At 38.9% G+C, this 144,179-nt stretch overlaps 1 protein-coding gene across 1 annotated transcript; it reads left to right on the top strand.

Moving 5' to 3' along the window:
• Window positions 1-6,083: 6,083 nt before the first annotated feature.
• ELP3 (elongator acetyltransferase complex subunit 3) lies at window positions 6,084-107,859 on the top strand. Its single transcript, XM_028114394.2, has 15 exons — window positions 6,084-6,170; window positions 9,279-9,378; window positions 12,115-12,253; window positions 26,854-26,924; window positions 27,925-27,988; window positions 29,360-29,428; window positions 32,372-32,526; window positions 47,091-47,252; window positions 49,895-50,021; window positions 59,760-59,953; window positions 71,160-71,250; window positions 74,026-74,091; window positions 75,674-75,901; window positions 77,296-77,377; window positions 107,697-107,859. The coding sequence occupies exons 1-15, from the start codon at window positions 6,152-6,154 to the stop codon at window positions 107,771-107,773; spliced, it is 1,644 nt and encodes a 547-aa protein (XP_027970195.2). The 5' UTR covers window positions 6,084-6,151; the 3' UTR covers window positions 107,774-107,859.
• The last annotated feature ends 36,320 nt before the right edge of the window (window positions 107,860-144,179 follow it).

Below are 144,179 nucleotides of genomic sequence, written 5' to 3' on the forward strand. Positions count from 1 at the left end.
AATCATGAATGAAAGAGGAGAGATCACAAACAACACCAAAAAAATACAAACAATTATAAGAACATATTATGAGCAACTCAATGCCAGCAAATTAGATAATCTGGAAGAAATGGATGCATTCCTAGAGATGTATCAACTACCAAAACTGAACCAGGAAGAAATAGAAAACCTGAACAGACCTATAACCACTAAGGAAATTGAAGCAGTCATCAAAAATCTCCCAACAAACAAAAGCCCAGGGCCAGATGGCTTCCCAGGGGAATTCTACCAGACATTTAAAGAAGAATTAATACCTATTCTCCTGAAACTGTTCCAAAAAATAGAAATGGAAGGAAAACTTCCAAACTCGTTTTATGAGGCCGCCATTACTTTGATCCCCAAACCAAAGACCCCATCAAAAAGGAGAATTACAGACCAATATTCCTGATGAACATGGATGCAAAAATTCTCACCAAAATACTAGCCAATAGGCTACAACAGTACATTAAAAAGATTATTCACCACGACCAAGTGGGCTTTATCCCTGGGCAGCAAGTTTGGTTCAACATCCTCAAATCAATCAATGTAATACAATACTTTAATACAAGAAAGAACAAGAATCATATGATCCTCTCAATAGATGCAGAAAAAGCATTTGACAAAGTACAGCATCCTTTCTTGATCAAAACTCTTCAGAGTACAGGGATAGAGGGTACATACCTCAATATCATAAAAGCCATCTATGAAAAAAAAAACCCACAGCGAATATCATTCTCAATGGGGAAAAACTGAGAGCTTTCCCCCTGAGGTCAGGAACGCGGCAGGGATGTCCACTATCACCACTGCTATTCAACATAGTATTAGAAGTCCTAGCCACAGCAATCAGACGACAAAAAGAAATCAAAGGCATCCAAATCAGCAAGGAAGAAGTCAAACTCTCACTGTTTGCAGATGATATGATACTTTATGCGGAAAACCCAAAAGACTCCACCCCAAAACTGCTAGAACTCGTACAGGAATTCAGTAAAGTGGCAGGATATAAAATCAATGCACAGAAATCAGTGGCATTCCTATACACTAACAAGACAGGAGAAAGAGAGATTAAGGAGTCGATCCCATTTACAATTACACCCAAAACCATAAGATACCTAGGAATAAATCTAACCAAAGAGGCAAAGAATCTGTACTCCAAAAACTATAAAATACTCATGAAAGAAATTGAGGAAGACACAAAGAAATGGAAAAATGTTCCATGTTCATGGATTGGAAGAACAAACATTGTGAAGATGTCAATGCTACCTAGAGCAATCTACACATTCAAAGCAATCCCCATCAAAATACCATCCACTTTTTTCAAAGAAATGGAACAAATAATCCTAAAATTTGTATGGAACCAGAAAAGACCCTGAATAGCCAGAGGAATGTTGAAAAAGAAAAACAAAGCTGGCAGCATTGACTTTCAGCTCTATTACAAAGCTGTCATCATCAAGACAGTATGGCACTGGCACGAAAACAGACATATAGGTCAATGGAACAGAATAGAGAGCCCAGAAATGGACCCTCAACTCTATGGTCAACTCATCTTCGACAAAGCAGGAAAGAATGTCCAATGGGGGAAAAAAAACAGTCTATTCAACAAATGGTGTTGGGAAAATTGGACAGCCACATGCAGAAGAATGAAACTGGACCATTTCCTTACACCACACACAAAAATAGACTCCAAATGGTTGAAAGACCTAAACGTGAGACAGGAGTCCATCAAAATCCTAAGGAAGAACACAGGCAGCAACCTCTTTGACCTCAGCCGCAGCAACTTCTTCCTAGAAACATTGCCAAAGGTAAGGGAAGCAAGGGCAAAAATGAACTATTGGGACCTCATCAAGATAAAAAGCTTTTGCACAGCAAAAGAAACAGTCAACAAAACCAAAAGACAACTGACAGAATGGGAGAAGATATTTGCAAATGACATATCAGATAAAGGGCTAGTATCCAAAATCTATAAACAACTTCTTAAACTCAACACCCAAAGAACAAATGATGCAATCAAGAAATGGGCAGAAGACATGAACAGACATTTTTCCAAAGAAGACATCCAAATGGCCAACAGACACATGAAAAAAATGCTCAACATCCCTTGGTATCAGGGAAATCCAAATCAAAACCTCAATGAGATATCACCTCACACCAGTCAGAATGGCTAAAATTAACAAGTCATGAAATGACAGATGTCGGCGGGGATGCGGAGAAAGGGGAACCCTCCTACACTGTTGGTGGGAATGCAAGCTGGTGCAACCACTCTGGAAAACAGTATGGAGGTTCCTCAAAAAGTTGAAAATAGATCCAGCAATTGCACTACTGGGTATTTAGCCCAAAGATACAAATGTAGGGATCCGAAGGGGTACGTGCACCCCGATGTTTATAGCAGCAATGTCCACAATAGCCAAACTGTGGAAAGAGCCAAGATGTCCATTGACAGATGAATGGATAAAGAAGTGCTATATATACAGTGGAATATTATGCAGCCATCAAAAGGAATGAGATCTTGCCATTTGCAATGACGTGGATGGAACTGGAGGGTGTTATGCTGAGCGAAATAAGTCAATCAGAGAAAGACATGTATCATATGACCTCACTGATATGAGGAATTCTTAATCTCAGGAAACAAACTGAGGGTTGCTGGAGTGGTGGGGGGTGGGAGGGATGGGGTAGCTGGGTGATAGACATTGGGGAGGGTATGTGCTATGGTGAGCACTGTGAATTGTGCAAGACTGTTGAATCACAGGTCTGTACCTCTGAAACAAATAATACAATATATGTTAAAAAAAAGAAGAAGAAGAAGAAGATATCACGAGGGGAAGAATGAAGGGGGGGAAATCGGAGGGAGAGATGAACCATGAGAGATGATGGACTCTGAAAAACAAACTGAGGGTTCTAGAGGGAGGGGGGTTGGAGGATGGGTTAGCCTGGTGATGGGTATTAAAGAGGGCACATTCTGCATGGAGCACTGGGTGTTATATGCAAACAATGGATCATGGAACACTACATCAAAAACTAATGATGTAATGTATGGTGATTAACATAGCAATAAAAAAATTTTAAAAAAATAAAATAAAATATCATCTGAAAAAAAAAAAGCAAATCCTTTCTGCTGTGCACCTCTCTCCAGGACTAGGAAGAGTATCTTCCTCTTGTAATTCATCTGATTTTCACTCTCCATTGGATTATTTCCATTGGCATAAAAACTGGCTGTTGTTTATTATTATGTTTTATTTTATTTTTAAAGATCTTATTTATTTATTTGAGAGAGAGAGAGCGAGCATGAGCAGAGGGAGAGACAGAGGGAGAGGGACAAGCCAACTCCATGCTGAGCACAGAGCCCAATGCGGGGCTTGATTCCAGGACCCTAAAGTCATGACCTGAGCTGAAGTTAGATGCTTAACTGACTGACTCACCCAGGCGTCCCTGTTATTTATTATTTTAATAAACACTTCCTTCGACACTATTTTCCCTGTCAGCTACTACCCCATTTCTCTGTACTTCTTTAGGGCAAAATCCCTCATGAGTTGTCTAAACTCACTGTCTCAAATTCCTCTCCTCTCAATCTATCTAAACCTTCTCTTGTCAACTACATTTTCATAAAACCATTGTTGTCAAAGTCCCCAATGATCTTAGTCAGTTTTCAACCCTCATCTGACTTGACCCTTCAGCAGCAGCTTTTGACCCAGTGGATCACTCCCCCCTCCTTAACACACTTTCACTTATTTCCCAGGTAACCACCACTCTCCTAGTTTTCTTCCCACCTCCTTGGGGGCACCTCCTCAGCTTCCCCGGCCGGTTATTTCTCTTCTCCTCAACCTGCTAATAATAGAATGCCCCCAAAGCTTGGTCTTTAGTCTTCTCTTTCTTTTCCACACTTACCCTGTTTCATAGCTTTAAATTTCACCTACGTACCTGTAACTCTCATTTGGTATCTCCAGCCTGAACTTTTTTCATGGCTTACTGCTCACGAGGCATCCCAAACATGACATGTCTGGATTGACCTCCTCACACACACACCCCCCCCGGCAAAACCCCACTCTGCCTACAAGCTTATTCATTTCAGCTAATGGCAACTACATGGTTCCAGTCCCTTTGTCCAAAAGCTTCGGCGTCACCCTTGATGTTGATGTCTTTCTTTCTCTTATATCCCACATCTGGTTGGTTGGGAAAGCTTGTTGAAATCTTCAAAATATTTTCAGGTTCTGAACACTTCTCATCACTTCCACAGCCTACTACCCTGACTCAAGTTATAATCATTTCTGGACTCGTTCAGTAGTTCTCAAACTTTGCTGCCCATTGGAATCACCCAAGGATCTTTAAAACCTGACTGGCTCCCACCACTTGATATTTATTTTTATTTAATTGGTATGGGATGTGATCCAGGTGCTGGGATTTTTCACTACTCTCTAGGTGATTCTAATGTGCAGCCAAGTTTGGGAATCTGCAGCAAAGGTATGATAATAGCCACCTAACTGATCTCCCTTCTTCTGCCTGTCCCCACCTCCCAGTCTATTCCCAACACAGCAAATAGAGATAATTTTAAATTATAAATCAGATCACATCTCTGCTAAAAACTCTCCAACAGCTTCCCACATCATTTAGAGTAAAAGCCAAAGGTTTTACAATGGGGGTCTTATATAAACTGCTCTGTCCCCCACCCCACCCCATCACTTCTCTATTACACATCCCTCACTAAGTGCTCCATTGATGCTGGCCTTCTTACTTTCCGTGAACAACCAGGCATCCTTGCACCCCAGGACCTTTGCACTAACCACTCCTTTTACCTGAAACACTCTTCCCCCTGATAGCTGCATATCAAACATTAGCTCAAATATCACATTCTCAATAAGGCCTACTCTAACCTTATTTTAAAATTTACCCACTGTACTACTCACCTCACTTGTTCTCTTCTGTGAGGCAAAAGAGTGATAAAGTGGATGGTGGTGACTTCAGATAAGGAAGAGTGGGAAATGAGCAGATTGGAGTAAAAATAGAGTTCTGTTTTGGACATGTTGTTTGAAATGCCCAAATCTAGACACCCAGATCTAACCAGATATCAAATGGGGAAGAAGTTGGAGCTGTCCTATAAAAATGGGAGCAAATGGATGGTGTTTGAAGTTTTGATATTCTGGGGATCACCTTGGGAGAGACAAGGATGAGAAGTGAAGTCCAGGGTACACCAATATGTTGAAGTGAGACAGAGGAGGAGTCCACCGAAAGAGATGAGAAAAAATAGAAGAAAAATCAAGAGTGTGGAGGGTCCTATCATGAAAGACTTTCAACGAAGCTAACATGTCCATTGGTACCAGGATGACAATAAGGACAGAAAAATACTCCTGAATTTGGTCTGATGGGAAGTCACAAAACTTGACCAGGACGGTTTCAGTGTCATGGTGGGTTCAAAGACTTGGGGTCGCCTCAATTCTAGTGGGAAGAAAGGAAGTGGAAACAGCACCTATTCCTGTCTTTTTGTTAATGAGAGGAGTTCTAAATTTCTGGCGCATGAACAAAGATCACAGATGGGTTTCAGGAAAACGTTTTCCCAAGTCCTGCCTCCAAACTGCAAAACTTCGTGCGTGTGCTAGTTTTTCTGGAGAGATCTCCATAGCTTTCATGATGTTTATCGATAATTTGTGCCATTCATCTGAGACTAAGATGATTAATTGGCGTCAAAGTCTGCACCTCAGATTGTTACTCGATTCCTGCATGGTTTCTTCCAGGTTCTGATTTAGTTTCCATCACACTAGGTGGCTCGACCTCAGACTATCTCCCACTCGGGCGCGCCCTGGGCTTCTTATTTAGAGACCACCCACATCCACACTCCCATTTAGGCTTGCTAGCCTAGCCCCTATTCATAAGCATTGTCCGGTCGCTCTACTATCCAGGTCGAGCTTTCTAATGTCCAACCTGTTCTTTGCCTCGGCCGCCCATCTTCCCCGCCTCCTGCAGCTTCGCGAGCCGCCGCTGGGGAGCGGGTCAGGCCTTTGCGCTCTCCGTCTTCTGGGAATAGCTTTACGATACGTTGACCGTCATTTTACGACACGCTGGGGTTGCTTTGTGGCTGTCAACTTTCCCCGAGGTCCGAGTTGGTGACTACCTTGTGTGTGGTAGCAGATACTACGGCCGCGGAGAAATGAAGCAGAAACGGAAAGGTACGGAAGGGAGGGAAAGGAAGAGGGGGCAAGAGGGGTGATAGGGAAGGGGCGAACACCTGGGCGGTCAGGTGCTGAACGCAGTTTTTCCTGCGGGAATCCTCTGAGCCAGTCGCCCTGCCACCCTAGGGTCAGTCCGTGTGTGGCTCTAGCCCCTTGCCTTCTCATTTTACCTGTTGTGCTTTTTAAACCAGCCTACCCTTTTCCTTTTTGGCAGTCGCTTGGTGTCTTTTGTGTAGATGGCAGGAAAAGCTTTGTTCCAAGGTATGCTCTCCAAGGAGTTAATGTGGTCGGTCGATTCAACGTGCTCTCGGGTCTCTTAATTTGCTAAAATTTGTTTTATGGTACATTTCACCTATTTTTTTTTTTGAGATTTTCCATTAAGATCTGGGTTAAAAAAAAAAAGAAAAACTCTGAGTTCTTCGTTTTCTGTGGGACAGTTGTGTAGTTATTTTCGTTTATACTACCCCCTGAATTAGCATGGTGCAATTCCATCTTTCGTTTTCAACAGGATGCTATCAGATTTTTAAGTATTTTCTCACAAGTTCTAACCTTATTTCTGTATACTCATGTGAGCAGTCGGTCTAATCATGATTGATGGCTATGATAATAATAGCTACTATTTATTGAGCCTTTGCTAAGAAATTTGAAATCGATATCATTTCCACTGTGATGGAAAGTGGAATCTTTCCCGCAGGAGATTCAAAGAGTTAAGTAACTTACCCAGCCCAAAATTATACGTAGGAAGTGGAACGGATGGTCAGGCTGTCTGCACCCAAAAACCCACAATTTTTTCTTTTAAATCTGTCTTTAATCACTGTGCCTCTGGGCATCCACTACCATTTCTTAGAACAACAGCTCCAAATGTCCAGGTTACTTTCAGTTGTCTTGTGGCATCACACTACATGCCCCCAGTTAGTCATCTTCTTCTGCATTGCTCTTCCTCAGACTATTAGGCCAGATAGCTTCCCACTCTTCACTTCATCTATCACTAAGCCCTGCCTCTTGAAATAGTTTATTACTCATCATTTTGGCCATCATCCTCCTAATCCACCTTCATCAATAACTAATATTTGAATACTACTTTGGCTTTCCTATACGTTATTTCAATTGATTCTTACAGTAGTCTTGTCGAATGTGTATGTTTTATCCCAATTTGGCAGGCAGGGAAATGGGAATACAGAAGTCTTTGATCTTCCCATTATCACACAGCCAGTAGGGGTTGGGAGCTAGGGATGGGAGCCTAATGTCCAAGATTTTTACTTTTTTTTTTAAATTTTTATTGTTATGTTAATCACCATACATTACATCATTCGTTTACTTTTAAATCTTGTGGGGGTTTTACATTATTGCCTTTCAAGAGCCTTTTATTTAGTATCAAATTCTATGTATTCTTTTTACCTTCTGAATCATTTTTGTATCATCTTCTTTATTTTATGTACTTTTTTTTAAACACTACTTTGATCTTTTTACTCCCAAACTTGAGAATATATTATTCTCCACTCCATTTAAATGCCTTTGCCTAGTAGTCGGTGTATCCTGTAATCTGTTTTTCTCTTGAACCTCATCAGAAAGCTGTATTCTTGTTAGACAACACTCCTTCACACAAAGATAGATAATTCCTATACCTGACATTGTTCCTTCTGGATTGTCCTCTGTTTCACTTGTCCACTCCTTTCCTTTCTTTAAAGTCCCCTGTGCTGTTTCCTCCATGAAGCTTTTTCTTACTAATTTGCTTCTCTAGTTAATTTTTTTATACTCAAGAGCTGTATATGTGGTTTTCAAATCTTTATCTGTTTTTATCACCTGAATCCTCTTCTCCTCTCCAAATTATTACATAGAGCTTCAATATATTACAGATGCAAAAGCCAAGCTACTTTGGTTTAATGAAGAAAGAGACCCTCCTTTTCCTTCCTCTCCTCCCTCTTCCTCTTCTTCCAGCACCACCACCAACCCTACCTCTGTTACATGGTCCTTGAAGCGCCTTTTTGGAACTCTGAATTACGTGGTTTTGAAAGCATTTAGCTTTTGATTATAGATGGACTTTTTTCCCTCAACATTGTGTGTGTTAACTTTGCTTCATTAAGTTAGAGGCAGCTTAGTACAGGGAAAAAAGCGTGGAACTTGCAGAGAAAACACCTGGATTTGAGTTGTAACTATTCCATTTACAATGGCATCTTAACTTCCCTTAATTTTTAACACCTGTAAAAGGGGCTGACACCATCTACCATACAGTGTTGTGAGGTTTCAAATGAGATAAAATAAAATAAAGGGGCTCCATTACTGCCAGGGCTTTATCATCTATTCTTCTCTCTGATGACTCCATCGTCTCTGCACGCTAGCTTTCTCTATAGGCTGGAAGTATGCTTGGTGGCAGTTTCCAAGCCATATCACTGGTGGGAGAGTGGCATTTTTTGCCATGAGGAAAGAGCTCAGATTGGCCTGACGGGTAGGTGCCTATCCTTGAACCAATCTATTGAATGATGAAGTCCTGTAAGTCATGTAAGAACATGTTGGTTTCTGCTTGTCATGTCAGCCACAGTTGCCAGAAGGTCATGATGGTGGACAGACTATATCTTAGATCCCTAGGCAAGTATAGAACCAACATTCTTTGTATTACAAAGGAGCATTGCATTGCTTTGTAATATTACGTCTGTGGATACCTGGATTTGAGTTTCAACTTCACCCCTTGGTGGCATTTTTGTGTGACTAGCAAATATTCCTATCTACTGCATTCTGAGAGATGAAATAGTGCATCTAAATATCATTATAATTCTGGAGTTAAATGGAAGCTATTTTAACCACTTTGATGCTTTCTTGTACAATTAGGTTCTTTCTCCTCATGTTTGTCTCTGTTCTTTCCTGTATCTATCATTCTTACAATGTTTGTACTTCTAAAGTGAGTTCTCCCCTTATATAGATGAAGCATGTTTGTTTTATTAAGGGTACAAAGGATATGCTCAAACTGTAAACAGTGGAAGTTTGGTGTCTTGTAAACTTGAGCTGTTCATCTGGGATGGTTGGAATAATTTTGGAAGAAAAAAAATAAATGCAAAAAACTTTACTGGGTTATATGATTTTTTACATTGTTAAATATTATTTTTCCAGGAGATCTCAGCCCTGCTGAGCTGATGATGCTGACTATAGGAGATGTTATTAAGCAACTAATTGAAGCCCACGAACAGGGGAAAGACATTGATCTGAATAAGTAAGTTGATTTATAAAACAAAGAAGGCAGTCCTGTTCTTAGGTGGTAGATCTTTTTATTGAAATTATCAAATATGATTTGTTTTCTATCTCATGTTTTATATTTTAATTGAGAACTTAGCTTTCTGCTCTGCCCTGTCACTCATTTATGGCAAAATTCTGTCACAGCCTAAGAATACTAATAGCTTCTAATATTTATTGGGCGCTTACTACGTCCCAATCACTATTAGTAGTGCATTGTATTAATTCAGGTGGTCCTCTCAAAAACTGTGTGAGTTAGGTACTTATATCACCCTCATTTGACAGTTGGGTACGAGACAGAGGAAGATTAGATAATTTGTCTAAAAGTAAAGAACTAGTAATTGGCAGAACTGGGATTTGGAATTAGATCATCTGTCTCAGAGCCCCTGTTATCTTCTTTGCTGCATCACTTCACATCCTTGTTCCCTTCCTCCTGTCTCAGAAGAAGCAGTAGCTCTCTTAGGAAAACCCTGCCTTTGGGGTCTTTGATCTAATCCAACCCTTTTCTACTTTATAGCCTTTTTTGACCTGTTCATCTGTTTCCTTTCCACAATCATGTTCAGTTTTGACTTTGCTACATCCTCAGTTAAGAGTAGTCTTTCATCTCTGCTTCTTTTGTTTCCATTAGATATTCACTATGTAGATCTGCTCTAATGAAAGGGTTTTCTCCCCACTCCCAGGTAGGTCATCAGTGGTCTAAATCACCACAGTGAGGCCTTTTTAAGACTGTTTCTTGTTGCTTGGGATACTACAGTGTTTTATCACTTCCTTGGAATATTGCACTTAATAAACTTTTGCTAAAGGAATAAATAAGTTACTTAACTATCCTTTCTTGACTGTGGAGTTATGTTTTACTGATTTTTCTATCCTGTCTTTAGGAGTTGCTTTTCTGTCATTGTTGGCTATACCGCTAATTATACAAAAGTCTTTTATTTCTAGTGAACATTTCTTCTTCTTGTATTTTTTGTCAGTCTCTTTAATTTAGCACATCTAAAGTTTATGCTAACATCTTCCTGAAAACAAGCCTCTATGCAGATGTCCTCTTTGCTTAATTGTATTAACCTTCACCCAGGCTTGAAACTCTAGTGTCCTCTTCAGATTGTTTTTGTTAGTTCCAATTAATATTTAAATTTTGCCTACTCTCTCTTCATTATGACTCTCACTTTCATTTCCACTACTAACTCCCTAATTCATCCCTTTTTGAACTTAATTCTAGACTACTGCAGTAGCTTATGCTTTCAGTCTATATCTCTTGCTGGGTTAATTGTTCCTTGTTCTTGTCTTTTATCATGTCATTGCCCTGTACAGGAATTTTCAGTATGTCCTCAACATATATGAAATTAAATGCAAATTCCTCAGCCCCTTATGTAAGGCCTCTTGGTCTGGCTTCAACTTGCCCAACTTTTTAAATTTCTGTACCTTTACATTGAAAGTGTCTGCTTTATATCAAGTCTACCCATGTATCCTAAAATATGTGCATTCCTGTTTTTGTGTCTTCACATAAGCCAGCCTATTTGTTCTCAGTGGCATCTCCATGTCTTCACTGCCTGTCTGAAGCCAACTCTTTTCTGTCCCTGTTTTCCATGACTGTCTCCGCAGCACCCATTGAGTTCCTCTCTTGAACTCTGGACACGTTCATTATTGTATGTGTGTTTTATCACATATATTTTTATCACTTACACATTTATTTTTGTGAATGCCTATCTGAAAACATAGCAGCATACAAACATAGAGCATGAAACAACTATGCCTTATACCTTCTGGCATACCAAGTACTTGTACTCTTTACAAATCAGGTACTGAGTTAACATTTTTTGAAAATGATGCAAATACTTCACAATATTTTTAGTTGGATTAAAATGAGAAATTAAGGTGACTGTTAGGGTTTGCTAGCACCAAGAAACAAGAAACCAATAAAATTATAGAGAAAAGCAAGGAATTATTAGTTGGGCTGAAGGTTATTTCTAGGGATTAGGGATAAAGTTATAGTCAGGAAGGAGTAAATGGGTTTTCTGAAGTACTGATCATATTCTGTTCCTTGGAGTATAGTAACACAAGTGTTTGCTTCATAAATTTTAAAGTATGTTTGTATGTTTTATGTTCTGTTTTTTATGTATATATTATTTTATGTTAGAAAAAGTTTTAAAACACTTTAAAAATATACATTATTTACTATTTGGTTCTGTACACCTTTCCTTTAAATTGTTTTTTGTTTGTTTGTCTGGTCTAAGACCATAGCTCACAACCAGGCATGATACCACCCACCCACCCACCCAGGAGACATTTTTAGTTGTTAACAATGGGAAGTGGGGTGCTGGTGGGTAGAGGCCGATGAAGCTGCTAAACATCCTACAGTGTAATAAACAGTCCCTTACTACAGAATTAATCCCAGATGCTGTAGTGTTGGGTTGAGAAAAGGGTAGAATGCTGTGAAGCTAGAGCACTTTGTTGAATGAGACCTACCTTGTGTCACTGTGCTGGGACCTTCCCTGTAGTCATCTTGTTTTCTTTCTGGTACTCTGGAGTAAGAAGAAGTCATTGGTACGTTTTCCTGATTTTCTTCTATTTTTCTGATACTCACAAATGTTAATGCCGCTGTTGTCACTGGGTGAAAAGATTGGGGAGTGACAGGAGTTGATGTTATTTGTAGGTCATTCTTTTGGTAGTATGCCTTGAAATACTATGATCTTGATAATGCTAGATGCTTTACTTCCAGGGTAAAAACCAGGACAGCTGCCAAATACGGCCTTTCAGCACAGCCCCGCCTGGTGGATATCATCGCTGCAGTCCCACCTCAGTATCGAAAGGTCTTAGTCCCCAAATTAAAGGCAAAACCCATCAGAACTGCCAGTGGGGTGAGTAATTTGATTCATGAAATATTGATTCCATATCTATTCTGCCAGAAATCCTTGCCTCCATGTAACACTCAGGTAGTGAGGTGGAAAAGGGGGATTCAGTTTAATAAAATCCAGATATTATGATATGTGCTGCAGTAGAGACATGTGCAGAATGTTGAAAAACACTCACTATGCTTAAAGGAGTAGATTATGTTTTAATGTCCTTAAAAGTATAAATTGAGGCGTGGTGACTATCTCAATGTGATAAATATTGTTGGCCATTTTAAGGTCATGGCTTTCAATACAACTGATACTTACAAAAGGTACTTTTATTTTTAAAAGATTTTGTTTGTTTATTTGAGAGAGCACATGAGCAAGGGAAGAGGCAGAGGGAGAAGGAGAGAATCTCAGGCAGACTCTGTGCTGAGTGCAGAACCCGAGGCTGGGCCCAATCTCATGACCCCAAGATCATGACCTGAGCTGAAATCATGAGTAGGATGCTCAACCCAGGCGCCCCTTGTACTTTTAAAAGGTAGTTAATGGTACAAATGCATTCTGTATGTGGTATTTGGGAAGCGACTGACGTAATGGGAAGCACTGTGGAAGTCCAGAGGACAAAGATGTCCCGCAGTAAAAGAGACTAGGGAAAGCCCTAGAGAAAGCATGGCACTTGCTTGACATACAAATGGTGCCCATATGCACATTCTGCATGGAGCACTGGGTGTTATATGCAAACAGTGAATCATGGAACACTACATCAAAAACTAATGATGTAATGGTGATTAACATAACAATAAAAACTAAAATTAAAAAAATGGTGCCCATATAAGCAGCAAAGAGCAGGCTTGAAGAATAATGGGAGCAAGGACACAAGGAACTAAGGCACAGAAGTAGAGGTATTATAAGAGGTGTGATGTGCGCAGGGTACAGTGAGTACCTCACACTGACTGGAGTTGGTAAACCATTTGAGAAAGCAACAGGACATTAAGTTAAAGAGTTAATTTGGGATCAGCTTGTAAAAGATCTTAAATGTCCTGCAGAGAAGCTGGGTAATAGGAAACTGTTAAAGATAGTTACTGTTAAAGATTGAGGAGAGTGATATGAACAAACCAGATTTTCAGAAAATTAATTTGAATACAAGATGTAGAGTAGCTTGGAGCCAAAAAGACCAGTTAGGGTACTCTTGGCTTGATCTAGGTGTAAGATATGTTAAGAGCTGGAATTAGGGTAGGGGCTTTAGGATATAAAGGATGAATGTGAAAGATAGGATTTGGACCCTCTTAAAACATGATACCCAGAATTGAATTGTGTGTTTCTGATATGATCATAGAAATTCAATCTCTTATTTGGATGCGAGTATAAAACTTGGTAATTACAGTTTATGTTGACTTGTTTGGTGGCCATATCTCCTGGATCATATTGCATTTGTGACTAATTAAACCCTAAAACTTTTATACACAATGAATCACTAATTCTGGTCTCTTCTCCTTGTACTTAAGAGTTTTTGTTTTATTTATTTGTACCTAGCGTAAAGGGTTCCTTAAGAGAAATTAATACAGTTGAACAACATGGGTTTGAACTGCATGGGTCCACTTACAGGCAGATTTTTTTCCCATAAGTACAGTACTATAGATATATTTTCTTTATGATTGTCCTGATACTTCTTTTTGTCTAGATTACTTTATTGTAAGAATACAGTATACAATACGTATAGCATACAAAATATGTATTAATTGATGGTTTCTGTTACCAGTAAGGCTTCTGATCAGCAGTAGACTATGAAAATAATTAAGTTTCTGGGGTCAAAAATTATATGCAGTTACTCAACTGAGTTGAGGGGTTGTCACCCCTAACCCGTGCTTTCTTCAAAGGTCAGCCATAGTTTCAAACCCCTCACCTCCCATTTTTCCCCTCAGGGCAAGCATTTTTAACTCTTAGCTGATTCCTTGGCATTTGCTTCTATATCCCCAGATAACACACTCTATAGATAAGTCTTGAATTTTTAGTTTTCAGCATTATGTATGAGGTTGCTGCTATGGAAGACAAAGACTTATCAACCTTTCCTTAACCTGACTAATAAGCCTGGCTTCTATGACACCATTCTGTCTCCTCCTCCTCCTACCTCTAGTTACTTCTTTTCTTTCTTTGAGGTCTATTCTTGTTCTGCTTGCCTCTAAAAATTGATGTTTTCTGTTGTCCTGGGTCCACTGTTCTTAGTACTGTACATGCCATCTTTGGTGATCTCATCCATTGACATTTCTAAGTATTGTTATATGCTGACATCCAGCTCTGACCACTCCTCAAGCTTCAGGTTTTTGTCAAAGTGCCTGTTAAACATCTCTCCTTTGACTGCCTGTATACCCTCAAGTATAATATAACCAAAACTAACCTCAAACTTGCTCATTCATCTTTCTTCTCAATCCTAGTTCATGGTGCCTCTATCCACTCAGTTTCCAAAAGATGTGAAATGCATTGTCCATTCCTACCACCACTGGTAGGGATATTCTGGCCTTCATTATTTCTTTTTAGACTATTTCAGTTATTTCCTAACTAGTCTACTTTTTCTTACCTGCACCAAATCCATCTTTGACAATATCACCAGAGTGAACTATTAAAAATATCAGAAGTACAGGGAGAGGTTGGAAGATGGCAGAGTAGGAGGACCCTAGGCTCACTTTATCCTACAAATACAACTAGATAACTGTCAGATCATCCTAAATACCCCAGAAATTGACCTGAAGAGTTGCAGAACAAACTACACAACTAAAAGTAGAGAAGAGGCCACATTGAAGAAGGTGGTAAGTGCAGAGATGCGGTTTGGGAGAGAAAGAGATCATGGCCGCTGTGGTGGGGAGAGAGCCACAGTGGCAGAGAAGGGTGAGAGACAGACTAATAACCATCAACCAGGGAGCCTACAGGGAAAATGAATTCCCATAGCAATTGGCTTGGCAAGTGAGAGGGGCTGAATTTTGGGAGTTCTTGCAACCAGTGGACTTAAAGACTGGAATTTTAAAGGTCAGTGGGCATGGCTGGGATAGATCCCAGAGGGCATTGCACTGCTCTTAGAAGCTAGGCAAACAACGCATGCCATATAGTGTGGAAACAGCAATCTGAAGAGCACCTGGGGGACACAGTACAGAGGTTATTTGCTCACCTCAGAGCATATCCCAGAGAAGCAGAGTTCAAGGAGAGACCCCTCCAGGAACACAGAATTGACTGACACCATTTCCCTCACCCATCCCTCAGCCCATGAGCACAGGGCCACCTGTGGGAATCAGTGCAGCACCCACACTTGCTACCTAATTTGCTTATACCAAGCCCCACTTCAAGTGCCTTTACTCCTATGGAACTGCCCTTCCCCGTCACACTTGCCTCAGTTCCAGGTTGGTGAGTCCCCTCCCCCTGAAGACCGGCCCAAACTTCTGCTTACAGTGTGTCTCCTGACTCAGGAGTTTTGTGGAGCCCCTGTTCAGACAGCAGTGGTGACAGGTCTCATTCACAAGCAGACCAGAGCACGCCTCATTAAAATGCACTACATTCAGGTCAGGGGCCAAGTACTGCTCACAAAAGGCAAAGATAGCCTCTGAAGATGACTGGCCTAAAGGATGTAACAGCTAGGATAAAACAGCACAGCACATGCAGCACACATTGGTGACATTCCCAGAAGCGCCAGGCCCTGGGGAACTGGGGACAGTACACAGCAGGGCAGTACAGGACTTCTTCATAAGGCCATTACCCTCAAGAACAGGAGATGTAGCTGACTTTCCTAACACAGAGAAACAGACACAGAGACAAAATGTGAAGATAGAGAAATTTATTGCAAATGAAAGGAAAGAAGAAACAAAAGAAAAGGAAAGACAAGAAGGGAGGGAGGGAAAAAGAGAGAAAGAAAGAGGGAGGGAGGGAGAAAAGAAAGAAAAAAAAGACAACACCACAGCCAGAGATCTAAGCAAAGCAGATATAAGTAACATGCCTGATGGGGTACTTAAAGCAATGATCATAAGGATACTCACTGGATGTGAGAAAAGAGTAGAAGACATGAATAAAGTACTTAATACAGAGATAAGGAATAACATAGCAGAGATAAAGGGCTCAATAAATGAAATGAGAAACACACTTGATGGAATGAATAGCAGGATGGAAGAAGCAGAGGAGCGAATTAATGACCGAAAGACAAAGTAATGGAAAATAATCAAGCTGAACAAAAGAGAGAAAAAAGAATTTTGCAAAATTGGAATAGATACAGGGAACTCAGTGGCTCCATCAAATGTAATAACCTTCATATTATAGGTGTCCCAGAAGAGGAAGAGAAATCAAAGGGGAAGAAGAATTTATTTGAGGAAATAATAGCTGAAAACTTACCTAGTTTGGGGAAGGAAACAAATATTCACATCCAGGAGGCACAGTGAATGCCCAATAAAAGCAACAAAAGCAGATTCACACCAAGACATAGTGTAATTAAAATGGCAAAAAGTAGTGATTAAAAAAAAAAACATATCTTAAAAGCAGCAAGAGCAGACAGTTACATACAAGGGGAAAGCCCCATAAGGCTATCAGCAGATTTGTCAGCAAAAACCTTGCAAGCCAGAAGAGAGTGGCGTGATATATTCAAAGTGGTGAATAGGAAAAATCTTCAGTCAAGAATACTCTATCCACAGGCGCTTGGGTGGCTCAGTCGTTAAGTGTCTGCCTTTGGCTCAGGTCATGATCCCAGGGTCCTGGGATCGAGCCCTGCATCGGGCCCCCTGCTAGGCGGGAAGCCTGCTTCTCCCTTCCCCACTACCCCTGCTTGTGTTCCCTCTCTCACTGTGTCTCTCTCTGTCAAATAATAAATAAAATCTTCAAAAAAAAAAAAAAAAAAAGAATATCCAGCAAGGCTATCATTTAGAATAGAAGGGGAGATAAAGAGTTTCCCAGACAGGGGTGCCTGGGTGGCTCAGTTGGTTAAGTGACTGCCTTCAGCTCAGGTCATGATCCTAGAGTCTTAGGATCGAGTCCCACGTTGGGCTCCCAGCTCAGCAGGGAGTCTGCTTCTCCCTCTGACCCTCTCTGCTCTCATGCTCTCTCTCACTCTCTCTCAAATAAATAAATAAAATCTTAAAAAAAAAAAGTTTCCCAGACAAACAAAAACTAAAGGAGTTCATGACCACTAAAAGCAGCCCCACAAGAAATATTAAGGAGGACTCTTGAAGTGGAAAGAAGATCAAAAGTGACAGTACGAAGATAGGAAACACAAAAGCAGTAAAAATGAATATTTGTATAAAAGATGAGTTAAGAAACTCACAAAATAAAAGGATATAAAATATAGCACCTTATACCTAAAACATGGGGAGGAGAGGAGTAAAGAATGGGTTCAAACTTAACCATCAACTTAATATAGACTGCTATATGCAGAAGATGTTATGTACAAACTTAATGGTAACCACAAATCAAAAACTAATAGATATGCAAAGAATGAAGAGAAAGGAATCCAAATATATCACTAAAGAAAACTAGCAAACCATGAAAGAAAGAAAGAAAAGAAAGGATCAGAGAAAAACGTCAGAAACAACCACAAAGCAAGGAATAAAATGGCGATAAATACATATCTGTCAATAATGACTTTGAATATCAGTGGACTAAATGCTCCAAAAGACATAGGGTGACAGAATGAATTAAAAAACAAGACCAACCTCTACGCTGCTTACAGGAAACTCATTTTAGACCTAATGACACCTGCAGACTGAAAGTGAGGGGATGGAGAAACATCTGTCGTGCAAATGTATATCAAAAGAAATCTGGGGTAGTGATACTTATATTGGACAAAATAGACTTTAAAACAAAGACTGTATGTAATAAGAGACATGGAAGGACACTATATAATAATAAAGGGGACAATCCAACAAGAAGATACAACAATTGTAAATATTTATGCACCCAACAGGGGAGCACCCAAATATATTAAACAGTTAATAACAAACATAAAAGACTAATCCATAGTAATACAATAATAGTAGAGGGCTTTACCAGCCCACTAACACTGATGGACAGATCATCCAACCAGAAACAAGGAAACAGCTTTGAATGACTCGTTGGACTAGATGGATAACAGATATTCAGAACATTCCATCCTGAAATAGCAGAATACACATTCTTTTCAAATGTACATGGAGCATTCTCCAGAATAGATCACATATTAGGCCACAAAACAAGCCTCAACAAATTCAAGAAGATTGTAGTCATACCATGCATCTTTTCTGACCGTAACACTATGAAACTAGAAATGAACCACAAGAAAAAATCTGGAAAGACTACAAATACGTGGAGGCTAAATAACATGCTACTAAACAATGAATGGATCAATCAGGAAATAAAAGAAAAAATTAAGTACATGCATGGACACAAATAAAAATGAAAACACAACAATCCAAAATCTTGGGATGCATCAAAAGTGGTTCTAAGTGGGAAGTTTATAACTATACAGATCTACCTCAAGAAGCAAGAAAAATCTCAAATTAACAACCTACTCTTACACCTAAAGGAGCTAGAAAAAAGAACAAATGAAACCTAAAAGTAGAAGGAAGGAAATAATAAAGATTACAGCAGAAATAAATGATACAGAAACTAAGAAAATAGTAGAACAGATCAGTGAAACCAGGAGCTGGTTCTTTGGAAAAAGATCAATAAAATTGATAAACGTCTAGCCAGACTTATCAAGAAAAAAACAAGAGAAAGGGCCCAAAATCACAAATAAGAGAGGAGAAATAACAACCAACACCATAGAAATACGATTATAAGAGAATATTATGAAAAACTGTATGCCAACAAATTAGCAGCCCACAAGAAATAAATTCCTAGAAACATGTAAACTACCAAAACTGAAACAGGAAGAAATGAAAAATTTGAAGAGACTGATTACCAGCAAAGAAATTGAATCAGTAATCAAAAAACTCCCGACAAACAAAAGCCCAGGACTGGATGGCTTCATGGGCAAATTGTACCAAACATTTAAAGAAGAGTTAATGCCTGTTCCTCTCCAACTATTCCAAAAAATAGTAAGGAAAATTTCCAGATTCATTCTATGAGGCCTTCTTTACCCTGATACCAAAACCAGATAAAGACCACTAAAAAAGAGAACTACAGGCCAATATTCCTGATGAATATAGATGCAAAAATCTTCAACAAAATATTAGCAAACTAAATCCAACAATACATTAAAAAAAAAAAAATCATTCCTCACAATTAGGTGGGATTTATTCCTGGATTTCAAGGGTGATTCAATATTCACAAATCAATCAACACCATACATCACGTCAATAAGAGAAAGGAAAAGAACCATATGATCATTCTAATAGGGTAGGAAAAAACATTAAACAAAGTACAACATACATTCATGATAAAAACCCTTAACAAAGTAGGTTTAGAGGGAACATAACCTCAACATAATACCATATATGAAAAACCCACACCTAACATCATCCTTAAGGGGAGAAAACTGGGAGCTTTTCCTCTAGGGTCAGGAACAAAGATAAGAATGTCCTGTTTCACCACTTTTATGCAGCAGAGTACAGGAAGGCCTAGCAGCAGCAGTCATACAACAAAAAGAAATAAAAATCATCCAAATCAGTAAGGAAGAAGTAAAACTTTCACTATTTGCAGATGACATGATCATGTAGAAAACTCAAAAGACCACCAAAAACCTGCTAGAGCTGATACATGATTTCAGTAAAGTGGCAGGATACAAAATCAATGTAGAGAAATCTGTTGCAGTTTTATTTTTTTATTTTATTTTTATTTTATTATGTTTTTAAGATTTTATTTATTTATTTGATAGAGAGAGCACAAGCAGGGGGAGCAGCAGGCAGAGAGAGGGAGAAGCAGGCTCCCCACCGAGCAGGGAGCCCGATGCAGGGCTCGATCCCAGGATCCTGGGATCACAACCTGAGCTGAAGGCATATGCTTAACTGACTGAGCCACCCACCCAGGTACCCCCTGTTGCATTTTTATACACCAATAATGAAACATCAGAAAGTGAAACTAAGGGGTGCCTGGGTGGCTCTCAGTTAAGCATCTGACTCTTGATTTCAGCTCAGGTCATGATCTCAGGGTCATGAGATTGAGCCCCATGTCAGGCTCTGCACTCAGCATGGAGTCTGAGATTTTCTCTCTCCCTCTCCCTCTGCCCCCCTCCCCCTTTCATTCTCTCTCTCTAAAATAAATAAAATCTTAAGAAAACGAAATTAAAACAATCCAATCTACAATGACACCAAAAATAGTAAGATACCTAGGAATAAACCTAACCAAAGAGGTGAAAGACCTGTACTCTGAAAACTATAAAACACTGATGAAAGAAATTGAAGAGGACACAAAGAAATGTAAAGACATCCCATGCTCATAGATTAGAAGAACAAATATTGTTAAAATCTCCATCCTACCCAAAACAATCTGCACATTTAATGCAATCCCTATCAAAATACCAATAGCATTTTTCTTAGGACTAGAACAAGCAATCCTAAAATTCATATGACTCACTAAAGACTCCAAATAACCAAAGCAATCCTGGGGGGAAAAAAAAGGCAAAGCTGGAGGGATCATTGTTCCAGACTTCAAGTTCTATTTACAAAGCTATAGTAATCAAAACAGCATGATACTGGCACAAAAATAGACACACAGATCAGTGGAACAGAATGGAAAGCCCAGAAATAAACTTACAGCTGTATGGTCAACCAATGTTTGACAAAGCAGGAAAGAATATCCACTGGGGAAAAAGACAGTCTCTTCAACAAATGGTATTGGGAAAACTGGACAGCAACATGCAAAAGAAAGAAACTGGACCACTTTCTTATACCATACACAAAAATAAATTCAAAATAGATTAAAGACCTAAATGTGAGACCTGAAACCATAAAAATCCCAGAAGAGAACAGCCTGTATCTTCTTTGACATCAGCCATAGCAGCTTTTTTCTAGGTATGTCTCCTGAGACAAGGGAAACAAAAGCAAAAATAAATTATTGTGGCTACATCAAAATAAAAAGTTCTGCACATCAAAGGAGACAAGAAAACTAAAAGGCAACGTATGGAATGGGAGAAGATATTTGTAAATGACATATCTGATAAAGGGTTAGTATCCAAAATATATAAAGAACTGATACAACTCAACATCCATCCAATTAAAAAATGGGCAGAAGACATGAACATTTCTTCAAAGAAGACATCCAGATGGCCAAAAGACATGAAAAGATGCTCACCATGACTTACCATCAGAGATATGCAAATCAAAACCACAATGATTTATCTTCTCACACTTGTCAGAATGGCTAAAGCAACAACAGAAGATACTATTTTGACAAGAATGTAGAGAAAAAGGAACCCTCTTGGACTGCTGGTGGGAATGCAAACTGGTGCAGTCACTGTGGAAAATAGTATGGAGGTTCCTCAGAAATTTAAAAATAGAACTACCCTACAAACCAGCAATCACACTACTGGGTATTTACCCAAAGAATACAAAAACACTAATTCAGAGGGGTACATGTACCCCTATATTTATTGCAGAATTATTTACAATAGCCAAATTATGGAAGCAGCCCAAGCGTCCCTCAATTCATGAATGGATAAAGGAGATGTGGTATATATACAGTGGAATATTATTCAGCCATTAAAAAGAATGAAATCTTGGCATATCAACTCACTTGGGTAAATACCTAGGAGCATGATTGCTGGATCATATCGTAAGACTAGGTTTAGCTTTGTAAAATTGCCAAACTGTCTTCCAAAGTGGCTGTACCATTTTACAGTCCCACCAACAATGAGAATTCCTGTTGCTCCACATGCTTGTCAGCGTTTGGTATTGTCCGTGTTCTGGATTTTGGCCATTCTGGTAGGTGTGTGGTAGTATTTCATTTTAGTTTGCAATTCCCAAATGACATATGTTGAGTATCTTTCATATTATTATTGTCAATACTATATCTTATTTGACGAGGTGTCTCTTCGGATCTTTTGCCCTACTCCTAATAGATTGTTTGGTTTTTTATTGTGAAATTTTAAGAGTTCTTTGTATATTTAAGATATGTATCTTACCAGACATGGGTTTTGCAAATACTTTCTTTGAGTCTGTGTCTTTTCATTCTCTTAAGAGTATCTTTCTCAGAACAGAACTTTCAAATTTTTAAGGTAGTCCAGTTTACCAGTTTTTTCTTTCTGGATCATTCTTTGGTGTTGATCTAAAAACTCATTGCAAAACCCAGGGTCACCTAGATTTTCTCCTATGTTATCTCCTAGAAGTTTTATAGTTTTGACTTTACATTTAGGTCTGTGATCCATTTTATTTTATTTTATTTTTTATTTGAGAGCGAGAGCACACATGCGAGTGCAAGCAGGGGGAGGAGCAGAGGGAGAGGGACAAACAAACTCCACACTGAGCGCAGAGCCCAACGCGGGGCTCCATCTCACGACCCTAAGATAGTCACCTGAGCCGAAACAAAGAGTTGGATGCGTAACCAGCTGAGCCACTCAAGCACCCCATCAATTAATTCTTAATCAGCACAATTGTTAGCATCTCAGGAAGGCTTCCCTGACTTCCCTGGTGAGGGCTAATTAATTGCCTTCTTTGGCATTCCTAGTATTTTCTACATCCTTCTTACCATGTGGTTTTGAAATAACCTGTTTCTATGTATCTTGCTACCCTAGGCAGATATGATTTCAGAGGACAGAAGCAGTGCATTAATATTTTTATAGTCTCAAGGCCCATTTGTTCTGTGTAGCTTAGAACCTGGCCTATATACTGGGCCCTCAATAAAAGATTGTTGAATTAGACTGACCACATCGGTGGTATACGTAGTTGTGGCTCATTTTAAATAAAAACATTTGTTTGAAAATCTAAATTTTTCATTCAGATTTGCAATTTTTTATAAATTTTGGATTTTTGTCTAGATCACTATTTAATGATTTAAATTTTAATAATTTTTATTATGAGAAATAATCAAACTTACAGAATTGAAAGTCTGGTATAAAAACATTTTCCCCCTGAACCACCTGAGAGTATGTTGCAGAATAAGTTGCCTTTGAATACTTCAGTGTGCATTTCCTACAAATAAGGACATTTTCTTTTATCGCCACAATAGAGTGTCAAAGTCAGGAATTTAACACTAATTAAGTACTGTCACCTAATCCTCAGACTTTGTTCAAGTTTCACCCACTGTTTTTTTTTTTTTAGCCATAAGAGACTTTTTTTAATTATCTATTTTTTTTAAAGATTTTATTTATTTATTTCAGAGAGTGAGTGAGAGAGAGCATGAGCAGGGGGAGGAGCAGACTCCCTGCTGAGCAAGGAGCCCGATGTGGGGCTTGATTCCAAGACTCCAGGATCATGACCTGAGCTGAAGGCAGACACTTAACCAACTGAGCCAGCCAGGTGCCCCTCACCCACTGTTTCAATAATGATCTACAGAATCCAGTTCAGGATTACATGTTAGATTTTTTTGTCATGTCCTTTAAAGTCTGGGCACTTCCTGTCTTTCCTTGACTTCATTACCTTAATGCTTTTGAAGATTTCAGGCAGGTTATTTTGTAGCATGTTCCTCAGTTTGGCTTAATCAGATGTTTCCTCATAATTAGATTCAGGTTATGCATTTTTGGCAGGAACATTATAGAAGCAATAATATGTTCTTCTGGTATACTAGCAGGTGGTATATAGTTTCAATTTGTCCTGTCACTGATAATGTTCTTTTTTTCTTCATTGAGGTAAAATTGGTATATAACATTTTTATTGAGGTAAAATTGATATATGTCATTATATTATCTTCAAGTGTATAAGATAATAATTTGATAATTGTATACACTGCAAAATAATTACCACAGTAAGTTTTGTTACCATCCATCACCATATAGTTGACCCCCTTCACCTGTTTTGTCCATCCCCTAGCCCCCTCCCTCCTTGATAACCCCCAGTCTGTTCTCTGTATATATGGTTTTGTTTTGTTTTCTTTTTTACATTCCACATATAAGTGAAGTCATGGTATTTGTCTTTCTTTGTCTGACTAATTTCATCTACCATTTAATACCTTCAAGGTCCATCCATGTTGTCACAAATGGCAAGATTTCATTCTTTTTTATGGCTTAGCAGTATTCCATTGTGTATATGTGTGTGTGTGTGTGTGTGTGTGTCTCACACACACACACACACACACACACACCACACCTTCTTTATCCATTCATCCATGGATGGTTACTTAGGTTGTTTCCATATCATGGCTATCGTAAACAATGTTGCAGCAAACATAGGGGTGCATATATCTTTTCAAATTAGTGTTTCCATTTTCTTAGGATAAATACCAAGAAGTGGAATAGCTGGTTCATATTGTAGACTTCTTTTTAATTTTAACCTCCATACTGTTTTCAATAATGGCTGCACCAATTTATAGTCCCACCAACACTGCATGAAGGTTCTTTTCTCTCCACATCCTCACCAACACTTGTTATTTATTAGATTTTTCATAGTAGCTATTCTAACAGGTAATATCTCATGGTTTTAATATGCATTTCCCTGGTAATTATTGATATTCAACATCTTTTCATGTGTCTGCTGGCCATCTGTATGTCTTTGGGAAAATGTTCAAGTCCTCTGCTCATTATTTAATCATATGTGGTTTTTGCTATTGAGCTGAGTTTTGTAATATATTTTGGATATTAGCCTCTTATTGGATATATGTTTTTCAAATATTTTCTCCCATTCAGTAGGTTGCTTTTTCCTTTTGTTGATGGTTTTCTTTGCTGTGCGGAAGCTTTTTAGTTTGATGTAGTCCCACTTATTTATTTTTGCTTTTGTCGCCTTTACTTTTGGAGTCAGATCCAAAACTTCAACACCCAGATCAATGTCAGGGAACTTTTTTTTTTCTAGGAGTTTTATGGTTTCAGGTCTTACATTCAAGGCCTTAAATCCATTTTGAGTTAATATTTGCATATTACCTAAGATAGTGGTCTAGTTTTGTTCTTTTGCATGTCGATACCCAGTTTTTCCCGACACCATTTATTGAAGATTGTCCTTGCTCCATTGTATATTCTCAGCTCCTTTATTGTAAATTAACTGATGATCATGTATGAGGGGTTTATTTCTGGACTATTTCTGTTCTATTGATCTGTGTGTCAGGTTTTATGCCAATATCATATTGTGTTTAATAGTTGAAATCAGAGAGCATGATACCTTCATCTTTGTTCTTCTTTCTGACATTGAAGGTTCATTTTGATGAAGGTAGTGTCTACCAGGCTTCTCCTCTGTAAAGTTAATCTCTTCCTTTTTGTAATTAAGAAGTTTTGTGTGGTGAAGTACTTTGAAAGTATGCAAGTATTTTCCTTATCAGATTTTCATTTCAGATTTCATTTACTCATTTATTTGTATGAATGGATTAATGGTTTCCAGTTTGGTGGGTTATAAACTGCTACTATCATGTGTTTATTTTGATGTACACATGATCCCTGATTTGACCAGTAAGAGTCTTTCAGGCTGGTTTCTGTGTCTTTCTAAAACGTCCCTATCATTTTTTGAGCAGTTCTAACTTTCTGTCATAATAAAATGTTCCAGGCTCATCTTGTCCTTTCTTTGCCCCATGTCTGGAATCAGCCATTTCTCCAAGGAGTCCTGGGGTTTTTCAGTGGAGAAGCGTAATTAGAAACCAAGATCTGAGTGCTATAAATAGCTATAAATATAAATAAATATAAACAGCTATACTCATTATATATAAATATATAAATAACTATACTCATTGCTATTAGGGTGTTGCTGCTCCATGTCAGTGAACCAAGCTAGGAAATATATATGTATACATATATACATATGTGCACACACATATATATGACACATTTGCATTTATATTTATTTGTATATCAGAATATATGTTGAAAACTGTGAGTTCACAGCAGTACCTTCCATTCCATCCAGGTTCTCTCCCTTTTCATATTTATAACTTCCTTCTCTGATAGTAAGAAACCTGGCTTATATTCACCTTAGTCTATACCCTTATTTGGTTGGCCAGCGCCCCCATATGTAACCGTACTTTTATCTCTGTCATCACCCCCTTTCTGAAGCACATACTGTGCTCAGACCAGGAGGGCTCTGACGGACCCCTCTGAGAATATTTTGCACACGCTCTGAAGTATAGCTCCTAGTTTAATACTGTCTGCTCTAAATATTGAGGTCCAGTATATGTGTGAGGAGGGTGAGTTACAAAGGTTAGGCTTAGATATAATTTTATATCTTTATTGCATAAAGTAATTTTTTCTTGTAGGCTATTTTAGTAAAAGAAAGTGAGAGAATAGAATCACTGTGACTTTGAAAATTATTAATTCCTTATTTTGCACTTAATTTATAGGTAAAATATAATCCAAGCTAGTATATAAGTGCATTTGTAGATTTTAGAGATTAAAAACGTTGAAAAGAGATCATCCTTACACCCACTGCTCAGCTTAAGAAATACAGCATTACCAATACATTGAAGCCCCTTTATGTGCCATTTTCTTTTTTTGTTTTTTCCTTATGTGCCATTTCCTGATTGTATTCCTTTCCCTCCTTCTGAGAGATAACCACTATCCAGGTTTGTGTATTCATCATTCCATAATAGCTTTTTTATTAATCTTTCTTTTGTAGATTGCTGTTGTGGCTGTGATGTGCAAACCCCACAGATGCCCACACATCAGTTTTACAGGAAATATATGCGTGTAAGTGTGGATGATTTCCATAAGTTGTGTGTGTGTGTACTTTAAATGAATTAGTTAATCCCCTAAAGTCTTAATCAGTGCATGCTGGTAATATTTAAAACTTTGATTCAGTAGATTCATAAGTTAGTTCTTTGAAACAAGCAGCCATTGATAGGATGTTTCACTGCTTTAAAAATGAGACATATAAAGATTTTAATATGTTGTAATAAAAAATGCATAGGTTAGAGAACTCAACAGTGACAGTCTATTAACTTGATAAATGAAACATGGAAATATGGAGCTGCCTAAATTCTAAATGTCAGAAATCTAAAATAGGTTTGGATCAGAAAAGTATCAAATTAAAAAGTTACCCTTACAAATAACCTTTAAACTTCTTAAATTTAGATAATTGGAAAAATAGGCAGAAGAATATGCATGATTCTAGTTAGGAAGATTAAATGAGAGAAGGTTTTCTTCTTTTTTTTTTTAAGATTTTATTTATTTATTTGACAGAGAGAGAGAGAGAGAGCACAAGTAAGCAGAGAGGCAGGCAGAGGGAGAGGGAGAAACAGGCTGTCCACCGAGCAGGGAGCCTGATGCAGGACTTGATCGTAGGACCCTGGGATCACGACCTGAGCTGAAGGCAGCCGCTTAACCAACTGAGCCACCCAGGCGCCCAAGAGAAAGGTTTTCTAAGTATAGTTACCAAGAGAGCACTGTATCATTCCAAACCTAGGAAGACTTAAATCCTGTTAAATTCTTCCTAAAAGCTTAAGCCTCTAAAATAACAGTGACTGCAACATTCTCCAAATGACTACAATAATGTTCCTTATATGTTTATTGTGTTTACTTGTTCATAGAAAATATATTAATTGTAATACTGCGAAGATAGACTCTTCTGTTAGGATTTGAAAATGAAGCTTGTTTGCTCTCAGGATTTTATGGAGACTGCAGATACTTGAACTAGACTGTTGAACTGAATTTTGTATCTGACATCTTTATTCTTTGGTTGTATTGACAGATACTGCCCTGGTGGACCTGATTCAGATTTTGAATATTCAACCCAGTCTTATACTGGATATGAGGTAAAGTAATGTGAGGTTGTCCTGAGGAAGTATAACATCATACTTTACCTATAGTGCGCTTATACAAGTACTGGCTTTCTTAAATTTTATAATTTTTTATTTTTCTCCTGATTATAAAAGTTGTTCATCAAATATTTGCTGAGTGTCTACATATATTGCTCTAGTCACTAGAAAAATACTTATATAAGCACTTGTTATATATGTCAAACTATTCCAAGTGCTTTATAACTTTAAACCTTACAGCAGCATCTTGAAGTGAAGACACTGTTATTATCCTGGTTTTATGAATAAGGAAACAAGCTTAGAAGTCCTAAACATCTGGCCCAGAGACACACTGCTAATAAGTGACAGACCCAGGTTTTGAATTCTTTGTTCCTCACTACATTATACTGCTTCTTAAGCAGTAGGAAGTGGACAAAGTCCCTGATTTTATGGAATTTACATTCTAATAATGGGAGATAGACAAGAAAGAAGAAAATATCAGGTACTAGTAAATGTTAAGCTGAGAAGTAAAATTGAGTTAGATCTGTAGATGAGTAGATACTTTTGTCTTGGTGTTTGGGAAGTGACTGTCTGAGGAGATATTTGAACTGAGTCCTGAATGACATGAAGGAGCCATGCAGGAATATCAGGAGAGAGCATTCCCAGCGGAGAGAATCACTAGAACAAGGAGCTGTAGCAGGAACGATAGTGGGGTGTACCAGGACTGAGTGGGTAAGGGGAGGAATGAGACTGGAGAGACAGATGACCTAGGAGTTTGTAAGCTGGGCAGAGAGTTTGGATTTTATTATAGGTGTCATGAGAAGCCATTATGGTTGAAGGCAGGGAGATGGTCTGTTGCAGTGTAGGGTTTTAAAAGATCATTTGATGCTGTGTGGGTAAAGGATTAGAGTAGGGACAGGGTGCAAGCGGGAGAACAGCAAACAGGCTTTTGAAGCGGTCAGCCTCTTCAGAAGAGGTCAGCAGCAGCAAACCACTGGACTTTTTCTTATATATGGCATTTCACTTTTTACTTGTTTTCCATTGTTCAAATTGTTAAAAATACAAAAGGAATTATTCAGTGAAAAGGCTCCCTCTCATTTCTGTCCCTTAGCCACCCCTTTCTGCTCCAGCAGAAAGTGACCCTGGAGATTTCATAAGTGTTTACACAAAGATAAATATGATTCAAGGAGATGCCCTGCTGTTCAGATACTTAAGACAGTGGGGGTAGAGACTAGCCAGATGCTATTCAGAACATTATTTTGATCCCTAACAAGACTGAAGAAGGAAGGAGCACAAGAGGATTTTATTTTTAATACAGTCCTTTAGAAATTATTTTTTATTTTTTATTGAATGTGGGCCCAGCAGGAGATTTTTCTCTTTTTTTCTTAGCCAACCTCCATGCGAGCTATCCGTGCTAGATATGACCCTTATCTACAGACAAGACACCGAATAGAACAGGTAAGTTTTTAAAAAGCATTTTTAAATTAGATTTTTGTACACAGAAGGTATTATTGTTTGATTTGAGTTGAACCTGAAATAAAGAGTGTCTTTCCCCTCAGTAAGTTTTTAGTATCTATCTGAAGGAGGGAGACTGTTTTGCAATACCCAGCAAGGTCAGAAACACTACTTCCTTTAGAGACTGTATTATTTTCTTTAAGGGTCCTATAGTCTCTAAATTTCTTTCAACTTGTACAAACTCATTTACCATATGAAATTTACAGATGTAGATGCGTGGAAGTTCTTAGACAGTAAGTGGATGGATTGAATTTTTGCTTCCATAAGCCACATAAGAAGTATTGTGCCTGGTTTGCCAGGTTGGGAATAGGGAATTGACTACAAAAGGGTATGAGGAACTCCTGGGAGTCATGAAATTGTTCTATATCATGACTGTGGTGGTAGTTACACAACTCTAAACACTTACCCAGACTCATCCAGTTGTACACTTAAAAATTAATTGATTTTAGTGTATGTAAATTATACTTCAATATAACTGATTAAAAACAAGTGCTTTGTAAATGGTCTTGCTCTGTTTGGGAAATCTGAACATTAATATAGTTTTTCTTTCTTAAAGTTCTATTTTGAACTTACCCAGTTTTAAAAAGTGTGAACACTTAACTTCTACCATGACATCTAGTAGGGCAACTACAAAATCTCCAATGGAAAGTAGTACATCCATAGTCATTAAGTCATTTCTAGTCATTTCTAACTAGTATTAGTGAATAGCAGCCAATTAAGATTTTTCACTTCACTGTCTCCCAAGCACATGTGGATCAGGATTGTCAGCTATAGGAGAGGACCCCACCTGGGTGGAACCGACAGAGTTTAGAAAAGCATGTTCTAAACTGCCCATTGCTTCAGTTTCTTTTTTAACTGTGGTATTTAATTCATTTAAAATGATGTACTGTATGGTGACTAACATAACATAATAAAAAAAATTAAAAATATAAATAAATAAAATGTTTCAATAGCATATGAAATTTTTATGTTTACCAAAAAGGGAATGGGTTTTAAAAGATTTAGAAACTACTATAGAACAGTGATTCTTTTCTTAACTGTAAATGCACTGGAATCACCTGAGTATCTTCTCCAAAACCTATGCCAGCGTTCCACCTCTGGCATTCTGATTAAGTGTGGTTTAGGGTACTGGCAAGATATTTTGAAAAAGCTTCCAGAGTGATTTTGTTGTGTATCCCTTATAAACAGTCATAGAGACAGAGCTTCTTTTAGTGTGTGTGCAACTTACATATATACTTAAATACATATCTGCACGTGTATGCATATGCATATGTATGAATATGATTTACATACACAAAGATATACATATGTATAAACTATTTGCTGTTTTCAGAAACAAACATTTGAAAAGGTGCCTTTTTGTCCAGATTAAGTGTAGACATCCTTTACATAGTGCCTTAATTTGAGTTCATAATTTGGTAGTCTACTTGACGCAGTTTTTCTCACGCCTAAGATATGGCAAGAATTTTTTTTTTAATTGAAGTGTAGTTGGTGCACAATGTTACATTAGTTTCAGGTGTCCAGCCTAGTGGTTCAACATTTCTATTTGTTATGCTGCGCTCACCACAAGTGTAGCTACCATCACTCACTATACAACGCTGTTACAATAACACTGACTATATTTTCTATGCTGTACCTTTTATCCCCATGACTTATTCTTTTTGTAACTGGAAGCCTGTATCTCCTACTGCCCTTCACCCATTTTGTCCATCCACTCACCCACTTACCTCTGGCAACCATCAGTGTGTTCTCTGCATTTATGGGTCTACTTTTTGTTTATCTGTTTTTGTTATTTATATTCCACATATAAATAACATAAATGAAATCATATGGTATTTGTTTTTCTCTTATTCCACTTAGCACAATATGCTGTAGTTCCCTCCATGTTATTGTAAATGGCAAGATCTCATTCTTTTTTTATGGCTGAGTTATATTCCATTGTGTGAGTGTGTGTATATATATATATAAATATAGTGCATCTTTATTTGTCTATCAGTGGACACTCAGGTTGCTTTCATATCTTGGGTATTGTAAATAATGTAATTATTTACAAATAATTGACTAATGTAAATAAACGGAGGAGTGTATATATCTTTTCAAATTAGTATTTTTGTTTTCTTTGGTTAGATACCCAGTAGTGAAATTACTGGCTCATACTGATTTTCTATTTTTAACTTTTTGAGGAACCTAAGGAATTTAAATTAAATATCTGTTTTTAAAATTTAGAATCTTGCTTATTATAGTTGACAAAATGAAAAATCTATACCATTCTCCCCTAGTAGAGAGATAATATTTCATATTTTATCAACCAGACTTTTCCTTTTTTTTCCCTCAGAGAGCAGTGCCACCTGTGCTCATAATCTTCATAATTGATGTAAAACTTTAAAGTTTTGATTTAAAACTACTTTCTTAATTTTTCTTTCTAATGTAGTGTTCTTTTTCTTCCATTGGCATCAAGTCCTGATTATGTTTCATATAGTCATCTTTTTTTTGTCCCCAAGGCTTACCGCAAGTGTTCTGACATAAAAATACATAATCATAAATATTCGTTTATTATATTATATGTTGTATTGTTATTATATTTGCCCTTCCTGCTTTCTACCTTATATTCCATGTGTTTTTAAATTTCCACATAGGTATTGATGTCAAGCTTCTTGCTGATTCTTTTTAATTCTCCCTTTCCCTCCATGAGCTATAATTTTTTTTTTCTTTCAGACTCTGGAGTCTGTTTTTTCAATCCACAGAATTCACTAAATATGTTGAATTGCTTTTCATTTTTAAACTATACCGATGAAAACACTACAAAATAAAATTAGAAATTTGCAGTGCCTTTTTAGGATAGTTGACTATATATGTCTAATACTAATGAATTTATATGTATTTCAGTTAAAACAACTTGGTCACAGTGTGGATAAAGTGGAGTTTATTGTGATGGGTGGAACATTTATGGCCCTTCCAGAAGAATACAGAGATTATTTTATTCGAAATTTACATGATGCCTTATCAGGACATACCTCCAACAATATTTACGAGGCAGTCAAGTAAGAAATCCTTATTTTACCATATTCTCCAGAGTGGTTGTCAGCTTATCGTTCCAGCCGCAGCCTGTGAGAATTCCTTCTGCTCTACATCTATATTCCTAGTTCTTTTTTGGCGGGGGGGGTGGGGATTGGGGTAAAGGGGGTAGATTTTGTTCTTTTTATTTGCATATTTTTGATGGGTTATAATTAAAATACATTTTTTTCTAGTTTATTGAGATATAATTGACATACAGCATTGTAAAAGTTTATGGTGTACAGCATAAGAACTCACATATATTGTGAAATGGTCTCCACAGTCAGCTTAGTTAGCATCCATCGCCTTACACATTCCTAGTTCTCATAGTTACGTCTATTTTGTGGGAAAGGATTGTTTTTCCATTGAAAAAAAAAATTTTTTTTTAAATAAGTGTGTATGGTTCGTTGACATTAGTATTCTCTGAGAAAGAGTGATTCATAAAATCACTGAAGGTTTTTTTCAACCTTAGGCTGGTCTAAACTACAGGAGTAGTTTTGATTTGACTAGTTGAGCTTTCAGCCCACTCAAAAAGAGCACTAGGGGTACACTTTATGTAAAACATCTGGCTGCCATGAAATCAACAAAACAAGTGATTATTATTTAATAACTTATTAATAACTAAATAATTTCTGTTCATGAATGAGATGACTTATTCATTGTTGACAAAAGAGAATTATACATTCTTTTGATATCATATCTCAGTTTTTAGCAAGAATACTAACATTTTATATATATAGTTCAGTTATTTAAAAAGTGAGTCTTAAAAGTAGTTTTTATTTTCAGAAGTTTCAGGAAAACCTAGACCTAGTTAATTACCATATACTATTCCCTCATACTTGCTGAACGTTTATGGAGGTCCCACTAGGTGCTGTGTATTGATTTAGGCACTGGGAATAAGAAGGATGTTGTCCTTGCCCTTGTGCTTATTTCTACTAGTTCAACACATAAACAGGAATGCTATGGTAGAAATAGGCTATACTATGATAAAGAATAAGTTTATTGTCTAGACAAAATGGTAAAATTTAATCTGAGACCCAAAATATAAGGAGGAATCAGGCCAAGAGCAGAAAAAAATAAGACAAAGGCACTGAAATGGGGAAGATCTTGGAGTCTTCTAGGAACAGAGAGGAGGCCAGTGTGGCTAGACTCCAGTGAACAAAGGAGAGCATGTCATAAGGTGAGCTTGCAGAGATATATATGGGCCAGAGAATATAATGCTTTTGAGGAGCTAAAATTGTATTTGAAATGCAGTAGGAAGTAGATGAATGGTTTTAAGCAGGAAAGTGACACATTCAGGTTGATAAGAAGGTCATTCTGTCTATTGTCTGGCTAATGGGGAAGCGGATTACAAGAGTAAAAGTGAGAAGCCAGATAGAAGACTATTATATCCATCATAGTTCAGTTGAGGGTGGTAGCAGTAATGATGGAGAAGAGGATGGATTAGAATTCTGTTTTATTGCTGCAAATGACAGGACTTTGGATTGGGTTGGGGGTAAGAAAGAGGAAGGAATCAAGCATGATACCCAACTTTTGGTTATAAGACATGGTTGATGGGTGGTGCCATATGCTGAGATGGAAAAGACAGAGGGAAGAGCAGGTATATGGGAGAAAACCAAGAATTTTACTTTGGATATGTTAAGTTTGAAATACCTAAGATACATTCAAGTGGAGATTCAGGTAGACTACACAAGAGATGTGGGCTGGCAATGCAAAATTGGGGGTTATCAACCTATACATGGCATTTAGATGCCATGCAGATGAATAAGATCACCTAATATGGGAGAGTTACTGGTCTCTGAGGTATACTGTGTGAGAAAGCAATTTTTAGAGCAATTCTTACAGTATGGATTCCATTATTTTTGCACATGCACATAAATGTAAATGCATGGGAATGTAAGCACATGGAAATGTGTGTAAATGCTTAGAAAATGTAAATGCCTGGAAGAGGTAGTAGAGTGATGATTATTATGGGCATTAGAGCTGAGGAGGAAGGGACATGGGAGGTGGGGGTAAAGGAAGACATTCATGTTTACTCTGTATATCATGTGCTGGGCATTGTGATAAGTATTTATTCATTTATTTAAAACTCACAGTAAACCTTTTATTTATTTATTTTTAAAGATTTTATTTGAGAGAGAGAGCACGAGAGAGCACAAGCAGGGGAAAGGGCAGAGGGGGAGGGAAAAGTAGGCTCCCAGCTGAGCAGGGAGCCCCATGTCGGGCTCGATCCCAGGACCCCCAGGATTATGACCTGAGCTAAAGGCAGACCCTTAACCAACTGAGCTACCCAGGCACCCTGAGTTAAGTATTTGAATTATCCCTGTTTTTACAGATGAGGAAACTAAGGCACAGAGATTAGGCAACTTGTCAAAGTTACACAGGTAGTTTGGCGGCCAAGTGGGGCTGTGAAACCAGGCAGCTTTGCTTTCAGAGCCCGAACTTTGCTATAATGCAAGAAACTGTGCTAGGTATAAAAATGTATGAGAGTGTGTGTCTGTGTGTATATGAGCACACATGTGTGTACATCATCAGAACTTCAAAATACTGGAAGAAATAATATCTCTCTGGAGTTTTTTTACACTCCTCTTCCTGCCTTCAGGCTTTTTTCTGGCTTCTCTTTTATATTGGGGAGGGAGGGTCACTTAGCTAATACAAAGTTGTTCAAATAGTGCCCCTCTTAGAGAATTTTTTATAGAGTAGTAAGTGCAACCAAAGTTTGAATGAACCTAAGGGTGGTTTTCATTGCTTTGTAAATAAAATGGTTCTTAGCACATAGTAGCCATCAGTAAATGTGTGAATGAATTTTGAATGAATGATCAATCTGTAGGTCAATACTGACAGCTAATGACTTAAGTAGGGCAACCTCTTAGAATAGGGACATCTTTTCTGTCCTTCCTACTTTCCCTATCCCCTGTGCTATCAAGGGTATCTGGAAGGATATGTATAAAGAGTTCAGCAATTGGGAGAGTGTGTGAGGAACCTACTTTGTTTGATTGCTTCTAGAGAATGTGATGGGTTAATTCTGTGTCCATGAATCTAGACTTTTAACAACAGCTGGCTGGTGTGATCTCTTCCTCCTACAGGATCTTTAATAGCAAGATGAGATGGTGACCATATTTTTACTGCTTATTCAAAACCTTGATCATTCATGAATGTAAGTCATGCTTAGTAAAACACTGAAGTCTTTGAAACTTTAGAGGAATAATGATGTAATCTAACCCATTCTTCTTAATACTGAAAATCAGATGATAGCTTAGAATAAAAATATAAGTTGAGGGGAAACAACATTAATTAGTTTAAAGCCCCATGACATTGAAATGGCAATACTGACTAAAATTCATTTAACTCTGAGAATTCCCTAACAGGATAATCTATCAAGACCATTGAATTTTTCTACCCACACTTAGATATTATATACTCTTTTCTCAGTGCAGCTACTTCTCATGTTGAAGACCAAACACTGAGTGGAATTGAGTATACTCTCTTGGACTTGCCCTACTGACCCAACCAACCTCCATAAAAGTTTGCCATAAAGCTTTTCACAGTCTATAGTTTGGGTCCCCTGGGTCATATGAGCTAGGTTAACTGAAGATCTGCATAATGAATTTTTAGGATGCAGCTAGTTTGACATTTTTATCTGTTGAAACTTTAAAATTCTTGCTTTATTCTTGGTGTGAAGTTTTAGCTTTATTTTTGCAGAAATGTTTAGTGCCTTTGTAAGTTGTCTGTTGTTGGGGTAAAAATAGAGTTTGTATTATAACTGTCCAGCTTCAGATCATGATATGTTTGTAGAAAAAGCCTGTTGGAGAAGAAAGCCTCTTTCTGTAATTGACTAGGCCAAGCCAGCATTGTTTTGTTTCTGTTCTTGAATTTACCTCAAGAGGGCAACAAACTCTTTACTTCCAGATGAAAATTTATATATGATTTGAGTCTTCATTGCAACAGATTTCATGAATGGCTCTCGGGAAGTAATAAAAGTACAATTTGGGAGCCATAAAACCATCCATAAATGTTACACTGAATCATGCCAACCCACATTTGACATATTTTGTTCTTTTCTCCTGGTCTCTATACTTTTATGAGATAATCTGGAAAAAGCTAATTTGTGGCATCCTGTTTGTTTTGTTGAGGTAAATTTTTTGCTACTAACTCCCTACAGTAAAAATGGTATTTAGTTTTTTGGGAAATGTTCTATAGTTTAAAGAAATAGCAGTCTGGTTTGTACTATAGAACTAGAGACTTAGAAAACCATTTTCAGATGTTAGCATTTTGTGAAATAAAGAGCCCAGAGATACTGTGTTTTGGACATAATGTGTTTCTTCAGAATTTTTGGATGAGCTGTTTATCTCTCCGTTTTCTATGTTCTCTTGCACTGAGGGTATTTGTGAAGACTGGCTGGGTTACCCAGTGTGGCTGACCTTTCTCAGATGTAAAGTAATGAGCTTCATGTTTGTTTTAGTATTAGTTGCTATTAGTTGTTTGTTATTGCTGAATACAAATATGCAGTACTAACTTTCATTAGCATAGCAGAGGTTTTAATTTAAAAGATTAATTTTAAAATTAGGTTAAAAATTACATAGTGACAGATGAGTCCATAATGTTTAAGGTTAAAAGTCTTCAATCAAACTGCAGTTAGCTCGTGTTACCCTCCTTTGTTACCCAGTGTCTAACCTGATTAAAGTTTAAGCCATATTTAAACCTGATTAAACCTGATTTAAACCTGATTAAAGTTTTGCTTTTTACTTAAAACGTTAAAAGTTAAGGTAAGGAAAAGCCCCCAAAGTGAACCTGGTTATTATTTACAGCAAGTTAGTAGCAAAAAGTATGTTATATCCTTGCAAATAGAAAAATTGGAAAGCTGAGTCAAAGAGTTCAAGGACAAAGCAGGTGTGGTTTCTGTGAAGGCACATTAAATCAAGCAAAGTGATAATCACTCATTTCTGTCAGCTAGACTGATACTTCAGTTGTCTACAGAGAGCAACAATTACTGGTGACTGTTGTCCTCTAAAAATCATAGCTCTGGAGATGAAAAGGACGAGCAGTAGGATCTGAGTCACCCATTCACTGGAATGCAAATATTGCCAGATAACTCAGAGTAACCTTTTTAAAATAGTTTTATTCCTTTTTAATCAGTCCTGCCCAGAAGCAGTTTTACGTTCAATCTTTAATGCTTCTTGGCTGTTTTCAAAAGATGCAATTTCAAAGGGTAGTTACCCATCAAGAAGTGGGTGACTCATAACTTCTCCCAGTGGAATTTTTAATTCATTTCCGTTCCTTCCTCTTTTTTGCCCCTCATCAATGACTTTAAATCCTCCAGCTGTGTCCTTATGTGTCTTGGAAAAGCTATGCTAGATAATGCTGGATACCAGGCCTAGAAGAGAGTTTCATAGACTTGCAGAAGTTAGGAAGAAAGCAAAAGCAACCTCAGAAGGCTTGAAAGTGACTGTTTTCTGCCTTCCTGCCCTGGCATTGTTTCTGTCACACTTCAGACGTCTTGCATTTCTGGGCTTTGGCTCTAGTATACTCCCCACCCCTCACTTTATATTGACCTCTTTTACTTCCTCCCTTGATCAACCCGATTTTCGTGGATGGTGACCAGGATCCTTAACATTGGCAGTCCAACCTAAAAGACAATCTCAGTCATATTAGCTGCTGTTTTTCTTCCAACGTTTTATTTGAAACAAACAAACAAAAAACCAGAATTTTTCAGTGAGCACTACATACTTGTCACCTGGATTCTATAGTACTTGCTTTATCACATACATATCCCACTATCCATTTTTCTACCTATCCATGGATCCCTCTTTTTTTATGTATTTCAAAATACGTTGCAGACTTCAGTACACTTCTTTAAATATATCATCATGCACATCATTACTAGTCCACTGTGTTTTCTTTTGAAGTAAATTTACATACAATGAAGTGCAAAGATCTTAAGTATATCATTTGATGAGTTCTAATAAATGTACATACCTGTGCATCAAAACCCTAATAGGGTATAGAACATAACCATCATCCCAGAAAGGTTCCTCGTGCTCCTTCCCAGTAAATTCTCATCTATGTCTTCCAAAGACAGCCATTATTCCCTTTTTCCCCCCTTCCATATAACCATATGCTCTTTTGTGTAAGGCTTCTTTCATTGAGCATAATATTTTGAGATTCATCAGTGTTGTTGGGTATTTCAGTGGTTGTGCTGAGTAGTATTCCATTGTATGCATAGACCACAACTTATCTATTCTGTTGATGGACACCTGGGCTGTTTCCAGTTTGCAGTTATTATGATAAAACTTCAGTGAACATATTCTTACAAGTCTTAATGTGAATATAGTATTTATTTCTGTTGGAAGTAGAAATGCTACATCTTACGTTTATTTTATAAGAAACTGCCAGACATTTTTCCAAAGTAGTTGTACCATTTGTACTCCCACCAGTGATGTATGAACATTTGGTTGTTCCACATCCTCACCAACATATGGTGTTGTCAGTCTTTTTAATTTTAGCCATTCTTGTAGGTGTGTAATGGTATCTCATTGTGGCTTTAATTTTCATTTTCCTGATGACTAATGATGATGAGCACTTTATTATGTGCTTATGCTTTCTGTATATATTCTTTGCGAAGTGTGTTAAAATCTTTTGCCCATTTTTTATTGGGCTGTTATAAATCCTGGATACCACTCCTTTGCTAGATTTATATTTTACAAATATGAAAACCGAGTCTGTGGCTTGAAGTATTCATTTTATTAAGATTAACTTTAAGCTGAAGTTTTTATTTTGATGAAGTCTAATTTAGCTGTTTTTTGCTCTGTTACTGCTTTTTGTATTGTCTCTATTAAACCTGTGCTTACTCCCAAGACAAGAAGACACTCTCCTGTGTTTTCTTCTAGTTATAGTTTTAGCTTTTTATACTTAACTTGCCTATTTAGGCTTGTGATCCATCTTGAATTAATTTTTAAATGTAGTGTGAAGTAGGAGTCAAGGTTTCTTTTTTCTCATATAGGTGGACATCTAATTGTTTTAACATTACTTGTTTAAAAACTTCCCTTTCCCATTTAGGTTATATTGGTGGCTTTGTCAAAAATTGATGGACTATAAATGTGGAACTGGGCTCTGTTCTGTCCCACTGATCTATTTTTTAATTCTTATGCCAGTAACACACTGTCTTGATTATTGTAGCTTCATAGTATGTCTTGAAGTCAAGTAGCGTGAGTCGTCTTTGTCATTGTTTTTCCAAGATTGTCTTGGATATTCTAGTTCCTTTGCATTTCTATGTAAAGTTTAGAATCAGCTTGTCAGTTTCTACTAAAAAGTGTGTTGGGATTGGGATTGCATTAAAACTATAGAACAATTTAGGGGCGCCTGGGTGGCTCAGTAGTTAAGCTTCTGCCTTCAGCTCAGATCATGATCCCAGGGTCCTGGGATCGAGCCCCACATCGGGCTCCCTGCTCAGCGGGAAGCCTGCTTCTCCCTCTCCCACTCCCCCTGCTTGTGTTCCCTCTCTCACTGTCTCTCTCTCTCTCTCTCTCTGTCAAATAAATAAAATCTTAATAAAACAACTATAGAACAATTTAGAGAAAATTGACAATATTGAGAGTCTTCTGATCCGTGAGCATAGTCTGTCTCCTCATTTACTTAGGTCTTCTTTAATTTCTCTTAGAAATCTCCAGTGTAGAGATGTTATTAGCCTTTTGTTAAACTTATCCCAAAATATTTTTGTGTTGATGCTACAGAAATTGAACTTTTTGAAAATTTCATTTTTCAGACTGTTTACAGATAATATATAGATGTACCATTGATTTTTTTGTATATTAACCTTGTATCATATTACCTTAATAAATTCACTACTTAGTTCTAAAAGTTGTTTTTGTAAATTTGCTAGGATTTTCTTCATAAACAATAAATTTGCAGATACAGTAGGCTTTAATTTTTCTTCTTGGATTTGCATCCTTTTTCTTGCTTTATTATAATGGCTAGGACATTAGGACAGTGTTAAATGGAAGTGGTGAGAGTGGGCTTCTTTTTCTTATTTCCAGTAACACAGGGGAAACATTTAATATTTCAGTATTAACTGCAATATTCCTTGAGTTTTTTGTAGATACCTTTATTAGATTGAAGAAGTTTGCTGAGAGGTTTTATCACTAATTCATTTGTCTAATGACTTCTCTGTATCTAGTCAGATGATCACATAATTTTCCTCCTTTATTTTTATCAGGTAGATTACTTTGATTTTTTTAATTTTAAACTAACCTTCCATTCCTAGGATAAACCCTATTTGGTCATAATGTATTATCCTTTTTATATATCATTTTGCTAATACTTTGGAAAGGATTTTGTGTATATGTTCATGAGAGATGGTGGTTTGTAATTTCCTTTTTTATAATTTCTTTGTCAGGTTTTGGTATTTGTGTTATGTTGGCCCCATAAAACATGTTAGGAAGTGTGTCCGCCTCTGTTTTCTGAAAGTTCTTATAAAATGAATGTTTTTCTTCCATAAGTGTTTGTTAGAACTCACCAGTAAAATTATCCAAGGCTGAAGTTTTCTTTATGGAAGGGTTTTAGATGATTAATTCAATTCTTAACTAGGGATATTCAGATTTTCTATTTTATCTGTATCCATTTTGGTAAGTTATATTTTTCAAGGAATTTGTCTACTTCATCCAGGTTGTCAAACTTTTTGGTATTAAGTTGTTCATACTATCCCCTTATTATGCTTTTAATATCTGTAGGATGTTAGTGATCACCCCTCTTTCAATCCTGGTACTGATAATCTGTGTTTTCTCTTTTTTTCTTGATTAGTTAGGGGTTTATCAATTTTGTTGTTCTTTTCAAAGAACTGACTTTTGACTTTATGTCCTCTACTTCATTGATTTCTGCTCTATTTTTTTGTTGTTGTTGTCTTCTACTTTCTTTGGGGTACGTTATGGTTCTTTTTCTGTGACTTAGTAAGGTATAGAGGCTTGGCCATTATTATAGACCTTTCCCCCCCCCTCCCTGATGTAAGTATTTAAACCTTTAAGTTTTCCTCTAAGCACTGCTTTGGCAGAATCCCACAAACTTTGATATGTTATATTATAATTATTATTCTATTCAAAATATTTTTTAAATCCTTTATATTTTGACCCATGGATTATATAAAAATTGGTTGTTTAATTTCCAAATTCCAAAAAAACGGAGTTTTTCTTGGTATCTCATTGTTCTCGATTTCTAATTTAATTCCGTTTTGGTCAGGGAGAGTATGACTTCAGTTTTTTGTTTTGGGTGTTTTTTTTATATTTCTATTTATTTATTTATTGGAGGGAGGGAGAAAGGATGGGGCAGGGGCAGAGGAAGAGGAAGAGGAGAGAGAGAATCCCAGGCCGACTCCACTCTGAGCGAGGAGCCTGATGCAGAGCTGAATCTCACGACCCTGAGATCATGGCCTGAGCTGAAATCAGGAGTTGGACGCTTAACTGAGCCACCCAGGCACCCCTTCCTATTTCCTTTAAGAGGGAATGTCTTCTTAAGAGAGAAGATCCCTTATATCTAGCATAATGTCTTACAGATAGAGAGTACTAAGTAAACGTTATTAAATGAACCCAGTGGAAAGAAATGCGTGAAGAATCGGGAGACTTAGATTCCACACTTATGTCTGTGATTATCTTGCATTATTACCTGATTTAAGCCACTTGCGTGTTCTCTGCTTTTTTTCCTCATCTATAAAAATGAGGTGGGACTAGATTATCTCTGAAATTACTTCTTTCTCTGACATTCTGTAGTTTGAAGATTTCTATTGGAATGAGAATGTTTATCTAAAGGATGTATTTGGAAGTTATTTTTCATCTAGCAGTCACTTTCTGACAATGACAACTTTTCTGTAATGCATTTATGGTCCTTATATATAGTCCTTAAATTTGAATGTGTGTGTAATATTAAAAGAATGTGTAATAAATGTGATTTTTTTCTTTTCTATTAATAATGCATTGCTGTTGGTTCTTCAGCTGTCTGATAGCATTCTTGTCAGCTGTTGAAAGGATTAAAACCCAAAATGTTACGGGTTGTTTTTCCTATATGTATCTTACACCTTGTCAACTAGCATGATAGGTCCCTGATTTGTCTCTAAATTACAAGGTCACCAGGTTAGTTTTTCATAGGTTGTGCTCATTTAAAAATCAGGATTCTGTTTCTTTCTGTTTCCTTAGTTTGTGTTGGGCAGAACCTTATTGTTTTATAGACCCCCTTGACAATAACAACCAATATCCAGGAAGCAAACTTGACCACTGTCTCAAAAAATAAAGGGAAAAGGAAAAAAATTGTCATTTTTAAATCACCCAACACCCAACTCAGTCATTCTTAAGTCTGGAATATCACCAGCACAGCATTGTACAGAGCATAAAATTTTATTGAGATATTTTCCAGATATGATTATAGTAAAAGAGAAAAAGAATTTGTTCTGTGGTGCTACTATTGAGGAATTTCATCAGTAATCCCAGATGTTATTTGGCAATTCAAACAGATCTTTGGCTGTCCAAGAATTTTGTAAATTCTACTTAGCAATTTTGGGATTGTAGATATGGAGAAGAGTTTTATATTATGACTAATGAAAATTAACATTTCATCTATATACCATTTTTATTTATTTTGCTATTTGGTTTGAGCAGGTTGAGGTCCATGTAGGAAGGTTCTCTAAGGTTTTCAGGAATTTGGGCCTAGAGCTCTAGTGAGATTGCACGCAGGAGTAGACTAAGACACATCCGACTTTATTAATGACAGGTTTTAAAAGAGGACTGTAACAAATTGATAGCAATGAGAAGTGTTCTTTGATGCCATAGCCTTCCTAGAGTGAATCATGTAAACAGTTTCCAGAAGATAATAGAGAGACTTTAACATTGGTTTGCTGTCTTCCTTTGGTGTCCCCTTTGTTGGGGCCCTTCAGGCAAGGAGTTAGTAATAATAGATACCACTTTTATAGTTTACTTTTTCCTTCTATAAATAGAACCAAGAAATAATATATGTTTATATTTCTGCCCCTTTTAGCTCTTTGCTCTTAAATCCTTCTTGATTTCATCTGTGTCTTTTCTTGCAGCTAGATTGTTAAGCATCTCTGGGACAAAAGCTAGCGTATTACTCCTTTCTATAGAATACCTGGTCTAGTGCAAGGCACCCTCTAGGGTTGATTCTTTGCAAGAGGAAAGATAACCAGCAGAATTAACTAGAGGCTGCTATGGGAGTAAAGAGAGACCTGTGTCTTCAGTTATGCCTGATTCATTTATTCGTTCTTTGTATTTTTTTTTTTTTACACTAAAGGAGAGTTTTTAGTGCTGAAGCCCTTAAGCAGTTACCTCTAAACATACTTGGGCGTACTGCCTTCAAGGAGCCTCCTGTCTAGCTGCACAGACAAATATCCACAAATAACAGGGCAAACTATATTCATATTATGGGCAAGGTGGCTTTGGGAATGGTAGCACAAAGTAAAGAGAGGCTCTGGGAAGATGTTGTGGGAGGAGAAACGTATTTGAGCTATGTTTTGAAGACTGGGTAGCATTTAGTTTTTGTGTAAGTTCAAACTTTGAAGGTATTGTCCCACCCCACCCCCCAACCTTGTTAAAAAAAAAAATGCTGTCATCATAAGTTATTAGCTTAAGTTATATTTGGCTTTGCAGAGCATATTAGCATCTTTTATAGTTGGTGCCACTACTGTGGCATACAAAAAAGTGTAGGATTCCACATAGCCCCATACAAGTAGGGTCCAGACTTATTTAAGATGACCCTGTAATATCACAAAAAGAGCATTGGAATTGGAATTAGAAGACCTGGATGCAAAAATTTTATGGTTTTTTGTACTTCAAGAAAGAACTCTGAACTTCTTTGAAAGGAAGGAAATTAAACGGAGGAAAGAAAAAAAAAATTTGGTCTCTGACTTGGTCTCTTAGAAGTTTATGATCAGAGTTGGAAAATGTGTAGCGCATTTCCTAGGTGCCCAAGAACTTAAGAATTCTGTGGCCCCCAGAAGGTATGGGAGTTGAACTAGGTACTGAGGAGAGGCACACTGTTGAATGGCTACCTAAAATGATATGGAGGGTTATGGCAGGCCCTGAAAATCGCCCCCAAAGTTGTAATTTGCTTAGACTAGTTGAAAGCCTTAATGCAAATATTTGCATATTAAATAACAATCATTAATATCTTTACACCTCTGTTAAATGAAGAGGTAGGTTTAGTGATTATAGGACTAAATGTAGCATTAACAAAAATCCTAATAAAAATAGAGTGATCCTATAGGAAAAATGACCTTAAACTCTGTTCTTTAGGAAAATACCCCATTGTTTTTGTCATTCAAATTAAAGGAGTTTTTGCTTAATTGCTTTTCAAATGAAAATACAATTCTGAAAAGAAGACAGTGGTAAAAGCTTTTTGTAAATATAAAATGTTAGCTTTTAAAAACTTAATTTCTTTCATTTTTCCATTTCTTCTCCTGCAAAAGGTAATGACATTTCCCTTAAGAGGAAAGACATTTTTGAAATGGAGTTAAATTATTATTTGAGATAAGGCTTGTCTCTGTCCTTATACTATATTCCAACTACTTAGGAAGAGACCTTATAGTCCTTGCAGCAGCTTCCTCTCTGTCTGCATGCCTTTCATGATCTGGGCAATAGAAAGATTAGCAGGTGATTTCCTCTTTCCTCTAGACATATTCCCACTTGCACAGTTGCACGTCCTCTGGTTTTCTCCCAGTGATGCAGGGTACTGTTGTGATGCTGAACTTTCTTTTAAGAAATACCAGAGGCTTTATGAAACAGGCAGTTATTAGGGAGATTTGTGATAACAATTTTGGAATGCTTGATTCTAATATGTTGTTATTTACTTTCTTAAATACACTAATTTAGAGTTTCTTGCTTTCCTTTTTTTAAAATCAATCTTCATGTGATTTCCTTTCTCCATAATATAGTATTTTAATTTTTTAAATATGGTTTTACCCAAACACAATAATTGATACTCGAAGAAAATTATATTTAGCCATGGCATTATGTACTTCTGTTACTGCAGGTCTTGGTACCCACCTATTTGAGAGGTATGTGACTTTCTGATTTACTTCAAAAAAGCCTAATGATTTAGTATCCTGTCTTAGGCAAGATTTGATAAAATCTGAGCCCTTTTTCTCTCTCATGATTCACTTGAGTAACTTTGGACTACTTACTTACTTTTTAGTTCTGTTGCCTCTGGTAATCCTGTATAGAACCTTATGGAATACAGTAATAAGCAGTGCAAAAGAGTTTGAATGTCGAGAAGGGAAAATTTCAGAATCAGTCCTCCAGTTCAGTGATTCTTAACTTCGTTAATAACTGTTATTAACATTAAATAAGTCAGCTTTTATTGACAGTTAATGAAGAAGTGAACCTAAAGGAGTAGTTACAAAATTTTGGAAATTTTATGATTTTTGTACTTCAAGAAAGAACTTTGAACTTCTTTGAAAGGAAGGAAATTAAACAGGGGAAAGAAAAAAAAAAAGAGGTTTCCCTCACCCTCCCAGGGAATTGAGAAAGTTGTAGAAGCGTGCACCAAAAAGAATCACTGGGTTCTAGAACGTTAGAGAAGTTGAAAAGAGAAATCTGATGTTCCTTGCTGAATTGTCTAAGCAGTGCTATAAAGTGAAGTGTAGAACAAGGATTTGGAAGTCAGGTGGGCCCAATTTCAAATCCTGACTTGGATGTTATGAGCTCTGTGTCCTTGGACAATGTACTTCATCTCTTTGAACCTCCGTTTCTTCATCTGTGAAATGAAAATAAGAAGACACTTCATAGAGCTGATGGAGCATTCCATATGTACAGAGTGTCTCACATAGCGCTTGGCACAGTGGCCTGTATAAATGTTAGGTCCCCCCTCACATCAGCAGCCCCCTCCACAAGTCATTTTTACTTCTCTGGATTCTTGGCCAGCAATAAAACCATTAACTCAAGCAGCTTGAATCTAAAGTGTTACTCAGTACTTTGATACCTGCTGTTAGTGAAAGAGAAGAATGATGTCTAATTTTGTAAATCATTGCTAAAATTAATAGGCTTGGCAGAATGACTTATGTGTATATAGGAAACATTTTATCTAAATTATTCCTATGATCATTATACATACCTACCCTCCCCTTCTTTTTTTTTTTCTTCTATTTAACATGACATAAAATATGGAGTGGGAAATAAATAAGGCAGATAGTTTTCACTTATATGAAAAGTGGTTGCTAGGGTTTCACAGTTGAAATCACTGCTTTCAAGGAGATTATGGTTTGCAGCGTACTGTGGGAGGGTAAGAATGATAATGGTAACAGTACTGTGTGCTGGTTCACTCATGTCAGTCCTATGAGGTATGACTCCTATTAGCCTCATTTTGCAGATAATGAAACCGAAGCACAGAGAGGTTGTTTGCATAGTTAGGAAGTAGCAGAGCCAGGATTTGAACACAGACAGTCTGGGTCCAGAGGCCACTCTCTTAACCACTGTCTTATAGGACTAAGAGAAGACGGTCCTTTAAATGGGAGCAAATGTCCTAAAGCTGTGGTAGGTTGTTTACTTTTAGATTTGCTTGGCAGGTATTCTGAGAGAAGCCTCACAAAGTGTATCGGAATTACTATTGAGACCAGACCAGATTATTGTATGAAGCGGCATTTAAGTGACATGTTGACCTATGGCTGCACAAGGCTGGAGATTGGGGTGCAGAGCGTCTACGAAGATGTGGCCAGAGATACCAACAGGTAAGTTGGCAAATGATTTCACACGAGATCCTTCTAACTCCCACTGATTCTTTTCTGTGTTCATGCTCATCTTCTTCTCCTTCCTACCAGTCTTAGAGAAAGATACATAGGGATTCCTTCTTTTCAGAGTCAGCCTCTATCTCTGCTCTGAATTTCCATCCCCTTTCCTTATTTCTAGTCTTTACTGGCTCTTTTCCAGCAGCCTGTAAACGTGCTCTTCTCTCTTCCTGTTCTTGTCATAAACAGTCTTTCCCATCTGGAAAGCAGAAGGCAGGGCTCAAGATCAGTCATCTACAGCAGGAGAGAAGGCCAGGAGCATGGAAACAAAGAGAAGGGTTTGAACAAGAAGGACATCAGGGTGATATTTAAAAGATTAGTTTTTGTGAAGCGGATGCCAATAAGCAGAGTAGTGAAAGAAGGATTGGGGAGCAATGGATATAAACTGAGAAATTTGGGAGGGTAAGAAAGGATGGAAATAAGGTTGACAGAGCCATATGAAGTTCTCTTGTAGAACTCTAGAAATAGATCACTGAATTGACGAGAAAAGTTACACATGAAAGATTAGCTGTATAAGGAACTTCATGATTAATTGGTAAATTAGAGAAAAACAAAAGATTTCAGGAGTTTATTAGGCAGCAGAGATCATTGATTGTGTATGTAAAGGCAGGCTTCAGGAAGTTGGTATGTGTTCAGTTGGACTTTAAAGGCTGCTTTACCAGGAGGGGCAGACATAATTGGGGGTTGTGGTAGGAGAAGGAAGTAAAAGGGAACTTGGGAAACATACACTGGTCAGCATCTTAGAAACCACCAGAAGAATGCCAGGCTAAGGAGAGAGGAATCTTTCCTTTAGGTACTAGAGGTCTTTTGGATACTTTTGAGCACAGGGAAGAATTACACAGAAATCAGGATTAAGAAAGATTAACCTGAGTAGAATGCACTCTTGTAGGGGAGAGTCTTAAACCGGAAGCACTGGTTGGCCTGCTACAGTGATCAAGGGTTGTACGTGTGGAGATGGGAAGAGTCTCTTGAAGGTCAGGAAAGCTTTCTGAAAAGAATGACATCGGACTTGAGACTTACAGGAAGAGTATGACTCAGGTGGGGAAGAGAAAGATTATTTCAGACAGAAAGAAACATACAAGCAAAGTCCTGAGGATGGGCGCACATGGTATATTTAGGGGATTTGGAGCAGGTTAGCTTGGTTTTAAGAGTGTAGAGCATGAGGTAGGAGAGTGGTAAGAGGTGAGGCTGAAGAAGTAAGCCATGGTGGCCAGATGATGAGGAAACTTAGAAGCCAGCCCAGGGAGTTTGGGCTTTAATCTGAGGACAGGCTCTATGCTAACTTGAGCATATCTGCATTTTAGATCCCTTTGGAAGGATCACAGTATGGAGGTGGATTAAGAAGAGCATGCTAGAAGGAAGACCAGTTAAGAGGCTCTTGCACTCATTTAAACAAGAAATGATGTCTTGAAAAGAAGTGAATGACAGTGTTTAGTGACTGAATGGAAATGGGGTTAGGAGAGAGTGGGAAGTAGAGGAGTCTTGGAGGGAAGGTGAATTTCATTTTTGGACGTACTGAATTCTAGATACTTGTAGAACAACCAGTTGAGGGTTTGCTTTAGAGCAGAGCTGTCCAGCAGAACATTCTACAGTGATTGAAGTGTTCTACACCTGCACTGTTCAATATGATAGTGCAACTGAGGAACTGAATTTTCATTTTAATTAAGTATAAACTGAGTAACTACATGTACCTAGGGACCATGGTATTATACAGTAGAACTTTACTGGATATTTGCATGGGGTATCAGGAGAGAGGCCTTGCCTAGTCATATAAATTGGGAAGTGGTTAGCAAAAAGAGATTGGAAATGGTTTAATGGAAATGGATGGTAACATCCAGAGTAGGATGGAGTCCATTGTGTGTGTGTGTGTGTGTGTGTGTGTGTGTTGAATGGGAATGTCTTGGAGGTGAAAGGATTGGCTTAGGGCTTCAGTTTATAGTAGCCCCAAACTGTTATTAGGGCCTGCTTTCAACTTGGATGTGGTACTAGAATGGTAAGATGATTTACCCAGCTGGCCCCAGATGATTCTGCCTTGTCACTAAATCATTCACTCTTCTCACTTTTTTAAGGACCTTGGAGACTACCAGAATGAAATCTATTTTGTATGTAGGTGACATTCTTCATCTCTGTCTCTCTCCAAATGATTTCAAAAGGTTTTTAAAGGAAAGAGCATAACAACAGGCTGCTTCTGCATGGTTTTGAGCTCATTATTTCTGTTTTTAACTTAAGTATTTACATCAGTAAGCTTACTTCAGCTGATGATGCTAAACCAGATAATTTTTTTTTGTAGTCCAAATAATTTTAGTATACAGTAACTCTGGTTAACCCAGTCATTTACTGTCGCAACCTTGAGTAAGTACATGGGGAATTTCTGAGAAATATCTCAGAAGTGAAATGATTTATTTCCAGGCCTTCTCAGAGCTAGAGATATAAAAATGATTTTCTGAGATTTTTATTCCCCAACCATATTATTCTTCATTATAAAACTACCATTACATGTCTCAGAGATTGTTTTCCCTCTGTTCCTTGTGTTAACCTTCCTTCCCATTTATTTGTATAACAGATAGTGAATTTTCTTTCCTCAGGGGCCACACTGTGAAGGCAGTATGTGAGTCATTTCACCTGGCCAAGGATTCTGGGTTCAAAGTCGTGGCTCATATGATGCCTGATCTGCCAAATGTGGGACTAGAGAGAGACATTGAACAGTTTACAGTAAGTGTTGCCTTAAACCAGGCTAATTTAGAATGCCTCTAGATGCTGCTCTGTCTACCCTCTCTGCTGTTTTGATTATTTACTGCTGATTTCCCTATCATTATTTAAGCAGTGTGTCCTCATTATAGAATAGTAGAAACACTGTAGTGAAAGAAAAGTCATTCACAGCTCCAACACCAAATAAAACCCTAACATTTTAATATCCTTCTTTCTAGAATTTTTTTATGCTTAGGCTTTTTGGAGGGATGAGGTGGATTATACATATATACACACAGACACACTTACACTTATATATATGGTAAGTATTTTAATGGCTTTTTCACTTAACGTAATGCAAGCATTTATCTGTGTTATATAGCCTGGTCTCTGTTAAAATGTTAACACATTTAAATGTGTACTTAATATCCATTGAATAAATATGCCATACTTTGCTTAATTCCTTCGAAATTTTTTTAAATTGAAGTTATTACCAGTTTTTTATATTGTAAATAGCACTGCAGGTGAACAGTTTTATGCCTATAACTTTTTGTAGTATTTAGGATTATTTCTTTAAGATAAATTCCCTGGAGTAGAATTATCAGGTAAAGGTATAAACACTTCAAGAATCTCACATTAGTTGCTTTTCAGAGGGTTGTAATAATTTAGTCATTTTAGCGGGGTTATCTTTTTCCCCAAATCTCTCCTGTTATGTATTTACATACACACACAGATATAATGTTTCTATCTTTGCTAATTTGGTGGATTAAAGTGCCATTTCAGCTTGTTATTTTGTAATTATAGTAATATATTTTTCAGGTTTGCATGTAATAGTCATAATTCTTGCATCTTTTTAGAATTGTGTGTTTTTATTCTCTGACCAGTTACTCTGTTGAATATGAATTTTTTTTTTTTAAGATTTTTTATTTATCTGACATAGACACAGTGAGAGAGGGAACACAAGTAGGGGGAGTGGGAGAGGGAGAAGCAGGCTTCCCGCGGAGCAGGGAGCCCGATGCGGGGCTCGATCCCAGGACCCCGGGACCATGACCCGAGCTGAAGGCAGACGCTTAAATGACTGAGCCACCCAGGCGCCCCGGATATGAATATTTTTGATGTTAATTTAGATGAACTTTCTAGGTAAGGGCATTCTGGATTCATTGGGGTTTTTTTTTTTTTAAGATTTTATTTATCTGAGAGAGAGCACACTTGAGCACACGAGCAGTGGGGAGGGGCAGAGGGAGATGAAGAAGCAGACTCCTCACTGAGCAGGGAGCCCAGGACCCTAACTAAGATCATGGCCTAAGCTGAAGGTAGACGCTTACCCGACTGAGCCACACCGGTGCCCCTCATTGGTTTTTTAAAAATAGTTGTTACAAATATTTTTGCCCACTTTGTCTTGGACCTTTCACTTTTGTATCTGTTGTCAAATCCATCCTTTATTTATGATTTCTTCAGATGCTTCTGAACTTAGAGCTGCTTTTCTCTTCCAGGATTTCATTAAACAGTAAGAGAAAATACTTGGGTTTTTTCCTAGGTTTTCTGTTTTTTTAATTTTAATACCTAACTCTGGGTTGGTTGGTTTTGGTTTTTGTTCTTTGCTTTTTTGTTTTTTGGGGTTTTTTTGTTGTTGTTGTTACTCTGTCACATGTTTGCTTGATCTGTGTTCCTGTTGTCTTGGGAAATGAGATTGATCAGAACTTTTTTTTTGTTTTTTCTCCTTCAGATTCTCAGCTAGAGAAAGTACCTTTGGGATACTCTTTTAGAGAAGAGAGTGAAAGTATTTATCAAGTTATTTCATTCACAAAAATATTTTACTCTATTTAGAAAAATGGATTTCACCTTTTTTGTGACATATTTAATAATTCTTTCTTTCCTTGTCAGAAGTTTATCTTTATAATTTTTAAGCCAGTGAATTAACAACCGAAGGCCAATTTATAAGATAGTACTAATTCATAAATGTCCCTGTAACTAATTCCCCTGTGTTAGCTGTGTAAAGATTTTGAATCTAATACTAATAGTCTCTCCTCAGTAGTTAATAGCCAGGTACCCAGACTCCAATTCTAAAAGGCCCCTGAAACACTTTTCTTTAACACAGCTCCTAGGTGGACCAGAGATATAGTCAGAATTCATAACTTTAGGTATCCTTAGAAAAAAATATGGCATGTTTCAAATAATAGCAAATAGCCGAGTCTTACTATTCATTTTCCTTAGTGTCTTCAAAATAAAGAATAGTTCAGTGATAATATTGCAAAGACAATTCTTCATGTAAATAGACATATCTTGTTTGTAATCCTTTCAGAAAAACTCAAAGGGAATATGAACAGACTGTATGCCTTTTCTGACTGCATCCCAGCAAATAAATGAGTGACAAAATAGAGCTAACATTTCTCTCTAGAGGAAAATTCTCTGCAAAATTAAATTTCCTTAAAATAAAGAATTTCTACAAATCAGTAAGAAAAAAGCAGACAGCCCAATAGGAGAATGGCAAAAACGTTTGAACAAGCACTTCATAAATAGGATATTCAAACAGGCGATAAACATATTTAAAAGTTCCAAAGTCATTAATCTTCAAAGAAATGAAATTTAAAACTATGATGCATTCCTACTATATACTCACCAGAAAAGCTAAGAATAGCTAAAATGAAAAAAAGACTAAATCAGATGTTGCTAAGAGTATGGAGCAACTAGAATTCTTCATTTACTGCTAGTACATTGGTACATCATGTATGACATTATCTACTAAGGGTGAATATATGCATACCCCATGACCCAGTAATTGTACTCCTAGATGTATACTCAACAGAAATGCCTACACATATTTACCAAAAGTCACGGTCACAAATTACTATTGGTAATATCATCAGAGTGGCAACAAGTGTCCATTTAACAACAGAATGCATAAATTATGATGTAGTCATACAATGAAATACTATAAAAAATAATAAATTAATTACAACCTCATGCAACAACATGACTGATTCTTTTCAACATAAAATTGAAAAAAGGAAACCCGATCCAAAAGACTACCCAACATACAATTCTGTTAATATGAAGTCCAAAAACTTTGGGTGGAATTGTAACTGGAAACAGGCATGAGGTGGGCTTCTAAGGTTTTGATATTCTTTTTCTTAATTTGAGTGGTTATAAGATGTGTAAAATCTGTCAAGATATACACTTAGGTTATAAGATGTGTAAAATCTGTCAAGATATACACTTAGAGTTTGTGTACTTTTCTGTATCTAAGATACACTCCAATAAAAGTTTACACAAAAACTTTTAGAACTAATTTTTGTTTAGGAGATCTTGTTTGGGCCTATTTGGAATTCACAACCTTTCCTGAATTAGTAGGACTAGCAGAGGGAGAGGGAGCAGACTCCCCACTGAGCAGGGAACCCCATGCAGGACCTGATCCCGGGACCCTGAGATCATGACCTGAGCTGAAGGCAGACACTTAACCAACTGAGCCACCCAGGCACCCCTTGTTTTATACTTTAAAAACTTTTTTCCCTACTTTAGTTTATCGTCCCATCATTAGCAACCCACAGATATATTTTCCTTAATTAATGTGTTTTGTTCCATAGGAAGTGTTGCTAAATCGGGAGTCTGTCTTAAAATTACAGAAGTGTACCAAATGTTATATTTGTAGAGGACGGGATAGCCTTGCCTGGCACGGATCCATAAAGCTACTACCTAGCCTGCTGAGTTATCACAGCTATATCTTGGGTTGTATGCCTACAGTGTGCTAGTTATAAATTGGCTTAGACCTCACACCTTGTTATTTAGGTCAGCTCTGGGTCACTACTCTTAGTATCTGTTTATTTGCATCTGTTCATGACAAATTCACACTCTTATCTAGTGGTAGGTGCAGATCTTGTAACTGTGTGTGATAAATAGCATTTGCTTATATTTTCCGGGAACTCAGAAATGAAGCTTCCTTTTTTCTTATGAAGCTGGAAGTCCTTGTTGTGGTGGAAATTCGGGAATTTATCCTGAAAGCATTAACTTCACCCTTTCCAGCTATCCTCAGATAGAACTTATTTATTACTCAAAGTAACTTTTAGCTGTTTTGGTGTTTTATTCCTTTAAAAATTAGACTGCTCTTGAATATCCAAGCTAAGATTGCTGAAAATGCTTGAAGAACATTTATTTCTCTTCAGAATCTCCTGTCGGTTACCAGAAGTCTTTCAAAGTCCATTAACATCTGACACAAGTTCTTTTGTTTCCCGACTGAGCCAGTGTGAGTTACTGTTTGGCAGGGATGGCTAGCGATATTTGTTGTTACTTGTTTTTAATATAAAGGCTTGTCACTGAAGATAGTGGCATAGGAAACAAGTCACTGTAGCATTCTATCAGAAAAGACTACCTGTTGTAGTCTCTTCAATTGTGGAAGCCGGCCTGATGAGATTACGTAACTGGTCAAATCAGTGGTGAGTCTCATGTAGAACCCAAGCTCTTAGGTAAGCACCCTTTCCATGGCACCTTTCTGTGGTAACTTTTTTAGGTGCAGGGAAGTTTGACTATGAATGACTATGCATGACCTGAATGATATTGAAATACAAGTCAAGTTGGATCTTAACAAAACTTTAAACCTCATTCTACTTTTAGTTATTTTTTATTTGAATCAAAGGAATACATGCATAATTTTAAAAGTCAAATTGTACTGAAAAACCTACAATGAAAGACAGCAATACCTTCCTTTCCTTTTCCTTGAGTGCACCCAGACAGATCATGTTACAAACGCTCCAGTGTCTCTGCTTCTCCCTCCCCTTCATTCCTCAAACCCCCTGCAGTTTGGCTCCCACCCTTCACTGAAACTCTTCTCTCGCATGTTGTAAAATACTTCCTAATCTCCAGACGCAAAGGGTACTTCTCTGCTGTCATGTGATTCAGTCTTAGCATTTGTTGTTGTTAAAGACTGTCTCCATTTTGGGATTCTCACCCTGCTGGGTTTTGTGACTCTTCTGTCTCCTGGCTCTTTTCTTGCCTCCAGGACTCTTTCTTTTCTGCTCTTCTTTTTCTTCCCACCACTGAAATGTAGGTTCTGTCGGTTGCTCTCTTCTGTCTGCTTGCCTTTCTTCTACTCTAACTTGACCGCTTACACTTGGGTGAGTCTCATTTTCTCTCCAGCCTGAAGCCTTGGGCTCTTCAGACCAATTACTTAATACTCTGCAACTAGCACTAGATGTCTTACATGTAGTTAGAACTTAGTGTGTACAGTGTGGACATATTTATCCTTTCCCCCAGCCGTCTCTTCGTCTTTTTTTTCCTGTCATGCTTGATGGCCCCTTCATCCACATATTCTCCCTAGCCAGAAATTCAGGAGTCATTCAGGAGCAAGTAGAGAATATTTGGACTCTGGAGCCAGACCGCCTAGTTTGGATCCTGGCCCCCAGTACTTAGTAACAGACTGTTTGACTGCTTTGTTCCCCAGTTCCCTCATCTCAAAAATGAGGTTAATTACAGTATCTCCCTATTATGAAGATTAGCTGAGAAAATGCATGTAACACACTTAGAAACATGCCTGGCACGTAGTGAGTGCTCAGTAAATCTTTGCTTCTGTGACTGTCCCTTCGTACCATGAATCTAACTCCACAGGAGGTTGTCAATAACTCCCCCTGCCTGTCCTTCAGAGCTCCCCTCCTCTCTGTCCCCACTGCCACTTCAGTTCATACTTTTCATCAGCTCACCTACACAGTTAGACAGCTTCTCAACTAAATCACCCAGCCACCAGCCCTCTTCCCTTCTGATGTTCCATTCACATTGCACCAGAATGATGTTTATCAGATTAATTTTTTATCTTTACAATATAAAAGTTGTTAAATAATAAAATCACTATTAAATATTACTTGAAAATTCAGTACATCCTAGAGCGATCATATCAAAACACAGTAGTAGTCCTCTGGCACTTTCAACTGTTGTAGCTGGGGTTTTTTTCTGGGTATTTACCCCTCTGTATTTCTTACTACCATGCTTGGATTGCTTTTTCCTGATGATTTTGGATAGATTCTCTTGTCTTATTGTTATTGTAGATGAAAAGTTAATTCTTTTAAATTCTCCCATTCTCCCAATATTGTTACATCACTATTTTAGCTACATTAGTAGTCAATGTTTACATTACAGTTTTTACATAAATTAATACTGACATAGAGCCAAGTAATATACTAACATTCTTTTCTTGAATAACCTTTTGAGTTTTTTCTAGAATTAATAATTGTCTTTTTTTTTTTATTTGCTTAGTTCTCTATGCACCTGAAACTTTCAAGGGTACCCACCCACTCAATGTTAAGGCCTCTCTGCCAGTGGCCTAATTAATCAGATATTCTCTCAGTTCCTTTTTTAGGCTAGTGACATGACTCATGGATGTCTTGTCCTCCAACTCCAAACAGGACTGGCAGTTCTCTGTGCCTGGTTCACAACTGTCCTCCTGGTGAGGCTTCTCTTCACCAATCTCCTGGATTGGATTCTTTGTTTTCTGGTTTCCAAGTTAACCCTTTTTATTTGTTTATTCCTTGACTTTACTGAAAACACCTTTTCTACCAGTTTCCTTAGGAAATATTCATCATAGAAAGTAAGCCTTTGGTGTGCTCGAAAAAATGGCTCTATGCAACCTTCACACTTACAGAATTGTGTAAAAACATTTTTTAAGGCATTGCACCATTGCCTTGTAGCTTTTAGCATTGCTGTTAAGAGCACAATTTTGTTTTTATTCCTTATTCTTTAATTCTATGATCTATGTAACCTGGGTGTTTTGTTAACTCCGAAATATTTTAGAAAATTGTCTTTATCCCATGTGTTGTGAAATTTCACAGTGCTGTATCTTGAGAAGAGGTTTTTAACTAATTGTGCTAGATTTTTGAAGGATCTGTCTTCTGGGAAATTTTCTTGTACCACTGGATAATTTTCCCCTTTCATTTTCTATGTTCTCTTTCTAAAACCCCTATTAAGCAAATGTTGGATCTCCCAGGTTCGTCAAGTATTTTTTATATTTTTTACCTATTTGTCCTTTTTTTCTGCTTTCTTCTATTTTCACATTTATCTTTCAACTTTTCTGTTAAATGTTATTATTTTTGTTATAGCTTTGATTTTCAATAGTTCTTTCTTACCTTCTGGTTGTTTGATTTTCTTTAGCATCTTGTTCTTGTTTAATAAATGTAATAGATCTTCTCTCTCTGAAGGAATTGTAGGGTTTTTTTAAGTTTCATTTTCCTTTATGCAATGCATCTTTCCTCCAAGTTCCTTTTTTTTCTTTTTGTTTTGTTCTGCCCTTTATTTTTTAGGCTTCATCCAAGTTTCTGGTGATCCTTAGCCAAATGGTCATACTTTAAAAGTACGGGACAGGGGGCCTGGGTAGCTTAGTCAGTTAAGCGTCCAACTCTTGATTTTGTCTCAGGTCATGATCTCAGGTTGTGAGATTAAGCCCTGTGTCAGGCTCTGTGCTAGGCGTGGAGCCTGCCTAAGAGGCTTTCTCTCCCTCTCCCTCTGCTCCACCCACCCCCCCTTAAAAAAAATTAAAATAAAAAAAAAAGTAAAGGGCTGAAAGAACAGATTGCAAGGTCTAGGTAGGTAGCTGCTGGGATACCTCATTGAAGGATATTCATATAATAAGCTCTCCTTTTCTTGTTTTGAGGTTTTATTTTATTTATATTTTTTAAGATTTTATTTTTCAGTAATCTACACCCAACCATAGGGCTCGAACTCACAACCCAAAGATCAAGAGTCACATGCTCTCCAACTGAGCCAGTCAGGTGTGCCCCAGCTCTCCTTTTCTTTGGGGGATTCTCAAATGTCAGTATCTTGAACTCTTATTTAGGGCCATTTGATTAATCCAGAGATGAACTCTCTAACTTCCTGCTTGGGGGTGGCTGGTATGAGTAGGTCACAGAAAATTGACTGCTGGTATCCAGGGAACAAGGCAGGGAATCCACCAGTGAGTATGCTGGCTTTCATGTAATCTCTCTGTCTTCAGCCTTTATCCTCACCTAGGCCTTCCTTTGTACCTGGAATCTCAGAATCCAGCAGTTTCTCCAGGGAACAAATGGGCAGGTGACTACCTATAAGCAGGCCAAAGGAATAAGGGATAAATCCCTCCATGTTCAGACAGAAGAAGTCCTGTGATTTCTTCCATCCTGCCTGGTTAATGGTGCTTTTGACCCATGAACCTTTCTGGGACTCTCGTGTGACTGAGCTGGACTTTCATGGGTATCCACTTTTGCAGATACTTTGTTTACAGTTTTATTTACTTGCAAAGTCATTTACCAATCTTCATCCATTTTCTGTCTCCCAAAAATGTATTACCATCACTGGTCCTGTTCTCTAACACCCAACTGATTTCCTCTGATGTTCTTTTTGTTCTTCTGGGTTTATACTTTCTTAAAAGTTCATCTCTTATATTACTATGATTTTGGAGGGAAAAGAAGGAAGCACACATTTCACTTCTCCATGTTTAACCAGAAGTCCAGAACCAATTTCATCTATCATTCTTACCAGCCCGACTATCTTCTAAATTTATCATATAAGCCCTTGAACTACTTTTCTGAAATCCCATATTCCATTATGGATTCAAACTAGGTACAGAAGGACTTGCATACATGTTCTTTGGGGTGGCTATAGAATACTTATAAGGGCCTAATGAATCGTTAATATATAAATGTTACAGGGAAAATTATATGCAATTACAGAAGAATATCCCTAAGACCAAATGATGCACAAAGAATACAGCATTTAAGAATATGACAGAAGTCCATGAGAGAGATCGAAAAGTCTGCAGTTACATTTCTTTGAAAAGCAAGTTAAGCTTTGGAAAGCTCTGCAAGAATAATGGAGCATGAGATAAAAAGCACTGTAGCACGATGTAGTACAGCTGGCTCTGTAGGTACTACTGCCAGGGCGGGCTGAGAGGAAACTGAGTCCACCTTCATTCCTCTGTCCCACACTGTGCTAAAGTAAGAGCAAATGAGCAGTGCAAAGTCATGGAAAGGATAATGCCTGGTGTCTCCTTGCTTTATCCCAAATAAAGCCAGCTGGGATGATATAGTACAGGAAATGACTATGTCAAAGTAGATAAATTAGATGTATTTCTCAGTGTCTAGATAACAGATAGTGCGGATCCCAGGTTAGGAATGGTGCCAGTTGGCCTGAAGAGGGATTGGCATAGTCTTTCTGTTAAGGGCTGTATAGTAAACATTTTAGTTTTGCAGGCAAGTGATGATCTCTGTCACAACTTTTTTAAAAGTTGAAACAGTTAAGCATAATCTGTTATGAAAGGAGGATACAGTCTAGAGGTGAAGGCAGGCATCAAATAAATTACCAGTGTGATGATACTAAGAAAGCAGTAATACAGAATTCAGTATGAATTTTTTTTTTTTTTAAGCGAGGCAACTTGTATTTGAAGGTCAGGAAGGCCTCTCTGAAGAATTGGCATTCATGCCGAGACCTGGAGATTAGCTAGATGAAGTAAAATTGATGTACTTTCCAGACAGAGGAAATTGCCTTTGCAAAGGCAGAGAGGCAGGTGGTGAGGAGATGAGATTGCAGCAGTAGACAGGGGCTGGATTAACGAGGGCTTTGTAACCCAGCACGCACACATTTTGCTCCAGTGAGACTGTAAAAACAATGAGTTGCTATTTTGTTCCGTCAGGGGAGTCTAAGGACTTGGTAGGTATGTGAGAGAAGCTGGCCCAGGACTGAAACTTGACCATGGAAACTTCATCAATCTCTACATAACTAATGGAGTGGTAATTTTCTGTTCTCCATTCACAGGAATTTTTTGAGAACCCTGCTTTTCGTCCTGATGGTTTGAAACTCTACCCTACTCTGGTGATTCGTGGAACTGGGCTTTATGAGCTGTGGAAGTCAGGAAGATATAAGAGTTATCCTCCTAGCGACCTGATTGAATTGGTGGCTCGGATCCTTGCTCTTGTGCCTCCATGGACTCGAGTGTACCGAGTGCAGAGGTAGTGTGTACTCTTTTATGCCAGAAGTAATCAGTGATGAGTCTGTCTGTTTAATTTCTAATGAGAACAGTCCGAGTTAATATTGAGGGGTTTGAATCTTTTTTATTTTAATTGAAAATGAGACCTGGGGGCGCCTGGGTGGCTCAGTTGGTTAAGCGACTGCCTTCGGCTCAGGTCATGATCCTGGAGTCCCTGGATCAAGTCCCGCATCAGGCTCCCTGCTCGGCAGGGAGTCTGCTTCTCCCTCTGACCCTCCCCCCTCTCATGTGCTCTCTCTCTCAAATAAATAAAATCTTTAAAAAAAAAAAATGAGACCTGGAATGCTGTCTATACATAGAGATGGAAATCATGTCCAAGCCACTTTGCCAGTATCTTATTTATTCATGTATTCATCTCTCCATTGATTCATGTGCCAGGAAATGGAGTTATGATGGTACATATGCATGATGTTGGTTCCAGAATTTCCTCTTACAGGCCCACTTCAGTCTGGATACAGTAGTGAGTATGGAAGGAGGAAGTGTAGCCATTTGTCTGTTATCCCTGTTGCAGAGCCTCTAAAGAAAAAAAAGAAAGAGTAGCTATAATCATTCTTCACAGATATTAATGTAAATGTGGAGAAAGAGTAACCTATTCCTGAGGGCATGAAAGAAATCATCTTAACTGCTTTTTTCCTAGAGGAGAGAAAACCTAAGATCTCATTTGCATTCATGACATACATACATACATACATTTATTTATTTATTTTACAAGAAACATAACATGGAAGAAAAATTTTAGGAACCATAAAGTTACCTGTCTACCTACAATCCTGACAAAACCATCCCTGTATTTGCTGTTCAGGAAGACACATTTCCACCACCTTGCCAAAAGCTGCCTAGATTCTAGTACAAACAAAAGGTTTGAAAAGGTGACTAGCAAATGCATGTACAATCAGTTGCTGTGACTATTACTCCACTGAGCACAAAAATTGTGTTCCTAATAATATAAAACAGTGAGTACTGAAAATAAGCAGAATGAAGAAAATTATCAAGAATACAAAATAATGGATTTGCTTAAAAGTTGAAGGATATTTACACACCATACTTCTGCCACAACGTATTTGATTTCTTAAATTTTTTAAATTATTGGCCCAGTTTAAGAATCTTAAATTGCCCATATGATTTCTATTTTTTTCTTTTAAATACTGAGTAAAACTCGGCTGCCAGAACTGTTTGCATTGTCCTTCCCCTTCTTTTTCAACCCTTCTGAAATTCAGTTCAAAAGACATTAGGAGGTGTTCAGCGATGCAGCCATCCGCACAGAGGTAGGGAGTCACAGGGCATGTATGTAGGCTGCACTTGTGGAGGAGGCAGTGGTGTGGCGTGGTCTCTGGCAGCCTAAATGTTGTAAAAAGGGCATTCTTGGGGCGTCTGGGTGGCTCAGTCATTAAGCGTCTGCCTTTGGCTCAGGTCATGGTCCCAGGGTCCTGGGATCAAGCTCCGCATCGGGCTCCCTGCTCAGCGGGGAGTCTGCCTCTCCCTCTGCTGCTCCCCCTGCTTGTGCTCTCTGTCCCTCTCTCTGTCAAATAAATAAAGAAAATACTTTAAAAAAAAAAAAAGGGCATTCTCGCTGAGGACTGGTCTGGCACAGGATGTCAGAACTGAGCAGGGTGAGGAGCATATCTCTGGGGTGGGTGCAGAGGAGAGGACAGCAACGGAAGATTGGTTACTTGCAGAGGGTTGATCTAGGAAAGTAGACAATATTAAGGATAATGGGAGCTAGGTTTTGTGTTATCTGGAATGGAAATTACAAGTGTGAAAAAGAAAATTAGAGTGTACCCCATGGTGTTTTAGAATAGGAGATACTGGTGTGAACTCATGGTTTTCAACATATATAGGTAGATACAGAAATAATTGTAAATGTATAATAAATAATAAATATATAGTGTGTCTTTTTCACAGTCTGTTTAATGCCATGTTTTTTTGCATTTTTTTGCTGTTTGTTGGTGGTTTCACTATTTAAAATGACCCTTAAGGGTAGTACTGAAATGTTGTGTAGTGTTCCTAAGTGCAAGAAAGCTATGATGTGCCTTCTGGAGAAAATACATGTGTTAGATAAGCTTCATTCAGCCTTGAGTTAGAGCACTGTTGGCCGGGAGTTCAATATTGAATCAATAATTATACATATAAGGTGTTGTTAAACACATGTGAAACAAGGTTATATGTTAATCAGTTAATGAAAATGTTGTGACCAGAGGCTCACAGGAACCTAGCGCTGTATTCCCCCTAGGAGCAGTGTTTTAATATTCACTAACTCAGCGTTCATGGCACCTTTGTAGAACATATACTGTGAATAATGTGAATTGACTCTACATTGTTTCAGAATACCTCCCTACAACAGGCTTATTAATTACAGAGCAGAAATAAGTAATTTGACTGGAGAAGACTGGCAGCTGGTCGAAGTGAATATCATCAGTAATAGGACAAGTCAGTTATGTGCCACATGATAGTATGACAGTGTCACTTCTGTGTTAGCCAAAATTCCATGATCTGAATTGAATTATGAGGAAACAGCAGACAGTCCCAAATTGGGGGATATTCTAAAAAATAGTGTGAAATCTTCAAAATTATAGGAATTAAGGAAAGAGTTTCATTTTGAAGGAGACTAAAAAGTCATGACACCTAAATACAACACAGAGTTCTGACTGGACCCTTTTGCTGTAAAGGACATTATTTAGACACTGGTGAACCTGCAGTGGAGTCCAGGATTAGACAGTAGTAAAGTACCAGTGTTAATTTCCGGATTTTGATGGTTGTATTATGGTTGTGTAAGAGAATATCCCTGTTGTAGGAAATACTTTAAGTATTCTGAGGGTATTGGAACATCTTGTTCCCAATTTACCATCACATAATTTAGGAAACTAGTTATTTGTACTGCACTTGGGACTTTTTCTGTAACTTTGTAAAAATGTAAATTAATACAATAGAAAACAAAGATGCAATAAGTAGTATTAACAAAGACGAAAGAAAAAGATTAATTGCATTTAACTGACTTGAGCAACTAGATACAAGTGAAGATACTATTTCCCAGCAGCGGAGTATGACAACAAATCTGTTGTGTTGTAATTTAATGATAGTGATCTTATCAGCTCTGAGTACCTGAGACACTCACCTGGCCCTTATTACTCATAGTGAGCCCTAACACTTATTTCCCCTATGGGGGCCAGTGTTGCTGGACTAGCCCTACGCTGCTTTTTATAATTGCAGGACACACTTCAGCAAAAACCATCAGGGAACTTTGAGAAACCAGATTTGTTCCTCAAATGTCCTGGAGGGTAGCCAGCAAACCCAATAGGTACACAGTGAGCTTGAGGGGGGATGGGGGAAAGGCATGAACCTGGGCCTCTGCCTTTATTAGGATCCAGGGGTGGAGTGTCTAGGGTTTTGTGGGTTCACTCATTATTGGTTAACTTAAAGAATAAGAATGGGAATTAGGGTGAAATGGGGCCACTTAGAGGGTCAGTTATCTAGGTTACCCAGGGCTTTCTGAAAGAGGCAACTTCATGGGGGGAAGGGGCAGTCTAAATCCTTATCTGGTTGTTCTGCTAGTAGCATGTCACACAGCTGGCAATATGTTTACTCAGGATGGATGTCTTTGGAAATGGATGCCTCAGCAATCGAAAACTTAATGTCAAACACTTCTACTACAGAAAACTTAATGTCAGGCACTTACACTACAGGGCAACCAGAGAGCTCAGAAGATAATAGTTCCCGGCAGCAGAGAATGACAGCAAATATCACGAAGTAGATAGAAATTTCACAGCCGTGGACACCATAGTTTTCTTACCATAAGTAACAAGGCATAACTCACACAATCAGGTGAAGAATTTGCATTCTCCCCCTTCACTTTCAGTTTTCAATTTCTTACTGCTGTAACCAGTGAGTCAAAAGCAACAGAGACATTGCTATAACATTAAAAGCTTAATTTTATAGGCCATGAAATATCACCATGGGACATTATCATGGCCTACCACCAAGAAAATAAAGACTTTGAGAAAACAAGAGCAGCAAAACAATCTCTATAGCAAAATTGTGAGGGCGTCATGACCAGAAGAATTAAGAACATGTGTGTTAATACAACCAAAGGTTGTAGGATGAGAAGGGCATAATATTATGGATAACGAACATGAGGCTGATGAAAGAAACCCTGTTCTCACTTCTCCTATTATGACCCCATTAGAGCTCTCTCTGGAGAATCCAGCAATAGACGTGTCCCCCAGCTCTAATTCCAAGAAGCCAAACTGTCAGTTCTATTTCTCTATCAATACATCACTTAAAAGATTTATGCAGGACAAATGGTACGGGTGGGTATAGGCTTAAGATTTTGAAGTCACACTCTTTTATTACTTTACAGATGTGTGGGTGAATTAAAACTTAACAGAATGCTGTAAAACAAGAGGTACAATCTCTTTAAACATGGAATTAGTAATGTCCTCAGACACTCAGAATTCATTTCAAGATGGTGATGACTCAGTTCCTAACATAGCAAATGCCTTTGGTGGAGAGAGTCATCCAGAGTCTACCTGTGATGTCAGATTTTCAGGCTTTGGGACTGATAATTTACTTAATTTTGAAGGTGGTTATTTTCTACGTTTTTTAGATTAAAGATTAAAATCTTTGGGATACTTCCTATTTTATTTTTCTATTTTTTGTATTTCTAATTTAACCATGATATTGCTAAACAGGTTTCCATTAGAATTCTTTGGTTTTATGTAGCTCACCATGCACTAATTTAAAGCATTTGTTTTCCAATAAGCATGGACAGAATCCCTTCAAATACATTACCTTATATTTTGCATTGAATATTCCTGAACTATTACTGTGGCTACCTGCATAAGAATTCATTCAGATTTATGTTTTGCAACTTGCTTTTTACCCATTTTTATTTGCATACTTTCTTGTTATATACTGCGTAAAAAATTATTCAAACTTATTTTATATTGACTTGTTTTTTTGTTATCAGTAATCACTGAAATTCTAGCCTAGGCTTTTACAGTGCTGAGGTAGAGAGTCTTTCTGTGTACCACCGTTTGTTGATCCCAATACATTTCTTTCGGAGCATGTGATTTTATACTTTTTTTCCAACAGAGTTTGTAAGATATTACTAACTATCCAGAACTTGTATTTTCTACTTAATTTCTAGTCATAAAGCACTGTATTTATATGAACAAAACAAGTTCTCTATAAAGCTACTTTAAAAGCACTTTCAAAATACATACTGTATTTTGAATAACAGGCTTATGTTATTTTTCCAAAAATTTCCTTGTATGATTGGAATACAGTTGCAAATATTTTGTTTGCATTTTTGTGTTCCATTTCTCATTAAAGACTTAGAATAATCTTCATAGTTATAATTTTAATGGCAGCACTGTAGTCTAGCATTTTAATTTGTCTCATTTAGTAAACTGTTTGTTCCCTGATGTTGGACATTTAGGTTGCTTTCAACTTTCTTTTTTTTTTTTTACCACTATCCTGACCTCCATGACAGCTAAAATCCACGTACATAGAAAAGTCCATTTTTACTTTTGATGAAATCATCTGTTAGAGTAGTATAATCTAGGAAAAGGATCACTCATGCTAAGGGAACCAAGTAAGATGATGATGAATATACTTTCTGGAACAAGGGGAGTATAAATGAATTTTGTGGGTTTTGCTATGTATATTGATATAGTTTTCCAAAGGGATTAGGATAAGCTACCAGTGTAGAGTAGTAAGTAGTTACTGGTTTTATCACAATCTCTATAGAATCAGATGCTTACATTTTTTATTTACCTAGGGGTTTTGATTTGCATTTCTGTAGTTACTAGTGAAGATTAACATTTTTTCATGTAACTGATTATTATTTGTGCTTCTTCTTACATCAGTTGCCTGTTTTGTATATAAGTTCCAGTCATGGAATTTGGATCATAAAGGAGGTGGTGCTTTTTGTTGAGATAACTCAGAGAAAATCTCAATTTTACCTTTCAGAGGCCTTTTGAATTATCTTCATTCTTCTGGACAAATATGAAGCCTAGGGAGACAAAAAGCCATGTTCACATGGTACATTGAACGCTTAAGAACAGTCTGATAGCTGTGTTCTGGTAAAAAGCTTCATGTCTTGGCTTAATATTTTATATTTTATTTATTTTATATTTGGTTAAAGCTCAAATTGGGTATATCTGGACCTCTAGAAGGAAATTTGTATGGATAGCTGGATGGTAAAATTTTGAAATAGAGATGCTAAAGAAGGTTTTAGTGGGTAACTCAAACATTATATACAAATGTGTACAAGAAAAGACTGGGTCTTTAGACAGTGTTAAGTAACTGAGAAACCTGATTTGGGCAAAGAGAATCATATGGTTTTGACTCTGCAATGTTCCTTCTAGCTTCAGTTTTCAACTTTTAGAGCAACTCTGAGAATGTAGAAAACTGGTAAAGAAACCATTGGCAAGGGAGAAGAGTCTCCTTCCAGAGTGTTGAATCTAGGTAATTTAATAATTATAGTTTATTTTTGTCTTAAACCATAATAAAGGCAAATCATATGTGTCTTTGTGTTCTGTGTCTTTAGGATATCTGGCTATTTCTATGTAGGGTCACCTAGTGACAGCTTCTTCCAATTATAGGTAGTAAACTTAGTGTTGACTGGTGAATCTAAACATACAGGGAGATTTTAGGAATTGTTTTTCAGACAGGTGTTAGAAGGGGAGAGAAGGAGAGTAGGAGAGAAGATTTCAAGTGAAAACACAATGTTTTATACTTGGCCTTTTTTTTAATACTATATTTTACTAATAGATTACTTGGTATTTTTAATTGGACATTTTCCCCAACCTTTTCTTAACTAATTTATAACTTAACACTTCTAATTTTATGACCGTTGAGTCAGTAACATCTTTTTGGGTACTTTTATGAAGCAGTATTCTAATAGATGATTCTCTTTTGTGGCCCTGAAGGATGCAGTGAATGATTGAATGTGAAATTCTGTGCAGACACATGATGGAGCCACATTAAAGTGCTGTTGCCTGAGGGCCCTTTGACAGCTGTCTGCCTTGCGGTGGTATTTAAATCACTGTGAAACATTAGAATAGGAATACCAATTTGCAACCAAAACATGCTTCTGAAGCTTGAGAACCTTCAGACCAAAAAAGCTCTAGACATCATTTTGAAAGGTTTTTGATGAGCCAATTGCAAATATTAGCACCTCTAAGCTTAAAATGTTACCTATTGAAATAAAAAAGTGAATAAATATTCTTGAGTGTAATCTCTTTTCAAGTCAAGAAAGTAAAACTAGATTGAAACAAATTGAGAAACCTAAAAATAATTTTAACTCCTCCCTAGATGGAGTTCAGATGGTCAGTAATCTCACCTGGGCTTTGAGCTCCTAGAAGACTATAACAGTGTCTGTTTATCTTTATATATTCCAGATTGCTTAATAGACTACTTTGCACATAAGAAGATGCTCAGGATATATAGAATTCTGTCCCTTTGTTTTCATTGCAAAAGACCTTATCACTGAAAGTGGAGATTGCCACATTGATATTCCTTAATGAGGAAGAACTCCCGTCTGGTATACTCCAAGCACGTCACTGCCAAAGACCATTAAAACCACGTTGTGGGTGTCTGGGTGGCTCAGTCAGTTAAGTGTCTGCCTTCCTCTCAGGTTATGATCTCAGGGTTGCCCCATGTGTCGGGACTCCCTGTTCAGCAGGGCGTCTGCTTCTCCCTCTGCCCCTCCCCCCCAGCTCGTGCTCAACTTGTACATGGGCACACTCTCTCTCTCAAATGAATAAATAAAATCTTTAAAAAAAAAAACATGTTGCATTTTTGTAGTGATAGATATAAATTTAAGGATATTTATGAATTGTCAGCATCATCATAAATCGCTCTATTATCAGGTCGTCTCTGACTTGTGCTTCATGGTAATCAGAGCTAGCTTTTGGGACATGTGACATGTGTAGTCTCATAGGGCCTTGAACTTGACTTAATGCTTTGCTTTCACCATCTTGAAATTACTAATAATTTCATAACAAGAAGCTGTTGTCGTTGTACTAGAGCCAGCCCTCTTGGTAATTATTTCTGTCATATAATTCTGCTTAACAACACTATATGATAAAACCAGTCCCTTAGAGAGTTTACTTCATTTGAAAATTTTAGTCTTTTAAAAGTACCGGTTCATTATTAGGAATACTTGTAGAGAGCCTGTCTTCCTTTCCCTTCCCATCTCTCCTTCCCATCACCTATGGAGGCAGTGCCATGGAGGCATTGACCACAGCATATCTGTCATCTGAAGAAATGGAGAGTAAGGGTAGAGAGTGCAGCAATGGCAGCTTGAGTAGTTAGGAAATTGGTTACATTGAGCAAATAATTTGATTTAGCAAAGAAGTCAATATACTAAAGATAAAAGAGCCAGATTTCTCATTGTCTGAAGAGATTTATAAACAATGAAAGGTAGAAAGTTGAACACTGGATTAGAATTGTAACTATCAGTATGAACTCATGGATTTTTAAAATTTACATATAGAAAAGTTATAGATGTACATTTATGTGTGTGCATATATGAACGCCTATATGCACATAGGAATATGTATGTATATACATAAATTTCTTGGCTGTTTACACTGAGAGAATCTGGAGGCAATGGCACCTCAGTAGTAATGAGCACAGTAAGTGCCTAGATCTTGATTTCTAAATACCATTCCTCACTAAAAGGAATTAGGGCTGCTTGGAAAAATGGCCAATTCCAGGGCTGAAGCAGCAAACATGCAAAATAAACCTGGAACATCTTGTTGTTCCAGAAAGTAAGGAAATATTCAAAGAATGAGGACATGTCAAAAGGACCCAGAAACCAGCCTGAATACATACCAACTGGACAAGTCTAATTTAAGCAACAAAATAAAAAACATTAGCATCAGATTACAACTCTTTGAATAAAAAAGGAATCCATGAGTTCATAGGTGAATAAATAAATGAAGAAGAGAAAGTTCTTCCTTGCAATACAAGCCCAGCTAATAAATGTAGAAGGGATGATAGATAATCACCAGTTTGACAGTCATAATAGGGATGGTGAAACAGGAGTCATTGGCGCATGTTAGACTAGTAGTTGGAGGGTTGATGAGGAACAAGATATTGTTCTGATACTGTGTAAACAGGTGTCCTTTTTGCAATCTACTAAATTACCCATTTTTCACGTTTTTGTGCTTTGTGTTGATTTTGCTGTTTAAAACGGCCCCAAGCATAATGCTGAATTGCTGTCTAGCATTCCTAAGCACAAGAAAGCTGTAGTAAGCCTTCTGAAGAAAATAAATATTAGATGAGCTTCATTAAGGCATGAATTACACTGCTGCTAGCCACAAATATTCTGTTAATGAATCAGATATATGTTAAATAAAGTATCTTTACACAGAAATAAAATAAAACAGGGTTATGTATTGATCAGTTGAAGAAAAAGTGACTGAGTCTCACAGAAACCTAACCCTGCATTTTCTGTAGGGCCAGTGTTTGAGGAATTGCTAATACAGTGCTCATGGCACCTTTATAGAATTTAAGCACAGTGCGTAACAAGAATCAAATGTATCTGTCATTTAATGGGTACTAACAGTGATTGCCAGTGATTTTATTAGATTAATGTCATGTATAACAGGATTTTAAATTTTACCTGTAAGTCATGAAAATACATGTATTTGTGAGTTATTTATAAAATATTTCAGGAAATTGGGACGCCTGGGTGGCTCAGTTGGTTAAGCATCTGACTTCAGCTCAGGTCATGATCCCAGAGTCCTGGGATCGAGTCCCGCATCGGGCTCCCTGCTCCTTGGGAGCCTGCTTCTCCCTCTGCTTCTCTCTCTCTCTCTCTCTCTCTCTCTCTCCCCCTCTCTCCCTCTCTCTCTCCCTCTGTCCCTCATGAATAAATAAATAAAATATTTAAAATAAAATAAAAAATAAAATGTATTTGATTTTAAAGAAATTGTAGTTCCAAAGATAGAAAGTTAATTTTTTTTTTACTAAAAACTGTAAGTAAACCATATATATTAACTAATCACTCTAAATATATTATTTAATATCACTCTCACTCTGAACTTGCTGGTGTGTCATTGTCTTAAAGAATTTTGGCTTATCATTGTTTTATGTAATGTCTAATGGAAATTCAGCTGGCTTCCAGAGCCTAATAGATTTACGTGTATAGCTTTTAATGCTAATTGATTGGCTTTTGATACTTTTGAGTGAGAGAGAAATATCTCATTAGAATCAAGTGGATGAATTAGCTAATTGTATATACTTAACATTTGGAGGGATACGTAAAAAGAGAAGAAAAAGACTCAAGTTGATTCAAAAGCAAATGAGAAGAAAAGATATTTGGTGTATTCTTCAAATCTTTCTTCTAATGAACCAAATATTAGACAAAACAAATTGGAGACTTGTCTTTGAATAGGAAACAGATGTGCTAAGCATATTCAGATTTTTTTTAACTTTTATCTTCAGATGCTGATTTTTGTCTAGAAGAGGGTGTTGGGGGCTACTAAAATAAAGCTCATAACTTCAGCTTTTGATTGAAATCTCCTTGGTGCCTGGCACTTTATGCTGTATTAATGCCAGGAAATAAAATTTATCTCCTCTTATCTTTAGGCAAGCTGTTAATCTTCTAATGCAGAGTCACTTCTAATTTAGATTTCTAGGAAACTGGGAGGGGCGAGGGAGTATTCTTCGAGTCCAGTTGTTGGCTGAGCCAGGCTTTTGAGCTTCCTGGTTACTTGTCATTCAGCAACTGCATGGGCAAGTGTTTATAAGCTATTAATAAAGAAGTGCATTGATAATAATTGTTATTTCTCCTCTTTAAACAAATTGGATATTTAAAAAGACAGTTGTATTTCTTGTTTTGCTGAGTGCAAATATATCTCTTCAGCCAAAAATCATTACTGATAGTTATCAGACATTTGTTTTACACTTTGTGATCTTATAAAGTGATTTTCATCGGGTGTTTCTCACAAAAACCCTGAGTGGTAGGTGAACATCATGATTTCATGGATGGAAAAAGAGGGACAGAGAAGCTCTGTACCTTGCTTCCTGTTTAGAATATTCTGCTTTTCTGATCTGCTTTGTAGGTTTTTGTTTCCTTTTTTTTTTTTTAATATCCCTGCCTTACTGCTGTAGAGAATGATTTATATTTTACAACAGCTGATGTTTTTCTTTTGCAGAGATATTCCAATGCCCTTAGTCAGTTCAGGAGTAGAGCATGGTAATTTGAGAGAGCTGGCATTTGCAAGAATGAAGGACCTTGGAATACAGGTAAGAGTCTGACCGTAACTGTTAAGATCAAAGTAATCTGAAACACAAAACACTTTGAATATATACTTACAGACTCACGGGTTTGGTCAAAAAGTTTCATATACTGAAGGCATTCTTATTCTGTAACATGAAGTTGAAACTAGTGCTTGCAAAGGCTGCATCTTATCCCTTACACCCCTCTGCTTTCTTCCAAAGGAGTATAGGTTTGCTGACTTAAGGATTGCTTTTTCACCTACTCAGATGCCAACTATGTGTGCTCAACTCTCTTTTTTAAACTTTGAAGTATTTCTTTTTTTCTTTCTTTTGAAGTATTGGTGGGTGTTCAGTTCTTGACTAGTGGTGATAGACTATATGAGTGTACATTTGAAGAAACAAGGTTTACTACTGTGTAAAATGATTACCAAACAATGCTGTTGCCCACACAGTTCAGTGTGCCTTGCCCCACTCCACCCCCATGTTTGTTCAGGTACTTACTTCTTCCGCAGATATTTATTAAACATCGTTCTTCTGACCCTGAAAGTTACAAAAGAGCCCAGGAATCTGTGACAGTCTCTGCAGATGACTCTTAAATCACAGTCAAGTGATTATGACATAAATTCACAGTGCCCTAGAAACTCCTTAGAGTTGCTAAAGAGAAAAAGCCAGGAGTGGGGGTCAAGGCCTGAGCATTGATTCCTGGGCTCTGCCTTCAGCAATTTGGATTCACCAGGCCTGGGATGGAGCTGTGGGATATTCTCATGCACAATCTAAACATGGACCACACTTTGAGAGACACCGTCTTGAGGATTGCATATCATGTTTGTGGACTTGCCCAAGACATATTATTCTTTCAGTCAAATTATTATGGAGAAAACGTTCCAGAAAATTGTTTGTCCAGAGAAGAGTTTGTGAACATGATTGGCTTATTCTTTAATAGAAAAATAGCAAATGTATTATTTATAGTAATTAATAGCAAGCACCAAACAAGACTGTATGCCTGTTCTGCTTCCCAGTTTCCAGCTGCCCTTGTCTTCCAGCCCCTCTGTCCTCTGAGACTACCACAGCCAAAGTGACTGACCTGGCCTGGTTATCCTGATAATCTCATCATCTAGCTATCATCTTTAACCCAGTATCCCTTTTAAACCTTGATAGCCTCTCTTAAACTGGGAAGACTGAAAATCAGTGATAGACCAAAGACATCTAGTTCACATAGGCAATGTCTTTATCAGAATATAAGCACACACCAATCTCTGCTTTTTTAAAAAACATTCTCCTGGCACCTGAGTGGCTCAGTCATTTAAGTTTCTGATTCTTGGTTTTGGCTTGGCCTGTGCTCTCAGGGTTTTGGGATCGGGCCCCATGCCAGGCTTGTACGCTGGGCATGGAGTCTGCTTGGGATTCTCTCACCCTCACCCTCTGACCCTCCCCCCACCAAAAAAGGCATTATCTCATAGCCCCCCTCCCAAAGGCATGCAGGTGTTCATTAAGAGCATGTAACTATGGCCTGTTCACATGCAAACTACTTTATAGAACTGCTGTAGCTAAAAGACAACATCAGGGGCACCTGGGTGGCTCAGTAGTTAAGCATCTGCCTTCGGCTCAGGTCATGGGCCCAGGGTCCTGGGATGGAGTCCCACATCAGGCTCCCTGCTTGGTGGGAAGTCTGCTTCTCCTTTCCCACTCCCTCTGCTTGTGTTCCGTCTCTCACTGTGTCTCTCTCTGTCAAATAAATAAATATCTTTTTAAAAAATAAATAAAAGACAACATCTAAATGTAATAGATTTGTAATTACAGAGACTTGTGATCCTTGTTTGCTATATAATTTTTGAGTTCATAGAATCCACATCAGCAAGGCATTATTATCTTGGACTGGTTCCTGGGACATGGAAATAGCTTTGCTTTTACAGAGCTGAATAACGAGCTCTTATTTTTCTGATGGAATTCTATACGTATATAATAGTACTTCATAAATATGCTATTTTAGTAATATAGCTTGCATGACATCATCACATTTCCTAGGATGATCTTTTCTCACAGGTATAAAATGTTAGAATCCTGACAATAATTTTTACAATTTATTATGTAGGGGAAAATAGACCATAGAACATATAACAGAATACTGTAAGGACTTTGTAATTATAAATGTCAGGCTGTATAGTATGCACACTGGGTTGTGGAATAGAAGTGAGAGTCTCATCACATGAGCTTGGCCTTGCAGAGACCAGGCATTGCATGTGTATCATCTGCAGGTAGCTCTGTGCCTCCTAGTGATGCTCTCGTGACTGTGGTTCAGACTGTATAATAAATAGCTCTGGGTTCCTTCTTTTCTTCCTTTTTTCCTCCCTTCCTTCCTCCCATCCTTTCTTCCACAATGCCCTTCTCTGCAAAAAAAAAAGCACAGCAGTCTTTCAGCATCCCTCTTTTTGACATTTTAAAATGATACAAACATGGTGATGGTGAAGACGTAGTTTTGGATTGTACATTCAGGTACAGTTATATCCCCTGGGTAAAACTATTTTCAGATTTTAGGACCTATGTTATTTACTTTGAGTATTATATATTGATCTCAGAATTCTGAGCTTGTTTTTAAAGCATTACTGTACTAACTTAATACTTTATTTCCCCCATCCTCAGATTTATTAAAGATGGTTTTATTTTTAAATTTAGTTGTTTTTCTCTCATTGTAAATTATGTCCAGACTTAATTTTGAGACCAGGGTTTGGTGGAAAGGTGTGAATAAAAATTGAATTAGTTACCAGTTTTGTATTTGCCCCTCTCCTCCACCTTTTTTGGCAGTGTCGAGATGTAAGAACCAGAGAGGTTGGAATCCAGGAAATTCATCACAAAGTACGGCCATACCAGGTTAGTTTCTTCATTTTATAGAGAATTTGGGTCCTGTTCATAAGTTTTGGCAAGGCTGGACCCACACTTAATAACCAATAGGACTGATCCCTAGAAGTTAATAAGTAAACTAAGCAAAGTGTAATTGACAATCACATATGGATGTCAAGACAGGAAAGGCAAATATGAGGGTGGGTGAATCGTAGAAGAGCCAGGCTAGGAAAACCAAGTCTGAGCTTCGTTCTGGATCAGCACAATCCACCAGAATTTTCTGCAGGGTTGGAAATGTTCTATAATCGGCGCCGTCCAGTATGGTATCAGCCACCAGTCACAAGTGACATATGACTAGTAAGCACTTGAAAAGTGGCTACTGCAGCTGAAGAACTGAGTTTTTAATTTTTATTTATGTTTAATTCAAATATAAATAGCCACATGCAGCTAGTGGCTACCTTCAGGTAGAGCCGAATGTGATGTTTATTTCTGCATATACAACTATTAAATTCTACCCCATTGGTGGTAGTCAAATCAATAGATGGGCCCTTATCTACAGGGGTTCCACAAAACTTAAGCGTAATGCCCAAAAGTATTTATTGTTTGTACAGAGAGCTAACTTCTTTCCTATATGCCTATAATGCCTAGCTATGTGCCACATTTCCTGTGGGAGTTAACTCTCTTGTGGAACCCCATTTGAGAAAGGCTAGGTGATACCTGCATTGATATTTTTAATATTTGGGACCTTTTGAGGAAAAAAGTAGACCCAAACACAGTTAATTGTTTTTCCAAATTCCTTTGCAATCCAGTTAGTTAGCAAACATTAAGTTTGAGAAGAAACATAAGCATTAGTCTGAATTGTTCACCTCACTGCAGGTACAATCTGCCTATTTTTAGAATGTGTCTGGGTGTGACCATATGTAGGTTTCTCTGTGCATACTGTTACCTATTGCTTATATAGATGCAAAATTCAAGGGCCACTTGAACAATGAGTTTAAGAGTCAAAAGCCTTTGTAGATTGCTACCACAAGAGCTTCCCCAAAAGCTACTTTCCAGTGCTTGATTTTCTTTGATGTTTTAGTCTTGTAACTAACTAGGCAGAATATTTTAAAGGGCTCATCCCTTTAAAGGGATGCCATACTTTCTTAAAATCCCATCAAGAAACAAGTGACCAATAACACATTTTTCCCCCCAAAAGCAGGTTTTAGTGGAAGAGGTAAAGGCCAGGAAATGAAATTGTTGAACCACCTGACTGTTCTGGGGCTCAGTGGTGCTCGCAAGAGCTACACATGTGATATAATGTGTAAATTTTACCTTAGAGACTCTTCCTGGAGGATCAAAGATTTAAGTACATAGAAGCATTTACTAAGCCAGATCTCTGCAAGAATCTCAGGGTTAATGAAGTTCAAATATGTTTTCCTTTTATAGTGTTCCATGAACTAAGCATGAACTCTTACTTAATCATTGATACGTGAGAGTAGACAAGTTTTAAAAAGAAACATAATTCATGATTATTCATTCTTTATCCTTAATTGAGTATATTAGCCTAAATAAACTTATAACAATGAATTTTGTTCTCTAATTTAAAAAATTTTTAATTTTTATTAAACAGATTGAATTGGTAAGGAGAGATTATGTTGCAAATGGTGGTTGGGAAACATTCTTATCATATGAAGACCCAGATCAAGACATATTGATTGGCCTCCTGCGATTACGAAAGTGTTCAGAGGAAACCTTCCGTTTTGAATTGGTTGGAGGTGTTTCCATAGTTCGAGAGCTGCATGTGTATGGAAGTGTAGTCCCTGTGAGCAGTCGAGATCCTACTAAATTTCAGCATCAGGTATGCTGTATTCCATTTCTATTTGACTGTAATTAAGAAATTGCCCAGGGGTGCCTCAGTGGCTCAGTCAGTTAAGCATCTGACTTAATTTCAGCTCAGGTCATGATCTCAGGGTCGTGAGAACGATCCCCGCATTGGGCTCTGTGCTGATTTTGGAGCCTGCTTGAGATTCTCGCTCTCCCTCTGCCCCTCCTCCGCCCCAGACCTCCCTACCCTGCTCACTCTCACAGGCATATGCACTCTCTCTCTCTCTCTCAAAAATAGATTAATAAGGAAGGAAAGGAAGGAGAAAGAAATTGCCCAAAGGAGGAAAAGTGAAAAAGAATGGGTGGAGGGAGGGGGCAGAGGAAGAGACAGTGAAAGAAGAAGGAGGAAGGGGGAAAGGCAAGTACAGAAACCGAGGAGCTAATATTTTATGTTCAGGGTATTTTCTCTCCCAAGTTGTAACCTTTTGGGTGTGAGAGGGGAGGAGTGACAGACAAATTTGAGACTCAATCAAGTAGAATATAGTATTAGATTGAACCATATGAAATTGCTATTTTTGAAAGCAGAAATGGTGTAATACCAGCAATTTCTTATGATTCAACTATGTATTATGAAATCAAAGCCAATGATGATGTTGTGAAATATTAAAGTTCTTCATAGATGCAAGCTAAATTTGATATATAGTGGAATGCTATTCCACTCCCCACAAACAACTTAAATAAATAAATAACTCACTTTTTCAAGTTTCCAGAAAATGGTTTTTAAATCACTAATGGTGGATATAGCGTAAATCCCTGACTTGGTGATTTAAGAATATTGCCTGGTTTCAAAAACCTTTTAGAAACTGGAGGGGTGACTAACAGATACAAGATTAGATGCCACAGACTTTTTTTTTTTTTAATTTATTTGACAGAGAGAGACACAGTGAGAGAGGGAACACAAGCAAGGGGAGTGGGAGAGGGAGAAGCAGGCTTCCTGCTGAGCAGGGAGCCCGATGCGGAGCTCGATCCCAGGACCCTGGGATCATGACCTGAGCTGAAGGCAGACGTCTAACAGACTGAGCCACCCAGGCGCCCCTAGATGCCCCAGACTTAATCACCTGGAGATTGCCTAGAGCTTATTTAAAAAGAGAGGGAAGTTGAGAGACAATTGCCCCCTTCCTGTGATGAGATTACATCATCTACAGAATACCTTTTGATGGCTTTTGTTGTAAAATTATTGCCTAGTCTGCTACAGTGTATTTTTGGTATGATTGAATGGTTTCTCTTTTCTTATCCCCATAATTTTTTTTTGTCACTCTTATTTAGCAGATTTTAGCAACTACTGAATATTAGCCTTTTTGTTTTACAGACCCTTCTTAATGACTTCTTTCCTTCTTAATTCCCTAACACCTCTTTTGCTCTTTCCAGGGATTTGGCATGCTGCTGATGGAGGAGGCAGAAAGAATAGCTAGAGAAGAACACGGATCTGGGAAAATAGCTGTGATATCAGGTAACTAGGGGAAGACGGTTCATGATTCATTCACATTTTTATTTATTTTTTTTTTTTTAAGATTTTTTATTTATTTATTTGACAGAGAGATAGAAGCACTAGTAGGCAGAAAGGCAGGCAGAGGGAGAAGCGGGCTCCCTGCTCAGCAGGGAGCCTGATGTGGGACTCGATCCCAGGACGCTGGGATCATGACCTGAGCCGAAGGCAGACGCTTAACGGCTGAGCCACCCAGGCGCCCTAATTCACATTTTTAACTTGGTATCACAATTAAAACGATCTCAGGCCTCTCTTGCCTCTATTTATGATTATTCACAATTGGGCAGAGTATAATAGTGAAAGACTTGTGCTCAAACACAGAATTCCTATGAGCAGTTTTGGTGGCATAGTTTCAGAAGCACTCCATCTCTGAGTGGCAAGACCAGTAATCTGGATCCTGTCTTCCTTGCTGTCTGTCACACCAGTCATCTGTCCGTCCCACTAGTTGTCATGGTCATTTCTTCTCTTGCACTTTGTGCCCAGTTACTCTGTCTGGGAAAATGAAATTTGGTGATAAGGATCCAAGAAAAAGTAAACCAATATGGCCACTATCAATATTGTTGTTCAGAAACTTAAAATGGAACCTCAGGTGCCAGTACAAGATGTTTAAAGGTAGAGTTCTTTGCTCCTTAAATATTGCCCTCAGTAACTTTGCTTCTGGGAAACCGCTTTCCGCTATTTGGAAGTTTCCCCATACTTTGTCTAGGACATCAGATAATTGGGGAAGTGGGCATGAAAAGGAAATTCTGGTATGAATGGAGCGAAAATAACATATACACCCTTTCATTCCTACACTTTAGTACTATATCCTTACAAAAATTGCTGTTCCCAATAAGAAGCTAACATGAGGAAAGCCATGATCAGAATATAGGTTGTTTTTCCTCCAGCATTTGTTCTCACATTCGAAAACATTCTCTCTTAAAGGCGGATTATTTTCTCTTAAGATCTTTTAAATAATCTTTTCTGAAAACGAAAGTTGAAATGCGTTTTTTTTAAATCAATAAGTTGTTGCTAATCAATAAATCAATACCCTTGCCCAGGTATTAACAGCTACAATTATGAAAATGTAATGACCCAGGCTCACTTAATCATTAGTCTGGCTGTGGTTTTTGGCATTTTCCAGACAGATTAGTAAAACATTTCTTACCATGGCTAGCTTTATATATTTTCGTCTGTTATCTTTAATTTCACTAAAGAAGAGGGAACTAAATGAGGCTCACCTGATTGATACTGATATTTGTAATAAAAAATGTTTACCTCTCAACTGTTTAACCTGTGGTTGTTCAGAAGTCAACCTTTCCTGGTACCAGGAGAGGGCCAGCCTGACTCAGGACTCCTTGCACACACATCTGTGGTGGGTTGAAAGCACCTGAAATTTCAGTGGTCCCTTTTGCTAGAGCACTCTCAGTGTTTTCAGCACAGTACTTCTCAAGCTTTAAATATGCTTGTGCTTCACCTGGAGATCTTGTTGGAATGCAGATTCTGATTCAGTCTGGGATGGGGCTTGAGAGTCTGCATTTCTAACCAGCTCTCAGTGATACATATGCCGATCGTCTCTTCAGACCACAGTTTGAGTATCAGCAAGGTTTTCATATTCTCTTTCAAATCATTAAGGTCAGGATACTCTCAGGGGCCCTGGCGGTGCCTCCCCTCCCACAGTCGGCTATGCAATCACATGGTTTTCTGGTATCTGTAGGAACGTCATCAATTTTAAAACTAAAGAGCATTGGTATTCTGTCACTTCTCCACATTATTTCATTAGCCTTCATAATATCTATCTCTTTTTAGAAATGTTACATGCACAGAGGGCCCCTGACTTGCCTGCGGTTCTATTCAGTTGCCCATAAGAGCCTCAGTTTCTGTTTTTTATGAGCAGGGTGTCTTTCTAAGTAGAAATCAGCATCTGTCCTCTTCCTGGCTTTTTATCATAATCTAAATAATAGCCCAATTTCAGATCATCTGCCTGTAGAATTTTTAAAATAATAAGAGACTTACTGAAAATAGCAGGGAAGAACCTTTCTCCTTATCAGCACTCTACAATAGGACCACTAGATTTCTGTATAGGGGGTTTCTGTTTTTGTTTTTTTTATTTTTATTTCTTTATTTATTTTTTTATTCTTGATGTAGTGTCATTGTTTGTGCATAACACACAGTGCTCCACGTAGAATTTGCCCTCTTTAATACCCATCACCAGGCTAACCTATTCCCCCACCCTCCTCCCCTCTAGAACCCTCAGTTTGTTTTGCAGAGTCTATCATCTCTCATGGTTCGTCTCCCCCTCCGACTTACTCCCCTTCATTCTTCCCCTCCTGCTATCTTCTTCTTTTTCTTTTTTCTTAACATATGTCGCATTATTTGTTTCAGAAGTACAGATCTGTGATTCAACAGTCTTGCACAATTCACAGCGCTCACCATAGCACATACCCTCCCCAATGTCTATCGCCCAGCCACCCCATCCCTCCCACCTCCCACCGCTCAGCAACACTCAGTTTCTTTCCTGAGATTAAGAATTCCTCATATCAGTGAGGTCATATGATACATGTCATTCTCTGATTGACTTATTTCACTCAGCATAACACCCTCCAGTTCCATCCACGTCGTTGCAAATGGCAAGATCTCATTCCTTTTGATGGCTGCATAATATTCCATTGTGTATATATACCACATCTTCTTTATCCATTCATCTGTCGAGGGACATCTTGGCTCTTTCCACAGTTTGAGTATTGTGGACATTGCTGCTATAAACATTGGGGTGCACATACCCCTTCGGGTCCCTACATTTGTATCTTTGTGGTAAATACCCAGTAGTGCAAATCCTGGATCATATGGTAGCTCTATTTTCAACTGTTTGAGGAAACTCCATACTGTTTTCCAGAGTGGTTGCACCAGCTTGCATTCCCACCAACAGTGTAGGAGGGTTCCCCTTTCTCCGCATCCCTGCCAACATCTGTCGTTTCCTGATTTGTTAATTTTAGCCATTCTGACGGGTGTGAGGTGGTATCTCATTGAGGTTTTGATTTGGATTTCCCTGATGCCGAGTGAGGTTGAGCACTTTTTCATGTGCCTGTTGGCCATTTGGATGTCTTCTTTGGAAAAATGTCTGTTCATATCTTCTGCCCACTTCTTGATTGGATTATTTGTTCTTTGGGTGTTGACTTTGATAAGTTCTTTATAGATTTTGGATACTAGCCCTTTATCTGACATGTCATTTGCAAATATTTTCTCCCATTCTGTCGGTTGTCTTTTGGTTTTGTGGACTGTTTCTTTTGCTGTGCAAAAGCTTTTTATCTTGATGAAATCCCAATAGTTCATTTTTGCCCTTGCTTCCCTTGCCTTTGGCAGTGTTTCTAGGAAGAAGTGGCTGCGGCTGAGGTCGAGCAGAGGTTGCTGCCTGTGTTCTCCTTTAGGATTTTGATGGACTCCTGTCTCACGTTTAGGTCTTTCAACCATTTGGAGTCTATTTTTGTGTGTGGTGTAAGAAAATGGTCCAGTTTCATTCTTCTGCATGTGGCCGTCCAATTTTCCCAACACCGTTTGTTGAAGAGACTGTCTTTTTGCCATTGGACATTATTTCCTGCTTTGTCAAAGATTAGTTGACCATAGAGTTGAGGGTCCATTTCTGGGCTCTCTATTCTGCTCCATTGATCTATGTGTCTGTTTTTGTGCCAGTACCATACTGTCTTGATGATGACAGCTTTGTAATAGAGCTGGAAGTCTGAAATTGTGATGCCGCCAGCTTTGCTTTTCTTTTTCAATATTCCTCTGGCTATTCGGGGTCTCTTCTGGTTCCATACAAATTTTAGGATTATTTGTTCCATTTCTTTGAAAAAAGTGGATGGTATTTTGACGGGGATTGCATTGAATGTGTAGATTGCTCTAGGTAGCATTGACATCTTTACAATATTTGTTCTTCCAATCCATGAGCATGGAACGTTTTTCCATTTCTTTGTGTCTTCTTCAATTTCTTTCATGAGTATTTTATAGTTTTCTGAGTACAGATCCTTTGCTTCTTTGGTTAAATTTATTCCTAGGTATCTTATGGTTTTGAGTGCAATTATAAATGGGATCGACTCCTTGATTTGTCTCTCTTCTGTCTTGTTGGTGTATAGGAATGCCACTGATTTCTGTGCATTGATTTTATATCCTCCTACTTTACTGAATTCCTGTATGAGTTCTAGCAGTTTTGGGGTGGGGTCTTTTGGGTTTTCCACATAGAGTATCATATCATCTGCAAAGAGTGAGAGTTTGACTTCCTCTTTGCCGATTTGGATGCCTTTGATTTCTTTTTGTCATCTGATTGCTGTGGCTAGGACTTCTAATACTATGTTGAATAGCAGTGGTGATAGTGGACATCCCTGCCATGTTCCTGACCTTAGGGGGAAAGCTCTCAGCTTTTCCCCATTGAGAATGATATTCGCTGTAGGTTTTTCATAGATGGCTTTTATGATATTGAGGTATGTACCCTCTATCCCTGTACTCTGAAGAGTTTTGATCAAGAAACGATGCTGTACTTTGTCAAATGCTTTTTCTGCATCTATTGAGAGGATCATATGATTCTTGTTCTTTCTTTTGTTTTCTTCCTGGTTCAATTTTGATAGTTGATACATCTCTAGGAATGCACCCATTTCTTCTAGGTTATCTAATTTGCTGGCATAGAGTTGCTCATAATAAGTTCTTATAATTGTTTGTATTTCTTTGGTGTTGGTTGTGATCTCTCCTCTTGCATTCATGATTTTGTTGATTTGGGTCATTTCTCTTTTTTTTTTTGATAAGTCTGGCCAGGGGTTTATCAATCTTGTTAATTCTTTCAAAAAACCAGCTCCTAGTTTCGTTGATCTGTTCTACTGTTCTTTTGGTTTCTATTTCATTGATTTCTGCTCTGATCTTTATTATTTCTCTTCTGCTGCTGGGTTTAGGCTTTATTTGCTGTTCTTTCTCCAGCTCCTTTAAGTGTAGGGTTAGGTTGTGTATTTGAGACCTTTCTTGTTTCTTGAGAAAGGCTTGTATTGCTATATACTTTCCTCTCAGGACTGCCTTTGCTGTATCCCAAAGATTTTGAACAGTTGTGTTTTCATTTTCATTGGTTTCCATGAATTTTTTTAATTCTTCTTCAATTTCCTGGTTGACCCATTCCTTCTTTAGTAGGATGCTCTTTAGCCTCCATGTATTCGAGTTCTTTCCGACTTTCCTCTTGTGATTGAGTTCTAGTTTCAAAGCATTGTGGTCTGAAAATATGCAGGGAATGATCCCAGTCTTTTGGTACCGGTTGAGACCTGATTTGTGACCTAGGATGTGATCAATTCTGGAGAATGTTCCATGGGCACTAGAGAAGAATGTGTATTCCGTTGCTTTGGGATGGAATGTTCTGAATATGTCTGTGAAGTCTATTTGGTCCAGTGTGTCATTTAAAGTCTTTATTTCCTTGTTGATCTTTTGCTTAGATGATCTGTCCATTTCAGTCAGGGGGGTGTTAAAGTCCCCCACTATTATTGTATTGTTGTCGATGTGTTTCTTTGCTTTTGTTATTAATTGCCTTATATAATTGGCTGCTCCCATGTTAGGGACATAGATATTTACAATTGTTAGATCTTCTTGTTGGATAGACCCTTTAAGTAGGATATAGTGTCCTTCCTCATCTCTTATTACAGTCTTTGTTTTAAAATCTAATTTGTCTGATATAAGGATTGCCACCCCAGCTTTCTTTTGGTGTCCATTAGCATGGTAAGTGGTTTTCCACCCCCTCACTTTCAATCTGGGGGTGTCTTTGGGTCTAAAATGAGTCTCCTGCAGACAGCATATCGATGGGTCTTGTTTTTTAATCCAATCTGATAGCCTGTGTCTTTTGATTGGGGCATTTAGCCCATTTACATTCAGGGTAATTATTGAAAGGTATGAATTTAGTGCCATTGTATTGCCTGTAAGGTGACTGTTACTGTATATTGTCTGTGTTCCTTTCTGGTCTATGCTGCTTTTAGGCTCTCTCTTTGCTTAGAGGACCCCTTTCAATATTTCTTGGAGGGCTGGTTTCGTGTTTGCAAAGTCCTTTCGTTTTTGTTTGTCCTGGAAGCTTTTTATCTCTCCTTCAGTTTTCAATGAGAGCCTAGCTGGATATAGTATTCTTGGCTGCATATTTTTCTCGTTTAGTGCTCTGAAGATATCTTGCCAGTCCTTTCTGGCCTGCCAGGTCTGTGTGGATAGGTCTGTTGCCAATCTAATACTTCTACCATTGTAGGTTACATATCTCTTCTCCCAAGCTGCTTTCAGGATATTCTCTTTGTCTCTGAGACTCGTAAGTTTTATTATTAGATGTCAGGGTGTTGACCTATTTTTATTGATTTTGAGAGGGGTTCTCTGTGCCTCCTGGATTTTGATGCCTGTTTCCTTCCTCACATTAGGGAAGTTCTCTGCTATTATTTGCTCCAGTATACCTTCTGCCCCTCTCTCTTTCTTCTTCTTCTGGGATCCCAATTATTCTAATGTTGTTTCGTCTTATCGTATCGCTTATCTCTCAAATTCTGCCCTTGTGATCCTGTAGTTGTTTCTCTCTCTTTTTCTCAGCCGCTTTATTTTCCATCATTTGGTCTTCTATATCCCTGATTCTCTCTTCTGCCTCATTTATCCTAGCAGTTAGTGCCCCCATTTTTTATTGCACCTCATTAATAGCCTTTTTGATTTCGACTTGGTTAGATTTTAGTTCTTTTCTTTCTCCAGAAAGGTTTCTCTAATAACTTCCACGCTTTTTTCAAGCCCAGCTAGTATCTTTAAAGTCATGATTCTGAACTCTAGGTCCGACATCGTACTAATGTCCTTATTGAGTAGGTCCCTGGCAGACGGTACTATCTCTTGTTCTTTTTGCTGAGGTGATTTTTTTCATCTTGTCATTTTGTCCAGAGGAGAATAGATGAATGAGAGAACAAAATGCTAACAGGTTAACAACGTCCCCAGCAAATATACTCTATACAAATCAGAAAAGACCTGAAACCAGGGGAAAAGAAAGGGAAAGAAAAAGAAAGAAAAAAAAAAGAAAAAGATAAAAACAAAAACAGAACAATACAAAAAAAACCGAATATGATCAAAAATGATCAGGCTAGTGCATAGATCAGTGCCACACACTAGATTTTGGGCGTATTTTGGTCTGTTAGAAAAAAGTGCCTCCTAAAATTTTAAAGAAAGAAAGACTTATATATGTACAAAATAAGGGTTGATACAATGAAGGAATGAAAGATGACTATAAAGATGAAAATTATAAAAGATTTTATAAAAGGAATTGATACGACAAGTTGTTTGAAAAAAGAAGAAGATTGAAAAAAAAAAGGCAGAGAATGTGATCAGGCAGGAGACTAGATCAAAGCCATACACTAGTGATTTAGGGTATATTTTGATCTGTTAGAAGAAACTGTATCTCAAAATTTAAAGAGAGAACAACTTATATATATATATATGCCAAAAATAAGGATAACTACTATGAAGGGATAAAATATGACTCTAAAAATGAAAAATAAAAAATGTTTTTTTTTTTAAAAAGGGATTGATAAGATGTTGGTTGAAAAAGGGAAAAAGAAAAATTTTTTTAAAAAGTTTAAAAAAATTAACTTTGTAAAACTAATGAATCATGGTAAAAAAAAGCCATGAATTCTATGTGCAGTATTCCCCTAGCGCTGGAGTTCTCCCGTTCTCCTTGATCGGTAAACTTGGTCTTGGCTGGCTGTTGTGCTGATCTTCTGGGGGAGGGGCCTGTTGCCGTGGTTCCCAGATGTCTTTGCCGGAGGCAGAATTGCCCCACCCTTGTCGGTCCGGGCTAAGCAAGCTGCTCGGGTTTGCTCTCAAGAGCTTTTGTTCCCTGCAAGCTCTCGGTACAGCTTTGGAGGACCAGAGTGAAAATGGTGGCCTCCCAATCTCCACCTGGAGGAGCCGAGAACTCGGGTCCCGCTCCTCAGTGCGCCCCCAGAGAAAAGTAGTCACTCCCCTCTCCCTGGTCTCCGGCCGCACTCTGTGCTCTCCCGGCCTGTGACCGAGCGTTTGTATCTCTGGCACCTAACTCCGTGTGGAGTCTCCAAACCCAGCAGATCCCTGCGGTGTGCTCCCGCACTGCTGCTCCCAGGGGAGGGAGGGGAGTCTCCCCGGATCTGCCGCTTGTTGGGTCCCTGCTGGAGGAGCAGTGGCCCGACTGGGCCACAGATCACAGTTTATGGCAACCCCGAGCTGAGAGCCCGCGCTTTGGTTCCATCTCTGCAGCGGCTTCCCCGCTCTGCTACCTGGGAGCTCTGCTGCACTCAGGCACCCCCGGTCTTTCTGTGACCCCGAGGGTCCTGAGACCACACACTCCCGCGAGGTTTCCACCACCCGCTTAGCCACTGGAGCGACGTCCCTCAGCGGAGCCGGCTTCTAAACGTTCCGATTTTGTGCCCTGGGGCTCTATCACTTGCCAGAAGTGGCCGACGGAGGCCCCTTCCCCCGCCGTCTATCCTCCCGATTATTGCCTGGGATTCACTTCTCAGCACGTCCTACCTTCCAGTAAGTGGTCGCTTCTCTGTTCAGAGAGTTGTTGCTACTCTCTTCTTTGGTCTCCTGTTGAGTTCGTAGGTGTTCAGAATGGTTTGATCCCTGTTCAGCTGAATTCCTGAGACCTGATGAAATCCAGGTCTCCTACTCCTCCGCCATCTTGCTCCGCCCCCTGTATAGGGGGTTTCTTTTGGCCAATGGGTTTCTGTAGGAGCAGTCCTGTATTGTCTTTTTGAACCAAAGTGAGTTCTTCCTGTCACTTTAGTCTATAAGCTGGACCATTGCTTTCTATTGAGGAAAGCACATAGGGCCTTGACTTTCTCTTTGACTCAACATCTGATCACCTTTCAAAAGAAAAAGCCAAGAACATTTGCTCTTTGTATGATGCATTTTATTTCTCTAATTTAGAAATATATTATTGTTCCAGTTAAGTTTCTGAATCAGACACCTGAGATGTTCATTATTCCGAACTTTGAGTAGTGCAGATTTAATAAATTATTATCACATGTCTTTAATGTTGCTTTTATCCTTCCATGTTTGTTCATTTTTTACTTTGGTCTTTCTGCTTTGAGTACAATGGGGGTGTGTGTGTGTATGAATGTGTTTTAATTCATTTTTGCAAAAAGTCAAACAGTTTTTCTCCATAAATGGATCCTTGGAATGAAAAACTCTCTGATCACAGTGGTGTTTGTGCACTACACTTATTCACAGTGCATCATTCGATGTGCTGTATAGGACACACGTGGCGGGGGGATTGGATTCCAGTCCTGTGTTGACAGTAGCACCCCTTGTGATCTTGGATAATTTCACTTGATCTCTATGGACCTTTCTTTCCTTACTAAAAACAACAGAGGTAGGTTAACCATCTTTTACAGTTCTAGAGTCTAGAACTCTGCCCCGCAGTGTCTTCATCTCTTTTAGTGCTCAGAGTAACCAGCTATGTTTTACTGATTCATCTTACGTAGATTCTTTTCTGAAACCATGTTCGGAAGCCCTTCAGTTTCATTAGTAATTGAGTTCTGTCTCCTTGTACATTGGGTATTTGATGATTAAAATTATACGGGTTCCCGTAGGTAGATTATCCTATCCATGATTTGTGGATGGATGCATATTGACTTCAGTCACAATTTGGTGATACCTTGTGACCGTCCTGTGTTTTTTTCTGACCTTGTTCTTGATTTGTAAATCCATCCTTTTTCTGGCCTGTAGGCTTTTGTACACAGTGGTGGCCTAGATATTCTGTCCTGGCATAACTAGGATTTGAGCAAGGGAGAGACATGTCATTTATCATTCTGGTTACTGTGACTGTAAGAGTAATGCATTTATGTAGAGTTTTTGTTTAATTACATTCTGATTCATTATGACTTCCCCTCAACTTGCCAGCAGATTTTCTGTTACTTGGATTTATAATCTTTGATTCTGCCTCTAGACAGTATGATTAACTGCACAGTAGATCTGATTTGAAACACTAGTCAGAAACACTCCATGTGTTCTATTTTTCCCTATTAAAAACAAATCGGTTTTTATCTTTGTTACCTCAATATATTTTGTTTCTAGAGAGTGTATACTAAATATTTTACAGCTGATTGACCCCTTTAAAAAGATGAACTTTATAGCTACATGAGAAAATTGAAAATTTTCTTGTTTATTGGAGTCAAATGAAGCACTTTCTTAGACTTTTAAGATTATTCATTCTATTTTTTAAGTATGTATATTTGTCTTAGTAAGTAAACTGTGTTTTAAAGTTAACCATCAACTCTAACTGTAAAAATTAAAGCAAATTGAAATGTTCAGCTTCATCAGCATCAAAATCACCAAGTGCATTGAGTATCTCCTAAGTTCAAGGAACCAGCGCTGAGAGGGCAGAGGAGTACAAGATGCTGCCCTGTCTTTGAGGGATGTTGCTATTGGGCTGCACAGCTAACTCAGCCTTCACCCCACAGGTTATCCTTAACTGCTGAAGGAAGAAGATAAATTTTTCTCTCTACTTACATCTCAGTTCATGATTAATTGCCTCAGAATAAGAAGATAATCATTTTCTACATACAAAAATGAGTAAATCGATAGGATAAGAACAACCAGTTTACAAAATAATGTGTAAGCAGTTAATTACTGCTAAATATCTAAGCAATTAATTAGTCCCCATTAACTCCAAGTGCTTTAGTAGCTCCCGAACTTCCTCATGTGGTTTCTATCAACATACATCTGTTTAAGATTAACAAATTGTATCTACTTAAAAGCCATGTTGTTTATGTGGATGATGAATATTCTTTCTAATATGTTAAGATGAAGCAGTTTTTTCTCTTCCCTGTCTTATGGTGTAAAGTGCAAGTGATTATACTGTAGAACCTAACTACAACATTTGAAATGCCATCACTAATAATCACCATGGAAACTGGAGATCTCTGATGTTAAACTGCCCATACCATTTCCAAAAGGGCAAATATAACTGTTGATAGCTGCTATTTAAAAAGCCACTTAATACCCCCAACAGAATGATTTTTTTCTTTTGGCAATTTTGGGTAGGTATCAGATCCAATCATGTTACCGTTTCTGTTTGCCAAGCTAATTGCTATGCATTAAGACGAACAGCTATTCCCCAAGCTCCCCCTAGTACCTTCGTCATAAGCAATATTCTGTTTGTGTTCTTTCAAGTAGAAAATTAATATGGCCATTGGCCAAGAATTGTACAAGGCTGATGGATCACACAGTGGTGGTGAGAAATGAGGAAAATGTCCGAATGGTTGATGACAGAAATCACTGAAGTCAGAGAGTGTTAGCCATTTTGTTTAAACCCATTAAACAGGCACAGAAGAGGGAAGGGAAGAAGATAGATATACAGGGTGAGTAAACCTTAAACCTTAAATATAGAGTGAGTAAATGAGTCCTTGTGGAGATGAGATCATTCTAAATCATGATGCTCAGAATATGATTCTAAAACTACGTCTACAATTCCTACCAGTGGAAAAACATCAACATGCCTGTGCCTTATATAAGCCAATATGGTTTCCTAGGACCGAAATTAATGGTCTGGTGCCCCAGAGCCAGTGTTTAATGATATGTGGGCAGAAAATAACAGTGGTTTGGTTTCATTAAACTACAAATGGCTTAGATCTACTTATTGGACCCCAGAAACTTCGCTTGTTTTCCATGCGGCAACCCTTCTCCCTTAATTTAAGGTGAAGATAGTTTTATTCTTTGCATGATAATCTAGGTGAAAAGAAGCATGCATTTGTAACTAGATCTGTCTGGTAATGGACTCATAATCCTTACCAAAATGCCTAGAAAAGCTTTTCCTCGTTTTGGCTTATCTCTTTGCTGATGGACTCAGGAAGCCTGCCAAAGGCAAACCGATCTGTGCTACACGTGTGTATGTGCGTAGCACTTCTCAGAAAGGAAGGGAAGAGATGGTTTGCTCTTTTTTTTTGTCTCATCCCTTTACATAATTTCTCTTTTAATAAATTACCCCCCTAATTAAATGCACATTGTTAAGAGTTCTGTATATTCCTCTATTTCTCCCACTTCGGTATTCTAACAATTATACATCTTTTTTGTTTCATGTTCCCACAGGATTTTATCATGGTGGTGCCTAATATCTTTCTTTTTATTTTTTTAAAGATTTTATTTATTTGTTTGACAGAGAGAGACACAGCAGGAGAGGGAACACAAGCAGAGGGAGTGGGAGAGGGAGAAGCAGGCTTCCCACTGGGCAGGGAGCCGGATGTGGGGCTCAATCCCAGGACCTTGGAATCATGACCTGAACCGAAGGCAGATGCTTAACTACTGAGCCACCTAGGCGCCCCAATATCTTTCTTTTTAAAGACAATAGATACAACATAAAATACTGCTTTGCTACCAGGATTTTCTTAATTTTAGCATCATTATTAATTAGACTAGCATTGATGACATACTATTTTCCTAGATAAGAAATTAGCTAACTGTTGGCTAATTGGTGTCTGTATTGCCACTGGACTGTGGAGGCATTGTTGCTCATCTCCTCTCAGGACTCTTTATTCCCTGACTTGACATTTATTCATTTGTAGATGAATCAGGTACCAGATTGTAAAAGTACTTTCCATATCAAGTGCATTATACTCATCCCTCTCTTGGGATCTCATGACTATATTAATTAAAGCATGTTTTTCAAGTATTCCTGAATAAGCCACTAGTGAGTTTCCACTGTTTGGATTGTGTCAGCAACTGAATATGGTGAGGTTTCCTAGGCTGAAGCTAGTGATCCAGGGAGGTAGTAGCTTGTTGACCCTTGAGGAACAGCATCTGGCAAGTGCTGTTGCTCTTCCCAGGTCCTTGCTAGCAGGTTTCCTTGTGTCTCAGAAATGTGCACATGAGCGTCCCAGAGGACAGCCTTGCTAATGTTGACACACATTTGTATGCTTTTTCTCCCCATTCTTGTTCCTCTTAGTTTTTGGATATTGGGAATTACAACTGTGCTTCTGCTTGGGAAGAGGAATAGTGTTATGTCACGTGGCTCCTAATAATATTCCCAAGAGGTCTGGGAGCTTAGATAGAAATGACTGCCTTAATTGTAAAGTTAGACACTTCACAGGCTTTTTTCTGAGGAAGGAAGCCTTCTCCAAAGTGGTCTAGTCTAGACTACTCATCATCTGCTGTCTGTCACAAAGTCTGTTTATAGTTTGTTGCAGTGTTAACTCCTTATCAATATAACTTTCATATGATTAGTACCGTTCTTTTCTGTAAATATTTGACATTGCTATAATCCATTCAATTTGATGAAACTTTCCTCTTTTAGATCTATTAAAGGCAAGGATTTGGCAGATTCTCCCCGCTTTGGGTGAGCAGATCACTAAATACTGGAAAACATTGATGCTACCTTCCTTAGCAATTAAGATAGTGCTTTTATGGAGTCTTTTAGTTTAAGCATTTCTAATGCCAACAGGACATAACACAGGGAATTTTTTTATTCTTTGGTCAGCTGTCTCTGACTAATAGCTCACATTTCCAAGACATTACCTAGTAGATTTAGGGTTTTAGATAGTGGCCGTGGGATATAATGTTTCCTTATGCCCCTCCCCCCATCCTCTCCCTCTCTGAGCATCCAGTTGTCCAGTTTGTCTAGTATTTATGAATGAATCACTGATATTTGGTATACCAGTCCAGAAGCCCCAGATCTAGATCCTGTGTGCTCTGTTACCTCTTACAGCAAATCCTACTAATTAGTGATTGTTTTGGTTTATTTCTTGTTGTGTAATACACCACACCAAAATTTGGTGGCTTAATAGAACAACCATTTTATTTTCTTAGTGATTCTGTGGGTCAGAAATTCAGCAGGGCATAGAAAGGATTGTTCATTTCTGTTTCCTGATGTCTAGAGCCTTAGCTGGGGTGGCTTAAATGGCTGTAAACTGACTAGGTTGGCTTGTCTGGAGTCTCACTTCTAGCCTGTAGCAGGTGCTCAGTTGAGACTGTCAACATGAGCACCTTGGTTCTTATCCAAATGACTTGCACGTCCCATATCATGAAAGGCTGGGCTCTAAGAGGAAGGGAACAAAGACTTGGACTTAGAAGTCCCAGAACATCTTATATTCATTATCTGTTTCTGTGTAATAAATAACCACAAAACTTAGTGGCTGGAAACAACAAGCAGTTATCTCACAGTTTCTGTAGGTCAGAAATCTAGAAGTGACTTAGCTGGGTACCTCTGGCTCACAGTATCTCATAAAGCTGCAATTAAGGTATCAGCTGGGGATATAATCATTTCAGGATTCAATTGGGGTTGAAAGATCTGCTGCCAGGTTTACCATGTGGTTTTGACAGGCTTCTTCAGTCCTCACAGGCTGTTGGTCTTAGGGCCACAGTTCCTCACCATGCCACATAGGCCTCTCTATAGGACTGCTTATCATATGTCAGCTTGCTTCCCTCAATAGAGTGATCACAGAGACAGAGAGCCCCTTAAGGTGGAAGCCACAGTCCTTGTACCTAGTCTTAGAAGAGAGTCAAGTCCAGCCCACCCACAAGGGGAAGGGATTGTACAAGACTGAATACCAGTACACAGTGACCTTTGGGAGTCATCTTAGAGACTGCCTACCACAGTGTGACTTAGGTCCCATTCTGTTGGTTACGAGCGTCATTGGGCCAGCCCAGATTTAAAGGGAGAGGAAATACATCCACTCTTAAAGAGAGGATCTGGTGACAGCCATTTTTGCCTACCAAGTTAAATACATTTTCATTAAGTTGAAATTAACAGGCCTAGAGTCCCTTTCTACAGGAAACTTCATTTAGTCTTCTCCCAAGATGGACTCTCTCTGAGCATACATATGTTCAGGGGTTCTTGTCCCAAACCCAATATCAGATTTTCATAGAGCCAGTCATGGCAGCACAATTATACCTAATACTGTCCAAAGCAGACTTTGTCAGGCCCCCACAAGTAGCCCCTGCATCTGATCTTTTGTCTGCCATCTCTCTTCCATGAGGACATTTGTGTATTTCCCTTTACAAGCCTACCTAAATCCTATCTGATCCTTTAGATCTATGATATTGGCCATTTATATCTTTCTTCTAGGTTATGGAATACAGAAGACTATCTTTGGGCTGAGGGTACATGGTTTCTCTTTAGAGCTATCTATCCTCCCACAGACACCTGAAAATAGTTAATAAACCTTAAAGTCTTTTTTTTAATTTGGGGAGGTAGTAAGTTATATATGACATAAAATTTACCATTATAACCATTTTTAAGTATACAGTTCAGTGGCATTAGTTACAGTTACAATGTTGTACAACCATCACCCCTATTTCCGAAACATTTTCATCACCCCAAACAGAAACTCTGTACTCATTAAGTAATACTCCCAATTCTCCCATCTCCCCAACCCCTAGTAACCTTTAATCTACTTTCTGTCTCTGTAAAGTAGAATCAGACGGTATGTGACCTTTTTGTCTCTGGCTTATTTCACTTAGCATAATGTCTTCAAGGTTCATCCATACTATATACATTAAAGGATTTTGCTTCATTTATTAAGACTGAATAATATTCCATGTGTATATGGTGTGTGTGTATTCATATGTATACATACAGTTTGGGTTGTTTCCATCTTTTGGCTATGTGAATAATGGTACTATGACATTGGTCAAAGTTTAGTTTGGATCTTCTCAAGTCCCTACTTTCAGTTCCTTTATGTAAATACTCAGAGTTGCTGGATCAAACAGTAGTTCTTTTTAACTTTTTCAGGAATCACCAAACTTTTCTGCAATGGCTACATCATTTTACATTCCTATCAGCAATGCTTAAGAGTTCTGATTTTTCCACATCCTTGCCAACACTTGTTATTTTCCTTTTTTTTTTTTTTAAATAACCATCCTAGTAGGTGTGGAGTGATGTTTTATTGGGGGTTTAACTTTGATTTCCTTAATGACCAGTGATATTGAACATCTTTTTTGTGCTTGTTTGTCATTTGTGTATCTTTAGAAAAACATCTATGCAAGTCCTTTGCTCATTATTTAATTGGGTGTCTTTCTGTTGAGTTTTAGGAATTCTTCATATTTTCTGGATACCTTTATAAGATCTGTGATTTGCAAGTATTTTCTTCCATATACATTCATAAAGGTTAGAGGTCTGTAGTTTTCTTTGTACTGTCTTTGTCTGGCTTTATTATCAAGGTATTGCTAGCCTCATAGGCTGAGTCCTAACTCGGTTTTTTGGAAGTGTTTGAAGATTGGTGTTAATCCTATAAATATTTAATAGAAATACCAGTAAAGCCATCTAGTCCTGGGTTTTTCTTTGGAGGTTTTTGATTACTGAGTCCATCCCCTTACTTGTTATAGGACTATATAGACCTTCTATCTCTTCTTGAGTCAGTCTTTGTGTTTCTAGGAATTTGTCCATTTTAACTAAGTTATCCAATGTGTTGGTGTACACACACATCCATATTGTTGTTCATAGTATTCTTATAATTCTTTTTATTTCTGTAAAGTCAGTAATGTCTCCTCTTTTATTTCTAATTTTAGTGATTTCAGTCTTTTTTTAATACTTTTTTCATACTTTGTAAGATTTCAGTCTTATTAAATTTATTAAGATTTGTTTTATGACCTGATATATGATCTAAGTTGGAGAATGCTCCATGTCCAATGTGGAAAATGTATATTCTGCTGTTGTTCAGTGATGTGTTCTATATATGTCTGGTAGGTCTAATTGGTTGAAAGGGTTTTTCAAGTCCTCTATTTCCTTACTGATCTTCTGTCTTATTTTTCAGGAAATTATTGAAAATGTGTATAGGAGGAAGTCTCCAGTTCTGAATGTAGAACTATTTATTTCTCCCTTCAGTTCTGTCCATTTTTGCTTCATGTATTTTGGAGCTCTGTTGTTAGGTGTAAATATGTTTATAATTGTTAAACCTTGATGAACTGAACCTTTTATCAATATGTCACATCCTTCTTCATCTCCTTTTTTTGACTTAAAATACCTTTTCTTTGATAGTATATCCAGCCCAGCTCTCTTTTGGTTACTAGTTATTTTCTTAGTGATTACCTGAAGGATTACAATTAACATCTTAAAACTTCCAGCAACCTAGTTTGAATAATGCGAATTTAGTTTTAATAGTGTGCAAACACTTTGCTCCTATACATATCTGTCTCTGTTTTGCCTTGTTACTGTCATAAATTACATCTTTATACCTGTAAGTCTCTTAACAAATTTATAATCATTGTTTCATGAATTTGTCTTTTAAATTATATAGGGAAAAGAAAGGAGTTACAAACCAGTACAATAATACTGGCTTTTGTATTTACCTATGTAATTAACCTTTAGCAGTGTTCATTCATTCATTCTTCATTCTCCTTCCTTCCTTCCTTCCTTCTGTCCTTCCTTCCGCTTTGAGTTACTATCTAATGTCCTTTTGTTTTGGCCTGAAGGATTCTTGTAGGGTAGGTCTAGTAGTAACAAACTTTCCTAGCTTTGGTTTATTTGGAAATAACTTAATTTCTTCTTTATCCATGAGAGATTATTTTGCTGTATATAAAATTCTTAGTTGACAGGTTTGTTTGTTTGTTACTCTCAGCACTTTAAATGTGTCAGCCCATGCCTTCTTACCTCCATGGTTTCTAAGATTAGCTGTTGATATTATTGAGGACCCCTTGTATGTGATGAGTCACTCTTCACTGCGTTCAAGATTCTTTGGCCTTTGATGATTTGGCTATAATGTGCCTTGATGTGGATCTTTTTGAGTTTATCCTGCTTGGAACTTGTTGAGCTTCTTAGAAGTATAGTTTCAAGTCTTTTGGCCATTATTTCCTTAAATATTTTTTTTTCTACCCTTTATCTGTCTCATCTCCCTCTGAGACTTCTATGATGTGTATGTTGGTATGCTTCATGGTGTCTCACAGGTCTCTTGGGTTCCTCGTTCTTTTTTCTTTCTGCTCCTTAGACTGGACAAATTCAGTCACATTATCTTTAAGTTCACTGATTCTATTTTCTGTCTGCTCAAATCTGCAATTGAACTCCCTCTAGTAAATTTAAAAATTTTTTGCTATTGTATTTTTCAACTCCAGTATTTGTTTGGTTTCTTTTTACAGTTTCTCTTTATTGACGTTCCTTCTTTGTTCATACAGTGTTCTGATTTCCTTGAGTTCTTTTCTGCATTGAAATATATTTGACATATAACACTGTATAAATTTAAGGCATACAACCTGTTGATTTGATAAATGTATATATTGTAATATGATTCACATTATAGTATTATTAACACTTCTAACACATCACATAGTTATTTCTTTTTTGTGGTAGGAATTAAGATCTAGTCTCTTAGCAAGTTTGATGTTTATAATATTGCTGTCTGTAATCACTGTGCTGTGCATTAGATCTCTTAAGAATTACTTATCTACAAGTTGCAAGTGTGTACCCTTATACAATATCTCTCCTATTCCCCCACCCTCCCAGCCCCTGGCAACTACCGTTCTACTGTTTTTATGAATTTGGCTTTTTTTTAGATTGTACATATAAGTGATATCATATACTATTTGTCTTTGTCTGACTTATATCACCTAGCATAATGTCCTCAAGGTCCATCCATGTTGCACATGGCAAGATTTCTTTCTTTCTCATGGCTGAATAATATTCTGTTGCATGTACTATGTACCATATACCACATTTTTTTAAACCATTCACCCATTGACAGACACTTAAGTTGTTTCCATATTTTGGCTAGTGTGGAAAATGCTGCAGTGAACATGGAGTGCATATATCTCTTCAATATCTTGTTTTCATAACCTTTGGATGTATATACCCAGAAGAAGAATTATTGGATCATATGGTAATTCCTTTTTTTTTTTTTGGTAATTCTATTTTTAATTTTCTGAGGAACCTCCATACTGTTTTCCATAGCGGCTGCACCAATTTACATTCCCACCAACATTGCACAAGGATTCCCTTTTCTCCACATTCTTGCCAACACTTGTTCTTTTGTCTTCTTGCTGATGGCCATACTAACAGGTGTGAGGTCATATCATTGTGGTTGTGATTTGCATTTCCTGTTGAATAGTGATGTTGAGCATCTTTTCATGTATTTGTTGGCCATGTGGATATTTTCTTTGGAAAAATGTCAGTTTTAGTTCCTCTGCCCATTTGTAATCAGATTGTTTTTTGTTACTGGGTTGTATGAGTTAAGTATTGTGGATATTAACCCCTTATCCAATATGTGAATTGCATATATTTTTTCCCATTCTATAGATCGTCTTTTCATTTTGTTAATTATTTCTTTTGCTGTACAGAAGCTTTTTAATTTGTGCAGTCCCCCTTACTTTTGCTTTTGTTGTTTGTACTCCTTTAGTTCTTTGTCCATGGTTTCCTTTAGCTTCTGAGCATATTTAATACAGTTGATTTTGCCTGGTAATGCCAGTGTCTAGGCTTCCTTAAGCATAGCTTCTGTCAAATTCTTTTTTTCCTGGGTTTTCTATTGTTGTCGAGAACTGCACATATGAATATTATAAGTCAGACTCTCCCCCTTTGCGGTGATTGCTTTTAAGGGCTGCAGTCATCCATTTGTATAGTGACTTTTCCAAACTGTTTTTGTAAAGTTGATTCTTCATTGCATGTGGCCACTGAAGTTTCTATTCTCTCTGCAATCAGCCTGTGACCTGACAGGGATTTTCTTAAATGTCCCCTTAAAAAAGGGGAAGGGTGGTGTTTGTCTCTTCAAATTTTACAATAAACATCCCAGGGAAGCCTGCACAGCAAGGAGGGGCCAAAACAAAGATACTCCTCCCCACAGGAGCCTCCAAACCAAACCACATATACAACCCCAAATTTTTAAAGAACAAGGGCTTACTGCCTACCATGGCTGTAGCCAACCACCTAGAAATAGGGAATAGTAGGTGCTTTATATCGGCTGCTCTCCTGTCAAAGTTCAGCAGCCCCTTCATCAAGCACCCCGAGATGCTGTAAGTGTCTTATTAAGTTCTAGTGTCCCAAAATAATTGATTCTATTTTTTCCAGTTTAGTGGTTGTTTCAGTGAAGGGACTGATCTCTGGAGTTTCCTACTCCACCATTTGCTCATTTAAAGTCTACTTTTTAAAAGACTATAAATAGAAGGGATCCCACTTCCTACCAGGTTACAGATGGCGCAGTCTTTAACTTCTGCAGAGACACACTAATGTTTTGGGACATGAGCAAAGTAGCGAGAATGATCTGTGACATACAAATATTCTTCACTTATACGAACAGAGCCACTCTATTTTTGAATTAGAAGATTGCAGGATCTCCTATATCAGATACCCTATGAAGGAAAAAAAAACCTTTCTAAGAGCTATAGGATAACCCAGCACCATCACCCTACTGTAAGTTAACACAGCTTTCATTTAGATTCTCTATAAGAACTGCTTTATAAGTTACCTTTTATTCTTTGTTCAATTTGTGTTTGTTATTATCTTAGTATAGCCATTTCAGAATGGGTAGAGGAACTTTTAGGCTGCTGGGTAGCAGGTTGGATCTTATAACTCTACTCAGATATTCTCTGTATCTTCCGAGGTGATGAATAGAATAAGGTACTAATGTGCTGTATTAATGACTTGCAATAATCAACTGCTTTGAGGAGCTAAGATTATATGTGGGTAACTTTGTAAGATTTTTTTTAGAACAAGAAAAAAACCTCTCTCAAAGATTTAAGGTCATTGAGTTAATTGGTTCATTTTCATACGTTCAGAATAAAAACCTTTCCCCAACTCTTATATATGTGCATTGTTGAAGAGTGAAATATTGCCATCCAACTAAGAGATCAATGAGATATAATACAAAGTCTCATTTCAATAGCAAATGAATGAAACTAATGAATACATTTGCCTTGTATTAATGCTGCTAGGCACGTATCAAGCACTCGATAAATAGTTAATGGAACCCAAAAGTAATTAAAACAGTTTATTTTTATTTCACTGATTTTTTTAAAAAATGATCATGAATCATCATCTCAGTCTTTTGCACCTACTCGGAAAAATCAGATTTAAGTTTCAAAGGATAGATTTAGCATATTTTCTCTTTTCAAGTTTGGCTTTAGGAATGTGATGTGGGCTGAATTTTAATTCCGTCCAACACATGACTAGCAATTAAGGGGACAGCTTTGTGTCTTAACAGAGGTAGTGTCAAAGAACTGGAATGCTCCTCCAGATTTCAAATTCATTTTCCTGCTTCAGACGTGAAAGCGTCTAAATTATTAGGTCAGAGTTTTTCTTTCCTTAAAGAATTCTAGGAGAGAATTAAAAGAGAAAAACTCTTTTAATTTCCAGTTCCTAGTACATACTTAATAATCACTTGATATTAAACTTCCTTTTTCTTCCTGTATTAAATCACATTAGTAATTTCACGTTCTTCCTTTGTCCAGTTAGAATCACTAAACCCAAGTTTTTTTGATATTCCACATGCATGAAGAATTTATTTCCATATTTAAACAAGCATTCATATAGTTAAAATTACTAAATCTTAACTTCTCTGTCATTTTTAAAAGTTGACAGTAAACTGTAACAAATAGGAAAGTGAATTGTTTAACCGATGCCTATGTCATCCTTACTTAGGTCAGGAACATATGCGGCATCCAAGAAGTACCCCTCTTTACCCCTCCCACCATTCTCTCCTCCCACCTCCTTGCCTTCTTCCTTACACCAGCAGCCCAGCTTTTTTGGTATTTTCTCCCATGTATTCTTGTTATACTCCACTACCTAATTCTGAATCCCTTAACTATAGTTTAGGTTTGTTGTTGTTAGTTTTAGATAAATGGAATCATTTTAGTGAATTTATGTTGTTCTGGCTGCTTGTGTGCAACATTGTGAGATTGAGTCACATTGTGTGTGGCTGTGTTCATTTTCACGCATTTTCATTGATACATAGGATCCCATTATGCAAATATCTCACAGTTTGATTCTTGCTGGATATTTGTATAGCTTCCAGTTTGGGCTCATGAATATTCTTATATATATATCTTGGGGCCCATGTGCACACATTTTTGTGGACAGTGCACCTAGGAGTGGCTTGTTGGATTACAGGGAGTTACATGTGTTTATAAGAATCTACAAAGTACTTTACTATACAGCTACCAATTTACACTCCCACTAGGAGTATATGAGTTTTAGTTGTTCAGTATGTATGTGATGGTATTTTCTGTAGTTTTAATTTTTATTTCCTCATGAGTGATGTTGTTGACTCCCTTTTCATGTTTATTGGTCATTTAGATATTTTCTGAAGTTTCTCCATGTATGATACTATTTCAAAAATCCACAAGACATTATTATATTTTTGTATATACACTCGATATTCATTTGGATTTACTGTTATATTTATTACTTTCTTTGCTTTTTATTTTCATTGATATATAGGATCCCATGATGCAGATATATCACAGTTTATCTGTTTTATTATTGATGGGTAATCAGGTAATTTGCAAGTATTATTTTCTTTATGCCTAAAGAATTTACTTTAGTAATCTGCTGGTAGCAAATTATTCAGGTTTTGACTATATGGCATGTTCCATTCTTGAATTCTGTTTTCACTAAGTAAAGAATTCTGGGTTTGCATTTATTTGCTTTTAGCACCTTGAAGCTGTCTTTCCACTGTCTTTGGCTTTTAATGATGTAGTTAAGAACTCTCAGGTCTGTCTTGAGGATGTTTCTCTGGCTGCTTTTATGTTTTTATTTTTTAATATTGTCTGGTTTTAGAGTGTGTTTTCTCTAGCTTTACTATGGTGTTTCTGAGTATGGGTTTTCTCTGCTTGGGCTTCTTTCAATGGGAAGTTGATTTTTTTTTTTTAATTGAGTTATTTTCAGCTTCGATCTCATATTGACTCTCTCCCATTCTCTCCCCCCTTCCTGGGACTGCAGTTAAACATGTTAGACCTACTCATTGTATCCATTGTGTCTCATACCCTCTTTCCCTACCCTTTGCTTTGTTTCTCCATGTGTCATTGTTGATAGTTTCTTCTAATTCAGTCTAAGCTACTGCTAAACTCATTCATTGATGCCTTAGTCCTCATTTTATTTTTCAATTCTCTGATTTCTGTTATCTTTTTCAACTGTTCTATCATGTTTTATAGCTTTTTGTTGCTTTTAAAGTCTTAAATTCAGCTTCTATCTCAATGAAAATAGTAAGCATAGTTCTACAGTCTGCATCAGATGACCTCAAATCTGGAGTACCTGCATGCAGTCTCTCATTACCCTGTTGTCTTGTTTCAAAGTATACCTCATCATTTTTTATTTGCTGAGCATTTTATGAGAGAATTTGCTTTCAAGAATACTTCAAGACGTAGATGATGTTAGCTTCTTCCAAGGAGGATCTCTGTTTCCTTTTGCCAGGGCATCTAAGAGCACTAGTTGTCCAAGAAAAAGGCTTGAGGTTTATCGAGGTCCTTTGAATGACCCCTCCCCAGCAGTCCCTCTCTCCACTTCAAAGTTGAGCCTTTCAGAGACAGTCCAGAAAGAGATTGTTAGGCTGGAGACTGTGCCTTTACTAGGCTCTGGATTCAGACCCCCATCTGTTCCTTCAGCTCCTTGAGTCTTAGTAGCAACTCTGGCTTTCAGTTAACTCCCACAGTGCAGAGCACAGCCCTTCATGGAGAGGAGTGAGATGAGCAGTATTATAGCTAGTTCTGTGCTTCTGGTGCCATGTGACTTCTGCCCAGTCCTGCTTGTCTCCAGCCGGTCTCTGTGGATCTCAGCTGCCCTTCCTGGATTGGCAGACACCACCGAGGCAGAAAAGTCTACTCCCTTCTTAAAGCTCACCTTTTCTCCTTATTCTCTGCCTGATAATAACTGGTAATAGACCTTTGGTGTTGGGGTTTTGTTTTGTTTTTTTTTCAAGTTGATCTTAATCATTTAGTGTGTCACAGTCCAGCCTGAAGTCACCTTTTCTGTAAGCATAATACTCCTCCTGACTTGACTGCCCTTCCTCTGGGATCTGGTTTCTATCATTGTTCCATCTTTGTTGCTTTTTCCCTCCAAATTTTATATGGTGTTTTTCTTCATTTTAGAAAAGGTGACCACAATTTATCAAGTTGTTACTGAAAAGTAACAGTAGGTCTCACATTTGTAAGCCGTATCTGTTAACAGTTTGTTATTGCCTATGTTATCTCACCGTTTTATGTAACTTTTCTTACTGAACCCTGTTAATGAAATGAAAATAAGGTCACCAAGTTTATTTCATCTAGTGATTTATCAAAAAAGATACTGACAAACTAGGCACAGATAAGAGAGGTAAGGTGATGAAGACAAGCCAGTTAGTTGTCCATTCTATGCTGCTACTAGAGCAGACTTGATGTTTAAAGCCAGGGTCGGGGAAGGGGCTGCGGCACTACCCACAACACCAGTGCTGCCAGTGCTGTAGCTTAGCAGAAATACTGGGAGCTGTGGAGACGAGGGACCTGGGTCTGAATTACAGTTCTGCTTCCTAACTCTGTGACCTTTTGTTAGGACCCTTTCTGGAACTCACATTCCTCATAGGATAGTAATTCCAATCTCTAGTCTTTTTTTTTTTTTTTTAAGATTTTATTTATTTTAGAGCAAGAGCATGCTTGCCAGCGGGGGAGGGATAAGGGGAGAGGGAGAGAATCTCAAGGAGATTCTCCTGCTGAGCACAGAGCCTGATGCAGGGCTCCATCCCAGGACCCCGAGATCATGACCTGAACTGAAGCCAAGAGTCAGACACTTAACTGCCTGAGCCATCCAGGTGCCGCTTTGTTAGGTGCTTAAGTTGATGTGTCAAGCATGTAGATGCAATGCCTGGTATTTCTAAGTACTCAAGAAAGTTCTTCCTCCTCTATCTAGCTTTATACTTTGTACTCAATCAACTATAAAGTTGTTGCTTCCTTTGTTTTGAAATGGAGTTAGGTGGGGTGTAGGCTCATCTCCTGCTCCTGACTGACTTTCTCTCTTGAAGGGAAAATGTGTTTTCAGTTTTCTCAGCCTCTACTTTGGTAGAGGTTGGGTTTATCCTTTTAGAAGGAAAGGGCTGTGGTAATATGGAGAAGCAAAGAGTTGTTTTGTGCCCAATTCAGGCACCACATTGACTAGTTTACTCCTTTTGCTTACTTCTTCCCCCTTTGTTTTCTAGAATAGAATCAGAGTGGAATTTAAGTAAACAGATTTGTTCCATTTTCCTTTTTCATTAATCTTAAGGTTTTGTGATTTTTATTCCCCCACTTTTACTAAAGAGCATTAAACAAGCCATAATTAGCCTGCTCCTGTGGCCACTGGCTGAGGCAGTTGGCATGTGTACTACACTCTACATGATTTCCTTTCTGTCCTTAGTGTTTAGAGTATGCAAAACTTAAGCTAAATGGTGTGCGTCTTTCAAAGAGAGGAGAGGGGGTCAGAAAGCGGAGGCATTTTCACCAACTGTGGGGGGCTGGAGGCTTGAAGGCATTTGGTACGGAAAAAGGATCAGGGAACTACTATAGCCCCTGGTCTCCCCTAGGTGGCAGGTTCCCAGGCGGTGGGCAGCTCTTGGCAGCCAGCCTTGGAGCAATAAGCCAGAGATCCCAGTTGGGAAAGGGGGCGGAGGCTTTCCCACCTAGTGCTGGCCAGCTCTCTCTTCCTGTCACCCCATCGGAGTGAACAGCGTCCCCTGTCTTTATCTCTGTCCTGGGGCACAGGTGGAGGCCAGGAAGGTAACTAGAGAGGCTGGTCACTGAAGCCACATCACAGAGTGTCACTCTAGCACATTTCAGGATCCTCTTCTGTCACCTTACCTCATTTCATCATCATCACAACCTGCAAAGTGGTGAAGATAGAAAATTTATCCTGCCTCTGAGAGTAGGAAAACGGCCCCCACAATATAGGTAACTTCTGCCTGTGGGTTACAGAACTTGGAGGATGAAAGGAAGCAGGCATGTGGCCCACCCCCGCTGTCCTGACAGCTCTACTAAGCACTGGCCATAGCGGCACCCTGAGGGCTGCTTGCCGCATGTCGGCGCAAGTCCTGCTCGCTCCCCAGCCCAGGGCTTCGCAGACACCCAGGCGATTGAGTTGAGAAGTCAGTTACACATGCCAGCCCACTGCATCTCTCCTCAAGGGCAGGAGCAGTGTTAATGCTGAGGCCTGTGACACAGCCTGCCGACGTCAGTCCGGGAGGCTGGCTGACGTCAGTTGTGACACGTAATTGCCTGTTTTTGGCCGAATAACAAGAGGAAGGTTACCGTGAAGGGACTGTTTGGAGCCCTCCTCAGCACGGCGGGGGGGATGGGAGCAGGGTGTGGCCTGCACCCAGCCTGGGTGATGGTGTGTTCTCCTCCAAGCTGGCTAAGAGTACTAATGCTTTTACCAGTCTGTTCTGCAGATCGTAGAAACGGCAGGGGGTGGGAGTGGCGGCCGGCGGATCTTTCAAGAAAAGGGAGGCACAAAGAAATACAAATGGGGAGTATTTTTGCCTTAGTTGGTTAAGACCCACTGGAGGTCAGAGTTCTTTCCCCCAAATTCTTAAATCTTCCCAGAGGGTCCAGAAGTAGATCTTCCATCTCAGTGCTACAGCATGTTACTGAAAACAGGATAGGAGCTTGAAAATACACCTTTCTTTCAAAAAAGCAAACAACACCTGAATGCCTCTTCTCAAGCTGGTAATGGTTTCTAGGGCCCGTACCCTGTATAAAGGCAGAAGGAGAGAGCCCAGGGAGCCCGGATGCTGGATGCTCAGTGAGAATCATGGCTGAGGAATGCTTCGTTGTGCCCCTGTAAAGCTGTTCTTTTCAGCAGCATGCTTAGGAAATCGGGACACACTGACAGTGAGTGAACTTCTGCAGTTATCCAAGGCCTGGCTAGTCCCGTCTCAGGAGCTGCTTCCGTCTCACCTCTGCAGCTGGTTGTGGTGGACAGATAGAGGATGTAGCATGTCTCAGGAGGTAGAGCACTCTGACCAGTGGTATGTCTTCAGTCTGGTAATTGATGGTAAAGAAGATACCATCATCCTTATTTGAAAGAAGGCAATTAAAACATGTCTCCAGTGACCAAGCTGAGCAGAACCAGAAGGAAACAGATGTATTTTGTGACTTCCCCTGAGTAGAAAGCTAGAAGCATTAGCAGTTTGGTGGATGAACTGATAACTGTTGAAGCTGGGTAATGGGTATGTGGAGGTTCGATACACTGTCATCTCAACTTTTATATACCTGAAATTATCCATAATGGGTTAAGTCCGTGGAAAATGGCATCTGCTTTGTGAAATTAGAAAATATAAAACCAGAAATATTTCTTAAAAAATTGGGGGCAGTTTTATTAGAGATAATAAATTGAAAAGCTGCTTCTAAATCTTTAAGTTAACAAGGTAGAAAAGTCCTTCCCTTAATACCTTTTACACTGAGTCATTCCCACTGCCTGGCACCTAACAACACAGAGGCATTTTTTTTTTTCTTTTTTTAAAGACATCCCCAGGAGCACATTTCGTCCTATGTACACAACATAATAACTGAATACGGTACAATGTATCTGCAAGCATTTATCGCATATTCATTATATGCCAGACACTTATTAAGCCCTAATGATGGAAGTCATTGACTTTAAAGAGCTTACATTCTAGGAGGGGAGCTAGACATGCAAGTAAAATGAAGCACAGCATGATTACCAAAACAACAGGACGATAAGTAAGGGATGCAGCCAGCGTGGAGAGAGGGGCTGTGATTTCTAGCTTCCCCGTGGGTAGGGGAAGTACGTGCAAGGGTCTCCTGGTGGTTTGTCCAAGTTGGGGGTTCAGGGTGGAGTGGGCCACTCATCCTATTCCTTCTGCCTTATTTCACTGAATTCTCTGGACTCATTGATCTGTCAAAATACAGTAAAACATCTGTTAAATGAATTGTCCCTCTGGATTTTTTTTTAATTGAGATATTACATGCAGAAAGTACATGTTAAGCACACCACTTGATTAATTTTTGCATGTAAATTACGTTCCCATGTAACTACTAGATTAAGATAGAACATTTTCAGCACTCCAGAAGACTTTCTCTCCTTCCCTCTTTCAGTCCATATCGTCTTACAGATGTAACCAGTACTCTGACTTCTAGGACCATAAAATTAGTTTTACCTCTAGCCTGAACTTTGTGTTAACAGGTGAACTTGTGTTAACCTTTTATATCTGGTTTCTTTCATACACGTTAGGTCTGTGAGGTTCATCCATGTTCTTACAAATAAATAAGCTAAAGTTCCTTTTTTCATTGCTGTGTAGTATTTTATTGTGTGAAAATACAATTTATCCATTCACTTGATATTTGGGATATTTCCTGTTTGGATATTATAAATAATGTCTTTTGTTGGATGTAAGCATTCATTTCTCTTTTTCACTCAAGAGTATAATTGCTGGGTTATAGGATATGCTTATGGACAGAGAACTTTAGGAGAGGTTGTGCCCCTCTGGGGGTTTTCAGCCGTCTTGCTGTATTCAGGGGTCTGAGCTGCCACGTGACCTGTACTGTGTTTTTGTTTTCCCCTTGCTCTACCCCAAGCCACAGTGTTGAACAAAAGTAATGGTTAGAAATGCAGAGACAAGGTGCAGTTGTGTGAAATGGAGTATCAGTAATCCTCGACTTCAAAGGGAAAGTCTCCAGTGACCTGTTCTCACAGGACAGTTTTGTGACCTCCGTCGTGCCAGCCTCAGTTCCGTTTTCTAAACACTTGAAAAATTTCGAAGGGGATGGAAAACAAAACTTGGTAGGAAGGCCTATTCCTAAATAGCAAAGGTTTGGGCTAAAGAACTAGGCTAGACTTGAAAGAGCGAACAATTATTTGATTCCAGGCACAGTCTGCAGTACTAGCCTCACAATACAAAGTGAGGAACAAGATAAATAGAACTTGCACCTCACAGAGAGGCAGAGCAGCGACACAGTCCGCCGTGGGGAGAGCTGTGGGGGCAAAGCACTGTAAAGAAACACGCTGCAGTTTTCATTCACACTGCACACAGCGCTCTGTGACTACTTATGCTACTGACACCAGATGCAGCGGTTTTCCACACATCAGGCAATTCTGCAATAGCAGCTGGGTGTCCTGTAATTTAACTCCATTCCCACAGTCTCCCTGGAGATAGCATCAGATCCCACAGGTTAAGGGCTCAGGCCCACAAGAATGTCTGCACTTCAGATGCCCATTGCAAGTCCAGCTTCTTACCTGTGCTTCTGACCTATAAATGGAAGTTTCCACTAACTCCCTCCTCGGGTTCACTTAATTTGCTAGAGGGAACAGCATGAGCAAGGACCCGGAAGCTAAAGAAAGAGCCAGACATATGCAGAGAACTTGGAAATATTTTAAATTCACCAAGGCTGAAGCATAGTGTTTAGGGAGAGAGTTGTAGCAAGAGATGAAGCTAGAAATATAAGCAGGTAGGTACCAAGTCATAAAAAGCTTTAAAAGAATAACGACAGCAGCCAGTGTTTCTGAGGAATCAGCCTTTTTCAGACTGAACTAATCACATTTCATAGACTGTCTCATTTAATACTCGACATCCTTAAAACATAAGTACGTTATTACAGACGATCAGATAATAAGGGAAGGTAAGTAAGTGGCCCAGGCCACAGACCTATGCAGTGACGGGTCCAAGTCTCAGATGCATAGCAAACTGATCCAAACCCATCCCCCTAACCACTCCTGTGGATACTACCTGAGAAGCCATGCTCCATCCTCTTAGGACCTCAGCTTCTTGTGTGTAATACTGTTACTGCTTTAGAGGCATCATTTAGGATAGTGTTTCTCCAAAGAGGGTAAGTTCATGGATCTTTCATTATTGACTTAAATCAGCCAAGTTATTTAAATGTGTGCAAACTTAAAACTAGTATAGACTCCTGGTACTTATACTGCTCATACATGGAAGTGAATATGCCAGTTAAGACAGACAAAACTTTAATAAAATGCAAATTAAGTAGCATTGATTTAATGTGCCCGCTGTTTTGCTGAAATGGCCGCTGACGCTGCGGGAGTGTGGCGCTGACACTACAGCGCAGCTTTTCCTTCGGTGCCCTTTTCGTCTTGGCGCTCTGTGGAGACCCCACCTCCCCACGCCTCTTCTCTCAGCTCCCCAGAGACCGGACTACTGTTTGGCTCCGTTCACGGGGTGGTGTCAGCAGGATTGAAATACATACGAGAGGCTCTAAAATACAGTTTCTATATTTTAATGTGGCTTGAATTCAAAATAATAAAAATGTTCCAGACTCATTAAGATGAGATTCAGTCTGGACTGGAATTTGGTCTCTGAGTAAGAGTGGGAAAGGGGAGCGGTGAGCGGAGTGTTCGCTGGCTTTTGAGGGTTTTACTAAAGTTAGGCTTCATAGAGACTTTTCTTAACTTCGGTTTTCTGCTGCTTCACAGGCGTCGGCACCAGGAATTATTACAGAAAGATTGGCTACAGATTACAAGGGCCATACATGGTAAAGACACTAAAGTGATGGCCACACCAGCCCACCTTGATGCAGTATCCTCCCTGGCAGAAAATAAAAATTCAAGATATTTTGAATACTCGGGAGAGAGGCTGAGCTAAACAAATGGACCCACCCTGGCTCCCTGGCAAGGAGCTTCACCCTCATCCTACAGCTGCGGAGACTGGAAACTACTTTCAGGGCCAGGCCGGACGTCTGCTGACCAAGCCCACCGAGCTTCTGATGTTCAGAGCTCCCGCTCGCCCTCTCCTGCGTGTTCTCAAGTCACGTGTCCAGTTTCTATACGTCTGCATGAAGCCTGCAATTGACCTACTTTGACTCACGCACAGTGACGAAAGCAAATTAACTCATTTGGACACATTATTCATGAAATAAAACTAGCTATTGTCATGTGAGGAATAAACTTAGGAGTAGGTTATTTATATACCGTAGGGACAAAAAGGTTGGAACATAGGAAAACTGTTAGATTTTGATCTCTGGCCTTTGATATACACTCTGGCACAAGAAAAATGAGCGTCTTTTTTTTGGTTTGTTTTTGTTTTTAATGGAAATCACTCTGATTCCTGTGATGTTTGAAATAACAGTGTGATGGGGAGAGGAACCGAAGTCGTCGGTTGGTGTTTCAAGCTTAAAACCAGCCTTTCTCACTTGGGAGTCTGCCATCTACAATGGGCTGTTACAAGCACCCTTTATTTCACATTTTTTCTTGTCTGTAGTCCCTACACTGTTGACCCCTACAAAGCAGGGAGGGCAGCACTTCTACCCAGAGAAGTGTTTGGCTTCCCCTCTTGTCTGTCCTGAGCAGGCAGAGTCTGACATGCCCCCGTCCGGGCGTGCATAGCCCTGAGTCCAGATGCACTTCCACAGAAGCCGTTTCCTGCCTTGTAATTCTTTAAGATGGGCTTTGGTTTGCTTTAAATGAAGAAAGGTAAGAGCTCAACTCCTCTGAAAACAAAAAAGTGGGAAATGAGCCCAAATCGAAAAAATAGGAAAAAGATGGGCTTTTTCAAAGTTTCATATTCTAGAAGTGCCTCTTTGTAACTTCCAGGTAGTCTGCGAAGGAGACTCCACCTGGAGAGGGCCAATTCTTAAGACCATGGCTTAACTCCATGCCCCCTGGCTTCTGGGGCATTTTATAAAGGTTTAGTAAATGGAATTGATTCCCCTGAAAGGTTCAAGAAGTAAAATCTTCAGCCTACAGAGAAGAATCATGTAAAGTGTTTTTCTTCTGCCTGTTACACATGTAGTGACATTGCTATGAATCCGTGATGCTGTTTACTTCCTCCTGGGTGCCACGTGCCATCTCATTCGGCTGCCACACGTCCCTGGCATTCTCAGGGGCACACCGTGGGGCTACAAAGGCTTGCCACACCTGTAATTTAGCTACTTCTCAGTTGTGCTTGTTTTTCCTTTAAAAATAAAACTATTAAACTAACAGTGCGTGCACACTAGCTGTTAGCACATGTAACTGGGGGTGACGGAATGGAGAGCGTGCTGGCCCAACCTCACCTCTGCCTGCAGTGTGACCACGGCTTACACAAGCGTTTCTGGGCCTCCAGGTGCTCATCCTTAATATCCCGCTGCCCTAAAGGGATCCACATGTGTAAAGTACAGAGGGGTCCCTTGTAAAATTGTAAAAAGGCTTATTTTAAAATGATGATTTAGAGCAAGATTTTAAAACAAAATCACCAGGGAACGTGCCCATTTCCAGTGGCTATCAGCCAGTGTTCCATCTGGATTTTCCTCTCAGGGCTCAGGAAAATACCTCTTTCTTTCTAGCTTGTCCTCAGCCTTCTTTGGAGTGGGTCTTCTAAGCTTGGGTAAAAGGTGCAGAACCTTTAAAGCTACATGGGAGAGACACAGCACAGGCAGAACACCAGCAGCCTTTCTGCCACGAGAAGCTTCAGCTGCTCTTCCGACTGCCCAGGGCTTTTTCTGGCGTGTGGGGTGCCTGGCGCCTCCACAGTCTGGCCAGCCTGGCCCTCTCGAAGACGTGTGCCCCTCAGTCCCACGGGCCACTTCCTGAGAAGGGTCAGTTGGTCGGGACCCTGCCAGTCTCAGCACGGGAGCTTTAAAGCTTGTGTTTCTGATCTCTATTGAACAAACCTTAGCAACCACCTCAAACCTAGTCAAATAGCCCTGCTTTTAGTTCACCTTGTTAAATCACCTGAAGAGTTTGTGAAAAGTACAACTTAAGAACTAAAGAAAATATCTTTCAAATTATAAATTTCTATTTCCAAAGGTGTGTGTGTATGTGTTTTAGAGATTATCATCTAACCAAAAAGACAATTTGTTCATAAAGAACTCACAGACCCCTGAGTTTAAGAAAGAGCTCAAGACCTAGATTCTGAAAACCCTGAAGCTCTGGGGTGCCCCTTCACCTTTTGAGCCATATTTAAAGATTTATTTTAGAGAAAGAGAGAGTGCTGGGGTGGGGCGGTGGGGGGGGGGAGTGAGAGGGAAAACAAGTTTTAAGCAGACTCTGTGCCAAGCACAGAGCCCGATGTGGGGCTCGATCTCACGACTCTGAGATCACAACCTGAACCAAAATCGAGTCACTTAACCGACTGAACCACAGGTGCCCCTATGATTCCCCTTTTAATGTGAGATAAATAACCAGCTCCAAGGCAAGTGCGAGGATCAGATGTGGTCACACTGGAGAGACAATGCATAAACTGACATTCTCTTATATATAAACAGTTCTCTAGTGAAGTGGCTTCTTGACAGAAGTGTGACCTTGGGCACATAAACTTACTCTGCTTTTCAGCAAGTTCCCAGTGATGACAGTAACTCCCTCCTGCAGTAGTCGTGCAGATTAAATGAGCTCATGTAGGTAAGCCTCTTAGTACAGGGTCTGTTCAACATAAAACACTGAACTAGCTGTTATTACATCTAACAAAGTGCAGTATTTGGCCCTTTCTAAAAAGGGAGTTTCCTATCTGTTAGCAATAGAATGTGGGTTTTTGCTAGAAACCCTAAATTTTGCTAGAAGCCAGTCAGAAAAATAATACCTCTTGGGCTCTGGTCCTTCTATCTCATCCATCTAAGTCTAGGGTTGCAAATTGTCAGATCCATGCTTTGAGGGACAAGAGACTAGCTGAGACCTGGGACAACAACAAGCATTTTAAAATATCACTGTAGGGGCACTGGGTGGCTCAGTCGGTTAAGCGTCTGCCTTTGGCTCAGGTTTTGATCCCAGGGTCCTGGGATCGATACGGGGTCCTGGGATTGAGCCACGCATCGGGCTCCCTGCTCAGCAGGAAGTCTGCTTCTCCTTCCTCTACCCCTCTCCCCTGCTAATGTTCTCTCTCTCATGCTCTCCCTCTCAAATAAATAAAATATTTCTTAAACTAAAATAAAAATCACTGTAATTTTGGGGGCTTCCCAGAACATTGTCCTATATCAACATGGACTGCCAGTGTCCCCTGTGTGTGCTGGTGGCTGTGTCCACTTAGGGAGTCCCTCCGAGGGAGTTCAGCAGCTTTCAGTGTGGGGAGCAGGGTAGTGCCACATTTCTCTAGATTAGAATTGCGTATGCCAGCAATACATTTCTGTTTCATTCTGGGCAGGCAGTTTCAAAAACTAAGTTTACAGACTCTTCAAAGAAACTGATTTTAACAAGTTTACAGACGCTTCAAAGAAACTGATTTTAACATCAACAACCAAATTCATGCCTGTTAGGAATAACAAACTGGCTGCTTTTTTAGGTCCGAATGTGCAGCATTATTGTACTTCTGTCTTTTCCCAAGCCTAGAATATCCTTCTCGTCCACCTGGAAAACTCCTCCTTCAAGGGAAGGAACTAGCATCTGCTGAGTCCCAAGGCACTGGGCTCCGCCTCAGGCCCTTCCCATGCTTGACTAGGCAGTCCTCGCCCAACAGTGAGTGCCAGACTCCCCCCTCCCCCCGCCCCCGTGACAAAGGAGGACACCAGCTGGTGTCTTCAGCTCTGAGCCTCGAGTCACAGGCCAGGCCACCACACTGCCCAGCTCCAGTTGGTACCAGTCCCGAAGCGTCTGGGTCGCATGCACCGGAATATAAAAGTGCCCAAGTGGCCCAGCATGGCAGCCCAGGTCTGCTGCTCAACGGATTTAGGATCCAAACACAAGGCAGTGACTCAGCCTTTCTCACCCCCTTCTGCCCCATGGTTCCTGTTGTAAGGGGAGGAAATGTTCAGTCCGCTTCTGTTTAAAACTGTTCAGCCAGCAGCTATTGAGCAATGAGTCTGTGCTTTCATATTATTTCATCCTCACAACAAACAATCTGTGAGGAAAATCCTGTCATCGTCCCAGTTGTTAAAACTGCACATAGTAGAAGTGAATGAGGTCATCAAGAAAGAATGCAAAGCAAAGAGTCTGCTTTTCTTTTTTTAATTTAAATGAATATAACTTATGGTTCTAAAAATTATATATGCTCATTGTAACTAATGGAAACAGAAAAGCCCAAAGTCCCCTGAGATCCCACCATCAGAGACAACCATGGTAAACACTGTGACAAGCATCCTTCATCCATCTCCCACACACTTATGATCAGTTCCACATAAAATGTTCACACTGGGCATGTCGCTTTGGTAACTTGACAAAATGTAAGCATCTTTCCGTCCCTCTACACATAGATCCATTTAATCCCTTTTAATGACTACCTGTAATTAATATATCTATGACTAATACTCTGTTGTCAGCAGACGCCACAGTTTGTTTAAGCAGGTCTTTCGTATCTTATATTCTCTTACATTCTCATTGTCACAATAGCTAGAATCCTGAATTAAGCATTGGGGCTGCACACATAAGTGGATTCAACACTAAGATTTGCTTCTTTACACCTTTTCTCTACAAGCACTCATTCATCAACAGCAGGCTTCTTCTCTGTCTACCCCCAGGTCCTTCAGTCCCTCATTCACAACCCACTTTGCAGGAATGGTGCAAGAAATGAACCTGTCCGCACTCGCCCTTTTTCATTCAGAAAGCAGCAACACACTCGATCGTGAACAAGTCCCGTGATGAGAAATGTCAAGCTGTGGGTTCACAGAAAGGCACTGGAGCATGGCCATCCTCTCATGGAGATTACAGGTGACTGTACCTTATCTTTCCTCCCCTGATGGAAGTTACTGCTTTGAGTCAGAGTCCTTTGCCAGCTAAAGCCCTGCAGTGAAGGTTATGCTCTTGTCTCAGGGCTGATCTTATCTGTGAGGTTAGCAGCTAGGAGAGCAGGAAGGTGACAGTTCCTGCTGTCCCAACCAGAGCGGGTGGAAAAGGGCTCAGCCCCTGACTCTCTAGGAAAAGCCAGCCTGGCTTTTAGCTGCCTGGGTTCAAGGCTTGTTTCCACCTGTTGTCAAGCTTTCCAAGAACCAGGGTCTCAGACCTCTAAGTATTTGGGCACTGGGCAAAGGATCCTTTCTGTCCATCTAAGGAAAAGGAAAGGAAGGCTGGGAAAGTGGGGGGAGGGCAGAGAAAGGGAAGTAGTACCTATTGAACTGATACTCCTGGTATTGCCCCTCCCAGCAACCTTCTGAGGACTGATGGCCTCCATTTTACAAACTACAAACCAAGGTCCCAAACAGTGAAGGAGGTTAACCAAGGCCACAAAACTAGGAAGTGAAGAGCTGAACGTCAAGGCAACAGATTGGCATTCACAAACCGGCAGAGATCTAAGGACTCTAAAATCTATGAGCAGTGGTAGCTCTAGAAGTTCTAAAAGAAAGGGTTTCAGGGGCGCCTGGCTGGCTCAGTCGGTTAAGTGTCCAACTCCGATTTCAACTCAGGTCATGATCTCAGGGCTGTGAGATTGAGCCCTGTGTCAGGCTCCATGCTTGGCAGGGAGTCTGCTTGAGATTCTCTCTCTCTCTTTGCCCCTCCCACTCATGCTCATGCTCTTTCTCTAAAATAAATAAATCTTTTTAAAAAATAAAACAAAGGGCTTCAGACTGGCAATTGGGTTAGAAAATGATTTTAAGGGGCGCCTGGGTGGCTCAGTCATTAAGCACCTGCCTTCAGCTCAGGTCCTGATCCCAGGGTCCTAAGATCGAGCCCCGCATTGGGCTCCCTGCTCGGCAGGAAGCCTGCTTCTCCCTCTCCCACTCCCCCTACTTGTGTTCCCTCTCTCGCTGTATCTCTCTCTGTCAAATAGATAAATAAAATCTTTTTAAAAAAAATTGTTTTAAGATTTATTTATTTTTGAGAGAGAGTGTGTGCACAAGTGCAGGGAGGGGCAGAAGGAGAAGCAGGCTCCCTGCTCAGCAGGGAGCCATGTGGGACTCGATCCCAGGACCCTGGGAGCATGACCTGAGCCAAAAGCAGACACTTAACCGACTGAGCCACCCAGGCGCCCTGAAAAGGATTTTTTTTTTTAAGCTACACTTACTTAGCACACTCCATCCGCCCTCACCCCACCTACCTCAAGCTACCTCTTGGCATCAACTGCCAGTAAACTCTTCCTTAAAAAACAATTTGACAAAGAAATGTAGCCAAGAGATACATCCAAATAAAGAACTTGGGACTAGGGGCAATATGGAAAGAAAGAACCAGCAGTAAGTAATAAATCTATTTAATTGGAGAACTGAAACTAACTCTGGAAGTTACTGCTACAGAAAAGAATGGAAGCTTCTGGGTTAAAATGGAGGATCAAGCACATGGATCTAGTTTTGCTCCCACCCAAAGCTCACAACACAGACTGAAGGGGATTTTTTTTAAATCCATACCACAGGAAGAACAGAAGAGACAAAAGTGATAAGATTTTGGAAGCTATAGAGCAGATAGATAGTAGTAACTTGCTTAGCAGTTGAAACTGAGCAATGGAGAAAGTTCACAGCCAATACAGCTCATACCGCAGAACTGACAGCAGCAAACACCAGAGAGGAAGGGAAGAAGCCAAAATGAGAAGGACTAATGATGGAAGTCCTCTGATAGCAGGTAGGTCCCTGGGTCCCTCTACCAGCTCCCTCCATTCAGTGGATGCTCTCTTCCCACCTCAGCAATAGCCTGGAAGTTTATTTTCTGAAGAGGGTCAAACAGAGGATCCTTGAATGAGAGAACCCTAGACAAAGTCGAAGGTTGGGGTAATAGAACTGAAAACAGGATGATTAAGGGAACCCAGGCACACCAAATAGTACTAAAAGTTCCAGTCATCTTTCCTCAACTCAATTTTCAGAAGGCTGGCAGCTGAACCTTTTCCCTACAGGCCAGAAATTGAAAGGCTCTTCTGGAGACTCTAACCAGCCCCAGGGGAAGGACCTAAAAGAGACTGTCATTTGGAGCTCCTTAGGAAACAGCCCAGATGGCTACTCCACAGCAAGATCGGTAAGCCCCAGTGTCATGGACTGAATGTTTGTATCCCCCCCACAAATTCATATATTGAAGCCTCAAGCCCCAGTGTAACTATATTTGGAGGTAAAGCCTTTTAAGGAGGAAATTAAGGCAAAGTGAGGTCACAAGGGTAGAGCCTTGATCTAATAATATTAGTGTCCTTATAGGAGGAGAAAACGGGAGAATGACCTCAACAAGATGGTGATGTAGATTGCTCCTGACTTACTCCCCCTCACAAGGAGAACAGCTAACAATAGGCAAGACACCACTGAGAATTCTAGAACATGGGGATGAAGCTGAAGCATCCCCCTGAACCACAAGAGACCAAGACAGACTGCATTAGAAGGGTGAGAGTAGTGGCCCATGGGGACCATATTGCCCCTCACCCAGGCTGGTGCAGCACTGCACTGAGAGGTCTGCCCTGAGCCTATGGTACCTCCAGTGAGAAAAGAAAGTCTATGGTGGACATCCAGCTCCACCAGCATTGTGGGTTGCTTCTTGGGAGCCCTCTGAGGATTGCAGGGGAATATGAGGCACCCAACCACTAGGAATCCGACTGTGACGGAGAGGGGGGAGGAGCTTACAACAACTAGCACTAGGATCCCAGACCCAGTTCATATCTGCAGCACCCTAGTAGTAGTACGAGTGGCTGCAGCTGCTTTGTTCATTTGCAGAGCCAAGATCGCACAGTTTGACCAGGGAACTTGGCAGGATGCAAGTCTACCCGATTCAGGTCCTCAAAAGAAGAATTTTGCTGGCCTTGGATCCTAGTCTGCCTTCACCCGGACAGGGAAGCTGAGTTCTAGCCCAACCCATTGCTGAGTGTAGCTCCTGGCCCCTCCCAACCAGAAAGTCTGAACAGGAACACCTGGAAGCTGCATAGCCCAACATGCTGAAGCTGAGTGGAGAGAATGGAAGGCAGAGCCGATCTGCAGAGCAAAGCCAGTGGCACCATTCAGCCAAGGAACTTAGGGAGCAGGTTAGCTTGAGTTGAGACCACAAACAAAAAGTCTTGCCAGGCTTGGAGTGTTCCTCTGCTTTGCCCAGGCAAGCAAGCTGAGTCATAGCCCAGCTCACTGCTGAGTGTAGCTTCCGGGCCCTCCTGACCAGAAAGCCTTACAAGAGCACTGGGAAGCTGTGTATCCCTGCAACACTCTAGCAGAGAGTATAACAGGCAGAACTGATCACCTGCAGAGCAAAGGCAGTGACACCATTCGGCCAGGATACTTGGGGCATAGGTTGGCATGAGCCAAGACCACAAAGAGCCTTATTGGTCTTGGAGCCAGTTTGCCCACTCTGCCTGGACAGGGAAACTAATTCATATCCCCACCTATTGTTAGGTACAGCCTACAGCCCACTTTATCAGGATGCTAACCAGAACATCTGGGAAGCTGCATAGCCCATTCATGGCCCTGCTGAGACACTTGAACAAAGAGTACCCTATGGCTTTCCCCATTTGTGGAAACAAAACAAGTGGCCCCAGCTAGCCAGGAAATTCAGTGTGCAGTCTTGCCAAACAGTGAGCCATGTAGGCCCTGGGGCCTATCCCTGCTTCACTGCTGGGGCAAGGAACCAAATTCATAGCTCTACCTACTTCTAAGTATAGTATCCAATCCTAATCATCTAGTAAGCCTGACTCAAGAACCCAGGAAGCCACAGATCTCATCCTAGAGTACTGCATGATCAGGGAACCAAGCCAGCAGTCCTATCCAAATGTTCTAAGCCAGTGACACATCCCCCAAGCTCAGAGGTTAGGCAATGGCCTTACCCCAAAAACTAGAACCCTGTTTAGCAAGCTCCACCTGCCCAAGGAAGTTACCAGCACACACATCCAAAAACCCAAATGGAGCTAACTGGTAAGTAACTATGTCTGCCAAAGGGAACCTGGAAAGTCTGGAAGAGACCACTTACCCAAATGTACAGACACCAATGTAAGTAATCAGGATTATTAAAAAACAAGTAAACATGACACCACCAAAGGAAACTAGTAATACTAAACTCCAATAACTGACCCTAAGAAAATGGAGATCTATGAACTGTCAAAGAATTCAGAATAATTCTCTTAAAGAAGCTTAGTGAACTATTAGAACACACAACTAAATTAGGAAGAAATACATTAAAAGTAAGTTCAACAAAGAAGTACAAACCATCAAAAAAAATGGTTAATATAGAGTAAAAAATACAATGACTAAAGTGAAGAATTCAATTCAATAGAGAGCTTCAAATGTAGATTTGACCACACAGAAGAAAGAATTAGTGACTTAGAACATAGGACATTTGAAATTATCCAGTCAGAGGAGAAAAAGGAAAAAAGAATGGAAAAAGAGTGAAGAAAGCCTATGGGATTTATGGAACACAATCAAAAGGAAGAGACAAAGCATATTGTAAGCAATAATGGCTGGAAATCTCCCAAACCTGGAGAGAGAAATGGACATCAAATCCATGAGGCTCAAAAGACCCCAAATAGCTTGAACCTGAGTAGGGATACACCAATAAATACTGTAGTTAATTGGCAAAAGTGAAATGCAAAGAATTTTTAAAACAGCAAGAGAAAAGACAAAAGTTATGTATAAGAGAACCCCTCTAAGATTACTGGCAGATTTCTCAAAAGAAACTTTTCAGGCCAGGAGAGAATTCGATGATACTGAAAAACAAAAACTGCCAACCAAGAATTCAACACCTGGCAAACCTGTCCTTCAGAAATGAGGAAGAGATAAAGACTTTCCCAAACAAAAGCTGAAGGAGTTCATCACCACTAGACTTGCCTTATTAATAAGTGCTAAAGGGAGGTCTCTAACTTGAACTAAAAGGATGTTAATTAACATCATAAAAACATAAAATGGTAGCATAAAACTCACTGGTAATGAAAAATATATAGTCAAAGTTAGATTCTATAATATAATGGTGGTGCATAATTCACTTATAACTAGTTTAAAAGTTAAAAAACAAATGTAAAATAACCATAACTACAATAATCTGTTATTGGTTACACGATATAAAAACATACAAACTACAACATCAGTAACGTAAAATGGGGGGTGGGGGTGGGGAGGAGAAGTAAAATTATAAGGTTTAGAAATACTATTGAAGTTTTTAACCAGTTTGAAATACGCTGTTATAATTTCAAGATATTTTATGTAAGCCTCATGGTAACCACAAGGGAAAAGCCTGTAGTAATTATGTACAAGAATGTGATAAAGAAGTAAAAGCATACTGATACCAAAAGACATCAAAACACAAAGAAAGACAACAGGATTAGAAACAAGGAACAAGTCTACCAAACATCCAGTAAACAATAAAATGACAATAGTGAGTCCTTATCTATCAATAATTACTTTAAATGTAAATGGATTAAATTCTTCTGTAATAAGGTATAAAACAGCTGAATGGATTTTAAAAACAACATCCAGTGGTATGCTGCCTATAAGAGACTCAGTTTAGCCTCAAAGACACACAAAGCCAGAATGAAGGGTTGGAAAAAGATATATCAAGCAAATGGTAATCAAAAAGAGCAGGAGCACATATATGAGACAAAAGAGATCTTGACTAAAAATAGTAAAAAGAGACAAAGAAAGCCATTATGTAATGATAAAGGGGTCAATCCATCAAGAAAATATAATTGTATATTTATGCACCCAACATCAGAGAATATATATATAATATATAACAGTGAAATATATATATACATATATATAAAATATACATGTATATTTATATATACATGTATATTTATATACATGTATATTTTATATATATAAAGTAAAAACTAACAAAGCTAAAGGAGAAATAAATAATATAATAATAGTTAAGGACTTTAATACCCCACTCTCAGTAGTCATCCAAACAATAAACAACAAAACAGACTTGAGCAACACTATAGATCCAGATGGACCTGACGTATACAGAACATTCTATCTGACAAGAGCAGAATACACATTCTTCTTAAGTACACATGCAACATTTTCCAAGATAGACCATAAATTAGGACACAAAAAGGTCTTAGCAAATTCAGGAAGATTGAAGCCATACCAAATACCTTCTCTGACAAAAATGGTATGGGACTAGAAATCAATATCAGGAGTAAAACTGGAAAGAACACACGAGTAATAAAAATTAGACAATACTTTATAAACAACCAATGGATCAATAGAAAATTAGAGGGGAAATTAAAAAGGACCTTGAGACAAACAAAAATGGAAACACAACATACCAAAATGTATGAAATGTAGCAAAAGCAGTTCTAAGAGGGAAGCTCTACCAAAAAACACATTAAGAAATGAGAAGCGTAGAGAGGAAGGTGGTGACAGAGTAGGAGGACCCGAGGCTTGCCTCATTCCTCAAATACAACTAGATAACTATCAAATCACCCTAAATACCCCAAAAATCAACCTGAAGACTGGCATAACAAACTCCACAGCTAAAGATAGAGAACAGGCCACATTGAAGAAGGTAGGAAGTATGGAGATGCAGTTTGGGAGAGAAACGGATTATAGCTGCTGCAGTGGGGAGGAAGCCACAGTCATAGAGAAGAGTGAGAGACAGACTAGCACACAGGGAAAATGAACCTCCATAGCAATTGGCTTGAAAAGCAAGAGGGGCTGGATTTCAGGAGTTCTTGCAACCAGCGGGGCTTAAAGCCTGGATTTTAAAGGTCAGCAGACATGGCTTAGAGAGAGCCAGGAGAGCGTTAGGGCTGCTATTGGAGAGAAGGCAGGGCAAACAGCCCCTGGACATACAGCATGGAAACATCGATCTGGAGGTTACCTGACCCACACAGGGGGAAGTTTATTTGCTCATCTCAGAGCACATCCCAGAGAGGCCAGCATTCATGGAAAACCCCTCTGGGAACAAAGGAACTGGCCAGTCATTTCTCCTCCTGCCCCGTCCCTCAGCATAAGCACAGGGCCACCTTCAGGAACCAATGCAGTGCCCACACTTGCTATCTAATTTGCTTACGCCAAGCCCTGCCCCCCTGCATTCCAGTGGAACTGCCATTCCTAGTCACACTTGCATCAGTCTGGGCTCCACTCCAGAAGACCAGCCCAAACTGCTGCCAACACCATTTCTCTTGACCCAGGAGTTTTGGGGAGCTTTGGTTCTGGTAGTGGTGGTCTCACTTCAGAAGCAGACCAGAGCACACCTAATTAAAACATGCCACATTGAGGCCAGGGACCAAACACTGTCCACCACAAAGAGAGCCTCTACAGACAACTGGCCTGAAGGAGAGTGGCCAGAACACAGCAGAGCACATGCAGCACACACTGGAGACACTCCCAGAAGTGCCAGGCCCTGGGGAACAGGGGACACTACACTATAGGGCACCATAGGACCTCTTCTTCATAAGACCATTACCCTCAAGAACAGGTGACATAAATGACTTTCCCAACACAGAGAAGCACACAGACTTAGAGAAAATGAGAAGACAATGAAATTTATTCCAAATTTAAGAAGAGGAGAAGGCCACAGCCAGAGATCTCAGCAAAACAATTAAAAGTAACATGCCGATGGAGTATTTAAAGCAATGATCTTAAGGATACTCACTGAACTTGAGAAAAGAGTAAAAGACATTAGTGAGACCCTTAACACAGAGATAAAAACAAAGAAAACCAGAGATGAAGAGTTCAATAAACTACATTAGAAACATGCCTAAGGCAATGAACAGCAGGCTGAAAGAAGCAGAGGAACAAATTAATGACCTAGAAAATAGAGTAATGGAAAATAATCAAGCTAAACAAAAGAGAGAAAAAAGAATTAGGCAAAATTGGAATAGAGAAATCAGTGACTCTATCAAACATAATGGCATTTGTATTATAGGAGTCCTAGAAGAAGAAGAGAGAGAAAGGGGACAGAAAATTTATTTGAAGAGATACGAGCTGAAAATTTCCCTAATCTGGGTAAGGAAATGGATATCCAGATCCAGGAAGCACAGAGAACCCCCAACAAAGTCAAAAGTAGAACAACAGCAAGATACATTGTAATTCCATTGGCAAAATATAGTGATAAAGAAAAAAATATTAAAAGCAACCAGACAACAGAGGACAGTAACATACACGAGAAACCCCATAAATTATCAGCAGATTTTTCAGCAGAAACTTTCCAAGCCAGAAGAGAATGGTATGATATACTCAAAGTGCTGATTGGGAAAAGTCAGCAGTCAAGATTACTCTATCCAGCAAGGCTATCATTCAGAATAGAAGGGGAGATAAAGAGTTTCTCAGACAAACAAAAACTAAGAGTTTGTGACCACTAAACCAGCCCTGCAAGAAATATTAGAGGGGACTCTGAGTGGAAAGGAAAAAACAAAAGTGACAGTATGAAAGTACTGATTTACAAAATCAGTAAAAATGAATATTTCTAGAAAAAATCAGTCAGGTAGACCAACAAAATAAAATGAGGTAAAAAAAATGACACCATATACCTAAAATATGGGGAGGAAAGGAGTAAAGGATGGCTTCAAACTTACATGATCATTAAGTTAATATAGACTGCTATATGAGGAGGATGTTATATACAAACCTAATGGTAACCACAAATCAAAAACCACTAATATGCAAAGAATAAAGAGAAAGGAATCCAAATATATTACTAAAGAAAACCAACAAACCATGAAAGAAAGCAAGATAGGAAAGGATCAGAGAAAAACTTCAGAAAAAAACACAAAACAAGGAATAAAATGGCAATAAATATGTATCTATCAGTAATGACTTTGACTATAAATCGGCTAACTGCTCCAATCAAAAGACATAGGGTGACAGAATGGATAAAAAAATAAAACAAACAAACAAAAAACAAGACCCATCTATATACTATTTACAAGAGACTCATTTTAGACCTAAAGACACCTGGAGATTGAGAGGGAGGAGATGAAGAAACATCTATCACACAAAAAAGAAAGCCTGCATAGCAATATTTATATTGGACAAAATAGACTTTAAAACAAAGACTATAACAAGACAAAGAAGGACACTATATAACAATAAAAGGGACAATCCAACAAGAAGATATAACATTTGTAAATATTTTTGCACCCAAAAAAGGAAAACCCAAATACACAAAACAATTAACTATAAACATAAAGGAGCTAATCAATTATAAAACAATAATAGTAAGACTTTAAAACCCCACATACTGGACCAGATGGATTTAACAGATATATTCAGAATATTCCATCCTAAAATAGCAGAATATGCATTGTTTTTAGGGGCACATGGAACATTCTTCAAAATAAATCTTATATTAGGCCACAAAACAAGTCTCAACAAACTCAAGAAGTCATGTCATGCAGCTTTTCTGACCACACCACCATGAAACTAGAAATCAACCACAAGAAAAAATCTGTAAAGACCACAAACAAATACATGAAGGTTAAATAGCATGCTACTGAACAACAAATGGGTCAACAAATTAAAAAAATTAAAAAGTGCATGGAAACAAATGAAAATGAAAACACAACAGTCCAAAATCTTTGGGTTGTAGCAAAAGTGGTTCTAAGAGGGAAGTTTATAACAATACAGACCTACTTCAAGAAGCAAGAAAAATCCCAAATAAACAACCTAACCTTACACCTAAAGGAGCTAGAAAAAGAACAACAAACAAAACAAAACCAGCAGAAGGAAGGAAATAATAAAGATTACAGCAGAAATAAATGATATGGAAACTAAAAAAACAAAAACAATAGAGCCAATCAATGAAACCAGGAGCTGATTTTTTGAAAAAAAAATCAATAAAATTGAGAAACATTCAAATGGACTTATCAAGAAAAAAGAGGACTCAAATAAATAAAATCACAAATTAGAAGACATAACAACCAACACCACAGAAATACAAATTATAAGAAATATTGCAAAAAACGATATGCCAACAAATTGGACATCCTAGAAGTAATGGATAAATTCCTAGAAACATATAACCTACTAAAACTGAAAAAAGAAGAAATGGAAAGTCTGAACAGACTGATAACCAGCAAAGAAATTAAATCAGTAATCAAAACATTCCCCAAAAAACAAAAGTCCAGGACCAGATGGCTTCACAGGCAAATTCTATCAAACATTTAAAGAAGAATTAATACCTATTCTTCTCCAACTATTCCAAAAAATAGGAAAGGAAGGGAAACTTCCAAATTCATTCTATGAAGCCAGCATTACCCTGATACCAAAACCAGAGAAAAAGAGAACAATAGGCCAATATTTCTGATGAATATAGATGCAAAACCTTAACAAAATTTTGGAAAACCAAATCCAACAATAAATTAATAAAATCATTCACCATGATCAAGTGGGATTTATTCCCAGATTGCAAGGGTGTTTCAATATTTGCAAATCAACCAACATGATACATCACATCCATAAGAGAAAGGACAGGAAACATGTAATCATTTCAATAGATGCAGAAAAAGCATTTGACAAATGCAAACTGGTGGAAGACACTGGGGAAGACAGAATGGAGGTTCCTCAAAAAGTGAAATATAGAATTCCCCTACCATCCAATAATCACACTACTGGGTTTTTACCTAAAGAATACAAAAATACTGGGCGCCTGGGTGGCTCAGTCGTTAGGCATCTGCCTTTGGCTCAGGTCATGATCCCAAGGTCCTGGGATCGAGCCCCACATCGGGGTCCCTGCTCAGCGGGAGGCCTGCTTCTCCCCCTCCCACTCTCTCTGCTTGTGTTCCCTCTCTTACTGTGTCTCCTTCTCTCTCTGTCAAATAAATAAATAAAATCTTTAAAAAATAAAAATTAAAAAAAAGAATACAAAAATACCGATTCAAAGGGATACATGCACCCTGATGTTTATAGCAGCATTATTTATAAAAGCTAAGATATGGAAGCAGCCTTTGCCCATCAATTGATGAAAGGATAAAGAAGATGTGGTATATATGTATGTATATACACAATGGAATACTATTCAGCCATAAAAAGGAATGAAATCTTGCCATTTCCAATGACATGAATGGAGCTAAAAGGTATAATGCTAAGCAAAATAAGTCTATCAGAGAAAGATAAATACCATATGATTTCACTCACATGTGGAAGTTAAGAAACAAAACAAATGAATAAAGGGATAAAAAAAAAAAAAAAAGACAAACCCAGAAACAGACTCTTAATTATAGAGAACAAACTGATGGTTACCAGAAGGGAGGGGGGTGGGATTATTGGTTAAATAATGATAGGATTAAGGAGTGCACTTGCCAATGATGAGCACCCGGTGATGTATGGAATTGTTGAATCACTATATTGTACACCTGAAAATAATATAACACTGTATGTTAACCAGCTGGAATTAAAATAAAAGTTTAAAAAATGAGAAAATTCTCAAAAAACAACTTAAATCTCTGCCTTAAGGAACTAGAAAAACAAATTGAGCCCCAAATTTGCAGAACAAAGGAAACAATAAAAAATAGAGCAGAAATAAATGAAGTAGAGAACAGGAAAACAATTTAAAAAGTTAACAAAACTTAGAGTTAGTTCCTTGAAAAGAAACACAAAATTGACAAACTTTTAGGTAGACTAACCAAGGAAAAAGGAGAACTCAAATAAAATAATAAGTGAGAAAGAAGATTTACAACTGATACCACAAAATACAAAGCATCATCAAGGCTACCATGAAAAACTATATGCCAACAAACTGGACAACATAGAAGAAATGGAAAAATTCTTAGAAACATACAACATGCCAAAAGGAAAGTAGGAAGAAATAGAAAATCTGGACAGACCAATTACTAGTAAGAAGATTGAATCAGTAATCAAAAATTTCCCAACCATGAAAATCCCAAGACCAAATGGCTTCATTGGTGAATTTTACCAAACATTTAAAGAAAAATTAACACCAATCCTTCTCAAACTTTTCCAAAAAATTGAAGAAGAGAGAACATTCTGAAATTCATTTTATGAGACCAGTATTACCCTGATACCAAAGTCAGAAAAGAACACTATCAGAAAGAAAACTATAAGCTCATATCCCTGATGAATATAAATGTAAAAATCTCTATAAAATATTAAAGCAAATAAAATTTAGCAGCTCATTAAGAGGATAATTCACCATGATCAGGTAGGATTTATCCTGGGATGCAAGGATGACACAATATACACAATTTAACCAATGTGATACATAACAATAAAATGAAAGAGAAAAATGATATGATCATCTCTATAGATGCAGAAAAATCATTTGACAAAATTCAATATTCATTCATAATAAAAACCCAACAAATTAGGTATAAAAGGAACATACCTCAATAAGGCCATATGTGACAATTCCACAGCTAACATTATATTTAATGGTGCATATAGAAATACATATTCAGTGGTGAATCAGATATAAAAAAAAGGCAACAGAATTGGAAAGAAAGAAGTAAAATCATCTCTATTTGCAGATGACATGATTGTATATATAGAAAATCCAAAAAGACTCCAAAAAACTGTTAGAAGTAATCAATGAATTCAGTAAAGTTGCAGGATACAAAATTAACATACAAAAAATCATTAGCATTTCTATACACCAACACATTATCAGTAAAAGAAATAAAGAAAACCATCCCATTTATAATAACATCAAAAGCAATAAAATACTTAGGAATAAATTTAACCAAGTAGGTGAAAGATCTGCAGATTGAAAACTACAAGACACTGATGAAAGAAATCAAAGAAGACACAAATTGAAAGGTATTTCATGTTCATGTGTGAGAAGAATTAATATTGTTAAAATGTCCGTATTATCCAAAGCCATCTACAGATTCATTGCAATCCTTACCAAGATTCCAGTGGCATTTGGCATTTCTTATAGAAGTAGCAAAAAGAATCCTAAAATTTATGTGGATTCGCAAAAGACCCCAAATACCCAAATCAATCCTGAGAAAGGACAAAGTTTGTGGCATTACACTTTCTGATTTCAAGCAATATCATAAACCTTTAGTAATCAAAGCAGTATGGTTCTAGCATAAAAACAGACACACTGACAAATGGAACAGAATTAAGAGTCCAGAAATAAACCATATAGTCAAGTAATATTTGACATGGATGCCAAGAACACTCAACGGATAACAGGCAGTCTCTTCAATGGTGCTGGAAAAATTGGATATTCATTTGTAAAAGAATGAAACTAGACCCTTATCTTGCACCACTCACAAAAAGTAACTTCAAATGGATTAAAGACTTAAGTGTAGGGGCAGAGCAAGATGGCGGAGGAGTAGGAGACCTGGATTTCGTCTGGTCTCCAGGAATTCAGCTGGATAGGGATCAAACCATTCTGAACACCTACGAACTCAACAGGAGATCGAAGAAAAGAATAGGAACAACTCTCAGAACAGAAAACGACCACTTTCTGGAAGGTAGGACGTGCGGAGAAGTGAATCCGAGGCGATATTCGGGAGGATAGACAGCAGGGGAGGGGGCCTCCGTCGGCCGCTTCTGGCAAGTGATAGAGTCGCAGAGCACAAAATCGGAACTTTGAGAAGTCGGCTCCACGGAGGGATGTCACTTCAGTGGCTAAGTGGGGGGTGGAACCCTCCCGGGACAGTGTGGTCTCAGGACCCTCGGGGTCACAGAAAGACCGGGGGTGCCTGAGGGCGGCAGAGCTCCCAGGTATCAGAGCGGGGAAGCCGGCTGCAGAGACGGAGCCGAGGTGCGGGCTCTCAGCTCGGGGTTGCCATAAACTGTGATCTGCGGCCCAGTCGGGCCACTGCTCCTCCAGCAGGGACCCAACAAGCAGCAGAGCCGGGGAGACTCCCCTTCCTCCCCGGGAAGGAGCGGCGCGGGAGCGCACCACAGGGATCTGCTGGGTTTGGAGACTCCACACCGAGTAGGGTGCCAGAGATAGAAACGCTTGGTCACAGGCTGGGTGAGCACGGAATGCGGCCGGAGACGGGGGAGACGGGAGTAACTGACTGCCTTTCTCTGGGGGCACACTGAGGAGCGGGGCCCCGAGTTCTCGGCTCCTCCGGGCGGAGATTGGGAGGTTGCCATTTTCACTCTCGTCCTCCAATGAGGTACGGAAAGCTTACAGGGAACAAAAGCTCCCGAGAGCAAACCCAAGCTGATTACTTAGCCCGGACCTGGCAAGGGCGGGGCAATTCTGCCTCTGGCAAAGACATTTGAGAACCACGGCAACAGGCCCCTCCCCCAGAAGATCAGCAAGAACAGCCAGTCAAGACCAAGTTTACCGATCAATGAGAATGGGAGAACTCCAGCGCTAGGGGAATACTGCACATAGAATTCATGGCTTTTTTACCATGATTCATTAGTCTTTCAAAGTTAATTTTTTTAACTGGTTTTTTTTTTTTGAATTTTTCTTTTTCCCTTTTCCAACCAACATCTTATCAATCTCTTTAAAAAACTTTTTTTATTTTTCATTTTTAGAGTCATATTCTATCCCTTCATAGTAGTTACCTTTATTTTTGACATATATATAAAAGTTGTTCTCTCTTTAAAATTTTGAGATACAGTTTCTTCCAACATATCAAAATATACCCTAAATCTCTAGTGTATGGCTTTTTTCCAGTCTCCTGCCTGATCACATTCTCTCCCCTTTTTTTCTTTCTTTCTTTCCTTTTTTTTAAATCCTCTTCTTTATTTTTCAAACACCTTCTGATCAATTCCTTTTTTAAAATTTTTTATAATTTTCATTTTTACAGTCATCTTCCATCCCTTCATCGTATCAACCCTTACTTTGTACATATATGTCTTTCTTTCTTTAAAATTTTAGGAGGCACTTTCTTCTAGCAGACCAAAATATACCCAATCTAGTGTGTGCAAATGATCTATGCACCAGCCTGTTCATATTTGATCATATTCTGTTTTTTTTGTTTTGTTCTGTTTTTGTTTGTTTTTATCTTTTTTTTTCACTCTTTCTTTTTTCTTTCTTTCCCTTTCTTCTCCCCTGGTGGCAGGTCGTTTCTGATTTGTTTAGAGTATATTTTCTGGGGACGTTGTTAACCTGTTAGCATTTTGTTCTCTCATTCATCTATTCTCCTCTGCACAAAATGACAAGACGAAAAACATCACCTCAAGAAAAAGAACAAGAGGTAGTGCCATCGGCCAGGAACCTACTCAATAAGGACATTAGTGCAATGTCGGACCTAGAGTTCAGAATCATGACTTTAAAGATACTAGCTGGGCTTGAAAAATGCATGGAAGTTATTAGAGAAACCCTTCCTGGAGAAATAAAAGAACTAAAATCTAACCAAGTTGAAATCAAAAAGGCTATTAATGAGGTGCAATCAAAAATGGGGGGCACTAACTGCTAGGATAAATGAGGCAGAAGAGAGAATCAGCGATATAGAAGACCAAATGATGGAAAATAAAGAAGCTGAGAAAAAGAGAGATAAACAACTACAGGATCACGAGGGCAGAATTCGAGAGATAAGCGATACCATAAGACGAAACAACATTAGAATAATTGGGATCCCAGAGCAGGAAGAAAGAGAGAGGGGGGCAGAAGGTATTTTGGAGCAAATTATAGCAGAGAACTTCCCTATGTGGGGAAGAAAACAAGCATCAAAGTCCAGGAGGCACAGAGAACCCCTCTCAAAATCAATAAAAATAGGTCAACACCTCGACATCTAATAGTAAAACTTACACATCTCAGAGACAAAGAGAAAATCTTGAAAGCATCTCGGGAGAAGAGATATGTAACCCACAATGATAGAAACATTAGATTGGCAACAGACCTATCCACAGAGACCTGGCAGGCCAGAAAGGACTGGCATGATATCTTCAGAGCACTAAACGAGAAAAATATGCAGCCAAGAATACTATATCCAGCTAGGCTGTCACTGAAACTAGAAGGAGAGATAAAAATCTTCCAGGACAAACAAAAACTAAAGGACTTTGCAAACACGAAACCAGCCCTCCAAGAAATATTGAAAGGGGTCCTCTAAGCAAAGAGAGAGCCTAAAAGCAGCATAGACCAGAAAGGAACACAGACAATATAAAGTAACAGTCACCTTACAGGCACTACAATGGTACTAAATTCATATCTTTCAATAGTTACCCTAAATGTAAATGGGCTAAATGCCCCAATCAAAAGACACAGGCTATCAGATTGGATTAAAAAACAAGACCCATCGATATGCTGTCTGCAAGAGACTCATTTTAGACCCAAAGACACCCCCAGATTGAAAGTGAGGGGGTGGAAAACCATTTACCATGCTAATGGACACCAAAAGAAAGCTGGGGTGGCAATCCTCATATCAGACAAATTAGATTTTAAAACAAAGACTGTAATAAGAGATGAGGAAGGACACGATATCCTACTTAAAGGGTCTATCCAACAAGAAGATGTAACAATTGTAAATATCTATGCCCCTAACATGGGAGCAGCCAATTATATAAGCCAATTAATAACAAAAGCAAAGAAACACATTGACAACAATACAATAATAGTGGGGGACTTTAACACCCCCCTCACTGAAATGGACAGATCATCTAAGCAAAAGATCAACAAGGAAATAAAGACTTTAAATGACACACTGGACCAAATGGACTTCACAGACATATTCAGAACATTCCATCCCAAAGCAACAGAATACACATTCTTCTCTAGCGCCCATGGAACATTCTCCAGAATAGATCACATCTTAGGTCACAAATCAGGTCTCAACCGGTACCAAAAGATTGGGATCATTCCCTGCATATTTTCAGACCACAATGCTTTGAAACTAGAACTCAATCACAAGAGGAAAGTCGGAAAGAACTCAAATACATGGAGGCTAAAGAGCATCCTACTAAAGAAGGAATGGGTCAACGAGGAAATTAAAGAAGAATTTAAAAAATTCATGGAAACCAATGAAAATGAAAACACGACTGTTCAAAATCTTTGGGATACAGCAAAGGCAGTCCTGAGAGGAAAGTATATAGTAATACAAGCCTTTCTCAAGAAACAAGAAAGGTCTCAAATACACAACCTAACCCTACACCTAAGGAGCTGGAGAAAGAACAGCAAATAAAGCCTAAACCCAGCAGGAGAAGAGAAATAATAAAGATCAGAGCAGAAATCAATGAAATAGAAACCAAAAGAACAGTAGAACAGATCAACGAAACTAGGAGCTGATTCTTTGAAAGAATTAACAAGATTGATAAACCCCTGGCCATACTTATCAAAAAGAAAAGAGAAATGACCCAAATCAACAAAATCATGAATGCAAGAGGAGAGATCACAACCAACACCAAAGAAATACAAACAATTATAAGAACATATTATGAGCAACTCTATGCCAGCAAATTAGATAACCTGGAAGAAATGGGTGCATTCCTAGAGATGTATCAACTACCAAAACTGAACCAGGAAGAAATAGAAAACCTGAACAGACCTATAACCACTAAGGAAATTGAAGCAGTCATCAAAAATCTCCCAACAAACAAAAGCCCAGGGCCAGATGGCTTCCCAGGGGATTTCTATCAGACATTTAAAGAAGAATTAATACCTATTCTCCTGAAAGTGTTCCAAAAAATAGAAATGGAAGGAAAACTTCCAAACTCGTTTTATGAGGCCAGCATTACCTTGATCCCAAAACCAGACAAAGACCCCATCAAAAAGGAGAATTCAGACCAATATCCTTGATGAACATGAATGCAAAAGTTCTCACCAAAATACTAGCCAATAGGATCCAACAGTACATTAAAAAGATTATTCACCACGACCAAGTGGGATTTATCCCTGGGCTGCAAGGTTGGTTCAACATCTGCAAATCAATCAACGTGATACAATACATTAACAAAAGAAAGAACAAGAATCATATGATCCTCTCAATAGATGCAGAAAAAGCATTTGACAAAGTATAGCATCCTTCCTTGATCAAAACTCTTCAGAGTATAGGGATAGAGGGTACATACCTCAATATCATAAAAGTCATCTATGAAAAACGCACAGCAAATATCATTCTCAATGGGGAAAAGCTGAGAGCTTTCCCCCTGAGGTCAGGAACGCGGCAGGGATGTCCACTATCACCACTGCTATTCAACATAGTATTAGAAGTCCTAGCCACAGCCATCAGACAACAAAAAGAAATCAGAGGCATCCAGATCGGCAAAGAGGAAGTCAAACTCTCACTGTTTGCAGATGATATGATACTTTATGCTGAAAACCCAAAAGACTCCACCCCAAAACTGCTAGAACTCATACAGGAATTCAGTAAAGTGACAGGATATAAAATCAATGCACAGAAATCAGTGGCATTCCTATACACCAACAACAAGACAGAAGAGAGACAAATTAAGGAGTCGATCCCATTTACAATTGCACCCAAAACCATAAGATACCTAGGAATAAATCTAACCAAAGAGGCAAAGGATCTGTACTCAGAAAACTATAAAATACTCATGAAAGAAATTAAGGAAGACACAAAGAAATGGAAAAACGTTCATGCTCATGGATTGGAAGAACAAATATTGTTAAGAGGTCAATGCTACCTAGAGTAATCTACACATTCAATGCAATCCGCATCAGAATACCATCCACTTTTTTCAAAGAAATGGAACAAATAATCCTAAAATTTGTATGGAACCAGAAAAGACCCCGAATAGCCAGAGGAATGTTGAAAAAGAAAAGCAAAGCTGGCGGCATCACAATTCCGGACTTCCAGCTCTATTACAAAGTTGTCATCATCAAGACTGTATGGTACTGGCACAAAAACAGACACATAGATCATTGGAATAGAATAGAGAGCCCAGAAATGGACCCTCAACTCTATGGTCAACTAATCTTTGACAAAGAAGGAAAGAATGTCCAGTGGAAAAAAGACAGTCTCTTCAACAAATGGTGTTGGGAAAATTGGACAGCCACATGCAGAAGAATGAAACTGGACCATTGCCTTACACCACACACAAAAATAGACTCCAAATGGTTGAAAGACCTAAACGTGAGACAGGAGTCCATCAAAATCCTAAGGAAGAACACAGGCAGCAACCTCTTTGACCTCAGCCGCAGCAACTTCTTCCTAGAAACATCGCCAAATGCAAGGGAAGCAAGGGCAAAAGTGAACTATTGGGATTTCATCAAGATAAAAAGCTTTTGCACAGCAAAAGAAACAGTCCACAAAACCAAAAGACAACCGACAGAATGGGAGAAAATATTTGCAAATGACATATCAGATAAAGGGCTAGTATCCAAAATCTATAAAGAACTTCTCAAACTCAACACCCAAAGAACAAATAATCCAATCAAGAAATGGGCAGAAGACATGAACAGACATTTTTCCAAAGAAGACATCCAAATGGCCGACACATGAAAAAGTGCTCAACTTCACTCGGCATCAGGGAAATCCAAATCAAAACCTCAATGAGATACCACCTCACACCAGTCAGAATGGCTAAAATTAACATTCAGGAAACGACAGATGTTGGCGGGGATGCGGAGAAAGGGGAACCCTCCTACACTGTTGGTGGGAATGCAAGCTGGTGCAACCACTCTGGAAAACAGTATGGAGTTTCCTCAAACAGTTGAAAATAGAGCTACCATATGATCTAGCCATTGTACTACTGGGTATTTACCCCGAAGATACAAATGTAGGGACCCCAAGGGGTACGTGCACCCCAATGTTTATAGCAGCAATGTCCACAATAGCCAAACTGTGGAAAGAGCCAAGATGTCCATTGACAGAAGAATGGATAAAGAAGATGTGGTATATATACACAATGGAATATTATGCAGCCATCAAAAGGAATGAGATCTTGCCATTTGCAACAACATGGATGGAACTGGAGGGTGTTATGCTGTGTGAAATAAGTCAATCAGAGAAAGACATGTATCATATGACCTCACTGATATGAGGAATTCTTAATCTCAGGAAACAAACAGGATTGCTGGAGTAGGGGTGGGGTGGGAGGGATGGGGTGGCTGGGTGATAGACATTGGGGAGGGTATGTGCTATGGTGAGCACTGTGAATTGTGCAAGACTGTCGAATCACAGATCTGTACCTGTGAAACAAATAATGCAATATATGTTAAGAAATAAAAAGAAGATAGCAGGAGGGGAAGAATGAAGGGGGGTAAATCGGAGGGGGAGATGAACCATGAGAGACGATGGACTCTGAAAAACAAACTGAGGGTTCTAGAGAGGAGGGGGTGGGGGTATGGGTTAGCCTGGTGATGGGTATTAAAGAGGGCACGTTCTGCGTGGAGCACTGGGTGTTATGCACAAAAAATGAATCATGGAACACTATATCAAAAACTAATGATGTAATGTATGGTGATTAACATAACAATAAAAAATAAAAAAAAAGAATAAAGACTTAAGTGTAAGCCCAGAAACCATAAAATTCCTCCAAGAAAACATAGGGAATAGCTCTGTGACATAGGTCTAGGCAATGATTTTTGAGATATGTTACCTAAAGCACAAGCGACAAAATAAAAGATAAACAAGTAAGACCATATCAAACTAAAAAGCTCTGCACAGGAAAAGAAATGATCAACAAAGTAAAAAGACCACCTATGGAATGGGAAAGAAATATTTGCAAATGATATATCTGATAAGGGGTTAATATCCAAAATATATAAAGAAATCATACAACTCAATAGCAAAAAACCCCAATCCAATTTAAAAATGGGCAAAAGATCTGAAGAGATGTTTTTCTGAAGAAAATATACAAATGGCCAACAGGTACACAAAAAGATGCTCAGCATGGCTAATCATTAGGGAAATGCAAATCAAAACCACAATGATATATCATCTCATGCCTGTTAGAATCATCAAAAACACAAGAGAAAACAAATGCTAGTAAGGATATGGGGGAAAAAAGGAACACTTGTGCACTATTGGTGGGAATGTAAACTGCTGCAGCCACTATGAAAACCAGTATGGAATTTTCTCAAAATATTAAAAATAGAACTGCCATATGTTCCAGTGATTCCATTTCTGGGAATATATCTGGAGGAAATGAAAGCACTCTGTCAAAGAGTTATCTGCACCACCCCCATATTCATAGCAGCATCACTTACAATAGCCAAGACATGGAAACAACCTAAATGCCCATCAATGGAGGGGAATGGATAAAGAAGTTGTGGTATGTCTGTGTCTATATATATGCACACAATGCAATATTATTCAGCCATAACAAAGAAGGAAATGCTGTCATTTGCGACAATGTGAATGGATCTTAAGGACATTATCCTATGTGAAATATGTCAGAGAAAGACAAGTATTATATAATCTCATTTATATGTGGAATCTGAAAGAAAAGAAAAAACCAAACTCAGAGAAAAAGAGATCAGAGTTATGATTACCCAAAGCAGGAGATGAGAGGAGTAATTGGATAAAACCAGTCAAAAGATGCAATATAGGGGCGCCTGGGTGGCTCGGTCGTTAAGCGTCTGCCTTCAGCTCAGGTCATGATCCCAGGGTCCTGGGATCGAGCCCCACATTGGGCTCCCTGCTTGGCGGGAAGCCTGCTTCTCCCTCTCCCACTCCCCCTGCTTGTGTTCCCTCTCTCACTGTGTCTCTCTCTGTCAAATAAATAAATAAAATCTTTTTAAAAAAAAAAAGATGCAATATAAATAAGTACCCGGGATATAACGTACAACATGGTGACTATAGCTAACACTGCTGTGTGATAGTGTATATGAAAGTTGTTGGAATAAATCCCAAGAGTTCTCACACAAGGAAAAACAAATGTTTTTCTTTCTTTTGTTTTTGTATCTATATGAGATGATGGATGTTAACTAAACTTACTGTGGTATTCATTTCACAATATATGCAAACCAAATCATTACTCTGTACACCTTAAACCTATATAGTGCTGCATGTGAATTATATCTCAGTAAAATGGGGACAGGGACAGGAGGAGAAGAGACCATAGAGAACTTGCTCTCTCCCTCACAACCATGTTGAGAACACAGTGAGATTTGTGAGCCATCTGTAAGCCAGAGTTCTCATCAGGAACCAAGCCCTGCCAGAACCTTGATCTTGGACTTTCCAGGCTCCAGAACTATGAGAAAATAACTTTCTGTTACTTAAGCCACTCAGTCTATTATAGCAACCCAAGCAAATTCAGACACCCACTGTACACACAGAGCTTCCTATCAATTTTTAGTTTCTCTTCCCCTCTTAATCATGAGCAGAAAACCAAGAATTATTAGATTTCTGAGGAAAACCTCTATCATGGAAGTGAGAAACCAAAACAAACAGGAGAAAGTGAGTTGGAGAAAACACTCAAAAATCATTAATAGCCAAAAAAAAAATCATTAATAGCCTCAAAGAGATAAGAGATGACACTATGCCCATAAAATAACAAGATATATACATATATATACATTAGATATATATATGATAGATATAGATGATATATAATATATAAAACAAGATATACATATATATGGGATAGATATGATAATATACACATATATATGCATTCACATATATGTTCACAGAGGTAAACAGAAACACTAGGAAAGAAAAGTATGAAGCTAAAATGAAAAGCTCAGAAAATTGGAAGACCAACTTATGAGGGCCAACTGAATAGGAGTTGCAGAATGATAGAACAGAATGAAAAAGAGAAAAGAGACTCTAACAAAAGCAATCAAAATATTTTCCCAAATCTGAAGGATATGAATTTTCAGACTTAAATGGAATAATGATTTTCAAATGTGAAAGTTTGAAAACAGACCCATACTAAAGTACAGAACTGAAATTTCAAAACAGTGGAGAGCACAAGACAACCTAATAGGCTTTGATGGGACTGTAGAACAAGTTATATATACAAAGGATCAAAAATCCAAATGGCTCTGGACTTCTCAGCAGCAACACTGAAAACAAGATAGAAATGAAGCAATGCCTTCAACTTTCTGAGGGGAAGAATTTCCAAATTCTATTTTCAGGCAGATTATCAATTAAATGTAAGGACAGAATAAAGACATTTTCAGATATTTAAGGTGTCAAAAAATTTACTTCCCATGTACTCTTTCTCAAGAAGCTACTGAGGATGTGCTCTATGAAAGCAAAGGAGTAAACCCCAGAAAGAAGATGCCATTAGAGACATGTTAAAGGATATCCAACATATGAGAACAGAGATGAAAATCCTCCACATGATGGTAAAGGGAAGGTCCCAGAATGATGGTTGTACTCAGAAAGAAACAAATCCAAACTGAAGTGGGGTGACTCAAGACACAGTCATGTTGGGGTGCCTGGCTGGCTCAGTAGATGTGCAACTCGATCTCGGGGTTGTGAATTTGAGCCCCACATTAGATGTAGAGATTGCTTAAAAATAAAATCCTTAAAAAAAAAACACACACAGTCATGTTGAGGAACGTCACCTTCAACTCCCCACTGCAATTGCATCCTCTTTATAGCCTGAGGCCAGAATGCCCACACGAGCCTGGTCCCAATTCTCAGTATATATTTTATATACCCTAAAATATAATACATTTCCCAGTTATTAAAATGGATGAAAAAGAAAAGAACTACACAATGTAGAATTGTAATATAATCATAATGGACTTGGACAGATAATCTACTATGAAGAAAAATTAGAAAGTAGAAGAAACAAAGGGAAGGAAGATATAAATGAGTACACTGATTTCCTCATATTTAATAACAAGAATCAGTAGATTCAACTTCATTTTTTACCTTGACAAATCAAGAAACAGAGGTCAAAGTTATAATCGTCATTAACAGAAGAACTAAAAATAATCTATAAACTTCCAATGTGCAGGGAAAATGGCAGGGGAGAAGGGTACAGCAAAGACCATGAGCCTCTGGAAAGTAAGACTGAAGAGGAGGCCAGGAGACCTGAGGTGCCTACAGATTTTTCTGCACTATTTTATTTTACTTGATTTTACTTAGAAAATAGAATTGTTAAAAAAGTAAAAAAGGAGGGGCACCTGGGTGGCTCAATTGGTTAAGTGTCTGCCTTCGGCTCAGGTCATGATCCCAGCATTCTGGGATCAAGCCCTCATCGGGCTCCCTGCTCGGCAGGAGGCCTGCTTCTCCCTCTCCCTCTCCCCCTGTTTGTGTTCCCTCTCTCGCCGTCTCTCTCTCTCTCTGTCTGTCAATTAAATAAATAAATAAAATCTTTAAAAAAAAAAGGAAAATCACAAGGACGTACTGAAGGTAAAACAAAACAAAAAGATAATAGCATTAAGACCAAACACGTACTTTAATTTTAACATGTAAATGAAGCAAACACACATTAGGTCAAATAATGAAGCCCAAGTACATGTTGAATAGGAGATATTGAAGATCAAGTGTCTAACCTGTTGTATTTAACCCATGATCTATTGAACATTAACCAAAAGCAGAAGCAGGATTATGTTAATATCAGACAAAGCTGAATTTGAGACAAAAAGTATTAAACACATAAAAGAAAACTTTATCATGAAAAAGCTGATGTTCCACAATGAGGTCATAGCTGACATCAATTATTATGTACCACGGAAGAGTACCAAATAAATAAATGGTTAAAGTATAATTTTCAAAAAGGTAAAAATCTGAACTCTCAGACAAATACAAGAAGAACATATGTCAAAGATTTTATTTAACTAATTAATGAGAGAACCAGAAAAATGTAAAACTAATCAAAACCCATCTGAGAAGCTAGATTTGTACATACAGTTAATTTAATAGGTTATGGATTAGATGCAAAACTAGTTAATGTCCAACAGGGCTATAAGCTGTAACTTTGGGGGTTATCTGTTCCTCTGCAAAGAAGTTATTTCCATCTCTACCTGACAACCATCTATAAGTTAACTTCTGCCCTAGCAGACTTAGAAAATACCTAGCAAACAGAATCAAGCCCAGCATTGCACTGAAAGAACACCTAGTAATCTCTTTTGCCTATTCCAAGTTTCAGATAACTTTTGTTGTGAAAGCACCAAAAGCCATACCTGCAGGGGGAAATCAACAAACACAATAGAAATGGGAGACAAATTCATCTTTGTCAGAGCAAGATCAAACAATCTTTTTAAAATAGGTAAAAATACAGAGCAGGGGTGATAATTTCAAATTCAAATGCAGGGGCCAAGGGATTAACATAAATGAGTGAAGTCCTTTTAAGGAAATGATCAACCACCAAAACGATGGTTAAGTATGTGCTTCAGGCGAGATGTGAGGATAGTCTTCCTGTTGTCACAGAATTTTGGCCAAAGTCCCCAAGCTGAGAAGGATAGTGATGAAGACCTCTACTTCTACAGAAAGCAGACATTCAACAAACTAGAGGGGTTTAAGAAACTACAGAACCAATCGAGCTGGACACCCCCAGCCTAAAAAGGGGAGACAAACAGGAAAGGAGAATTATTGGAAGGGAATTCACAGCAAGAAAGGGGGGCAGGGACCTTCCACAAGCCAACTGAAGGATCCCCAAGAGAACCACTATGCAAGATGGGGGTGCCTGGGAAAGGGGAGCCTCATGTCTCCCTCCAGCTGTAGAAACCCATGGGCCAATCTCTTTGCCACCATCAGGGCATACATGATGAGAGAGGGTTTGCGGAGAAACGGTACACGTGAACATGAAGCCTGGTGCCTGCCTCTGAAGAATTCTCAAGGGGGAGTCGGCTGGGACAGGACGCAGAGGAGAGGGGACAGCTGTGAACACCAGTGCAAAGATGAACATGTCCTCATGAAGCCACAGACCCAGGGAACACAGACTGCTTGAGACATCTTGAAGTTAGAGTCCTCCCCAGAGGCGTACCTACAGCATTAAAGGGACTCGGCAGAAGGAGACTCTTTTGGAAGCCGGGAAGTCCACGATCAAGGCACCGGCAAAATTGGTGCCTGATGAGAGCCCCCACCCTGGTTCACAGATGGCCACCTTTAGCAGAAGGGGCAAGGGATCGCTCTGGCGTCTCTTTTATAGGGGCACTATTCTCATTCGTGAGGGCTCCACCCCCATGACCTAATCACCCCAGAGGCCCCACCTCCAGATCCCATTCACAGTAAGGATTCAAATTCCAACATATGAATTTCAGAGGGACACAAACATTCAGACCATAGCAGAAACTATAGATACAGTTGGGGTAGGAGATAATCTGCCAGATAGCAAGTAGGAGTGTAGCACAGAGGTCCTTGCAAAAGGCTTTGCAAAACGCCGATGCACGTCATGCATTTAGAGATAAAGGTACCTGGTGGCCTTATTGCAGCACCTCCTCTCATAGAATGCTTTACCCCTCCTCCTCTATGGCCCCTGCCCTCCCCACACCTTTAAGGAGCCTGCAACAGGAAGAGGTAGGGAGAGTGACAGAGCAAGATAGAGCAAGATGGAGCAAGAGTGAGAGGACACCGAAGCCCCTCCTCACAGCTAGAGGAGGGGACAGGTCTGGAACAGGTCATTACAGTGCGTTGCTTAGATTTTTTTTTTTTTTTAAAGAACCTAAGGTACAGAGTTTGTTTTTTGTTGTTGTTGTTTTTTGTTGTTGTTGTTGTTGTTTTTAAGATTTTATTTATTTGGGATAGAGAGTGAGCGAGAGAGGAGCAGGAGAGCAGAGGGAGAGGGAGAAGCAGGCTCCCTGATGGGCAGGGAGCCTGACGTGGGCCTCGATCCCAGGACCGTAAGATCATGACCTGAGTCAAAGGCAGATGCTTAACCGACTGAGCCACCCAGGCACTCCTAGGCTGGTTTTTTTAAGTGCCTACAAAGGAGATTGCTCTTATAGCTAAAACAGGAAAAACACGGATCTGCGATGTCACTGGGGGGGCAGGGAAGAAGATGGATGGAACCATGTAAAGGCAATGGTGGTAAAAAAAAAAAAAAAAAAAATTAAGCTGTGTCCTGACAGTGCCCACTGAGCTGGTCTGTACGAATAAAAGGTAAAATAGAAGCTACTGCAGAATTTCTGAGAAGGGAGCTATCCAAATGAGATACTCAACTCACATGGTTGGAGATCTTTACACTGATCTTGAATCTTTCATCCAGATCAGGATGTAAAAAGTCAGACCGGAGAGTGAGATTTTTTTTAAAAGGATTTTTTAAAGAGAGACCCACGTCTTTCCTCAGAGAAGAGAGGTGGAGGGTTGCCGCTCACCTGAATAAAGTTTCTATGAAAGCTAGCTACGTGCCCCTCCTACATGGGCATGGTATCTCTCTCTAGGGAAATCCAGAAGGTTCTGACAGCCCCTCCTGGGAAAGTGAGAGGAACAGGAGTAAGGAGAGAGATAAGGGAACGATGTGGGCTTTCAGGATGTGTCTAGATACAGGTGTTCAAGTGTTCCCAGTAACCGAAGCAAGCCACACAGGAGAGGAAGCCAGCATGGGGTGTAGGGCTTCCTAAAAGGGCAGATAGGTCATAGCCAGGAGAAACTGAAAGCACCCCCCCTCCCCGATTCCAAGGGCTGCAGAAACAGCAAGTGGCCAACAAACATAGAGTTGCATGACCTTCTCTGAGAAGCTGGCTTAACCCTCTGCTGGCCCAGAGAGCACAAAGCCAGCTCAGGACAGGTCTAGCCTATTAAAACCCCTCCCCCCACCTGACTTGTGTCTAGTCCCAGCCCTTCATCTTGCAGGGAGTGGGGCATGAGGAGGCACTGCACCCCAGTGCAGCAGGGCCCCATTAGGGAGAAGGCAGAGGTCATGCCTTTGAAGTGTGGATATTTTATGGGTTGGGACATTCCAATTGTTGAACTAAGATTCATGTTGAGTGACTTAAAGAAAAAGCAGGACATTTTATTACCTAAGAAAGGTCATAAAAATCATGAGCATCCCTTGAGAACCTTCTATCAGCTGGGCTCCTTCAAGATAACAGTGACATTGTGGTCATGCTCCATCTGCTCGGCCTATTCGATTAGCATGGACAACACTAGATTTCCACTTTAAATTGAAAATTGAAAGAAAAATGAAGAACAAATAGTTAACTGTCATTTTTGGTTGAATAATTTATTACCCCATTGGTGCCAGGTGTGGAATTTGACCTTGCTCTGTAATTACAGAATTCAGCCTTCAGTCCTGAGACTGGGATCGTGGAATGTGTGTGAAATCCTATTTAACAACAGAAAAGTTTATAATGGAATGAAATTCTTACTATCAATTCTTTGGGGTTAAAGATGGTCTGTGTATTAAAAGTGTCATTTTTTTCAGATAATTTGACTTTTTGGATTATATGACAGATGAGCTTGTGATTCCAATTTAAAATGTGCGGTTGGTTTTTAGACGTGATTTTAAGTTGGAAGGTGTGAGAGAATTTGACTAAATTTGTAATCAATCCTAGAATATTTAAATTGAGATTTGCTACATTTACATTTTTAGGTATTCGATTTATAAGATTTTAAAAAATTGCTGGGGAAGGTGTTGCTTGTTGACGTCATGAACTGACGGAAGTGCCTACAAACAAAATCAAGTTTACTGAATTTTTATGAATGTCTGACTGTGATTTACAACATTTAAGGAAATTTCATTAACTGAGTTAAAAATAGGACTGATTTTGAATATTCATCCTTACGCTGCACACCAAATAGGAAACATCTTCTCATAATCTACAATCTCATTTAATACTCTTGTCCCTCATCTAGGAATTACACGACGAGTGTAGCTACCTTGGGAAAGCCAACCCTCTCAAACTGTCCATTGGAAATCAGATGGCACATTGGTATATTACCAAGAACCAACTGTAGCAGAAAGTCTATAGAACGGAGGGAGTGCACTCAAGGAGAGGAGTCCAGAAAGCTTTCTATGGGGAGAGCCATGAAGGTGACAAGAGTTTGCCCGAGAAGCAGGGATGCAGAGAGAATTCTAGGCGGAGGGCATCTCACAAGCAAGCAGCATGTGCCCCAGAGGTGGCTGGAGCTGGTGAGAGGATGCAAAAAAAAGACCACTTTCAGACAAAAATAGGCTGAACAAAGGTGAAGGAGAGAAGGCATCTGAGAACTCAAAACAGCAGCCAATGTACAAAAGGTAGGATGGGGGTGGGGGTGCAGGGAGACACAGGGCTGCAAATGCAGTGTCCTTAACCCCAATTTACTTAGGCACAGTGACACTAGTGTTTTATAATCCTCTCTAAGCAGGGCCTGGAGGCTCACTTGCTGCCCCGCTCTGGGCTGTGAGCTGCTGTGGGCCTGGACACCACACCCCCTTCACTTTGGATTCCCGGAGCCCAGCTAGCTCCCAGGAGGCCTCAGGAAGTATTTGTGGAAGAATGGCAGGAATGGCAGGAATGGCGGTCATTGTGTTCTGCTGCAGAATTGGGCAGACTCTAGAAAGAAGCCCAGGGTATTGTGCTCCATCAAAATGTTGTTTCTCTGAAATCTTTTTGCGCTGTCTTGCCAAACACAAAATTAACCAAAGCTGCTGTACATTTTGTAGCTTGCTTTTAACATGGTAAGCCAGGGAAATCTTACTCCAAATGCTTTTATGAAAAAGTTTTCTATGCTTTCAAATGTCAACATTGATCTCCTACTTTGAACTCCAGCAGCCTTTCCTCCTGTTTTTCCTCCCGGGCCTCTCTGCCCAGGATTGCGATGATCCTTTGCACTTTCCTTGGGCTTATATGACATTATGCATTTTACGACTGAACATCCCCTCTGCCGTCCCCGCCGCCTCCTCCGGTCCCCTTTCCACACAGACAACGCGTCCACTCTGGTCTAAGGTGCAGTATGACTCTATTAGTGACAATCGCGTCCCCTCTTCACGAGTTCCAGTCACCCATTTCCAATTGCATTGACATTTCTACTGTAATGGCCCACTGTTAGCTCAAAGTCATCTGAAATGGAACTTGACTCCATCCATCCCCATGAAGTGCTGCCCTGCCTGACTTCTATTTCTGTTCATGGCTTCAATACTGTCCCAACTCCCCAGGCTAAGTCTGTGGTCACCGTGGACTTTATTGTCTTCCTTGACTCTCCCCCCTCCCCGCCCCTGCATATGTCGCCAATTCCGACTTCTTTCCTCAGACTTTCTCTAGCATTCATCTACGTTTTCACTGCCCCGACCACTTTTTAATATTAAAAAGAAAACCACAGGCCCAAAACGGTGTCACTTAGACAGAGTCCCCAAACTGGGGCTTAATTAGTGCTTAATAATTGCAGTTTCGACCTCCCCCAGAAATGTGGTCTCAACTGGTCAGTCAGGAATTTTTCTAACAGCCCCAGTGAGTCCACCACATGGGTCTTCTCCATCCCACCCCCCAGAATGATGAGGTAATCTGCATGATGAGAGCCCTTGCCTTTCCCCCCTAAAAGAAAGAAGCCTTGCCTGGAACAATCCTTTTCTTTCATTAATAACTTTCTTGCCCAAAACCTTCCATTTTGTATACCTCCTCAGAGCCCCTCTACTTGCTAGATGAGATGCTGCCTCATTCCTGAATCACGTAATAAAGACAATTAGATCTTTAAAATTTACTCAGTTGAATTTTTGTGGGTCTATGGTGCACATGACTTGAATTTCTTTCTTCTCCGCTACTTTAATTCTTCTTATTAGGATACGCAAGCACACAGTACAAAATTCCAAAGCTATGAAGGATAGGTCATGAAAAATGAGTCTCCTTTATCACCCTATCCCCATACCCTATCTTCTCCCAAAAGCAACCACTCATCTTTTCAAAGATATCCAGTGAATGTCAAAGTACATCAATATATATGCTCGATATTTTTTTAAAGATGAAAGTTCCTGGGGCGCCGGGGTGGCTCAGTCGTTAAGCGTCTGCCTTCGGCTCAGGTCACGATCCCAGGGTCCCGGGATGGAGCCCCGCATCGGGCTCCCTGCCCGGCGGGAAGCCTGCTTCTCCCTCCCCCACTCCCCCTGCTTGGGTTCCCTCTCTCGCTGTCTCTCTCTCTCTGTCAAATAAATAAATAAAATCTTAAAAAAAAAAAAGTTCAATTGTTTTCTGAAATTGTGGTTATCAAGACACAGATATTAAAAACTGTCCTGAGGTTGAGGAAATTTGTGTTTAGTGAGGATCACATTTCAGTGTTGCAAGATGAAAAACTTCTAAAAAAAGAAAAAAAAGACGTCTAAAGGTCTGTCACACGGCAATGCAAATATACGTAATGTCACTGAATTATACACTTTAAATGGTTCATGGTAAATTTAATGTTATATATATTTTTATTTTATTTTAATTCCAGTGTAGTTTATAGTATTATATTTGTTTCAGGTACACTATATAGTGATTCAACAGTTCTATACATTACTCAGTGCTCATCACAGTAAGTGTACTCTTGATCTCCTTCACCTATTTCACCCATCCCCCACCCACCTCCCCTCTGGT

This window comes from Eumetopias jubatus, unplaced genomic scaffold, assembly GCF_037043125.1.
Source record: "Eumetopias jubatus isolate StellerSeaLion01/CBP00866 unplaced genomic scaffold, mEumJub1_p1.0 scaffold_2, whole genome shotgun sequence".
Lineage (NCBI taxonomy): Eukaryota > Metazoa > Chordata > Mammalia > Carnivora > Otariidae > Eumetopias > Eumetopias jubatus.

Coding starts and splice junctions, on each gene's coding strand:
- ELP3 (XM_028114394.2), top strand. Junction 27,989..29,359: donor AGTCTTATACTGGATATGAG/GTAAAGTAATGT, acceptor TTTTTTTCTTAG/CCAACCTCCATGCGAGCTAT. Junction 71,251..74,025: donor TGAAGGACCTTGGAATACAG/GTAAGAGTCTGA, acceptor CTTTTTTGGCAG/TGTCGAGATGTAAGAACCAG.